General features: G+C 45.3%; 2 protein-coding genes across 9 annotated transcripts; one reads left to right on the top strand and one right to left on the bottom strand.

Annotated features, from left to right (window-relative positions):
- Positions 1 to 12,363: 12,363 nt before the first annotated feature.
- On the bottom strand, positions 12,364 to 51,152 carry EPHX3 (epoxide hydrolase 3). 4 transcript variants are annotated; one of them, XM_083184925.1, is made up of 8 exons: positions 50,925 to 51,152; positions 28,922 to 29,178; positions 28,651 to 28,736; positions 21,830 to 21,987; positions 21,609 to 21,737; positions 21,369 to 21,472; positions 19,062 to 19,210; positions 12,364 to 17,793 (listed from the first exon to the last, which is right to left on the bottom strand). In XM_083184925.1, the coding sequence occupies exons 2-8, from the start codon at positions 29,162 to 29,164 to the stop codon at positions 17,559 to 17,561; spliced, it is 1,104 nt and encodes a 367-aa protein (XP_083041051.1). In that variant the 5' UTR covers positions 29,165 to 29,178; positions 50,925 to 51,152; the 3' UTR covers positions 12,364 to 17,558. The 4 variants fall into 4 exon arrangements, with proteins under 4 accessions (XP_083041051.1, XP_083041048.1, XP_083041049.1 ...); XM_083184922.1 differs by lacking the exon at positions 50,925 to 51,152 and adding an exon at positions 33,896 to 34,029; XM_083184923.1 differs by lacking the exon at positions 50,925 to 51,152 and adding an exon at positions 33,811 to 33,833.
- BRD4 (bromodomain containing 4) lies at positions 50,625 to 103,372 on the top strand. 5 transcript variants are annotated; one of them, XM_083184918.1, is made up of 21 exons: positions 50,625 to 50,804; positions 65,057 to 65,381; positions 70,546 to 70,683; positions 70,957 to 71,113; positions 71,219 to 71,299; positions 84,609 to 84,871; positions 87,336 to 87,734; positions 88,089 to 88,217; positions 88,456 to 88,668; positions 88,821 to 89,014; positions 89,199 to 89,521; positions 92,913 to 93,023; positions 93,438 to 93,490; positions 94,183 to 94,480; positions 94,599 to 95,258; positions 95,377 to 95,486; positions 95,614 to 95,773; positions 96,133 to 96,260; positions 98,184 to 98,383; positions 99,120 to 99,312; positions 99,402 to 103,372. In XM_083184918.1, exons 2-21 carry the CDS (start codon positions 65,091 to 65,093, stop codon positions 99,471 to 99,473), a joined length of 4,173 nt encoding a protein of 1,390 aa, XP_083041044.1. In that variant the 5' UTR covers positions 50,625 to 50,804; positions 65,057 to 65,090; the 3' UTR covers positions 99,474 to 103,372. The 5 variants fall into 5 exon arrangements, with proteins under 5 accessions (XP_083041044.1, XP_083041046.1, XP_083041045.1 ...); XM_083184920.1 differs by lacking the exon at positions 50,625 to 50,804 and adding an exon at positions 63,454 to 63,556; XM_083184919.1 differs by lacking the exon at positions 50,625 to 50,804 and adding an exon at positions 63,597 to 63,742.
- Positions 103,373 to 129,851: the final 26,479 nt, after the last annotated feature.

Consider the following 129,851-nt stretch of genomic DNA (forward strand, 5'->3'; position numbering starts at 1 on the left):
TAATCAAGTTATTACAGACTACAGATACATTTACTATATATATTAAACTGTTACAATGTACAATGTAAAATAATTCATTTCAATAACAATTTCTAAGAGACCTCTACTAATTCAATTACTATAGTTTATTATTGTTGCGCAATAATGGGTTCATTTTACCCTTAGTGTCTATGACTTAACTGCGGTTACTCTTCTTTTATTCAAGCGCTTATAATGTGTAAAGTCTTTCTATCTTGTAGAACTCCAGATTCTGAGGGAGAACAGGTTCCCCAATTAATTTGTAATCCACTAAGCAAAGTACTTTGGCAGGAAGGTACTCGTTAATTGTCCCTAAAGCCGCTGCGTGCACTTTACAAGCGCAATAATAATTTCACTTTTACTGCTGATTATAAACTTGTTCCCGTTACAATTGAAGGAAATGTTTTCCTGAATTTTTAGGGAGACGTTGGGTGTCCAGTCTACTTGACCATCTCTCTCTCTCCGATAAGACAAATGGGACGGTTTCACTATAGGATGGACTAGTTAATGGTTAACTTTTGTAATCCAAAAGGGTTTAAATTGGTTGACTGAAGGGCTTGCTAATATAAACTTTCTTCACTCCATATTCTCGGATATATATATATACCTATTCAAAGGGTTAATTCTCATTTTTCTCAAGCTCTGCAACTGTCAGCGGGTTTAGTCATAAGTTCACTGTAACTGTTTCTGAAGCCTTTCATATGCACTTTTACTTTAGTAAATCTGTATTAACCATCACCGCTTGTACTGTATTAACATCTCCTAAGGTGCTGCAGCTGCGTGGGTATAAGCTGTCAGTCTGCACTGGTTTAGCTGCTCTGTGTCTAGTGCAGTAGGCAGAACTGGGGATGGCCTAGGCTGCCTGTGAGGGTGCTCTGTAAACTGTCCCTGGAGAAATTGTATTTCCCTGACAACATCAGCTGGTTGTGAAGTAGTCTGTATTTATACTGTACAGCTGAGATTTATGTTGGGAGGATACTGATTAATATATATATATATATATATATATATATCCCTCCTCACAAAGTAATCACTAAAGGTGTCCCTTTAGCTGTCCATCAATGTCTCTATGGAGACTTGCAGCCAGGCTTTAATCTGTATAGGGGCTGTCCGGAGGCTGCACTATACTGCTTTGGGGGCTGGCTCCGTACTCACCACACCCCTCTCTTCTTTTGGACTGCTGCCGGCCTCAACTCCTACTCACTGCCCCTCTCCACAGAGACTCTCCATCTTCTCCTCACAGACTGCCAGGGCTGCCAAGAGAAATCCTGGGCCCCGGTACATCAAATTCCCAGGGCCCCCCCATTCCCAGGGCTGGTGCGCCCCGACGCTCACACACTCCACGGGGGGGGGGGGTGTGATCTGGTGGCTGCTGCCGTCTGACCAAGTGCCGCTATCTTTGGAGGAATATATATATATATAAATATGGTCACAGAGGAAAATGTAAAGTAGGTGTATGGGAAAATGAAGGTTTGTTTTATGTGCGCGCCGAAGGCGCGCGCGCTCCAGGAAACTGGGCGTGGCAACTTTAAAAGGGGCGTATCCTTGAGGGTAGTGTGCCACGCATACTAGAACAATGCCCTCGTATTCCACGTCCGCTCGCCACACTTTGGGCTCGGTGGCTCGCTGCACTTGCCACATTATCTATAATAGACTCCGCGCCGACGTGGATAATCGGGGTATGAAAAGGTCGGAGGACGCGTACCGCCGCCCCTCGCACTCGCCACGCTTCGGGTTGGCGTTGATAGTGGGGGTGACGTTGACAATGGGGGTGCATTTAACATTGTAAGCACCCATCAGGGTGCTTGTACAATTAACAATCGCATCGCTTGCCATTTGCTGGCATGCAATGCTATGCGATATTTCATTGTACAAGCACTCCTGTAATTTAACGTGAATATCGCATCACATCGCATGCATTGCACACCATTAAGTACGGTATGTGATGGGCGCCGTGCTAGGAAACAAGTACCAGACGCTGTATTTGATAGCAGGATTGGCTCGCACGTGAGTACTGCGTGCTGTACGCGTGTGCGGTCTTTTCAATTATCACCCGGCCTGCAAATTCTCAGCCGTGCACGGCTGGCAGAGAGGGTGCCCTCATTCCAAAGAGCCTGGATAGGTTTGTATGGTACGTGTGTAGTTTCACGGCGCCAGTTACATAGTAGCATAGCTTCCCTTTCAGAATCGGGTCAGAATCTGCTGCCGGCGCTACGCTGATAACGTAGCATCCTTGTAGTCGCATAAGCATCCCTGTCAAAACCAGCGTAGTGTTCCCACGACTATAACGTAGCGTCACTGTAGTCATGTAAGCGTCACTGTAGTCATGTAAGCGTCCCTGTCAAAACTGGCGTAGTGTTCCCGCGACTAGCGTAGTCGGTCATAATTAGCGTGCTGTCGACCAGCTTAGTCAGCGTAGCCAGTCGTTTACACGGCAGTTACGTAGTTACCGTAGCCAGCATCCCTGTCAGATGCAGCGTAGTGTTCCCGCGAACAGCGTAGCATAGTCAGTCAGCTGGTAGATTGAGCAGTACGCAGTTAGCGTAGTCAGACAGCTGTTAGATTCCCTGAGAGTCAGACATATTTCAGTCATGGCACCCCCACCATTCACGCAAACCCGAAGCGTGGCGAGCACAGTGAGCCCTGCGAGGGAACACGGTACGCGTCCTACCGAACTTTTCATATCTCCACTATCCACGCCGGTGTGGAGTTGATTTTATAAAGTGTGGCGAGCCACCGAGCCCGAAGCGTGGCGAGCCCCACAAGGAGACGCGGAATACATATGAAGTTACTCTCGTCCGCTCGCCACGCTTCGGGCTCGGTGGCTCGCTGCGCTCGCCACACTTTATAAAATCAACTCCACTCTAACGTGGATAGTGGGGGTATGAAAAGGTCGGTAGGACGCGTAGCGTGTCCGCTCGCCACGCTTCAGGCTGGAATAAACAAGGTCGACAGCTTTTACGTCGACAAGTGTCACTGTCGACAGGGTTACTAGTGTTTTTCACATTTTTTTGGAATAATGCTGCACCCCTATACCCGACTAAAATTTAGACGCTCTAGCATCTAAATTTAGACGCGCCCTTTTGTTAGCGGTTTGCCGGCGCTGTACTTAGACGTGAAGTACTAGACGCACCCTTTAGACGACCCCTTTGTTAGCAGTTTGCTGGGGTGTCTATTTCTCTGTGGAACTACAAGTGCCACAATGACCGGTCAGTGCTGGGCTGCCGCGGAGTCACTAAGCTGACAACATAGTTCAAGCTCCGCTGGGAAACTACACAAGTAAGGCAGCCTATGAGCTACGCTGATAACGTAGCTTCAGACAATCTTAGCGTATCGCTGCTTCTCTAAGCCTATGAGCTGCTGCCGGCGCTACGCAGATAACGTAGCTTAGAGAGGTAAGGCAGCCGTTGGGCGTACAGCTGCCAGGATTCAAACATAGCGTAGCGCAGAGCTGGCTCCATGAAACTACACAAGTACCGTTAGTATTACCAGTGCGCCCTCTTGTTCGGCCAGACATACAGTAAGTACAGGGGAGATCACCTACAGACTGAGTAGTCCTGCCTGGCCCCTATCCTGTGGGTGATGCTGAACACACAGCTGTAAGGGCTGTGGAGATACTTACAGGCGTTCTATGTACATTATGATATATTACAATGAGAAGCTATGGATCTGTTGGCGCAGAGCACTAGTGTTTATGCCAACTGTGATAACCCTGTATTTACAGAAAATCATTTCCCCCCACATGGTTAATACGTGAAATTTCTGGCTACTCCGACCCCTCAAACTATTTCTGCCAATTATTATGAAGAAATCTCCCTTCCCGCTGTTTGGCCATATGTGGCGGGAACAAATGACTATTTATACAGGTTTTTGCACTTAAGGCATTGAATGTCTGGCAGAGAAAACCAGTAACTCAACTCGAACTTGCCTGAGAGGTGATATATGAGAGTGATGCAATGTCAGATTTCCTGGATTAGTCAGGTGTAACAGAGACATACTTCTTTATCACACACAGGTAAAGCCGGGTACACACTAGAACAGGGGTTCCCAATCTTTTTCTTATCCCGGCACCCTAGAGTATCAGAATTTTTTCAAGGCACCCCTAGGCCCCCAAAAATATATATCAAATTAAGTAGGTTGTGTTTATATGTGCTTCTTAGGTTCAGTTATGTGGTAAAGGGCAGGATTTGGTTCTGATTGTACACATTTTATGATTGGCAGCCACCAGCACTGGTCTTGTCCAGAAATAATTGATCATAAATAATTTGAATTGGTCCTGGACGAATAACCCGAGGCACCCCTGCAAGTGTCCCAGGGCACCCCAGGGAGCCTAGGCCCAGAAGATATCCTGGCCAATATACTGTATACAGTGCCAGATTAAGCCTTCGGGGGGCCCGGGGTACTTTAGACAGGGGGGCCCCCTTGCACTTGTCATTACTGGTTGCAAACTGCATCGGAGAATATTACACTGTCAAAACACAGAGTAAAGGCAGAATAAACTTGGTCAATGGGTAACTGCAGGGGATATATATACAAGTGGATGGATTCTGAAAATTGTTTGCAGCAGTAGAATTTGTATAAAGTAATAGATGGAAATTTTTAGAAAAATCACAGTGTGTGACTTTTGCAGAGTCCAAAGTGTGCCAAATTGTGCCATACATGGCGCAATAAAACCAAGATGTATGTGGACACATCTGTGTGTATATATATATATATATATATATATATATATATATATATATAATATATCACACACACACACACACACACACACATACACATACATACTTGCCATATGAAAAGCCTGTGTTTGTCCCTCTGCACCTTACTCTGTAGGAGACCTCACAGTCCTAGTGCTGCCTCTGATTAAAAACCCTCCCATGACTAAGCTGCTGCTGCTGTTCTCCATGGGCCTGAGAAGCATGTAATGAGCTCCATCAATCAGAGCTCAGCACAAACCTCTCTGCCCTCTGGTGCAAAGTGCCCTCTGGTGCAAAGTGTAATGCACAGCACACTTGTGTGCCTTGGCTCCTGATGCTCAGTGAAAGTAATAGAGTGTGCCTTGGCTCCTGATGCTCAGCACCATTAATCATTGTCACATTGGCAGATAGGTGAAGCTGCAGCACTACCCATGCACAAAACCTTTAGCAAAAAAAAAAAATAATATTTTTTTTTTTTAAATGCATGCCAACACAGGGGGCCCCTAGCTAGAGGGGGGCCCAGGGGCACTGACCCCTTGTGCCTCCATTATAATCCGGCCCTGACTGTATATAGTCCAGACACAGATCGGAGAGATATATCGGCCATATTGTTTAGTGCAGGGATGGGGAACCTTCAGCCCTCCAGCTATTGTTGAAGTACACATCCCAGCATGCCTTGCAACAGTTTTAGTATGGCCAAATAACAAAACTGTAGCAGGGCATGCTGGGATGTGTAGTTCAACAACAACTGGAGGTCCAAAGGTTCCCCATCCTTGATTTAGTGTGTATGCCCAATATGCACTCATCTATCATTGTAAGTGATGTCTTTTGGTTGGCTCTGCTGCATGGCATCCCCCACAGCTCTACCACCCACCTGTATCAGTAAGTTTGCATGCACCTGCTGATGCAGGGTCCTATTGCTCACAGTGTTGGCCCGGAAAACACATGGGCTGACTAATAAGAGTGGCAGATGCAAGTAAATCTAGGAGTGGATTATTCAGAACGCACTATGGGTTTATACAAGGCAGTCACATGAATGGTACCAGGCAATGGATCAAGGCAGAACAGATATATAAATAATGGAAGCAACTACTGCAGGTGTAAGCCCAGGAATAGGTGGTGTGAGGCACAGGAACTGAGATGCATTCATGAGCTGCTTGGAAGACAGCTCTCCTAGCTGTGAAATGTAGATATGGGGCGTGGCCTCATGCTCACAGACATTACCTATAGCCACACACCCTTTTCATGAGGTTGCGCCCCCTTTGCAGGTGTCTCGCTAATGACAGCCAAAATGTTGGAAGGGATAAAAGCCTGCAAGTCCTTCATGATGTACAGTAAGGAGTGCATATAGGGGCAGATCCCGGAACACCCCATAAGCCGGATTCAGACCTGTTAGTGGCTGTCAAGAATCTGGATGGTTATAATGTTGCTTCCAGGTCCAGTGGTTGTTTCAGCGAGTGAGTATAAATGATTGCATTAATGGTTCCCCTTCTAACTAGTGGCTTAATATGTGTTTAGCATGAGCCCCAAGCCAATTATTTATTTGGAGATCCCTTAAAGGCATACATTTAGTAACAAGAAAGCCCGCTCTAAAGCAAATGCTTCGAAAGTTAGTCTGCTACCTTGTCATTGCCTCTGTGTTTGTGTATGTGTGAGAGAAAGAGATGTAGTTTCACTCACTGGCAATAGATGGCAGTGTTTCAGAGACACATAGTCAGACACTAGACATATATATATATATATATATATATATATATATATATATATATATATATATATATATATATATATGATACACAATCACAAGTCCATTTATGGTATAAATGAATAGAAATCTTGATGACTATGGTTATTGGTTAATAGCCTGCACTTTAATATCCACTATGTCTGTGTAAACCACTTTGGCTGTTAGAGATCAGGAATCAGGATTACAGCTTAATCTTGTCTGGGAAATACATTTACGAAGTATGCACTACTTAGAATGCGGAACATTTTTGTTTCAAGAATAAATAAGCGAACATAAAGAATTATGTTACTGTTTTATTGGAAGTGACATACAAAAGCAAAACATGCAATAAACCGGTAGGATAAAACCAGCAATTTCAAATTATAGCTAGACAGTCAATAAAAGCAAAAAGCACAATAAAAGCAAAGAGCTCAGTAAAGTCTGCAATCGTTATATTATGCAGACAGTCCTGCCGAGAACGTAGATGGGCTCAGGTACTGGGGTGGGGGTGTGGTCATACACCCCCCAAATGCTTAAGTGGTAACGCAAGTTGCACAGAGGCGGTTGGGGGAATCAGTGTGATCTTTTATGCCTGCATATAATACAACAGCCTCTCCCCAGTCCCCTCACTCTGGTGGACTCTGCTACCTTCAGCGAGGCTTCCAGAAGCTTGTGCAGGGAAGGCAGCTGCTCGATCCTTGAGCAGTCTCCAGGACATTTATGTAGATGAAGGGTTCCATGTCATCCAGATACTACACCTGACACACAATCAATGCCATTGCGGCTGCCATGCTGTGACATCTCAGTTCCCGGGCGCCCTGTGAGCAGCCTTAGGGATGGACATTTTTGTGCCACCAACGATGGACATCATCCATGACGATGGTTGGACAAACTATCAATGGTTTTGCCTTTTGTGTCTTTGATCATGTGTGGCGGCTCCTGTGCACGAGCCAGGGATGGGGCTGGGATGTGAACAACAGTTCTGCCTATCAAGGAGGAGGGCATCCCATTCCCAGCAGGGGCCCACAATAGGCCTGATTTAGATGTGGTTGGTGTTGCTATTGCTGCTTCTTACATATACCGCTTTCACATCGCAAATGCTGGGAGCAACCCGGCATTTGCAATGATTGTCCCTCGCAGCAAACCATCTATAAACAGGGTCGCTGATTTCAGAAAGGGGACCGGGTGGAGCGGCGGTGCGTCATCGGGAGCGGAGGCAGTGCTTGGAGCTGATGCTGCCTCCTCCCTATAGTGTGAATGGGACCCGAGTTACCCGTTTAACACTGCACAGCAACCCAGGATTGACCCTTCTTTTAACCCGGGTCAGAATGCCGGGTTGCTGGACCCGGGTAATTTGAAAAGGCCCCGACCCTGGGCCTTTTGAAAGGGGTACTAGAAGCAGCAGTGATAGCACTAATACGCTGATACAGAAGATGCGTCACACCTCCTGCTGCAAAACTGATCCCAACTGGGTCCAAGAGCGCAGTATCAGATCAGACCTGCAATCTCCACCCCCTCCCTGCCCACCAATGGCATCAGATTGCCAATCACTGATTGCCACTGTTAGGGGGAGTAAATCCAAGAGGTCTCAGTCCTTATGGCCTGTGCAGCAGGTGGCTTGAGTATTCCTGTGAGCATGTAAGCCACCCGATAGTGAGTCAGTAATCCGATGCCTGTGTCCTGCGACTACGCACCACCTTGTGTTTAGTTTCCTTCATTAATCACAAGGTTAATAGAGTTTAACCTTGCTGTTCCCATAATAGAATTGAATGTAGCTGTTACCACCACAGACTTCAATGGCACTTTCCCATTATTGAGATATATGGGGGATGTTTCAGTAAGAGCACAGCCACTCACAGCCAATCAGAAAGCAAGCAGCCTTTTTGGATGCGTAGAGTAAGAGTCTGTGTTTACGCCCCACCCCCTCGGTACAATGTGAGGGGATATATGTGAACACATCCCCTCGCGTGCAGCCGAAGGGGAGAGAATTAATTAAATGGTCGCATGCTAGCGAGAGGATTCATATAGCGCGGGAGGGGGGGGGGGGCGGCGTTTATCCAGGCGGAGTTTACCTGTTCGCTAGACTGAGAACATACGCAGCCTAGTGAACAGATCTGAAGCAGTCAGTGACTATTGTGCTGTGCACTTCCTAGATCTCTGCCAATATACATTCTAATATCAATCATTTGTTCAGTTTTTCATCTGAGGAGAAACCCCACCTCACAGTTTCTTATATTTCGCCTCCAACAGAAAACAACTCTGGGTCCTGCGCCATAAGTCCATAAAACTCACATGTGTGAACCTGCCCAAGGGTCAGGCTCGGTCAAATATTTCATGAGCCTGAGAACCAGGAAACATTGGCCCTTATTCTGATCCACACGCAGGGCTGCAAATTTCAAGATGGGAGCACCCATGAAAGGTTGGGCATTTCCATGTGTGTGTCCCCTCACCGCCACCCAGTGGGTACGAATGGGACTTCGCACCCAGAGCATGCGCATTAGTAAAACATCGGTCTCCCCCCTGCAAACGCGCGGGGGACCAAGCGAATTAGAATAAGGTCCATTGTCCCTTCTGCCTTAGTGATAGAGCTGGCTCTGCCACTTGAGCCATTCCATAAACCTGTACACCTTACAGAGGAAGATGGTGGTTGGATTCCAGGAGGAAATCTACATTGAGATTTTAAGTTTCATTGTAACTACTAAAGCATTGATACAAAAGTTAAGGCATTAATAAACTTGGGTCACTCCCAATGCGCAGTGTATTCCAGGTGAGTAACCGTGTGAGGTGCTCCCCACACATCACTGAAAAGAATGTTCGGTTAAATACCCCCGGGCGCTGATATATGATATAAAAGGTGTATGGTCACATTCCTTATTTGATGAGATTGATTTCTCAATCCTCCAGAAGTCTACTTCATGTCATAAGTCTTTAAAAGGCATCTGTTCTCCAGAAGAAGGACACATCTTACCTCTGATTAAACGGGTGTGGTACAGGGGTCCGACAGTCGGGATCCCGATAGTCATTAGCCCGATGTCGAGATCCCGACTGGCCGGACCCAGACAGCATGGTGAGCGCAGTGGCGTAACTATAGCTCCGCAGCCCCCACGGTGGCGAGGGGCGCAGAGAAATTGGGGGGGCTATAGTTACCCGCAGTCTGCGTCTCGCCCAGCTCTCTGTCGGGACCTTCCTGACGTCACGGTCCCGGCCGGCTCCTGCTGCAATGAAAACTGACAATTAGAAAATGGCTGCCCCCATACTGCAGACAGTTTTCTGTCTGCAGTATGGGGGCAGCCATTTTATAAGAGTCCGTTTTTATTGTAGCAGCAGGAGCCGGCCGGGACCGTGACGTCAGGAAGGTCCCGACAGAGAGCCGGGCGAGACGCAGACCGCGGGTAAGAAGGGGGGGGCAGGTTAGGTGCGGCGGGGGGGCGCTAAATAGTTAGTTACGCCCCTGGGTGAGCGTGCTGTGCGGGCACAGTGGCTTGCTACGCGAGCCACCTATTCTATTCTCCCTCTATGGGGGTCGTGGACCCCCACGAGGGAAAATAGCAGGTGGCCGTCGGGAACCCGGCTATCAGTGTTTTGACAGTCGGGATCCCGACGTTGGGTAAATGCCTGTCAGGATACCGACTGTCGGGACCCCCTCCGGCACCCGATTAAACACAAGATGTTGTTTTCTCCTTTCTTTGCACTCTTATGCACATATATACAAACAGAAAAAGATGACTCTCTGGGGGAAATTTACTAAAGGAAATTTGTAAAAAATAGGTGTAAAAATAGGTGTATTTGTATCCAGAAATACACTTATTTTTGATATTATCTATCCCAAAAATACAGCAATTCGTATTCGTATTGATATGCTATCAATAAGAATACGAATTGCCGTATTAACAGGATAGTAAATGTAAAAAATAAGTGTATTTCTGAATACAAATACACCTATTTTGTACACATTTCCTTTAGTAAATTTCCCCCTCTATGTTGGGGCACAACTTATTAAAATGTATTAATTTTTAATGATATACGTTAAAAATAGGACTCGCAAAAATCCCTCCAAACATAGTCTGTCTCTTTGATGGTAACAAAGGGAGAGGGCAAAATATATTTAAACTGTAAATAATGATAAATGTGGTAAAACAGAACATTTCTAATTAATGTGTTAAAAATATATCTAAATCGATGAGGATAAATATTATAAGTGATATAAATGAAAATGTGTGTCAGCCTCGGTCAGACATGATCTCAATATAGGGATATTCTCCCCTGAGGAGGAATTAATAACGTTACATTTAGTCAGTGCTAGTCGCTTTTCCTTGTGTGTACTCTTATGCACATGCAATCGCCAAGAACATGCAATTTGCAAGGAATGATGGAAAGGAGATTATAGTGTCATTGTTTGTAATAAAACAAATCTGAAGTATACATTTTCATATAGAACAATCACTTTAAAATACAAGTGAGAAACGTGGTTATCCATAAAGAAATGAGGAAGGATTATCTAGTGGCTCATCGGAGGTAACATTTGTCCTTTTCCTGCAGAGCAGATGCCTTTTCAAGACTCTGGGCCCGATGCATCAAGCTTCAAAAAGTGATAAAATGGAGAGTGATAAACATCAGAGGTGATGAGCCGATACTTATCAGGAGGTGGTTACACCGGTGATACATAATTGATGGTAGAACACCGCTATTAACTGGATCGATTGGGGAACATCAATGATGAATGGATTAGAGGTTGAACACCGATGATGACTGGATTGATGGTGGGACACCAATGATGACTGGATCGATGGTGCAACACTAATGATGACTGGATCAAAGGTGGAACACTGATGATGAATGGATCGATGCTGGGACACCAATGAAGTCAGATGGCACTGCAGATGGAAAAGGTGCAGGTCTCTCTGACAGGATTGTAATCCTCAGGAGATGGCAACCTGGAAGCTGTGAGGCAGGAGAGAAACAATAGCACTGACTGTGGAAGTGCTTTCCAGGAATACTTATACTCGCTGGGGAGCGATGATTGGTTTAGACAATCAGCTGAACACAGGCTGCAGATGATTGGCTGTGGAGACTCATGTGACTATGCCAAACATGGCTGCACCCATGTTTGGATTCTGGAGGGAAAGTCCATTTGTAGCAAACATGTTTGCGAGCTGTGATAATGGTGGTGGCACCGGTGTCTGCAGGGAGCCAGACATGACATCCGTCAGGACAGAAAGGACATGCTGTAGAGCCGCAGCGTCAGTGGCACTGAGTGACCTCTGGAGAGACTGTGGAAGCACTGTGCTGCGTACCACATGCAAACAGTGCAAATGATGAGGGTCTTTCTGGTTCACATACAAAGCTGCAATACGTGTGCATTAAACGCCGCCCGCCCTGCAAATGTCCCCGCACACATGTGAATGGATGTTTTGCATAAACATCCATTTGCAGGTGGAGCGAATCATTCAATGGTCGCCGAACATCTAATGATTTCTTTCAGTGCGACACTCTCTGGTGTCTTATACCTGCATGCTCCCTGTACGAGAAGAGGGCGGGCAGTTGACTTCAAATAACCGCCCCCCCCGCACTATCGCTCAATTACCATCAGAACGCACAGAGTTTTCATGGGAACGCCTTTGAAGCACTGGGCATTCCCATGGGCACAGCCCCTCACCGCCACCCCACGCCCGCACTGTCCCGTGCCATCAGATCAGTTACTATGCAAGTCGCTGAGTCTGTGGCCCACATCAGTATGCGCATGCGCTGACTGAAAACATCGCTCCCCTGTGCGGACGCGCGGGGGAGCCATTCATTCAGAATGACCCCTGATACCTTGACCTGGAATGCAGAGACAGCCTAGAGGTAAATATGTGTGCTCATACCCTCCAACATGACCCATTGCATTCGGTACACAATGCTCTGTTCCTGGATGTCCCTGGTAATGTATGATTGTCATCACCTGTGTTGAAACAACCTTCTCGTCAATTACCTAATTCCACACAGGTGCTGGCAATCCTACATTACCAGGGAAGTCCAGGAGCAGAGCATTGTGTACTGAATGCAATGGGTCATGTTGGAGGGTATGTGTGCTTAGTTTCCTGAATGGTGACACTCTGCACCTATCTCTCTGAGAACTACTCATCATGTAGGGTAAATCTTTGTTGGAGAGTATGGGTATTTGTCTCATGTCATGACTATTACTGGCCCACTTGCCATCCAACAACCTTTCCTCTGATCTCTTGATTGCCTTGTTGTTAAATCTTTACACGAGTGGTTTGCAACCTCGGTCCTCAAATACCCCCAACAGTTCATGTTTTTCAGGCCACCCAGCAGGTGCACTGACATATTTTAAAAGATCCACAGGTGGAGACCTAGAAAACGTGCACTGTTGGGGGTACTTGAGGAGCGAGGTTGGGAACCGCTTCTCTACACAATCCCAGGCAGTAACTGGAGAAAACCCCGTGGACTTTTTTGTTGTTACTGGAATGATTTTTGTTAATTAGAAATAAAAAGCAATAACAAAGTTTGAATTAATCCGATAATCACGATAAATCGGCTACATTGATAAAAAAGTGAACAGATTAGATAAGTATAACAGTCCAGGTTTTAAGGGTAGCCATACTTGCGAAAAGGTGATTTAATTATTTATTTACAAGGACTGACTACATGGGCCAAGTGGTTGTTATCGGACATCAAATCCTGTTTCTATGTTTAACCATCTGTGCTCAAGCATGGATATCCTTAAAATATGGACTATCAGAGTGTCTTATAGATGGAGGTCACTGGATCATCACGATGACTGACATTACACACTGATGATGGATCCTCAATGGTACCTGAATGCTGCTTAGTCTATGTTGTCCAGCCAAATGGCAATGTATAATGACAATGCAGCGCACATGGAGATCAGATGCCTCTGTCACCATAGTTACAGGTTTTTGTGGCTTTAGTATTGGGCCGAGGATGCTGACATGAGGTAATGGGCTGGGTACGAGATCACGGCGGTCAGGATCCCAAAAGAAGACTTATAGCATCATCCCGACTCACAATCCTGAATAATCCCAGTATTTTTACCCTACCACTCCTAACCTCCCCTTCTACAGCCTAGCCCCCATGCCCCCGTTTCCAATGCCTAATCCTGTGTGCTCTCATGCAGACTTTTCTACAATTGTAAACCACACGTTTTAGAACCATTACAACGTTGCACTGCCCAATATAATGCATTTATTAGTGAAGTACTGTCACAGCAAAGTCAATTTGGTGCCCCTATTGATAGCTGCCCTGAACAAATTTCCACCTTCGTTCGAGCGGCTCATTGTTCTAGGGGAGAGCTTAGGTTCTATTTTGTCTCATACCGATTGACGTGTTCTTCGGTCAGTCCATTGTATCTGTAATATTGGTCTCCAGCACCTGGCTCGCCTCTCTCCTTGATCACTTCTCCAGGCTTAGTAAACCCCTTTATTCCAAATATACCCATCACCATGCTCCCGGCCTACATCCAATCCTTTCCACTTCATTCACCTCTGAGCATCTCCCCTCATGCAGGATACTGCTATTTGGCTGCCAGGATGTGACTGTAGGCCTGTCCTTAGCAACATCAGTAACTATGGAAACAATCCGTTCACCATATGCTTCCATGGTTATCACTTAATAGATTCCTTTTTGATTTCCACAACTAACAGAAACAAGAACTATATCCCGTTCTTTCCTTCTGCTGAACAGAAACACAACCTGTGCTATATCTGCCCTGCCAACATGCTGATAGAATCACCTGTACTTCCCTGTACCGTTACTGTGGCCTCTTTCTTACTGCCACATCCAGCTTTTGGCTCTGCTCTTAGATGCAGAAGAACTTAGATGCAGTTCTTTACCGGTCACCCATTAATGTAGATCCATTAGCTCACTCTCTACTAGAGCAGTTTTCCATTGAGAATCCTTGTGTCACTCCCCCGTCACTGCTCAGCTCTCAGACACATGCACCACTCTGATTGGGCTACTCTAGACCAATGAATTTATCTTGTACAACCACTTCTGCCACCACTGCTCCTTCTCTGGAAGCGTCTAATATTTACCCATCTCCCAATCTTTATTCATATATAAAAAAAAAATGTTTATTTGAAGGGGACCATAAAACTCTGCATCATCAAAGAAAAATAATTAAAGAAAATAATACAAATGATATAAGAAATCAGAACAAAGACATACAATGCTGATGAGATGTACAGAGGAGACATATAGTAGAGCCCTGTGCATGAAAGCTTGCACGCTAGAGAGAAGATGAGGTCATTGCAGCAACAATAGGAGCTAGTGGGGCTCAGTGTGGAGAAGAGGCCATAGCGGATAGGACAGAGCAGTATCAGGTGAGCGTAGAGCTACAGGAAGTGCTGGCTTGGATGGAGAATCTGGATAGGAGAAGAGACTTCCATAATTTGGCATCAGTGTAGTGTTGGAGAGAACTGGTAATCAGAGAGGAGGCAAGGCTTTGTTCATAGACAGATCTAAGAGGATGACTATGGTGTTATGCGGTCACAGATGGATGATGTGAAGGCATTTAGGAATGCTCTAACAGTGAGGGCAGGCAGTCAGAATGGAGCTCTGCAGATAATAGAGAGACAGTGTAGACAGGTGCCCATACACGTACCATTTACCCGGTACTTATTGTGCATGCACAACGATGCTATTTTAGCACAAAAAGTACCGGGTAATTGGTACGTGTATGGGCACCTTAAGATCGGTCTCAATGTGGCATTTAGCAGACTGTATCAGGTACAGCTGGGTGAGGCCAAGGGCAGCTACTAAGGTTAGACAACGGAGTATCTTCCCAATGTTTCCGAGAGACCCTGACACTGCATGCTGAGTGCAGTAATCAAATGTGACGGTGGTCGCTGGTAAATAGTATCACCCTCATAAACCAAATCATATTATATTACATTAGCTATACTAAATTATCACCGTCTATTCCAATATTCACAGACAGCTACACAGACTAGAAGCTTTTTCCACCAGGAAAGAGGGCAATCATTTCCAAAGCAAAACCATGCCCTGAAAGGGATTGCCCCTTTAAAAAAAGTCAGAGTTTGACCGGCATCCCGCCCGGCCGCTGAACTCGGACAGCAAAACATATGGCCCCATATGTAAGAATGTAATCACTGCAGTTTAAATAAATAATATAGGGGCCTATGTACAAAACCTTGGAGATATAAAATGGACGATAAAGTACCAACCAACCAGCTACTGTCATTTTTAAAATACAGCCTGTAATTTGACAGTTAGGGGCTGTATGGCTAGTACCTTATCTCTCCCCAAGACTTCGTACTGTATATAGGCCATATTCTGATTCACTCAAAAAGGCAAATTCCTTCTTAAATGGACAAAACCATGTGCACTGCAGGTGGGGCAGATGTAACATGTGCAGAGAGAATTAGATTTGGTGAGTTATTTTGTTTCTGTGCAGGGAAAATACTGTCTGCTTTATTCTTACACTGCAATATAGATCTCACTTTGAAATAAAACCCCACCCAAATCTAACTCTCTCTGCACCTGTTACATCTGCCCCAACTGCAGTGCACATGATATGGTCCATTTGAGAAGGATTTTGCCTTTGCGAGTGAACCAAAATAAGCACCATAGGCCCATAAGTGTCAGGTTGCGTATTAACCTCACACAAATAACCAATGTTTGGTACGAGGTTTTGGGTAGTCTACTGATCGAAATGGCTTGGGTCAGGCATGTCCAAACTGTGGCCCTATGACTGTTGTGAAACTACACATCCCAGCATGCCTTGCCATAGTTTTAGCATTCCCTAGTAGCAAAACTGTGGCAAGGCATGATGGGACTTGTAGTTTCACAACAGCTGGAGGGCCATAGTTTGGACGTGCCTGGCTTAGGTTCACATAGGAAATAGGTTGACATGGCTAAGGTCGACAGGGTTGGAAGGTCGACAAGCATTAGGTCAACAATGGGAAGGTCGGCAGGCAAATGGTTGACATGATTTTTCACAGTATGTCAGCTCAACAAAAAAAGTAAAGACCTTAGCCATTAGCCATGCCGGCCTATTTCAGGTGTTGACCTAATTACCATATCCTGCTTGGTACCAGCTATATTCCAGCGGTCACGTGCGATCCTGTCTGCGTGCCAATGTGATAAGTACTCCAGTCCCATGGAGCAATTATGGGATCTGTGAACACCGCTACATTGAGCAATATCCAGCGCCCTGTGCAATACTAGTTGGGAAGAATACTGTATGTGCAGCGCCGTCCTTCTGATCTGAGCGCTGCTTGAGCCTTTGTAACATCAGCTGAAGGCGCTCCATTGCTACTGAGTACACAATACCCTGATAGGCTGGATAAGCGCACAGTGTATACCTAGCTGAGCCTGCTCATCACGTCCGGTTATCCAATTATAGTGCTCAGCATCATGGTTTGCTGGACCATCACAGCACAACGCTCCAGAGGCTGGGTATTTGTAGAACATAAGCCTTTGTCTACAAACTAGTTTGAAGCCCATTCCATAAATATATTATAGCGGAATCCCGATGCTTGTTCTGCAATCACAGGCATGTCATTCTGTCGCAGTCCCATCTGAAGTCCCATGCCAACATCCACTAGTATTCAGTCATCGGGCACCTCAGTGCGCCTACACGGACTTCAGCCGTCCACTTGTTAGAGCAGTCTCCATCAACAGTACCAGCAATTGCACCAGCCACAAACTTGTAGAACATCCTACAGAATCTGACTGATCTCAGAATAGGCTGAACTCAGAATAGGATGCAAGTCCACAGCACATTTATTCCACATCAGAATGCCCACTGCCACCCAGTAATGCCCAACCAGCTGCAGTTGAAAAGCCAATGATATGCAAATGACTAAGAATCGCTCTTCGTTTAATATCGGTGTGACATATAAGCACTTTGGAGTCGCTGTTCCCTCACTATCCCCATATCTCTATATACAGGTTAGGATAGAGTGAGCAGTGGTTTATACAGAGGTTAACACTATTTACAGATCTCTATGTACCAGTTATGGAGTGAGTAGTGGTTTATACAGAGGTTACCGCCATCCCTTGATCAGGTACAGTAGTTGTTTATGCAGAGGAAACCACGATCCCCAGAGTTCTATGTACAAGTCTTCAGGTCAGTGCGAGGACATCGGGATCTCCTGCCTCAAGAAGTCCCTCATTATCCTGTTTACCTCCTCCGGCTGGTCTTGTTGCAGCCAGTGACTGGCGTTTTGAATAATTTCAGCTTGGAAGGGTGCATGGACGTATTGCTGCATTTCTGGGACCATTGCAGCCTCAAGGAAATGGTCATTTTCACCCCACAGCAACAATGTGGGAACAAGAACATCCTGCGCTTTCACCGGGAAGAACCTGCAGAGACAAGTTTCACTGTATCAATGGACGAGGAGGCTACTGACTGATGTTAGATGGACCGAAACCAAATAAAAACAAAACACAAATATGTCGTTTACATGAGGGGTAATTCAGACCTGATCGCATGCCCGCAAACTCGCATGGAGGCTGATTATCGATACTCTGCGCATGTGTAGGGTTCATAGTACGCATGCGCGAGGCCATTTTGTAATGAAATGGCAGCACAGATGGTGTAATGGTTAGCAATACTGTCTCCCAGTGCTGAGGTCATGGGTTCAATACCCACCATGGCCCTAACTGTGCGGAGTTTGTATATTCTCCCCGTGCTTGCGTGGGTTTCCTCCGGGTTCTCCGGTTTCCTTACACAATCCAAAAATATACTGTAGGCTAATTGGCTCCCAACAAAATACACCCTAGAATGTCTGTGTGTGCGTTTACATGTGGTAGGGAATATAGATTGTAAGCTCCACTGGGGCAGGGAATGAGGTGAATGGGCAGATATCCTCTGTAAAGCGCTGCGGAATCTGTGTGCGCTATATAAGAAACTGGTAATAAATAAATGAATGAAATCCTGCTATTTCTATATGCACACCGGTCACAAGGTGATTGACAAGAAGTAGGGTTCTGGGGGGTAAAAACGGCCGTTTAGTTGGAGTGCTGAGGTAACTGCTAGGAGGGCCGGAGTGTCAGGGGAAACGCAGGCATGCTTCAGTGATGTAGGAAGCAGGCCGGATATGCCAGTTGTCATTGCAGCCACCGAGTAAATCCAGGGCTACACAGCAGCTGCACTGAGTTATGCCCAGTGTAAAGGTCATTCGATGGTGGCCTGTTACAATGGGTTTTGGACATAGTTTTGTGGCTGCAAATAGAGGTGTAGCCAGTATACATCCATTTGCACAGTGAGCACATTCATTCACAAAGTGGGATTTCATTCTATCGTTTCACTGAACGCTGCCCGCTGCAAATTCGTCAATCAGATCTGAATCGAGCCCTTGGAACTTTTTTTGGGGGGGGAGGACAATACCATGCACAACAAAGGCCCATGCAAAGAGCCTATGACTACATAGGAGTCAAAACATTATGACCACTCCAGTATATTTGGCAGGTGGTCACATTGCTTTATCTCAACAATGTACATGTGCGTATCTATGTATGCGTATATGTCAGTTTTATATATAGGAATGTCGGACAGCTTGCAGTTACATTCCGTGTTGGTTAAATCATCTGCTTTCTGTCTGTTTGTATCAAGCCCCAGCTTATCTCACCCAAACAGGTTCCTGTAGTAATTAAGAGGGGGTGTTAAGGCTCCCCTCTGGGATGGGCGGTACAGAAAGGCTTCTACTTCTTCCTTAGTCAGCCTCCGCTCTTCATTCTGGATCCCCATGGTGGCATCTACCAGAGGCTTCCGTATGTACTGTACAAAATCAAGTTACAGCTGGTCAGATGATCCAGTGGTGGACACGGGGCAGCTGTAATGGCTGCTTATCACAGATATCTTATGCTAACAATTCTCATTAATACATAGTGCACTGGGTTTATCTGCCGGCTTACAGAATTGCTCACATCTCTACGTCTGCACCGCCACTCTGTTACATGCATGGTTCCACACACACCATCATTACCAGTGCGCATTTACAAAACAGGAAAACATGTATCTTCAGTCACAATCAACCCTGCGCGCAGTCCACAGTTCTGTTGGAAAACCAGTGACCTGAAGTTTCTACTTAGCCTCGGTACAAATGCCCAGTTACAATCTCATATGTCCTTTCTGCCATAACTGAATTGTGCACAACTCAGCAGCGCCTGTACATGCATACGCTCGTCTTTGGCACATGTGTAATGTGAAAATATGCTGGTAACTCTACCATATGTCCACCTGTGTGTCAGCAGCTGTTCTCAGCACACAAACCAGGAGAATGCTGGATAAATCTAGTTAGTCACCAGGCAGGGCCAGTGTATTCTCCACTGAGATCGCAAATCTCCCTGTGTGTAGGCCCCTCAAAGACCTAATTCAGACCTGAGTGCAGGGCACTTCTGTTTGAAAATGGGCAAAACAATGTTGCACTGCAGGTGGGGCAGATGTAACATGTTCAAAGATTGGGGCGAGTTCTTTTGTTTCTGTGCTGGCTGCTTTATTTTTACACTTCAATTTAGATATCAATTTGAACACACCCCACCCAAATCTAACTCTCTCTTCACATGTTACATCTACCCCACCTGCAGTGCAGCATGGTTTTGTCCATTTGCAAACAAACTGTGCCGTGCACCTGCCATCATTAATGTCTGTCAATGGTTAGGCATAGTGTTTCTGTACACAGGGGCAGGTCGTTGCGATCTTGAGCCTTTTCCATCAGATAATGGATAATAAACTACAATAATTAATGGAAAATGGAACAAAAATGTCCAAAGGTGATTGTTAATACAGTGGCCATAATTGGGCTGTGATTTCAGGGCTCTCAGCACCTGGAAGGGACAGGATACAGTCACAGAGAATCAGTAAGTTATTGGAGAATTGATAGTATAGTAACAATACTGAGGTACCCCATTTCATATAGGCCAATCCATCGGACGGATCATTACACTTGTCCAATCACCATATTATTCGGCAGTACATTTTTTTTAAAGAACAATTTTGATTTGCCAGTGTTAGAGTAACAACATGGCAGCCAAGATGTTGCCCGAGGGTCTCCATACAGAGCAATATTACCAGCATGGTAATAACTGAAATCTAAATTGCAGTGTAAAAATAGAGCAGCCAGTATTTACCCTGCACAGAAACAAATAACTCGCCAAAATCTAATTCTCTCTGCACACATTACATCTGCCCCACCTGCAGTGCACATGGTTTTGTCCATTTGAGAAGGAATTTGCCTTTGCGAGTGAACCAGAATATGAGCCAATATACACAACGTCAACACTAGAAAAAGGTTGACGTGAGCAAACAGTTGACACATGAAAAGATCAACAGTATTTCTTCACTTTTTTGGTACCAAAGTCGACACCCGGGCACACACCAATTAGTGCAGGGCAGGCTTCACCATTCTTCATAGGAGCCCAGCATTGTATGTTCTAATAACATCACCAGCCTTTCATATTGACAATGTTATTGGTATAGAACCCCACAATTTAGTTGCCCTGGGGCAACCGCAAATGTGGATATGGCCCTGCGATTTGCATATGGTTACTGACCATTTACAAATCCACTGCTGTTCCTATTTTCAGGCATAAACCAGGTTACGTTAAAGGAACCCATATTGTTATTTCAATATATGTCGGCACAAAATGGCTGCCGATCCTAATCCACATCAGATTGGAGCGGTTGTCGGCTGGGACTGGTGGGAAGGAGAGCCTGCCGATAGCGGTTGTCTTACAGTGTGTGTGAGGTCAGACTGAATCCACTGGGTTCTGGTCATTCATCCTAGAAGCTGAATGGTTACATATAATTCTGACTCAACTGGGCATAAATTCAGCTACTTTACTTTGAAGGAGAGCAGCTAGTTATGTGTGCTGGCCCTGTAAGAGTAAGTGAGGTGCCATGTTCTAACAGTCTACCACTCATCCTTTCTGCTCACCTCAAAGTCACCCATAGACAGGAGGATCTCTGGTAGAATAGGCAACTGAAAGAGGAAGACGTATCGGGAGGAGAAGAGTTGGGACGGATGAGACAGCACGTAATCTGTGGAGAGAGACATCGCAGAATAACATCACTGATACTTGGTTACAGCTTCCTAGCACAGAGACATCCCTGGACCGCGGTCCTTCCACCAACCCCGAGAGTACTCTTCCCCATGACTACAAAAATAATGGATCACCATGGAAGGCTGATGGGTGTGGTGCATTCATTACTATGAGTCGGGACACCATGTCACGGTGACGAACTGCAAACGTCCACGCCAAGGTGCCCCCCCAATCATGCCCGACTAGAACACAGGTTGTGTAATCTGGGTGAGAAAGAAGAGCAAGCACTTACTATGAGACACAGAAGATACAAGTGACATGCCTAAATCCCATATATAACAAACAGTGCCCTCACTCAGTCCTGTGATCAGATCCTTTACGTCCTGCAGTAAGGTCTCCATTTTGTAGTCACACAGTTCGGAAGGGGCATCAGAGCTTCCAAATCCTCTTAGATCAACCGCAACGGTGCGGTACCCCTGGGTGAATTCATCCAGTTGGTACCTCCAGGAGTACCTGCCAATATCAAGAGGGCATCAGAACGAACATTCCATATAAAATAGGAGGTGGTTCACAAACTTGTCAAAGAATTGCCTTAGTCACCTTTATTTTTATAAGTAGCTTTTTAAAGGCCTGATATTTATCACCCAATTGTGTTTTGATGGGTGTAAAGCAACTAATGCACAGTAACACAGTGTATTACACAGGCTGTTGAGGTAGGAATGGACATCGGAAGCCAACCATCAAATGATGGCAGTGCTTCCACCATTGAAACTTTCGATGCGATGGTAACTAACCATCGCATCAAAAGTATTCGATGGTGAAAACTATTTATATGACTAGCGCATACGCAAAAGCCTATATTGTTATTTGTAAGGTGGTAATTGGGTTTGGTGGCAGGGCCCAGGCTCTGAGCAACATATTACTTTATCACTGGACATTGTGTGTATAATATACATATACAATATTCACACAATGCCCAATGATAAAGTAGTATATTCATTTTGTATTCATTATTAACACTTTAACAGCAAGTAATCAAAATGTAATAAAATTAGATAAATTGTAAACTAACTCGCTTTACGTTTCACTATTTTTCCAGATAGGTAAATGTCTATTTATTAAGGCAAGTGTAACTACACACACACAAATAAGGGAGATGACCATTAGGCAGCTGCCTAGGGTGCCAGGATCTGTGGGGGCACCACTAATAATGCTACACACTAGGCCAGTGGTTCCCAACCCTGGTCCTCAAGTACCCCCAACAGTGCATGTTTTCCAGGTCTCCACACAGAATCACAAGTGCTATAATTAGCTCCACCAGTGGATCTTTTCAAATGTGCCTGAATAATGAGTGCACCTGCTGGGTGACCTGGAAAACGTGCACTGTTGGGGGTACTTGAGGACCAGGGTTGGGAACCACTGCACTAGGCGATTCTAGCTTCCATCGTCAGCTATATGGTCGCTCAGTGACCATATTGCCGGTGATACCTAGCGACCTTCGCCGTGTGTGCGCTCCCACTGCAGCCCAGCGACGGTAGCTGGTCGCAGGAACTTGCTAGAATCGCTGGTCACCAGTAAAATACTGATAACCAGCAATTCGGTCGCTGAACGACCAATCGCTAGCGACAAGGTCACGTAATATAAAAAATAGTTCACTATATATAAAAACATTAAGGTGCCCCTACACTGAGGGGATTTGGTCCAATTTTGGCCAATTGCGACCAATCGACCCGTTAAATCGGACCAAATCTCCTCTCATTGACATGCCGTTGGGTCCCGTGCGCATCGGACCCGACCAGGTGGTCGGACTGGCAGGCCGTCCACGGTCCGACCACCCGTTCCTCCTGGCGGTGAGGCGGGCCGGAAGCAGGGACGCATGCAATCCATCACAATGGATCGCATGCGTCCGTGCTTCTGGGAAGGTCCCTGCAGCTTGCAGGTTGTTGGGTGTCCGTACACTGCTGCGAGGCATCGCAGCAGTGTATGGGCACCTTTAGCTTGGTTCATTCCACTGGTACCCCAGGACTGTGTATATTGTTCCTCACTATATTCACAGAAACAGACAATCTCTGACCAACACTTCACTGATGATCATATAGTGGTTGCTGCCTGGTAATACTAATGCAGCTTATTAATGAGTGTTGTATGTGACTGACATTCACAAATATCTGTAGCTAGCTGTATTGTGTACTTATTATTATTGTAGCTTGCCTGAGCTGGTATAACATTCAGTGACGTCACTGTCTCCTCCTCTCTGAATCCTCCAGAGCTCAGTGTGTCTGTGAAATTTGCTGCTGTTTGAGTGACTGGTGCTGCAGGGTGAGGTTTGTGCTCTGATTGGCTGTCTGAGTCAGTGAGAGCCAATCAGAACTAGCAGTGGGCCCTGTTGCCTAGCAGCTACAGCAACCATAGAGAGGGAGAGGGAGGGAAGCAGAGAGAAAGTCAGACAGCCTCCAACGAACCTAGGAAGTTTCCCTGACACAGACACAGCAGCCAGGGGAGGCATATCTTTTTGGAATTACAAAAAAAAAAGCCACCATCGGTACACCATCGAATGATTAGCATTCAATGGTGACAAACATCAGAAGGTCACCATTAAATGGCAAAAACACTAACATCGAAAGAAAAACATCGATGTTTCTGAAACATCGACCATCGATGTTGAGGTGGGAGATGGGGTTCCATAAAATACTAGAAGCACAGTACAGGGCACAGAGGCAGGAAGCAGAGAGGAAGGCACAGAATATTGGCAGACGTATGAAGGTGTGAGGGAGGGAGTTCTCTGTAACACCACTTGCTATCTCTCACTATTGTGCTTCCATTGGTTGGTTTGGTTAGGCTGGCTTAGGGAATTCCCATGCCTTACTTCAACCCTTAGAAGGTTTGGGACTTACCCTGTGATGGGGTTACCTAGACATGGTGGGTAAGCCCATAACATTGGCCAAAATTATGCAAACAAACCCCTATTTATCACACTCCTAATTAGTAATGTTTGAATAGTAAATATGCATTCTTTTTCTTTGTGGATACACATAGGGCAGTACGGATGGTGTAATGGTTAGCATTACTGCCTCACAGTGCTGAGATCATGGGTTCAATTCCCACCATGGTCCTAACTGTGCGGAGTTTGTATATTCTAACCGTACTTGCGTGGATACTCCGGTTTCCTCCCACAATCCAAAATATACCTCCCAACAAAAAAAATTAACCCTACAATGTCTGTGTGTGCGTGTACATGTGGTAGGGAATATAGATTGTAAGCTCCACTGGGAAAGCGCTGCTGAATATGTGTGCGCTATATAAGAAACTGTTAAGAAATTATAATACTTAGAATATGGTGTGACATCATTGCACATGATTAGCAGACAGGAAGTGCTGCTTACAAAATGTTGCATGTTCCTCTGTTGCAGAGGAGCTGGACTGTGATATTAACATCAGCAAGTCTGTATTATCTTGGAGCGGCAGGATCTATATACATTTTTTGCATCCATGACCAAGACCACTGAACTTGCTAAAGATTCACAATCAGTATTGTCTAAGATGATGTCAGCATTGAAATCCAAGGGAAAAACCAACTGCTCACAAAAGGAAAATATTGGCAGTAATGTATACTGACAGATTGTGCTATCTGTCCATTTGTCGTGCAATGCAAAATAACAGAAAGGATTACTTGCTGAAATCTGAACTTCTGTCATGTAAACAAGTGTTCTGCTTTGTATTGTGAATAAGCTGCTCAGTTAATTGACAAATTTGCAGGTAAAACAATCAAGCGCTAGTGTATATGCTATAGAAAAAAATAAACTAAATTAAACAAATGAAAATTAACAATTAAAAAGTGTCACTTTATACTGATTTATTGTTACTTTTCATTTATTGTTTAGTTTGCATTTTGTATAGAATTCACATTTGTGCTCGTTTGTTTTTCCTGAAATCTGAACTTGTGGAGGAAGTTGTCAATTTAATGAAACATGGTCCAATAAGAAGTGCGTAGGGCAGGAAGTCTTTGCTGTGTGTAGACCGCTCATTGTACTTGGTAAACATTTTTAAAATTTCCCTGGTGCCAAGAAGTAAATCCGGCCTTTCCATTAAAGTGCTCAGGGTTCCACCACCTCTAATGGTAGGGGGAACTAATTTCCCCTTCATCCCAGCCCTGCATAGATAAGACTGTCCCAGCAGCTTCCGTTTCTGGCACAGCATATGTCATGTCAAGCCGTCAGAAGGTACTATTGCTGTGGAAATTATGCGTAAGGGGAACTACTACTGTGGGTATTGTGTATAAGCAACAATACTATGTCGCATACATTTATAAAGAGTACTACGGTGTAGCATAACATGAATAAGGACACTACTGAATGACGTAATGTGAATAAGGGGCGCTACATGCTGTGTAATGTGAATGATATTGTGCTACAAATTTAAATTGATGTACTACTGTGTGACCAATGTCCCTTTGCCAAAAATCCAGTAACTGGGCTGGGCTAGTTGAGGGGGAAGGGGGGGGGGGACCACAGTGGCAGGGGAAATTAGCTCTCCAGGACCTCTTTAAGCTCTATCTAAACTGCAGACGGCAACCTATGGGGATGAGTTATTTATGTCACTGGAATTTAGCATTGGGGCACAATACCCAGGAGCTGTTCAATTACTTCCTGTGACTAGCCTAGAGGGTGCACCTATAGCGAATTTATGCTTTTTCTCATCTGAGGTTCAAGCAGGAATCAGTGTTAAATATGATGCTTATCATGACCTGAAGGCTGCATCACATCTGGTTACTTGCAGCAAGTAAATTCAGCTAATCCTAGCATTACCGCGGGGAATAGTGGCCGTCTCAGGAAGTAACTGAGGGGTAAATGTACAAAGCTTGGAGAAGTGGTATCTATCTCCATAAAGAACGTTATGTGCAACGTGATAATGCTCCAGCCAATAAGCTCCAATATGTGAATTGAAAGTTAGGAGCTGATTGGCTGGAGCATTATCACCTTGCACATAATGGGATAGAAGTATGAAGCAGTGATAAGGGAGGAGAAGTGAGCCAGGGAAGAAGTGGCCCATGGCAACCAATCAGCTGCTCTGTATATTTTTATATTATACAAATTATAGATGTTACTTCGGTGCTGATTGGTTGCCATGGGCCACTTCTCCTCCCTTATCACTGCTTCATACATCTACTCCAATGCTCTTTATGGGGATAGATACCACTTCTTCAAGCTTCATACACTTACCCCTGAATAGCTTCCGGACAATTAGGGGCAGATGTATGAAGCAGTGATAAGGGAGGAGAAGTGATAAAGTGCCCGGTACTTTATCACTGGCCAATCATCTCCTGACTGTCCCTTTTTAAACCCAGCCTGTAACTTAAAAGTCAGCAACTGATTAGCCGGTGATAAAGTACCAGGCACTTTATCACTTCTCCTCCCTTATCACTGCTTCATACATCTACCCCCTCAGTCCCAAAGCTAAATTATAGCAAACCGCCCCTGTCTGCTTCTTGGACACAACCATACAGCATAACACAGTTTGCCCCTATCTGAATCGGCACCTGATGAGTGTCACTTTTGACATATAGGTGGAAATTTACTAAAGGAAATTTGTAAAAAAATAGGTGTATTTGTATCCAGAAATACACTTATTTCTGACATTAACTATCCCGAAAATACGGCAATTCGTATTCGTATTGATGTGCTATCAATACGAATATGAATTGCCGTATTTTCGGGATAGTAAATGTCAAAAATAAGTGTATTTCTGGATACAAATACACCTATTTTTCACAAATTTCCTTTAGTAAATTTCCCCCATAGCCTTCACACTAGGACTCGTTTGATTTACATGCAAATTGAGAGTTTGAATATTCCTGGTATATCTCTTATTGAAATGTGCCTGGAAATTTGATATCCCAAGTATGCAAAAACCAAAAGGATAGGCACAAGGCAGGATTTCCTGAATCTTGGAAAATTTAAGATATTTCACCGTGAAGCAAGGCTGTGCACCAGAACCCCCTCACACTCACACACTTTTGCAATTGCTGCCACCATCCCGAATCCTATCCCTAAAATAAACCTTCATCCTGCTCTTCAAATCCAAACTGTGCGTGCCCAAGCTGCAGACAGCTCCGCAGTGGCTCTCACATTCACACACTTCCCTGCTGGACCAGGAGTACTTGGAGAAACTTAAGCATTTCTTTTGCAATATCAAGTTCAGAAATGACCCGCTATTTAAAGAGAACGTGAGGTAATTATTTGTGCAAAAGGATAAAACCACACTGAGAAGCCAAGTAATAAAACGGTCATGCAAAGGTTAAGGTGTAAATGTCCCCTGTCCCATCTCCATAGTCCTCTGGCTTTACTGACAGTTGTATATATATAATAATATATCATCATTTTTTACTTCCAGGTTAAAAGGAGTCTGGGGCCATAACTTCTACTTTCTCTAGCGACCTCTCCAGGTGCCAGGCTCACAAAATGTCATAAATGTGAGCAAGTGGATAAATGTGATTAAGAGAAGTGAGTTAATGCTACTGTGCAAAAATATGCCAATGCCGCAGCTTTCTGGATTTGTAATTAAAAAGTCCACCGGTGGCTTTATCATTTCCAGAGGCTGTGCATAAAGATGCAGTGTTGCTTGCAGATCAGCAGATTATTGGGATTCTCTGTAGTTCTATGGTTGCACAGCATGGCGACAAGAAAGGAGATGCTGGAGACACGGTTACTACGTATGGGAGAGCAAGATGCATCAAGCATGATATCAAGTGATACAGTGGAGAGTTATAAACAATTAACCACTCAGCGCCTACCTGTCCTTTTTCAAACCCAGCCTGTAGCATGAGATGTAGGAGCTGATTGGCTGGTTGTTTATCCCTCTCCATTTTATCATTTGTTGAAGCTTGATGCATCTGGCCCAAAGACGGGACACGCCTTGGCAAAAAAAATCACTCTCTGTGACCATTGTTTCAGCGTACATAAGTCAACCGGGCCCAGTGTCCCCACTGCATCGAAGATAAGTGATCGTTTTTGGAGAGCGGTTAAACAAAATCAGTCAAATATGAATTCCTGAGGGGGTAATGAAATACATTACAGACAGCTGTCAATAAAGCATTTATCTGAGGACTGTTAGCTGTATTGTGTATTGCGTGTAATTCATGTTGTAGGCACTGAACACAACACTATCAGGTCACATTACCAGTTCTCAGGGAAGCCGTGCAGGAGAAGCATTAATGGATTCCCTTTTTCTCCCGAAGCCACGTAATGGAACCGTATCCCAGAATTCTGTTCAACCAAAGAGTAGATTATCACTGAGTGGCACTAACGCTCACCTGCAGAACATCACCCCTCACGCCTCTCATCTCTGCTGCAATGCTTTGTGTCACCCACCTATAGTGGAGAAAATGGCATGTCACATTGTCGCTGCAGAAAGTCTAGCACTGAGCATCTTCTGACAGAATGGGTCTCACCTTGATCCTGATGTATCCATGCTGGCCATGCTTGCTGCTCATTAAGCAGGAAGGGGCGGTCTTGTGTGGCTCCCAATGAAACGCCCTCAGTGGGCCCTTGGCTATAAGCCTCAGAGCATCAGGCAGGTAGGAAGCTGCTGCCAAAAGAGATGCAATATATACTAGAATCCAGAAAAGGACCCCTGACACCCGCAGGGCGGCCCGAGTCACCATTAAGAGGAGACGGGACACATAGATCTGCATGTTTCTTCCACAGCCTGTAAGAAGTCAAATAGAAAATAAGTATTACTAAGGGAACATCGCTCAGTGACAGATATTAAGCTGCTAACATGCTAGGAGACCAGTCAGTTTAAAGTCTCTTTCTGTGCTGCAAAAACAACACTGCCCAAACAAATAATATTATTGTAAATTGTTATGTGACTGAGATGTAAGAGTGCATGCAGTGGAGTTGGCGATTCTCAGGGATAGCAGCTTGATTAGGAGCACAATGCACTGCAGACACAACTCTGGACACCCACTGCGAACAGGATGCAACCAAAATGCTACTAAGAGTAAGCACGTGTTCTAATGTGTACGCATCCATGCAATCACATGCCCGCTCTTCTGTCCATCTGCCTCCTCTAGCAACCTCAAAAACTGCATGCTGTAAGGGGGCGGCCATTTTGTGAGTGACATTTTTCAGGAGCCAGGAGGATTGCGGAGAGCAGACTAGTAGATCTGCGGGTCCCCGACTCCCGGCCACAGATGTGGCGGCAGACAACAGACCCCTGGTGCCCACACTTAGTTAGCGTGTCCGCGCCATCGCAGGGTCTGCAGTGCTATTGTTACGCCACTGGAATTGGCCCTTATTAGGAAAGTATAGATGGTCTACAAGCTAAAAACACATGACCTGTCATACTTCATTTCAATTATATTTTTTAAATTGTAATGGTTTCTTCTGATATAAAAATACTGGTATGAGAACTTAAAATCCTCTACCTTCCCCATCCCCCTATTATTTTTCTGCTATTGTCACCATCCATATTCCATTACTTTAGGTGCAAACCTCAATAAAACCTTTATAAACCATATTGTTCTTTGGTTTTTGCCTTTAAGCGAATTGCTGCTATTGTGCATGGATCAGGCCACCTAATGCAAATAACAGGCAATGCCATTAGGACCCGGAATGTGCGATTCACCACCAGTGAGATCACTGACCTAATAACTGAAGTGTATAAGTAGACAATTCAGGCCCACTCTCAGCTAAACCGTGTTACGCTGCAGGAAAGCAGACAGCAGAGGACACATTTTTCAATGACATCTCCTTGAAATAAAAGGCGCCCGTATAAATGATGGCAGTGGCACACATGAGGACCTGACATCATTTGTACAAAATGCAACTGCTATAAATATAGGTTTAATTTGTATCATGACAGCCTGAAACCTGGCCAAATCACCTATTTTGGTCTAAGGTAGCGAGACATAAAACTCCTGTGTAAATGAAATGATTAAATGGATAAGAACATGTGTCCTCCGAAACACATGCTCACCTCATCTAGAAAGTATAGAACAATGTATAAGTATACTGTATTGTGCATACTGGTTTACAGTGCCCATGTACCACAGGAAACTGATCACCGATGCCTGTGGCCCATAGGGCCTTATTCTAGTTCACTCTGACAAAATCCTTCTTAGATGGACAAAACCATGTGCACTGCAGGTGGGGCAGATGTAACTTGTGCAGAGAGAATTAGATTTGGGTGGGGTTTTACTTCAAAGTGAGATCTATATTACAGTGTAAAAATAAAGCAGCCGGTATTTACCCTGCACAGAAAAAAATTACTCACCCAAATCTAATTTGCTCTGCACCTGTTACATCTGCCCCCCCTGCAGTGCACATGGTTTTGTCCATCTAAGAAGGATTTTGTCAGAAAAAGAGTGAACTAGAATAAGGCCCATAGTCCCTCAGTCCAGGCCTCTTACAGCTGTACACTCAGATAGCAGCGTGATAGCCAACAGACAAACATGTATATGTTATATCACTTAATGAGTGACGGCCATTGAGACGAATCCCAACAAGTCAGAACAAATACCCAAAAGAATAAAACATAAGTGATAATTGTTTGATACAAACTACATTGGGAGAACTGGGGTTGTAGATCTCAGGAAGAATAATGTAAAAATCTCTTCTATGAACCAATCCTCATCCCTGATGACCCGGACTTTACAATTTTTAATACCCGACAAGCATTTCTAAAAAGATATGTGCATCTTGAGGCACTTATGAGGGGTCCAAGACTGTTTCTTAGGGCTACATAGGATTCCTAAATTCTCCCATAAACTATGTGATTTGGGCCTTATTACACCCGATTATGGTGGATTGGGGCGAGTAATTGGTCCAAACCGCATATGTATGCCGTCCGATCCGATGCTTGGTCCAGTACGCATCGGATCGGAGTTTGGATGGGCTGCACATAAGATAAATCGTATGTGCAGTCGTCAGTGGCAGATCACACCGATACGCTCCGTAATTTTAGTACAAGAGAATGGGAAAGATCTCTCAGCCAATCAGCAGGCACCCATTCTTTTGATTGGGTTTTTTCTTAAATCTCCTGCCACTACCTGAACCTGTTTTATTTAGAAACAAAACCAAAAAGGGGATACAAAATTTGTAACACATACAGCCATACTTGGTAATCATCATCATCATCATCAGTATTAATGGCTGCCAGGCTGTGTGCGGTATAGCCATTGATAAAGTGACATACAGATAACTATTATGGTGACATTTAAAACGAGAGATTCAGAAAGTGAGAGATTTGGTAAGAAATCTCCAGTTTTTCTAAAGCGGCAATCATTTACACTGCAAAATCAAACTGGTATTGCAGTGTAAATGATTGCCGCTTTAAAAAAAACTGGGGTACTTATGTAATATCTGGGCTCCCATTTTTCTTATGAGACCGCGTCCCCTCGCCACGCTTCGGGCACGGTGGCTCGCTGTGCTCGCCTAACTATATAAAATCGACTCCATGCGTAGTTGGATAGTAGGGGTATGAAAAATTGGGGTGCATTTAACATGGGAGCCCAGATAATACATAAGTACCAAAACTGGAAATTTCTTAATAAATCTCTCACTTTCTGAATCGCTCATCCTATAAAATTTTCCCTTTAGTGTCAGTATTTCAAGATGATATAGTAACAGACTGCGCAATTATTTTTCCTTATAGTGTGTACACACGGTGCGATATGGCTTCTGATGTTGACGATATAGTGAACATCGGAAACCATTTTTTAGGCCTTGCGAGCCGATGCGCGCTCCCGTGTGAGTGAAAATCGGCAGCCAAATTGAGAGGGCAGGCAAGACTATATAGTGCAGATCTGCACTATATAGTCTAAATTGTGCCTCTGCATCTGATCGTATCGGGGACTCGCATAGCACGGCATATCTACCGTGTGTACACACCATAAGACTAGAGATGGGTATACCTTGACAGGAGCCTACAACCAGGCAAAGAACCTCGGCGCCGCATCGGCAGTACAGACTGCGCACTGCGGAGATGGCACAGAAAGTAGTCAACTCTAGTGAAGAATCGGGTAGACTTGGAGCCTGGGCATTACGCAGGGAAGCGTGTTATACACAAGGGCCTAATGCACTGCGTCAGGTCTGTGCACACTACAGTACAGTAGATTCCATTTGCAATGAAATTCCTGGGAGTAATGGTCGGTTGCGCTGCCGAGACACAGCCAGGCATGCATATAGATTCATACTCATGCCCGACAATGTCTCGGCAGCCATCCGTCCATTACCCCCAGGAATTTCATTTTTTCCCCATTTGGGGTCATTTACCCCTATTCCCTGACCACTGATCTATTGCATAGAGATTTAATTTCTATGGGTGGGTGACATGTTTTATTGCTTCAAGACAAAACAAAACAATATATCAGCAGGATCATATGGAGTTAACTTATGATGTGTGCACTCCTGCAGTTGCATACAATACCTTCCAGTCACCAGTGCTGCACGGCCATCCGGATGATACCACATGCGACCTGGGACATAGTAATGAAGGACGGAACAGTGATCATTGCTTCTTTTATTAAATCGGTACTTGTGTATTATCACGGCGCCCGCAAAAATTGCCCGCAAATCGCATGCAAAAATCGGATGTGAGCCCCACGAGGGGACGTAGTACGTGTCCTCCCGATCTGTTCATACCCCCACTCTCCACGTCGGTGTGTAGTTGACTTTATAAAGCGTGGGGAGCGGACGCGGGAAAACAATCCCGAAGCGTGGCAAGCGCAGTGAGCCCCGCGAGGGGACACAGATTACTTGACATGTATTCCGCTGCGCTCGCCACGCTTCGGGATCGTTTTCTGCGTGCGCTCGCCACGCTTTATAAAATCCACTCCACGCCGACGTGGATAGTGGGGGTATGAACAGGTCGGGAGTACACGTACCGCGTCCGCTCACCACGCTTCGGGCTGACTTGTATAGTGGGGGTGTGCAAGGATGGAATACCATGCAAATCGCAGGAAATCGCGGAAAATCGGCCACGAAATTGCATCGCGGATCGAATCGGGAGCGATGTAGATTAAATCGGGCGCCATGATAATACACAAGTACCATTAAAATCTTCCTGGTGTGTATGGGCAATAGGGCATGGCATCCGTGCCCACCCTAGAGTTTCCCTCTCTGAAAGACTTACATTTTCTGCAACATTTAGCCACACTATATTGTGTAGACTTCATGCAATGCAAAGTTATACATACATGTAGCATATATTGCACTTTGATATACTTTGGTACAGTGACAGTAAATGCCACATACACACATGCAACATATGCTCTCCTACATACACTCTACACTACAACAAGACCCTTGTAGCATGGCATAATGGATGTGCATTTACTTTATATACTGCAGAGAGGACAACATTGTAACCCGCAGCCTATACATAAAGCAGGAACTAAGAAAGGACAACATGACAAGATCACCTGTATCACCGTCTCCTTCAGGCGTCAGCCCACCACTGTGTAGAGGACAATTCCAAATCCCTGCCCCTCACTGATTTGTTTACAGCTCATTGGCTAATTGTGCCGTCAGTTAAGCGTCCGAGACATTTTATTGGCTATCTTCTGTCTCCCAGCGAGGTAAGTAAAACCTTTTTGGTTTGGCTGAGAAACAGATTTCACTCTAAGTGGGCGGGATAAGAGGCTCGCATCTCACTGATTGGCTGTAGGGTGACACCCTCTAGGACTGTGTGCTGTGATTGAAATCTGCAACTCAGATTGATTGACAGCTGAGCAGTCCTATCACAGTTACAGCTTCCACATGGGACCTATAGTGTTTGACTTTGTCCACTCCTAGCTCCCTGTACTGCTGCGGGTGGTCGGCTTCTGTTACCATGGCGATAAGCTGTGTGTGTCCCAGGGTGTGCAGAGATGGGGGTTTGAGACTGAGAGGGGAAGCCTTTGTGTAATGTCATATACAGTGCACTATGCAAATGTCCAGCATACACAATTCATAATGTATTTCCTGCTAGAATAATTGGAAAGGTAATGTCCTTGTCAGAGTTGCATAGGGCACTATGATTATTTATTATACAGCGCCTGAATGTTCTGCATCACTTTATAATTAAGAGCAAGCACAGGGAATTGCCTAAGGTATAAGAGCAATGTCAGAACTATGCTATTGCAGGGGGAGCAGCGGCTATTCGTCCCAAGGGCCCTCATTAACAGCCATGCAAGTCATTCACGGCAGTGATACTACAGCCCCAAACACAGCGATATTTTAAACTATATAGCTCACTTTGCCCCTATATGTTTATAATATCGCTTAAGCCCCGTACACACGGCGGAGATATATTGCTAGCAATATATGGCTAGGCAATATATTGCTCAGTTTCTCCTTTTCATCAGCGACCAGAGATGGTCGCTGATGAAAGGGAACCTCTGCCGGCGGTGCCGCAGAGGTAATCAGCTGGTCACAGGAGCAAGCTCCTGCGACCAGCAATTAGAACGGGGCTGAAAACGGGAGCGCGCACCCGACGATTTATCGCCGGGGCACACTCCCATCACTGGCAATATGCTTGCCTGCGACCATATTTCCAGCGATTTCAGGCCCTATCGCCCCCGTGTGTACTCAGCTTAGACCTGAATTCTCAGCATCGTTAACAATGCGCCCTCCATCAGGTTGCTAAAGATGTCATCCAGTGCCCTTTATTTACAGATGACCGATGACATTGTTTGACGTTAATGAGGGCTAGTATGGCATCCACACCACCCCCACCCCACCCGCCGGCCAATTGCTGATGCCGGCAACCTCTGGGTCCTGCTCGCCACTGCATATACTCATTGTGTAGTGTGTATCCGGCTTTAGCACAGACTTGTGATTAACTACATTTACATTCACAACTCACCCACCATCGAATAATTGTCCAATGTGTGCAGTGTGTGCGTAGCCCGAGACTTACTCGCTGCTTCAATAGAAGCAGTCGGCTCTGGGCCGGAGCTGATGTCACACGCTCTCCCTGAAAATGCCAGGGTACTCCTGCGTTTTCCATGACACTCCCAGAAAACGACCGTGTGACAGCCACAATTGCAGGCTTCTTGTGTATCTGGTCATATTAAATTAAAAAAAGATGCTGGATTTTATTGCAGGATGGCCTTGCTCATGTGTAATGTGGCTACTCCTTAATGACAGAAGCCGCGTGCTGCTCTAACTTTACGTGCAGCACTCAGCTCCTATAACAACGATTTGCGGGAGGCTCCCGCAAATTGGGTCCCCCTCCTGGCACCCGGGAAGGTTGGCAAGCCTCCCGCATCACCTCTGCAGCCCCTGCTCCCACCTTTCCCGCTGCATAAAACTCAGAATTTCGTGGGTCTGCGGGGAGGGCATTTCAAATTATTTTAGCCCCTACCAAATCCACGGACACGCAAATTGCCACAGCTGTCTGTCATGGGGGCAGGACTTAGTGACGTCAGCCTCATCCTGCCCCCCCTTCACCCCTCTCCGGGCTTCTCCTGGAGAGGAGTAAAGAAAAGTAATCAGGTGTGTCCTGCAACAGCGAAGGAGCCTGCTGTGCAGCCAGGTAATCCCGGGTCAGCCGAGTATCTCCCGAACCCCTGAAGTGATGAAACTGAGTTTGGGCTATGAAACCACACCCCTATTTTCTGATATTTACCTTCAAAGATCTTCCTTGGGGTATTGGTCATAGGGTCGACACACCTAAGGTCAACATGCGTTGGTTCAACCACTAAAGGTCGACATGGGCTTAGGTCAACACCTGAAAAGATAAACATGAGCTGAGGTCAACAGTTAAAAGGTCGACATGGGGTTTTTACTGGGTTTTTTTACCCGAATGTTGACACAGTCGACATGGACACTGTATCGGTGCACCGCATCCCCTCGCATGGCTGGCTGTGCTCGGCACACTATTCTATTCTCCTTCCATGCCCTAGTGGATGGTAAGACATGAAATACCGCCTGGCGGCACATGTTGGCTCAAAAAAACACCATAAAAAACCTTTTGAATGTCGACTTAATGCTTTTGTTGACCTAATGACCCTGTCGCCCTAAGCCCATGTCTACCTTTTCACAAGTCGATCTAAGCCCCACCCTAACCACCTTCAGTGGTCGACCCAATGCATGTCTGGATTGTAAGCTCTTCAGAGCAGGGCCCTCCTGTCGTCTGAGCCCTCTTCTCTTCACATTTCACTCACAGCTCTCCCATACTCAAAAACTCAGTGTCCATCTTTGACTACCAGCCCCTAGAAGTACATTGATCCATACCTCCCAACAGTCCCGATTTTAGCGGGACAGTCCCGATTATCAGGGCCTGTCCCGCTGTCCCAACCGCGGACGGCAGTGTCCCGCGGTGTGGGGGGGCTGTTGGGAGTCCCCCCTGTCAGCTGCTAAGCAGCGGGAAATAAACGCAGTGCACACGCGCACAGCGTCTATTCCTGCAGCCAGGGGGCTGGGGGCATGGCTAGAGGCTCACAGAGCCTCTGGGTCATGCCCCCATAGCGGCAAAATGGGGGCGTGGCCTTGTGGGAGAGCCGCTAGTATAGGCCACGCCCCCAAATGAGGCCACCCCCCCCGAAAATTTCGGGGCGCCTGCGGCGCGCAGCAGCATCGTCCCTCCTACTAAACTGGCAAAGTTGGGAGGTATGTTGATCTAATCCTCACTACTTACATTTAAGCTGTACTGTGTATTGAACTGTGGCATTTATTTTACCTGTAATCTATTTCTGTTATTTATTTACTGTAATGTTAAGTTTTGTCTCCCTGTCCTGTTCCTTTGTACGGCGCTGCGAAACACGTGTGGCGCCTTATAAATTAAATACAAATATTAATGTCGACCTTAGGTGTGTCGACCTAACAACCATATACCCTTCATTGCAGGGCACAAGGACACCCTGTGTATATATTTACATAATATTGTATACAGAATATGTTGCAAGATGTAAAAATACAGCAAGCTTGTATATTTCTGTCACTTGATGCCAGTATTGAAATTGAGGTGGCGCCTGGGTGCACTGTCCACAATAATGCCGCAGACAGGTGGAGCGGGAGTAGGTCTGATAATGGATAAAAGTAGGCAGGAGATGGATGCTGTCATGGAAAAGCACCATCCAACCAATGCATTTTGCTGTTGCAATGCAGCTTTTCCAGCCTCCTGCTGCAGGAGGGGAGAGTTAAGGACCCCATACATTATGCAATTTGGGCCCGATTTCACCCGATTCGGATGAATCAGGCCGTGAAATCGTCCCAAATCGCATGTTTTGACACCCTGTCCGACCCGATGTGCGGTCCCGTGCACATCGGATCGGAGTCGGGCAGTTGCACCGGCTGCACATAAGATTTCCTAAATCTTATGTGCAGTCTCCGGGCAGGGTCAGCGGGCGGGGGACGCCGGTGAGCCGGGCATGGTTAGAGGCTGGCAGGGGCAGCTGACACATAGACAGCGGGCGGGGGGACGCCGGTGAACCGGCGAGGGGAACCGCTCACGTGCTGAGCGGCTCTCTCAGTCAATCAGCAATTGGCTGAGAGAGCTCTCAGGCAATCACTGGCTTCCCATTCTTTGTATTGGGTTTTTCTTCCTTGCAGCTGCGGCTGCCTGGTCCTCCTGCCCAGCACGTGAGCTGTTCCCCTCGCCAGTTCACCGGCGTCCCCCCGTCCGCTGTCTATGTGTCAGCTGCCCCTGCCAGCCTCTCCACATGCTCGGCTCACCAGCGTCCCCCGCCTGCTGACTATTTGTCAGCTCACTGCCCGGCTGTTCCCTGCAGCTCCCCAGGGACTGCATATGATAAATCCATGCGATTTATCATATGCAAAATTTGGCACATCAAGTGCCTAATCGTGTGTCCCCCTCCCAGGTAGCTGCAGGGTGAAATCAGGTCCGACTTGTCCCTAGGACAAGTCGGACTAATGTATTGGGGCCTTTAGGGTTAGGGCTAGGATTAGACTACTCACCAGTAGTCTGACTGTCTGGATTCTGTTATCATGATTCTGACTGTAGGGAATCAAACCTCCCAACTTTCAGTTTATCCGAGGAGGGACACTTGGGGGTGTGGTTTGATGTGGGAGGGGCGTGGTCTATAATTGTGTCATCCCGCGAGGCTACGTCCCTGTCATACGCTGTGGGGGCATGGCCCTTAGGCTCTGCAAGCCTCTAGCTAAGCACTCAGCCCCTCTGGATGCGGGGGATGCGCACAGCATCTATTTTCTGCTCGCCAGCAACTAAAGGGGGACTCCCAACTGCCCCCCCGCCCCCATGCCGCAGGACACTGCCAGCGGTGGGAGGGACACGGGAACATCCCCAAAAACCAGGACGTTCCCGCTATTATCGGGATGGTTGGGAGGTACGGGGAATGGATCCTGACCACTGGCATTTCCAACCCAATCCAATGGATGCATATTCCAAAACGACAGTATATCACGGGAAGTTTTTCTTGACAGCTGTCTCACTGGAGTTTTTGTGCGTCTACCCAAACTACAGTTTTTTAACCAACTGGTATTAATATCTATCATTTAGATATTAATATACACATTCAGTATATGTATCTCAAAGCTGCACTACAGCTTGGTGTAATATAATGCATTAATATACTATAATGCTTTAACATACCACCCAACTGTCGTGATCCTCGCAAGACAGTCCCATGGGGGGGTGGGGCAGTTGTGAGACATCCCTGCTACTTGCAGAGCAGCGGGGAATAGATGCTGTGCACACAGTGTCTACTCACTGAGGAGAGGGACAGAGGCAGTAGTCTTTTTTACCTATGGGCTGCAGGGCTGCAGACCCCCACCACTGTCTCTGCCTAAAGTGAAGCCAGATGCAGTCTGTGAGAATACTCTGGCTTCTATGTGACAGGCGGTGACTTCCTATTGGAAGTCCGACCTGCCAGTCACTCAAAGCAGTCCCATTGGGAGGTGTTCCCTTCCTCCGAATACCTCTCTGTGTGCAAATGTGCATCAGCCAACAAAACAGGTTATGCGCATGCGCAGTACTGTGGACCATATTACGCATGCACCGGACCCGGGAACCTGATTAAGCCTCCCGCAAGGGGATGCGCATTACTTCAGACGTATTACGCGTCCGCTCGCCACGCTTCGGGCTCGGTGGCTCGCCACACTATATAAAATCAACTCCACGCCGACGTGGATAGTGGGAATATGAAAAGGTCAGAGGATGCGTACCGCCGCCCTTATAATGGCATGCGATGCGACCGATTTTCAAAGTGCGTTAAAAACGTAGATTCGGTCGGGTCCCATCGCATACCTTAAGTTAAGGTATGCGATGGGACCCGACGGGCGCCGTGCTAGGAAACAAGTACCTTTATTTATTTATGCACTGTTTCTTATATAGCGCCAGTGGCGTAACTATAAATTTAGCTCCCCCCTGCCAAAAAATTAGTGGTCCCCCCCGACTTCTATAGTAAAACATGACAATGGTGCAGACTGGTTACCTGGGCCACTGTGCACCACCATGTGTAGTGCTGCGGCTCCCCAGGAGTGACGTGCGCAGTGCGGCGTAACAGGGAGGACGTCCTATCCGCTCACATACTATAGCCTTCCGTCACCAAGGAATGACCAGAGATACTAGCAGCAGGAAGTGTGTGCGGGTAATGGCACCGGACGCCCCCAGGCGCAGAGGAGGCGAGGAGACTGGGGAGGGGGGGGGGGGGGCTCTCAACTATGGTACGCAGCTATAGTACACAGCCACCGCCGCCCACTACTAATGAGTGACAGCAAACTGTGTATTCGTACAGGACAGCAGGTATTTTTCAGTGCGCCCTGAGACCACTGGCTCCCCCAAGCCACAGCTGGGGCTGCCACACTATAGTTACGCCACTGTATAGCTTAGCATATTCTGTTGCGCTTTACAATTGGAAACAACAGTGATTAAACAAACTGGGTAGAAACAAACCGACATAGAGGTAGGAGGGCCCTGCTCGCAAGCTTACAATTTATAGGGATAAATGCCCCCTAATTTCATCATGCTCCAGTTACATTTTACTGACAGTCTCTATATTAACAAACTTCATTTTTAGAAATGCTACTTTGGAGAACATTTTCTAGGCTTCATGCATTTGGTCGACACCACATGGTCAACATTTTGAGAATATACCATCCCAGTGGACTCCTACTGAGGACGGTAAAGTGTGTCATATTGACACAAAAAAAAACATAAAAACTCATATTGACCTTTTCATGTGTCAACCATTTCCATGTCGACCATATGGGGTCAACCTAGACACTGTCGACCTATTGACTCTTTATAACATAACCATTTGATGAGGAATACCAGTTTCATACACTTACAGAACACCCTTTGCTTTATTTCAGTGGACAGATATCACTATCTACCACAAGGTGTCAGCTGTTCCTTAATTTTTATCCTGTGGCTAATTCTCAAATGAAACCCTCAGATTTTGCTTACTGATAACCCAAATTTTTAATCTTCCACCTAAATTGTGGGGAATACCTTACTGTGGGCTGTTGGTGCCCCTGGTGCAATCACTTCCATATTACGGAGGCACGATAGACACAAAAGACCACTGTGGAGTAAGAATGTGTACTTGGGTCGCCTATCCTCCTGAAATGACTGGGAGGCGCCTGAAAATCAGGTCCACCTCCCAGCCCCCAATAAGGGGCTAGTCCCTCGCACTGCCACCAGTCTCCCGTACCCTCTCCTCCGTGGGACCAAAGTAAGCAAATCACATCATTATAGCCTTGATCACTGCTTTGCAATGCCTGTAATACTGGTATTGTGCTTGGGGGAGGGGGGGGGTGGCCACAATTACACAATCGCATTGGCCACACCCCAAAACAAAGTGTTTCCCTTACAGCTCTGCCCCCATCCCACCAGCGGCTGTGCCCCCTGCCTCACGGAGTTGGCTGCCTTCTCCCGTACAGGGCAGCCAGAAAGTAGGCAACCCTGATGTGGAAGCACCTGCAAGCTTTCTGATCAACTGTTGGGGAGTGTACCTGGACCTAACTGGCAAAAGACTGCACCAAGGCCCTCATTCTGGGTGGCTCGCAAAGCAGCGTTATTTTGCTGCTTTGCAAGCCTTGTAGTGCCACCATCCGTTCCCCAGAACACCAGCTCCCTGCTATTTGCGTATTTTTCCCGCAGCGCTGTGAATGGATGATTTGCATATACATTGCATGGGTGCCTGAAATCATTCGATGGTCGCTAACAGTGATCCCTCTAAGCTGTGCGCACGTGCGCGCACACAACTCGACGAGCGTGCGCACAGACATTACAACAGAGCGCACAAAGCAGCAGTGGTCCCTTTATGCAGTTGTGGACTCAATTAATGTGTGTTTCACCCATCAACTACATTGTGTGCTGTGTGTTGAATGTTTAAATGTTTAATATCATTTTGAAGTAAAGTTAACACAAATGCTGAACGTCATTTTCCAGTTAGATATAAGTGACACACAAAAATTTCAATTTCCTTCCAAAGTTGCACAGCCAAAATCTTTTGCCGCACACAGCCTTCGTAAAATTAGAGGGAACATTGGTCGCTAATCTAAATCACTCGCTGGTGACTTAGATTAGTGGCTCCCTGAACAAGATGGGCAGCTGACATCCGGTGAAGGCATCCCTCAGAAGGCAGGAAGCCCCCATTTGCATGGGGAAGCCCAGCGGTTTCCTGGGTGCACCCAACTTTTTTGTGGGTACACCCAAGAAACACTGGGCATTCGCTTGTGATCGCCCCCTGCCCATCTCCTCTATGCCCACAGCACTTTGAGCGCCTTGGAGACTATGCTGTGATGTTAGTCCCTGCAGCCGGTGGGTCACTTGTGCATACAGCCAGACTATCACCGGTAAGGTTGTTTGCGGACCCACACTAGCTTGGAGAACAGGGCCCTGACTTGAGTTGACACCAACAAATGTAGCAGGTTTAAGATAAGATTTATTCATGCACAGTAAAAGTCATAAGCAGTATAAGTAGACAGTGGCAAAGTAATCAGACCACAGTATAAAAGGAGTGTTCTGCACTGCAGAGTGTGCAGGCCCAGTCACACTAGTGCTCAGGCGTAGAATTTTGCACAGTGCTCCATCGAGGGGGCGTGTCATGCTCCAACCAACGGGTGTGTCTAGTTCCATAAATGGAGAGATCGTAAAAAGAGATTGTGAACGTGGCACCTAGAAGCGTGGGAGTGTACTGCTACATCTGAGAGAAATCTTTTAAATTGATTTATATCCCAATGTAGATGAGCAGTTAGTAAGAGATACTATCACTGGCGTAACTACCGTCCCGCAGCCCCCGCCGTGGCGGGGAGGCGCTGAGGGTATGTGGGCGCCGGGGGGCTGCGGGACGACAGTCACTGTCTGCCTGCCTGTCTGTGTGTGTGCGTGCACCGTCCGGGTCCCAGCTCTCCCGGCTATTGCCGCAGCGCTGCTCTCTCACTGATACAAAAAGTGACACTTGGAAAATGGCTGCCCCCATACCGCAGACAGTTTTTCGTCTGCTGTATGGGGGCAGCCATTTTCCAAGTGTCACTTTCGTTAGCAGCAGTAGCCGGGAGAGCCGGGACCCGGCGCGGACGGATGCGGCCCAAGGTAAAACACACACGCACACAAACACACACATACACACACACACGCTCTCTCCCCTCAATCCCCTTCCCTCCCTCTCCCCCCCCCCCCCCCCCCCCGCGCGCCACGGCTCCACGCTGCTTGTTTTTTTTTTGTTTTTTTTTTAGGGGGGGGGGCGCCCCCCTGCATTTTCGGCAGGGGGGCGCACAATTATTAGTTACGCCACTGGATACTATACTTGGTAATGTGCTGGGAAATGGCGCTGATGATTCAATGTAAATGTATCTGTCTCTCATTCCTTTTTTCCCAAAAAATGTAACAGTGTAATGTGGGCTAGGTGAGATGAGGGAGATTGCTAGACTAATGAGGGAGAGAGGGAGATTTCTGCTATTACAGGGAGTCTCAGCAGAATCCAGGAGGGTAGGCAGCTATGAGTAGTGGTGAGCTGGGCGAATGCAGGACCGCATGCAGTGCAGTACACAGAGCAGACAGATGGATGAACACAGCAAGTTTGCGATACAGGGATTGATCCAACAACTGAGTGCTGTGAAGATATCAGGCACATGAGCAGAAGAGGATCAAGGCCCTCATTCTTATTACATTGGTCCCCCGCGTGTTCACACGGAGGATGGATGTTTGTGCCCTGAGCATTCGCAATCAGTTATGTGCATGTGCAGGGCTTCTGTGCAAGCATGCTCGCCGACCCGCACTGTTGGCATGGCACAGGGCGGACTGGGGTGGTGGGACATGGCAATGCCCAGTGCTTCATGGGCATCCCCATGCAAAAGCTGGGTGTTCCCATGTAAATCTGGCCGTGACGCGGGGGGCCGGGGGCGGGCAGCTGACATCACATGATTTCAGCCTAATCAGTGCTAATCAACACAGCAGTAAATAAGAATTCTATTCTACACAATTATTTTATTCGGTACTTATGTATTAGCCGGGCACCACCTACGTAGTTTGCATAGTGGTGTATTGAGAATACCAATACACCACTGTGCTGGCTACATAAAGTACGTAACTTACATAACTGGAGGCATGATAATACATAAAGGATCATATCCCCACTATCCACGTCATACCCCCAGTGTCCACGTGGGCGTGGAGTTCATTTTAGAAAGTGTGGCGAGCCCGAAACATGGCGATCGCAGTACGCCCCACGAGAGGACGCGGATGCGCGTACCCTTGCGGATACGCGTGCACTCGTCACGCTTCGGGCTCGGTAGCTCGCCACACTTTCTAAAATTAACTCCACGCCCACTGGGGGTATGACGTGGATAGTGAGGATATGATTGTGTGTGTAGTGTGTGTGTGTAGCTTGCATTATACTTACCATCCAGGATGTCCCCTGCGCCTCCAGCACTTGGCTCCCCGCACTCCCGGTTGCCATGACAGTCCTCCCCGGTGGGCGCAATTAATGCAAGCACCGTAGTGCCGCTGGGGGAGCTGGGAAACCATGTGATGCTCCCCCAGCGTTCACTACGCTAAATGATGGCCATTGATGCCGTCCGGCTCAGCAGCACCGCCACCTGGATCTCCCTCCTCCGGCCACCTGCCGCGGTAGCCCCGCCACCCGGGCCGCCGCCCGTCCTTCCTCCCCACGCCACATCTCCAGCACGCCGGCAGCCTGACCCTTCGTCCGTAAGTCCCCACATATTAGCAGGGCACCCGGCAATGGCTACGCTGACAACACAGCCAAAGCTACGTTGTCAGAGTAGCGTAGCCGGGCGCCCGGCTAATACAGAAGTACCTTTTATTCTATAACCTACACTCCCAGGGCTAAAGTCTCTCTGGCCAGGGTATTAGAATTTAAAAATAACATGTGAAATGACTAGCCTGCTCTCTCAGCCAATCAGAGGCCGGCAAGTCATTTGACACGTTACTTTTAAATTCGAATACCCACCACTGCCCGGCACGCCTGTCCCGCTGATCACCGCACGCTGCCACTCAGCACCCGCCACCCGCCCCACTGCTCCTCACTGCCGGCTACAGCTCCCCGGTTGCATGTGATGAATCGCATGTGATTTATCACATGTAAAAAATGGGCAAGTAATGAAGTGCCAAATCATATATGAGCCTCCCGGGGAGCTGCTGGACGGCTCACAGGAGATTTGGGTCTCACAAATCGGCCTAATGTATGGGAGCCTTTACTGTGCGCATATTTACAGGATTTGTAGATTTTCTGTGCGTCACTATTCATTCCGATTGTCTATTTGTTTTGTACGTAAATTGATATATCTTAATTTCTGGTTTGATATTACAAAACCTGCCATTCAATAAGGGTGTGTAGCTGTTATACATCCATTGTATGCATATGGGACATACTGCAAGAAGTGTATATTTGTTTGGGGCAGGGTTCATTAACAATACGGACAATGCATCTGATGTCATTGACTTACAATTCTATTGTCATTGTCACCTACAGTATATACATAAACATCCATTTTAACACAAGTTTAACAATTGAAAGCCGCATTTTTACTTTTTAATTGCCCACTTTTAGTCAACCCCGTTCATTACATTGTGTCCCTTCTTGAACCTACCCTAGTATTCCACTGGTTACTTTGAGCAGGACTTCATAACTGCAGTATCTGTAGAGAGGATTCCATTCATCCAGTGCTAATCAACACAGCAGAAAACAAGACTCCTATTCTACACAATTCTAATATTCTATAACCTACACTCCCAGGGCTACTGATAAAACACTCTCCAGGGTTTACGAAGTGTCAAATAAGTTAATCGCTTCTGATCTATGTATTATTTATTTCTTAACAGTTTCTTATATAGCGCACACATATTCCGCAGCGCTTTACAGAGAATATTTGAATATCCACATCAGTTCCTGCGCCAGTGGAGCTTACCATCTATATTCCCTACCACATGTACACATGATCACTATTGGTTGATAGTCAAAAGGTTGACAGGGTCAAAAGGTCGACAGACAATACGTCAACAAGGATCTAAAGATCGATAGGCAATATGTCGACATGGTCAAAAGGTCGATGGGCATTTTTTACTAAATAATGTGCTGACAGGCGGTATTTCATGTCCTACCATCCACTAGAGCGTGGGGGGGAGAATAAAATAGTGTGCTGAGCGCAGTGAGGCACCCTGCCCTAAGCATGGCAAGCACAGCGAGCCATGCAAGGGCACGCGGTACACTTACAGTGTCCATGTCAACCTATGTCGACATAGACACCCTAAAAACATAATAAACCCTTTTGTCTTCTGTCCAGCAGGGTCTGGCCAGCCCAGGAGTTCATGGGATATCACCTGTGGGTCTGCAGGGACATGGATGAACATGGATAATTGGTTTGCTTCCATAAAAACAACACCAAGATTGTATCTTCTCATACCTTCCAACTCTTGGAGACTGTCCCGCTGTCCCCCCTGCAGGTCCCAGTGTCCCTAGGACGGGAGTGGGAGAGCAGTATGAGCAAGCTGGAGTTCAAAGAGCAGAGGTGATTGCTGAAGAGATGTGACGTCAGAAGTCCTTTAGCCCACTAGGATCAAGAAACTACATCCTCCAACTGTGTAAAATCAGGACGTCACAATAGGATGGGGGGGGGGGGGGGGGGGGCTAGAGAACACAGGAAGGCAGCAGTGAGAGACTGAGAGTGTGTTATAGCAGCAATGTTTTATTTCACAATTTTGGGGATATATCAAGCTTGTATCCTGATGAAGGGATGATATACCTTGAAACACTGAAATAAAACACTGCTGCTGTCGCACCCTAAAGGCCCATACACACTAGAAATTTAACTTTCCAATCTGGCTGGTTGGAATGAAAATCTGGAAATTTTTGGGAGCAAATGACAATTGACCATTTTATTCCATCCAACCAACTAGTTGGATGGTTGGATAAAAGATGGTCTGATGTGTGGCCAGCATTAGGCATACACACTAGAACCTTGATGGCTAACCTTGACACTCCAGCTGTTGTTGAACTACACATCCCAGCATGCTCTGCATCAGATTTAGCATGGCCAAAATAGCAGAACTGAAGCAGAGCATGCTGGGATGTGTAGTTTTAAAACATCTGGAGTGTCAAGGTTAGCCGTCAAGGCACTAGAAGTTATTGCCATCAATATCTTTCAGAAGCCCATTTCTGAACGAGATTGATGCCAATATCGGTACTCTTTACCTAGCACGGCGCCCATCGTGGTCATCGCGGGCATTGAATGCACTAAAAAATCGGGTGCGACGCGACCGACGCGATGCCCGTGATTTCCCATAGGGAACAATGTTAAATTTCTCAATTGACCCGATTTTACTGTTCAATGCCTCAATTGACACGATTTTTCCATGGGAAACAATGTTAAATGGCCCACAGAGGCCAAATACCCACCCTGAAGTGTGAAATGGCCCCCACAATTGTTAACGCCACCCCACGATCAACGTCAACCCAAAGCGTGGCGAGCGCAGCGAGCCCGCGAGGGGCGGCGGTACGCGTCCTACGACCTTTTCATACCCCCACTATCCACGTCGGCGTGGAGTTGAGAATAGAATAGTGTGGCGAGCGCAGCGAGCCCCGCGGATACCTGTGAAGCCCGCGAAGGGGCGCGTTTACCTGTGAAGGTATCCGCGTGCGCTCGCCACGCTTCGGGCTCGGTGGCTCGCTACGCTCGCCACACTATTCTATTCTCAACTCCACGCCGACGTGGATAGTGGGGGTATGAAAAGGTTGTAGGACGCGTACCGCTGCGCTCGCCACGCTTCGGGTTGACGTTGATCGTGGGGTGGCGTTACCAATTGTGGGGGCCATTTCACACTTCAGGGTGGCTATTTGGCCTCTGTGGGCCATTTAACATTGTTTCCTATGGAAAAATCGTGTCAATTGAGGCATTGAACAGTAAAATCGGGTCAATTGAGAAATTTAACATTGTTCCCTATGGGAAATCGCGGGCATCGCGTTGGTCGTGTCGCACCCGATTTTTAGTGCATTCAATGGCCGCGATGCCCGCGATTTTTTTAACTGCGATGCCCACGATCAAAATCGTGGGCGCCGTGCTAGGTAAAGAGTACCCCAATATCTTCTAGTGTGTATGGGCCTTTATGCAGATGACTGCTTTTGTTTCCATAAATTTCCAGATTTTCATTCCAACCAGGCAGATTGGAAAGATAATGGTTAAGTAGCGGGTATGGGCCTTTAGAAGCAGAAAAAAAATGGACAAGAAAATAATGTATCTGTGCGGTGCACCTAAGAGAATGACCAATTAAAATATACCCTTTATTGGATTCATCTAAAAATAAGAGAAATATGGACACACAACATATATACATGAACACTAACTGAGTAGTTTAAAAAAGGATAAAAATCCTTACTAGGTGGGTCCCCTACCCTGATTTGCCTCAGTGATTATGTCTTGGGTAGTAATAAGGTATCCTCTATTAGATGTGCACCAATATTAATTGCTTGGAAAAAGAGATACAACTTGTTGCTGTGGTATGAGTGTTATACAATGTATCACACCAGTCATTCATGCAATAAAGACATATGTAACGGTATATGTATCACAACAGTTGTTCAATAGACGTATATGTGGCAAGTGGATCAGTGTGATTTATAAATCTGCTTGTATGAAGTATTTCGGTATTTTACACACAATTGGTATCAATTTTTCTCATAATATTTGGAATTGATCAGGTGCGCTAATAGGAATTGTCGGCAAGTGGAGGGTCAGAAAATGTGCATGATATGGTTAACCTTCTGCGAAATACATTAATAAAATGCTTATATACAGCACAGTATAGGTTTGAATAGATGCAGTATATTATTTGGAATGCCCTCCTACTTCAGAGGTAGAAATTAATATAGATGTTAAGAACGTTCTATAGTCTGAATGACCTCGTATGTAGAAGACATTCTTTTCTTCGGACAATTTTTTGATTGTGTATTTAGTGTCCAGAGGTAGCACACCCTCTTCTGTTCATCATAAATTAAATATTTAAATATCCTATTTGAGGGTCCGTACTAAAAACACAAAATACTATTTCCTGTGCGACTAGCAAAAAAAACCTGTTGTACAATTGCCTTTAAAAGCAGTGCTGTAGCAAGTGCTGCCAGCACCAGTTACAGGGTGGGGCTACTGGCACCCGGAAACTGCAGCAGTCTTCCGACCACTGTCTTTCTGTGTTGGATGCATATTCCCTCTAGGGAAGGCACAAGAGCAAGTCCCTCTAAGGAAGGAATCGGGACATCTGTCAGAATGAACTTAGGTCTACAGTCATTAGGTCGACCCCACTAGGTCGACTGGCAGGAAGGTCGACCTGACTTAAGGTCGACATGGGCCAAGGTCGACATGACTTAAGGTCGAATTTGCATAAAGGTCGACATGAGGAAGGTCAACTGGTCATAAGGTCGACATGGGTTTTTCACTGGTTTTTTATCCGAATGTCGACACAGTCGACATGGACACAGTTGGCAATGAGAATCGGACCCTCGCATCGCTCGCTTCGCTCGCAATGCTTCGGGCACGGTGCCTCGCTGCGCTCGGCACACTATTTTATTCTCCCACCACGCCCTAGTGGATGGTAGGGCATGAAATACCGCCTGTCGGCACATGTCGGCTCAAAAAACAGTGAAAAACCCATGTCGACCTTATGACCAGTCGACCTTCCTCATGTCGACCTTTATGCAAATTCGACCTTAAGTCATGTCGACCTTGGCCCATGTCGACCTTAAGTCAGGTCGACCTTCCTGCCAGTCGACCTAGTGGGGTCGACCTAATGACTGTAGACCTAAGTTCATTCTAATAGATGACCGCATCCCCTAAGGAAGGCACAAGAGCATGTGCACTAGATATATACCCCACAGAGTGCTGGAGATCATTGTAATGCTGCCCATACACTTATGCGATGCAACATCGAAGTGCGAGGTCCCATCGCACCCAATTGCATCTTTGGTACCTAAAGTGCCCTCTTCCAGCACCTGATGTTTTATGCCATCTACGATGGCACATCGGGTGCTGGAAGAGGGCGGGCGGCATCCATCTGAGTAGCTTAGCACTGTGAAAGAGCACTAGCAGGTGGCGGCAGAATTTAAACACTGTTTACTGCCACCAATGATTCCCGCTGCCCGCTAGCGCTCCTTCACTGCGCTAAGCAACTCAGACGGATGCCACCAGCAGTTCCTCTGGCCCCCTCTCCCCAAACCAGATGCCGCCAAAAGTGCTCCCTCTGCCTCCCACCTGTGGCATGCATTCGAGCAATTGCATGTTGTTAAAAACCACCATGGCAATGTGGTTAAAGATCGCTCCTGCAATTCAACAGATATTATGTGCAGCACATACTATCTATCGACGCAACATTCAATGGCGGGCCTGCACATCACGTCATATGGTCCCCAAAATGTGCATACAATCATTCGATTTATCGAACAGATGTGGTCGAAATCGAATGATTGTATGCAGTATCTCATATGTGTATGGGCTACCTAAGGAATGTATATAATATAAATAAATATATGTGTGTATGTATATATGTGTAATAGATACAACATTGACGCAAGCCAGCAGCAGATGCATGATGCAGAAGGGGCGTGTCTCTGTCCCTCATACACCAAGCAGAGGAGACAGCAGGGCGAGGCATATACTGGGCGGCTGGCGCCATGTGAGCATGCGCAAAGGGGGTGCAGCAGATGGGGCGGGTCCCGGAGCGACGTGGGACTGTGCGTGTGACGTCACGGTGCGTAGCGGCGGCGCTGTGTGAGGAAGGAGCCGAGGGAGTGCGCTCTCGGTACGACTCCATTAATCCCTGCCCGTTACCCCGGCGTTGTGGCTTGTCCGTGTTAGCGACCGGATCCTTCGTACAGTCCCTACGTCTCTCCGCCTCCCGGGGAGGCCTCGAAGGTGAGCGCAGGGCCGGAGACTTGAGATATCCACGGATGCGGGATACGCCGGGCCCGCATTGCGTAACCAGGGGAGTTAGCTGAGAGGGAGGAGTTACGTAATTTTCTTGGAAGTACCTACGGTGTTTGCTTGCGTTGTGCAGGTTACTTGTTTTGGTGTTGCCCGCGCTGTTGGGGCCCAGGTATGGTGCGGGCTGCGGGTGGTGCTGCTGGGAAAGTCCCGCTTGTACGCACTTTACGTAGTTCCCGTTGCGGCCTGGGTAGCGTGTAGGGAAAGGCTCCCAGCGCTGCCCGTAGCTCAGGCGCTGAGAGCCAGGCTCGGGCGCTGCGTGCAGCCTGGGGACAGAGGTATGCTGTATGTTGGCGGGAGCTGTTCTGTTTACGTGAGTATCACTTGGATTACCTTTCTACGCTCTTTGCGTGGAGAGGTGGGCGGTGCCTCAAAGATGTTCTCACGATATGGGAGGAGATGGCTACGTAATTTGCGTAAATTACTGCAGGAAACAGCTGGAAGACTGGTTACGTCACTTGCGTAACATACCCCGGATATTCTTTGTTTGCGTAGAGTGCGTACTGGCTATCAGAGCTAGAGGTGAAGCACGGCATAGGAATGCAGCTGTATATTATGCTGATATAACGATTTTATGTGTATGTAAAATGTTTCAGTATAGGTTTGTGGCTGTCATTGTAAATTATCTGTACAAAGGTGGCTTTATTTTTATTTATTTTTTAATTTAAACGGGTTATGTGTGTTCTAATATCTAAACTGCTCTTCAGATTGTCTGTTTGCTTTCTTGGTTTGTGTGTTCATAGAAAACACGTGGTTTGTTATCACAACAGTTATGTAATGATTTTCCTCCTCCTGGGATAACCTGCTTGCTCTCCTGAGGTGGACAACTCCTTTTCCATGATGTTTTAAGCAATATTTTGATGTGGACTTGGCACACGTAGGGCATTTCATATTGTGTGTCTGTAGCCCTATGTGCTTGAGCTATACAGCAACTAATGATGTGGCTGAGGCCAAATAATGGTTCAAACCACAATAGGTCTGCTTCTGTGCCTAAGCAATAGATGCAAATGTATCTTGTGTTGATGACCACATTTACGCTGATGCTCAGTTGGCAGTATAGTGATCTATTAAACTAGCGGCTTGAACTGGTTTTTTTTTTTTTTTTTTTAAATCTTTGCACTGTATGACATTCTCTGTGGTATTGCACACATGGTATCAGTGTGTTAGGTGCATCCATTTCCTGTTACCTTTGCTCAGGTGATTAGTACAGATTTGCTGGGCAGGAGAAGTGGGGGCTTTTTGACCTCTTTCTGTTGTTGCTTAACTATTGTTTTGGGCTTGAGTGAAACTTCTAATCTTCTGCTAGTGCAGTGGTTCCCAACCCTGGTCCTCAAGTATCCCCAACAGTGCACGTTTTCCAGGTCACCCGGCAGGTGCACTTATTATTCAGGCACATTTGAAAAGATCCACAGGTGAAGCTAATTATAGCACTTATGATTCTGTGTGAAGACCTGCAAAACGTGCACTTTTAGGGGTAATTGAGGACCAGGGTTGGGAACCACTGTGCTAGTTTATTTAGTAATATGTTTAGAGTAAATGCATTGCACATATCACTGTCCTATATGGAAAAAAACACCTTTTTTTTGTCTGCTGCAAGTTATAAAATATAAGTTCTTAAGTAATATACGTTGGAGGATGCAATTGTCAAAGTAAAATAGGTTTCTAGAAACAGAGCATTTATATATCTTTAAACTGTCCATCTTTTGGATCCATAGTTCCGGTCTCTCTCGGTATTCCTTAATGTGATCCTGGCCAGTTTGTATATTCTCCCCGTGTTTGCGTGGGTTTACTCCGGTTTCTTCCCACAATCCAAAAATATACTGGTAGGTCGGTACTTGTTTCCTAGAACGGCCACAATCGCTGGCATCGTGTACCTTAAAGTTAATGTACACGATGCCTGCGATGGACCCGATTTCCTTTTGAAATCAGGTCCATTTTGCCGGCAAAGGCAAAATCGGGGGCATCGCGTCGGTCGCGTGCATTAACATTGCCCCCGACGCGATGCCCGCGATTTTGCCATAGGCTTCAATGTTAAATTATTTTTAACAATGAAATCGGGAGCATCGCGTCGGTCTTGTGCCATTATAATGGCACAAGATGAGATGGACTTGATTAAGTCCATCTCACATAGGAAACAATGTGGAATGGGCCAATATGACCCATTTCACATTGTATATGGGCCCGTCGTCACCCCACGATTGACGCCAACCCGAAGCGCAGCGAGCCCGCGAGGGGCGGCGGTACGCGTCCTCCGACCTTTTCATACCCCTACTATCCACGTCGGCGTGGAGTTGAGAATATAAAGTGTGGCGAGCGCAACATTGAAGTGCGATGTCCCATCGCACCCGTTAGCATCTTTGGTACCTAAAGTGCCCTCTTCCAGCACCTGATGTTTTATGCCATCTACGATGGCACATCGGGTGCTGGAAGAGGGCGGGCGGCATCCATCTGAGTAGCTTAGCACTGTGAAAGAGCACTAGCAGGTGGCGGCAGAATTTAAACACTCAGTGTTTAAATTTGTTTTCACATTTTTACTGCCATGCTTCGGGCTCGGTGGCTCGCTGCGCTCGCCACTCTTTGTATTCTCAACTCCACGCCGACGTGGATAGTAGGGGTATGAAAAGGTCGGAGGATGCGCACCACCGCCCCTCGCGTGCTTGCTGCGCTCTCCACGCTTCGGGTTGGATTAATCGTGGGGTGGCGTTAAGGGGGTAAAATTGGGGGTCTGGGGAATATTTAACATTTAATCCAATGTAAAATAGGGTCCCGGGACCCTATTCACATTTGCTAAAATGTAAAAATCGCGTCGGTCGCATCGCATGCGATGCGACCGACGCGATTTTTCCGACACGACCACCCCGATGCAAATCGGGGTGGCCGTGCTAGGAAACAAGTACCGGTAGGTCAATTGGCTTCCAACAAAAAAATTAACCCTAGAATGTCTGTGTGCGCATGTGGTAGGGAATATAGATTGTAAGCTCCAATGGGGCTGATGTGAATGTTCAACTATACTCTGTAAAGCGCTGCGTAATATGTATGCGCTCTATAAGAAACTGTTAATAAATAATAATAAATAATTGTTCAATTGTGCAGTAATTATTCTCATTATGCCAAATATGTTGAGCATTTCCTAGGAATCCAGGTCCTATCTTATTATATTTCCTACTGTCAAATTGCTATATCTAAATTGTTCATTTCTCTGGAACCACCCCCTCTCCACTTCTCTTAGCGGGGTTACCACCTGGTTTGGTTCTTGAAGCTAACCACTTATGTCAGTCTGCAGTCATTACTAACTCATATTTTCAAACATGCCACAATTATTCCTACTACAGATCACAGTTGTCCTGATATACATGAACTGTTGGTAGACTTTGAGGACAGATTTGGCCACCCATGACATAAAACAATTAAGTTCCTTTTGGATTTCAGGTTTACCTCTTTGCAGATATCCATTATGTATACATTTTCTCTGGCCTGCATATGCATAACCTATTGAGATAATGTTAAGCCTTAACAAGAGATAAATGCAAGGGTGATAAGGAGAGATAAACGTCCAGCCAATCAGCTCCTTACTGACTCTTTTCAAACACAGCCTGTAACATGGCAGTAAGCAGGTGATTGGCTGGACGTTTAGCCCTCTTTATCACCCTTGCATTATACATTAATACATCTGCCCCAATGTACCAACAATCAGTTATTAACTCAGTTGACAGGCTGTTTTTGAAAAATGGCAGTTTAGGGATACACGCCTGCCCGACGTTGATAGATCTGCTGTTGCACCTACTGACTATAAATACTTACTGATTTGGCCACTCAATGTGTCAGTCAGGACACCCAGATTGAGTGGGTACACATCTGCCTGTAGGCTAGCAATATATATCAGCCATTTGCATGAACGGCCGATGTATTGCCTAGTGTGTACTGTGATTTAGGAGCTGATTGGTTGGTAAGTTACCTATTCCCAAGCGTTAATGCTTATGCACCTGCATCTTTAGGGGTGTATTTAATCATTGCTTGTTTTTGCCTGACGATTCACACTTTCTTGTTCGGATTTTTCGTCTAGCAGAAAAATCTTCAGGGAGATTGAATAGGCCAAATCTAATACTCCCTAAAAACGGGAAAAAATGTTGAATTTTTTTTTTTTTTTTCTCCTAGCGGAAAATCCTTCATAGATTGAATACCCCCTGAACCTCTGTGTTTGGCACCTCATTATTTCCATTTCAGCTTGGCGTTCTTGTCTGTAAATCTTGAGTCCCCAGTGAAATTTAAATAATCCCTTTCGCCTAATTTCCACTGCCAAAGTGTCATTCTTAGGGGACCTACGCACAGGGCGACACTGCTGGGCTGGTGGTCTCTGGTGAGAACACAGGCTTTGACAGCAATCTCACTAGATTTTTCCTGCATACAGGCTATTAATCGTCGGGCGTTAGCAACGCACAAGGCCGCGCCCCTACACTCGGAGCGATGTAGGGGCATTTTCTAAGTGATTTAGTCAGATCACTTAAAGTGCCCTGAAATTGCCCAGTGTATAGGCCCGACTAAGGCAAGGTTGGTATTTTCGCACCTCTAATCTGACTAAAGATCCTGTTGCACGCAGCTAAAAAAGATCTCCACATTCATCTTGAAAGAGCTTTCTATCATACACTCAAGACTTTTCACAACTGCAGTATTCCTCCAAACTAGACTTTCACCCCTAGAATCCATTGTGATTAGTGGCTAGACTAGTTATACTTGTAAAACATTCTTCTGCTCCCCTCTGTCAGGCCCTACATAGGATGTGTACTTCACTGTTTGAAATGTAAAACACTTCCACTAACCTCAAGTCGCTAACAAAGCTGCTCCAATATACATCTTACTAGCTCTGCTTCCAGTGAGGTCTGTGTTCCTCGTGCATCCTCATTAGCTAGTGCTTTTTCTTGATACAGGAATCTATCTGGCTACACCAAGCTTGTGGAATTTTAGCCCTCATGTAACAAAATTTTCCCGTAGCCTCCAAACCTTCAAGGTTTATTCTAAGCTTGTACAGTTCCCAAACCACCTTCTCAATGCCCTAGGCTGCTGTTCCCGTTTACCAGCCCTATAGACGGCTCATGCTAAATCCACATTCTTTGTATGCTCAAGCAACCTACTGACCCCCAAATCATTACTTTGTGTGTGACTAGATCATATAGACTCTGGTCCTCAGTGTTAAATGTGACAATAAGTGTACTGGTCTCAAGCTTCTGTTTCCCTATAGATTATAAGCTTGTAAATTGGGCTTTCCTGTTTGAATGCTTGACCATTGCAAATACATAGAGCAGAGTATGTTTGTTCTATCTATCTGGTGGATACCCTGCATCTCTGTAGATGCTACGCACACCCCCATAAGTGATGCATGGGGCTCATGTGCGCCTCCCTCCATTCTGGTATTGGGTCAACAGAACCTTTTTTCCTCGGGGTTCAGGGGACATCAGGTTGTAGGCGGATCTAGAGGAGCGCTGCACCAATCAGCAAAGCTCTTAAGTTTCCCAGGACGCCCGGTCCCCCTCCCTTATAACCCCACCTCCAAGTTCAGCTCCTCCGTTTTCATTGGTGCACCTTTTATTCAGCAGGGATTGCCTCTTACAATCACATAGAAGATTTTATTTTACACATTTTTTGTTACAGCGCTAGCACTGTCGGGCGTCTGTGGTTATGATTGAATAGAAATATGTGGCATATTCATCCAGCAGCCCCTAACCATATCTATGCTGTTACATTACCTTCTTTTCTGCAGTGTAAGTTAGGGCAATTATTGAGACGTTCTATAGACAGTAGCCATTAGCATTGCTGAAGGCCACGTTTGTCGAATTGCCCAAGGCCTGGAGAGTATGAAGCTTTCCACTGTGTGTCTGAAGCAGCAGCTATTTCCATATTATAGCTAAAAACATGTTAAATGAGGTCTAACTGATCTATAGCTTGTTCTCGCGATAAATCCTGCAGGTTTAAAATGTATAATTTGCACACACACATAAAGAATGGCAGACGGCAGGTCTGTAATAAGCTGAGATAGTATTTAACTGCAATAAACAGAAATGAAGGCCAAACAGGCAGTCATGTTGGATTCCTGTATGGGAACAAAAAAGGTAATGTAGAAATGTCATTATTATGTCTAAGGCGTAGATGGCATAAGTACGAGCAGAGTGTGCTGGGGCAGAGAACAGGAGAAAGCGCTGGAGGTTGGAGGGTGCTGTTACTTATGCATGTATGAAGAATCGGTGGACTGGTATCCTGTTCTTTACCTGTACTCTTATTGAAGTATTCATTCTGCGCTGGCAATAGCAATGTGATGAAGCTGTCATTCAGTAAAGCTATTGTTGGTTTTCAATTCAGTGTTAGTTTGGACTTATTTCCTTGTTCCGTTATTAGCAAGGTTTGTAATAAATAGTTTCAGTATTCCAGGCAAGCTATATGGCAACTTTAACGACAATGGAAATGTTTTCCGATTTTATTGCAAAATGTCATTTATTTTTTTATGGTTAGAAAACAAATGATAGGCCCCCATTAAAGTGGTGTTTCAAAGGGGGTAGGGGGAGTGTTCTATTGTTTCTCCCTGTGGCTGCTACTAGGGGGTGCCCCACTAAGCCACTCGTTTGTTGCTTTGTTTGGGTGCGCTGAGTGGTTGGGACATGCACTTCAGCTGACTACCCTCCTATGCTGGCCGCCTGAAACTGCGAAAGGTAGCAAGTTTGTGTCGCACCTAGTACTTTTGTCAGGGTGTAGCCATTTTACATGGCTTAACCCATACTATCTGGGTGGGGAATAAAAAAATAAATAAAAAATACCCGCCTCTGATCCCATATCATTATACGTGGGAGATCAGGCTTGATAAATTATTTGAATCACCCTGATGTGTTAAATGTTCCACATCCCACTAATTATCATGTAGATTCTAAAGATGCCTGCACACAGGCCGATATATCCCTGGCCCGATTGAATGGCCGATATATTTATGCACCATCGACCAGTATGTACCATCAATATGTGTTAATGGCGTCGTTCACAGATAAATCTGTGCAACACAGCCGATGCCCAGTATATCCAAAGAGATATTGGAGCCTCGTTCTGTATGTACGCCTACCCCACATACAGCCGCTGCAGGAGCTACCGATGACTGACAACTCAATGGGCGGGTGCATGCAATTGCGCCGCCAAGTTGAGTTGTCAGTCCTGATGAATTGGGCAATGTGTATGGAGAACATGCTGCTCAATCCACCTGTAGATATATCTGCTGGTGTGTACCCAGCTTTACTGATCTAACAATGATGTGCTTACAAACCTGTGTTCGTTATTGTAAGTGTTGGAGGATATATGATCTATCTAATCTTTCATTTGGGTAAGACCTAGCATCTGGTGGGCTTTTGCTCACAGTATGCTCGATTAACTACACTCGTAAAGGGCCAGATGTATCAAGCTTCAAAAAGTGATAGTGTAGTGTGGTAAACAACCAGCCAATCATATCCTTCCTGACATTTTTCAATCCCAGCCTGTAACATGACAGGTAGGAGCTGATTGGCTGGCTGTTTATCACTCTCCATTGTATCACTTTTTGAAGCTTGATACATCTGGTCCTGTGTGAGCTGATCAGTAAAAGCCAGTGGTCCGTGGCTGCGGCGTGCCTCCTTGTTCTCACTAGTGGCCATCAGAATGTGTGTACACTGTGTGGGTGATGTGTGCTGGATGGGATGCACTCATTTCTTACTTTATATCTCTAATAAAGTATTTTGATTCAAAATAGTAAACAAGTCCTGCTTCAGTGCAACTCGTGTTACATCTTGTTTTACCATCTTGCCCTTTGAAATGGTTATAAAGCTGAATAAAATCCTTTTTGATATAATGTATTTCCTGGTCTTTTTCTATATGGCTTGTGCTAATAAGCGGTTCTAACTTATTGCAGGCAACGTTGTTGCTAGAGGCAGAAGTTCTGTTACCACCTCTGCAGGTGACATGAACCTCGGGCAAGTACTGTGTGTGCGTGTTTATGCTGCTATGTCTGTGATAGCCCACTGCTTACATTCAGCAGAAACTTGTAGTGCAAAAAGGTTCTAAGTACCTGCAGGAGACCCAATTGTTCCCTTTGTGTATTAATTTACACTTATGTATAAACCTTGCTAGTTCCTGTTACGCCTCAACATAGAGAGAACTGATCAGCGCCATAGATGACCGTTGAACACATCCGCTATACATTAGGGCCATGAACTTGCAAGTTGCTGGCATGTGTTCCCCTGGACTCTTGGCAATATCGATGTACAGGAAAATCTGCGCTCTATCTATACCTGAATTCTCATCCATGTGTGCTTAGCACATCTCATGTAAAAGTAAATTGCTCTAGTGTTGGTAGGGACAGGAGATGGATCAACGCTTGATTATTGGGAAGGAAGCATGTTCGGTACAGTTCAGAATTAAAGTGAAAACAATCCTCCTTTTTATTTTGTCGACTATTGGCCCACTGGTAGCCAGAGGGAAATAGGGTGGGGGAATGACCTATGCTCAGGCTACACATACATTTATACATTAAGTCTACAGTGATAGTCAGGCAGAGATGTAGTCGGTGATCCACAGTATGATGTTATATAAGCACGTATCAGTCACTCTAGTGGGGTTCTCCACAAAGCTCTTTCTCTCTCTCTCTCTTTCTTTCTTTCTTTCTTTCTTTCTTTCTTTCTTCCCCCCCCCCCCCCCCTGTAAGTTGTCATCTTTTAAACTTAACATTTTATTTAAATAAAATGCTTCTGGATGTTCAATTCTCTACACAGATATACATAAATATTATCATGTCACATATATCATGAACTCATGTAGTACAGGAAACGGTAATGTAAAAAACCCTATTTGTACTCTCTTTTCTAAAGTAAGTGGTTTAGGATTCAGCTTCAGCATAACACTGTATGACAGTTAAGGCTCTGGGGGAGTTAGGTAGGTTAAGGCTGCAGAAAGGGAGCGGGGGGGGGGGGGGTATAGGCCGTGGTGGTTAGGGTTAGCCGTATAATGATGCTACATAAAGTTGCCGCACAGGGGTGCCTTGGGTTGGTGGACCAGGATCAGTTCATGTTATTAATGGGCAATGTAACAGGCAAAACCGTTGCTGGGGGATGCCGATCATAACATATGTCAACAAACAGAAGCAAATCCAATCCCTCGCCACATAATTGTGATATATACACTTGTACTTCATTTAATATTTTTTTCTGAATTTCTCCATAAGAAACATTCGGCCTAGGGCTGTCTTAAAAAAAAAAAAAAAAAACTTTAGATGCAGGGTGCCGTGATTGCAAAAAGTTTGGGAATCGCTGCTCTATGCAGTAAAGATGATCATCCCTAGCTTATGGTCTACTAGACTGTAAAATAGTCTCAAACTTGACAGGTCAATATAATATACTCATAAAAATGTGCTACTTATAGTTATTATTCCCATAAAGAAGCCGAAAATATAAGATGCTTAATATGTTAATGGATAAACAATTGTGACTTTGATCATTGAAATGACTGTCAGTGTTGAGCGTATTCATGTTGGTACTGTGCTGTTACCAGCACTGGACTGTGTAATCCTTCATGCTTACAGATCCTGTCACACTGACAGCATTATTTTAAGAATTCACAGGGAAGACAGTCATTGAAGCAGGGTGTCACCTTGTAAAGCAGAGGCTTTTAACTGGTCTCCCATCCTTATAATCTTCCTTCCCAAAAACTGCTACCTGGAGGCTTTTCATTTGAAAGCAAATAATAAGTTGTATAGCAATCTGTGTGGGTGCGCTCCTGCTGTGTCAGTAGCAGAACATTGTTCAAATACATAGTACAACACATGGACAGTCGGTCAGAAGATAAGCAAATACCATATTATGCAGTCACTGGATAGACGGACACTAATGGTCAACCGTGACTAGGACAACATACTCTAGGTCGGCATAGGCAAAGTCGACAGTCAAAAGGTCGATGTGAGTTTTTCCTGATTTGTTAAACTTTATTTTTTTTTTTTTTTTACTTTACTATCCAAGCGGGCATAGAGTAAGAATATAATAGTGTACAGAGCACAGGAGGGGGCGGAGCACATATTAAATGTGTCCATGTCGCCATACGATTACATAGGCACCAAAATAATCATGAAAAACTCCTCATACTGACTGCCTCCTTATTTCTACAGTATTTCCCTGATGTGTATGGAGCAACCATTTGACTTAATCAGATGCCATCTCGTGGCAGCTGGAGACACAACAATTGAATTGCGTGACTGTTCTAAATCTGGGTACACATTGAACGTTGGAGCAACATATGGCTGCTGCTTTCATTACACATGCCAACGTCACTAGCTTTGTCTGTAGGCTTGATATTCAGCAAACCTGGGGATGTTGCTAGAGACAGTGACCACCCGCATATCACCCATCCACATGGAATCGCCCTAAAACTGCATATCGGGCTGGTATCGGCCCACCAAATTGATTAAATGTTAGATTCATTTTTTTTCTTTACATTTTGTTTCGAAAGAATCCTAAGAGGAGAGTCATGTGGTGAAATGAGACCTAGACCAAGAGAAATGTTATGGCCTGCGGTTGGGAAGTCTGCCCAACGTTTTGTTTACAAATTACAGTCATTTAAATGGCAAAATCAGGGTGGCTTTTAAATGGTTGCAACTTTATAACATCAGGCAGGCAAGTTCTGCTCTCACCAATGTCTGCAAATTGAAGGATATTACATTCGAACCCCCCCCCCCCCCTAGTTGGTTGGTTATAAGTGTTGCCTGCATTGTACTGTTTGAGACAAAAAAAACATAACTAGGGGGTTATGTTGTATTCTGCATTGCCATTTCATGATTCCTGGGTTTGGCTCATAAGTCATCTATGGTGGGTTGTAATAGAAACATTATATATTCTGCACATTGTTGGCTAAAGGTGGCAGTGGTACTTGATTGTTAGTTTTATAAAACTATAACATGAATTTGAGCGCACTGATGAGTAAATGGTAATGCTTGGTGTGTGCATACTGGTTCAGGCTACACACCATGAATTGCACATGTACAGCTGCATTCAAACTGGAGGCATGCATCGGGATCAAAAGCAGATTGTGCAGGCAGGTCTACTTCAAGCTGCTCCGTGCATACACACTGAGCGGTTTTTACTGGGGGTGAACCACATTTTGCCTGTGTGAGTTCTGAATAATTCTGGGTCTCTGTAATTATTAAGATTCTTATACCTTATACCCCTCATACTTTTACCAGATGACTGCTTATTTTAATCACCCAGTCCCCCAAAGCTAGTCAGAATGCATGCATTAGAAGATCTGTACATGTCTAAAATCCCTTCAGATCTAATGTGGCTTTAGTGGTTGCAGACAAAATTGGAGGAAAAGGAAACCCAGATGTCTGTCAATATTTGATCAGGGCCCATGACAGTGTGGTGCGTTTATCAGCCAACCACATGGTACATTTAGAGGGTTTGTACAGTTTCTTATGGGCAAGTGGAGCATTCATTCTAGGAAATAAGGGTAGGCTGCCTACTCGGGCATTTCTGAAACTGTCCATCTATGACTTCAGACCTCCCAACAGGCTCTTTCCAATGCTGGATACACACTGGCTGATTCCCTGAACCGCCAACAATAACTATATTGGCAGTGCTGTGGTTGTCACGTTATAGTGCATACACATGTTGCCGCCATCATTCAGTGATGTCACCCGCACCGTATGTGCCATTGTCGACTAGATAGTCCAGATTGAGCTGTATGTACTCAAGACAGGGTGGGGACATTAATGAAATGCGGGAGCTTGCATTGTTGACCACATTGAGTGTACATGCTGGATGTTTTGGCACCATATCATCCATATTATTAGCGATATATTGCTCAGTGTGTACCCAGCATAACTGTTGCTGGGTCCATTCTGCAGCCTAGCTCAGTAGCTGACCATATACTCCGATGCACGTTGCAGCCCCTGCTGGTTTATGGACACATGGGGAAGTGTTTCTGTTGTGTCTGTCTGTACTGTAGCATGTGGCAAATGTGTTTTATCTGTGTGTGTACAGTACAACAGCAGTCACACCTCCATTTGCACGCCAAACTAAATTACAGCTAGCTTGTTCCATCATTTCTTGTGCAGCTCTGCATGGCCAGTGGATTTGGTGGCCCCGGGGCCCTGTGTGCTGGCACAGCATCTTCATTCATGCTGCCAGTTTCTTGTTTCATAATTTCATGCCATTGTTTTCTGAGTCTTCTCTAGCAGCTGAGTCCTGTCATTTTCTCTGTTTAGTAGGCAGCTGATGCTATTGTATTGCTTTTGTCAAGCTTTGACTCATGCTGTATTTGTATTCTGTACTTTGGTGTGTCCTACAGACATGTTTGTTATATTTTGTTTGAGTAGTACAAACCATATGAACTTGAATAAAAGCAGGGCCGTGCATCTCTGTCTGGTGCGTGCATTAGTGTGTGCAGTGTTATTGCTGAGGTCTGTGCGGGGTTACGCTATTTGCTTACAGCAGCTACTCCGGTTGCGTAGCTGCGGGGCTCAGTTACATGCGATTGCATCACCACGCTCCTGCTGCGCATGACGTCACATCCGCGACTAGGCGTACGCGATCGTGAATCGGGCACTCTACGCCGCCAGCGTGACGCAGCTTCTACGCCTTTCTCACGGGGACCTTCCCGTTCCGTCACGTCCCTTTCGTAAGCTGAAGACCAAGGTACGCAATTGGCGCACACATAGCAGCGGAAGTCTTACGTTCTTTACCCAGCGTACCCGTCGTGAATATGGCATTTACGCTCCCTGCGAAATCGGTGTCTGGTGGCTTTGCGCCGTTTCCGTAAGGCCGGTTCTCCTTGGCGGGCCTGTATCGGACGGTGGGGCGGCCTCGGTTGTCGCGCTTCGGGTACGTAGATGGGTGCGATCACGGCAGCGGCTGGCGCTGTGTATTCGTGTGCCTGCCGGGGGGATATACCGGGGAGGTGGAGTCCGGGGCCTGCAGAGCAGCCCCGTGCCGGCGCCATTTTCTGGGAGAGGAGGCCTGGGGGTGTATGTATGTATCCTCTGCTGGGGGGGCGACGACGCTGCGCCGTGGCCCTGTGAGCGCTCTGCTCATGGCTGCGGGACCGTGGTTCGCTGTACTGCAAGATGCTGGGGTGTCTCGCCACACAATTATATATGTGTGTAAATGTCTGATACCCCCTCCCCCTCAGTATGACCCAGCTTGCTGCTTCCCTCTCCCCAGGACAGCAGCCATAGAGGTCCAGGAGCTAGGTACAGGAATTGCTTCTGTATCATTACAGATAATGCTGGTGTGCAGCCTCTCCTGCTGGGGGCTATATAATAATATGTACACAGCATAGTGCTGCTGTCATGTAGCTGGACACACTGAGGCTGTGTTTTGGAAAGTGAAACTAATGGCAAGTCCTCCAATATCTCAACACATTCTTTGTGGTTTTCTTTTGTGTCTGCCCTGTACAACAACTGATAAACACATCTGGCTTGTTACTGGTCTGAGACGTACTATTTTGCAAGACCAAAAACTAAATAAATAATATATGTAGTCCTTTTATTGCATCGTAGAGGTTGGTATGTCATTGGCAAAATGTATTGATTATTATTACTTCCTGATATCTCATAATGGTAACTTTTTGTCTTTATATATTTAAGATAACCTTTTAAATAACCATCCTCCTCTACTGCTTGTACTAGTGACATGAGTCTACACTATTTTCCTAGTATACCTATTTTTCAATGGGCAAAAAAATCCCTGGTAAAGTGATCTGGGATTTTTACCCTTGTAAGGAGCAGGGTTTTAAGCTGGTCTTTCCCGGGCAATGGAAATGGTGTCATCCCAGGAAAACAGTAATGGTAACAGGGACCTATCAATGTTGACCTGCCAGAATATCGGGTCAAAAATCCTGTTTATGACCTGGTGTTTTAGGTGGGAAAACAGTATTAGTCAGCCTCTTGTAATGTGTACACCATTTCTGTTCACAGTAAGATGTGGTATGAATTTTTATTTTTGTAGACCGAATATGCATAATAAATTGTATTAGGCTGATCTACAGAGTACCATAGCCAACTGTAAGCTTGGTATGGGCTAGCCGAATCCCTTGTATTACCCTCTGTTCACTGAAAAGCTCAGTGACTTATTAATAAGTGTTTTATTGCAACTTACTACAGATGTAAAACCACTGTTAATGCTTTCTCTCCACAGGTGGACTGGCCCTGCATGCAATGGGAGCTCTACCATGTCAGCCGAGACTGGGCTTGGTACACGTCTGAGGGCAACTTCTGGAATGGGTGACGGAGTCGAAGGGGCTCCGATGTCTGGGGCCCCACAGTCAGCGCCTCTAACACATCAGCCACCAGTTCCTCAGATAGTCAATCCTCCTCCTCCAGAAACTACCAGACCAGGCCAATCCAAGCGTCAGACCAACCAATTACAGTACTTATTGAAAACTGTGCTGAAGACACTATGGAAGCACCAGTTTGCGTGGCCATTTCAGCAGCCTGTGGATGTAATCAAACTTAATCTGCCCGTGAGTACAAGATATAAATTATATGGCGTCTTAAATATGCTCAGCAGTTTTTGAAACTTTGTTCGAAATGCCTAAATATCTTCCATGTTTATAGACCAAAGGTTACACGGTCATCATGTGCAACCAAGGTTTCAAAATGTTTCACTTCCTGATCCTTTGATTATACCTAGGGGCAGATTTTTAAAGATGCAGGCGCCTTCAAGGGAGTCTTGTGCAATATTGGCTGCGCTGTAATAGGCCAATAATGAGTCTATTTAAAAAAAATTTAATGCTCATGTTTCATAAGGTTGTGAGATAAATTAAGTGAAGAAAATATGTTCTATGTGTTGTCATTGACAGTGTCTTCTAGATTACTTGCTTTTGGCACTTAAAACCCATAAACACATTAGCCTCTTGGCCAGAAGCTTGGCCCTATAATGCTAAATGGCATCCTTGACAGGCCTTTATTTGATTTAAATTTAGAATTTTGTTGAGCAAATCTTTGGCTACATTTTGCATGTACTAGTACATATATCGCTATGTCGTGTTGCATGCAGTGGAGGGAATTCCGTTGTGGGTGAAGGGGGCGAATTGTCATGGTGTTTATACATCGGAAGCGGCATCCTGAATTTCACCCCTATTTATTTAAAAGTGCGTGTTTGAGCACGGAAACTGGTGCCGTAAATGCAGGGGTCGCGCAAATTTGTCCAGTGTTTGCCCACAATTTAATTTCAGCCAATGTGTTACGCAGATAGACATTTGGCCTGGAGTTTCTCACGGAGTACTCTAGGTTGTATGCTGGTTTATGTACGGTGGTAAATCTTGTACTTTATTTCAGAAATGAGCTACGGTATTTAGCATTTCTGCAAAACACAAGATCTCTTCTGGTTTCACTATGGAAATTTTTTTTTTTTTACATCGGTTAAACTTGTATTCTAGGGATACAACCTTGTTTTACACAGTGTTGTCTTCACGTGTTTGAAAATATATTTGATAAGCGTGTATGAAGACCAGGGTTTCTATTGGGCCTATTCAGGTGTTACACTGTGCTGGTCCTATTCCAAATTATCTGCTCTATCCTTATATCTTACACCCTATTATTTCCTGTGTGATAGGTAATTTCTGTTGATTGTTGGCATTATTTTATTCTGTGCATTATTTTTATATAGATAGATATTATTGGATTCTTGTATATGTCAGGTGATATGAAATCTGTAGTGCCATATAACTGCTAATGGATGCAGCTGCATGGTCATTTAAAACAAATGTAATAAGTTTTGGGGTGTTCCGTGTACAGCACTGATTATTTCTGTGTTGATTGGGTGAATTCAATTTGTCGCTGCAGCAGTGTCTAAGGTGATTGGCATTGTTCATTATTGTTTTGTATCTGGGTGTGTGTGTCGGGGGTGCCAATGATTTAAGGGATTATTCAGAGCTGATCATTTTTGCAACCTATTGACTAAGAAAATTTTCAGCAATCCCCTCGCACCTTAAATGACAAGAAACTGTGGATTGGGGGGTGGTAACCAGCCGTTTTTCTGAGAGTCAGGGAAAATGCAGGCATGTTGGTGAATGGATTTGCAGCTATCAGCCATATTTCGCAAGCCATTCAGTCTTGTACTGGGTGTTATTTCACTCTGTCTGGGTGGGTACTATCTGGTGGGTGCCCAACAGTCGGAATCCCGACAGTCATTAGCCCACAATGGGCTTAGTTGCGCAGCACCCCCCCCCCCCCCCCGCTGTTTGAGTCCCAGCAGTCGGGATCCTGACTGTTGGGCTCCTATACCACACCCCTATCTGGTTGCACAATCAGTTGTGAATAAGGCCCTTAGTGCGCATTTCTGTCCCCACCATCCTGAGATGTGAGTGGAAGTCTGCATTGTGCAGTATGTACCATGCACACCTGCAGTAAGTGAAAGGTTGCACGCACAAGCATTTGAATTGCTCCCTTTAATTTAGACGTAAACTCTATTTTCAATGGAGCTATTGAATTTAGATTGTGACAGACTCTATAGAATGCTGTTTTAAATCTCTGAAGCCCTGGACGCCCGTGTTTTTAATTTTTTGTTTTTTTGTTTGTGTGATAAAGGGATAGGAGCGCGCTGCTGCAGACAGTCCTTAATGGTGACTAATCGCAGGAGCATGCTCCTTCGATTATTGCTAAAAGTTGCTACAGTATTTGCTGCTGCACCAGCAACCAGTGATTTTTCTAGTGAAAATAGTATAGAGGTTAAAAAAAAATTAAAACAGCAAGTCTCTAAAAACTGTACTCTGAGCAATATGGTAGCTAAGAGATAGTACTGTTCCCTCTAGGTCGGTTTCCTTTTTTTTTTTTTCTTCCTAATCTGCCATGCTCCTTTTTAAATATTTTAGTCGGTGCCCTTCTGCCGCCCTCTGCGGCAGGAGACTAGACAAGTGGCAGGGGGCGAGACTGGAAGAGCTGACAAGCCTCTGTCACAGCAGAGGAGGTGAGTGGCCCGTCAGTGTGTGTGGGGGCGGGGAATGCGGCTGGAAGAATGCATTGTCAGCTCTTCCAGCCATATCCCGCTCCGCTCCTCTGCTGAGAGGTGGGGATTTGTGTGTGGAACAGGATGGAAGTTGCCTGGAGTTAGTGGGCTCTCTGTCACTCGCTGTTTGTCGTGATCGCGGAGGGAGTCGAAAGGGAGCACCCTCCTCTGAAGAGATGAGGGTCCTGGATGCACATTCTCTAGGGGGGGATGGGGAGGTCAGAGCCACAACCAGGCTGTCCTGCTGTCATAGGTTCCCTATCAGGGTTCACACAGGGGGTGCAGCTCCCATTCATGTTCTGTTACGGTCCTTCTATTGGGACCCGATCGCTTATGTAATACACATCACCAGTAAAAACCAGTTTAAATTCCTGCAGGAACCTATAAGCCCCCTGAATTGAAAATATTAAAATAATACACACAAAACCTGTTTTGAGAAATCATTTTATTAAACAGCATTATCTCTTCACCTAGGGGAGCAGCAGCCTTTTAGCTCTTTTGCATGGCTGCTGCCCTCTACTAGGACTTTTGTAGTCTTAACCCAGGGGGCAGCAGACAGGTAAGCTCTTTTGCATTGGCCTGCCATCCACCTGATATACTGGACTTCAGGAGCACTTGACAGCTCCTCTCCTGACGAAATGCCTGCCCAGTTCTTGTGCTGTTGTATTTATATATCAGCCTGGGGGCGTGGCTATGATGGGCAAGATCCTATTGGCTGTGTAGTTATTTAACCAAAAAAAGGCGCTGCCGCTTGGACATTAAGATCCCCGCTGCTGCCGACCCTCGCCAGGGATGCTAGATGGGACAATTTGAGGACCCCTTCAGAGCCCCGCTGACACCTTAACGGACTGCAGGCCACCGAGAGCCCCGCTCCAAAAAAATGTCAATAAATGGAGAGTCCCAGAGTCCAGCCACCGCACCCTCCCCTCACTGACCGCAGGCCACCCTGAGCCACGCAGCTTCCAATGGGTGAAATTTGGAGCACAGGAGACACGCCACGTGTTCTGTGCTCCTGAGCCTAGCCGCCGACCCCACTCATGAACTCCGCGGATCGCAGGCCACCCGGAGCCATGCCACTGCACATTCCCCCTGCCAAAGGATGACCGGTAAGCACAATTTACTTAGGGAATGCCCACACATACAAAAATGAAACTCCAATAAAACCAGATTTTTAAACATGTTTAAAAATCTGATTCAGCAATCTCGATCAAAATTGCCAAAAGGGGGAGCCCACACATTAAAGATTAATTGTGACAACCGTCTCCAGAACGGAGGATTGTCACAATTAATTTCTAATGTATGGGGCCCATTACTTTGTGTGCCACTATTACATCTGCCCTTTATGCCACCATGCTTACCCTGCGTGCCGTCCCACATGGCCTGTATGCCTTTGCTTCATGTGACACTGACACATCCAGGTGCTCCCCCGCTGCTGCATCTAATTCTGGGGGGGGTTGTTTCAGTTCATGTTTTCCAGGTCACCGGCAGGCAAAAATGCACCGTGTGGGTGTCCTGAGGACTGACTTTGAGAACCTGTGCTCTATTGAATAGTTAGTTTGAAATGTGACAATTTCTTTTGCTTTCTTTATTAACCCCATACGTGAAAGTGTTTGTACCTAACATTTCCACACTCCTCACCCAATTGTTTCATATCTATGTAATGTCTGTACCTCATGTACATTGTATAATGCTATGTAAACATTTGTTTGCTTTCTAAATATTTGATAATAATGTGCGAACACTCAGGGTCATAGCATGGGCAAAGTTCAGGCATGTCCTTTATTTTCAATTAAAATCAAGGGTTCTGAAAAGATAATGTGTTCAGAGATTACCTATTCCTTCATATGTGAATTCATTAACCTTTCCATTTCATGGCTCTACATCATCATTGCAAAATTCTATGTCTACCCTAATTTTATGTTCTGTAGACCTGCACCGTGTTATCTCGCAGTGTAAATGAATGAACAGAAGCCGATCCGGTCTCTTGGTCCAAGCGTGTCCAACTTGACCCGCTTTTGTAGACCCAGTTAAAGAATTGATATTTTTTTTTTTTTATTATTATATATTTTTTTTTTTTTTTTATTGGTGAAATGTAATGGCCACCTTTTTTAGGTAAACCGTGCCTTTACGGCCGCCTAACTCAGAGTATATTACGTTTGGCCAACTACATCATAGATCATGAAAAATCCTTTTTTTTTTGGTAGGAGTATATGGAGGGGTTCATTCAATTCTGTGCCTTTTTCATATTCCTTTTCACCAATTTTAGGTCGAGTTTAAATTCTAACTTTTCAATCACATTGCCAACTTTTCAACTGTCTTAAAATCCGTCAGTCAGAAAAATACTGTGGATGGTCATATTATTCACCGTGTTTTATCCAAACTGCAACCGCTTTCAACTACATTTTAGTCCTGTTTTGCCAATGCAGTTGCGACTCTTAAAAATGAGTAATACCGAATCGGCAAAATATGTCTAACTGGCTGCAATTGAGTAGGATATATATATTTTTTCCCCAGCTACATGAAAAAACTAACTTAATTGAATAGCCTATGTTTGGTAATTATCAGTCATAGTATCTGCATTATCTCTTCTTGTTTCTTAACACTGAAAATCTCAAGTTGCCAGGTACAAAGTGTGGTGTGTATGTGTGAATAAATTTAATTTCCTTTTTCCTTTCTAGGATTATTATAAGATCATAAAGATCCCAATGGACATGGGCACCATAAAGAAGCGTCTGGAGAACCATTATTACAGTAATGCCCAGGAATGTATCCAGGATTTCAACACGATGTTTACAAACTGCTACATCTATAACAAGGTTAGTGATGGGGCACCTGCTGCCCTGGCAGTGCTGCCAGCTGGAGATCTTGTGGTGTGTGTGTGCTCATGCTAGTTGTGCCACTGACCGATTTGTGTTCCACTGACAATGTGCCCAAGAGCAGGATTACCTTTTTATTTTCTGTATAAAGACTGAGGTGGATGGTTGCTACATGAATACACCAGAGTGTGCGAAGATTAATCTTGATCCAGGTTTTACACTGACATGTGCCATCTATTGTAAATACACTAAGCTAATGTACTTTATTCTCAGCGTGGGGATGATATAGTTCTGATGGCTGAAGCCCTGGAGAAGCTTTTCCTACAGAAGATTTCAGAGATGCCCCAGGAGGAGACCGAGTTGTCCATTGTTCAGATCAAAGGTCGTGGCCGAGGACGGCGGGATCCAGGTGACTGGAATACAGAAGGAGGTGACTAGATGGCTGTGCTGCACTGTCAGGAGTTTAGAGTTTGTGTAAGTTAGGGAAAGCAGTTTGTGAACATCTAGATGTGTTACTGTCTCCTGTGCCTTTCAGATGTCACAGTCCTCCCTATGCGAACTCGGGTCCCATCAATTAACCAAGGAGACAAGACCCCTTCTAAACCTTCAGTCACAGGTAAGATAACCAGTACAGGGCTTTTGTCTTCTCTAATTCAATGACTCAAACTCTGTCTGCAAAACATGCACTGTGTGGGCTCCTTAAGACAGAGTTTGAGAACCTGTGTTTGAAAATATTAAGTGTTCACGTCTGGCACATGCTCTTCTTTTTTTTTTTTTTTTTTATTCTGATCAGGACTTATTTGATGGGGTGGATATCAGTCATTTTATACAGTTTATAGCTTGGTTATAATGTGATGGCAATGAAATAATTAAAAAAAATTCTCCTACATCAAGCAGAGGACACTGCAGTCATCTACAATGGGGATAGTGTAGAGGAGGAGTCAGCATTTTTAGAATAGCTCCTCCTCCGTCTATCCCAGACTCCAGTCATAAAAAAAACATGCCCAGAGGAGTTGGATCCCTGGGCTCAGGTCTCCTGCTGTTGACTGTATTAATTTTATCTTTTCGCTTTGACTTTTTCACTAAGGACAGGCAGACCGCTTTGGCCACTGTCTGCCTGCACTCAGGGATATGCTGGGAGGATCACGGCACTGCCTGTGGTGTCTTCCATGTCGGGGACCCACCGCTTCTGCACGCGGTGTGCGTTATGAGTCCCAGGCACTGCCATAAACCACAGGGGTGGTTCTCAGTCACTGCCGCAATCGGCTGAGGTGTGACCAGTATAATCACTTGAAACCTTCACTCAAAAAAGAGTCTAAGAAAGATGATACAATGTATTGACAAGGTCTATGGTATGACCTTCAATCAGCATATGTATCAAAAACACTTTATATCTACTGTATCAAAGAGAGGTTGTAGATAATGTCAATAAACAACAACTTTGAACACCCTTAACTCTTGAAATCTGTTCCTGACTGATGAAGCAGCAGCGAAACGGTCCGTCTGGTAGCAAGTGATTACACTTGTCATATTCCTGCCGACTATGGCAGTGACTAGTAACAAGTTATTACACTTGTTACACCTAATCTACTTCTGCCGACTGCGGCAGCAATTTGCATCAGCCAAAACGCATCTACTAAACAGGAGAGAGAACTTTGTTTTACCGTCCTGCCCGCAGAGTCTATCCTGACACACTCTGCCATCCCTGACTGCGGTCCGGCGGCCAAAGGATATCAGCCGGCGTCTCTTGGGGCGGCTGTCTCACGTATGTTTGTCCGTGCAAAGAAATACATCTGACAACTTCGGGCTTTCCACAGCGGTCCCTGAGGCTCACGAACAATGCTAGACAAATAAAGACAGTCTCAGCCACCAACTATTACTGAGATATTCACATCACAGGACATTCTTTTGCAAACTCTGCGGTTCCACTCAAACACGTTCCGGTGACCAGTGGACTGCAATTCTGAGTTCATTGAGTATACAGAGGAACGCTTACAGGCAGCGGGCTAATTACACCCGGATCCCAGATAAAAACGGCTACAATTGGCAGAGATACTATCCATAGGAGAAATTACCTGTGCGGCTATACCTTGGAGAACTATCTCTCACAAGAATTAAGGTAACCAGGGTGACCCATATTTCCTGACCAATACATTAATGGTCAATACTTTATCTTTTTTCCGGTATTGGACCAAGCTACACTAGGGCCGCTCATTCCCTACCTCTGCCCGTTGGCAAGTGGGTGAAAGCAGCGCTCTTTTTGAGGGGAGCTCAGTACATCTATTCTATACTTTCTATATTTAGGATACACCCATCCAGACTATCTGACTAAAACAGCTCCTTGCACTGGACTCAGTCCATCAGGGGACTGTGTGTCAAGACCCTGGACAGGAGATATCCTCTAAAAACTCCACCTAGGCAATTATATCACTACCACTCGCTCACTTGCCTAGAAGTAAACGGTGCCGGGCAAGAAGCAGCGGTGAGTAAGGTATAGTGGAGATTTCACCTCTTTCCTCATCTTTATTGGGTCACCTTGGCTGATTTATATTGCCCTCATACATCCATTACTACATTGGGGAAAGAATTACAATCAGCCAGTAAGCACTTCTGTGTACCTTAATTTTATAGCATTATGTGTAGCAGGATTATTCTCCCTATCTCCTCGTTTAATTAGACCAATTGCCAACGATAAGAAATATATTACTGGCAATTTTTGGTACAAGTTTAGGTACTTGTTTCCTAGCACGGCCACAATCGCGGGCATCGTGTGTCATTTTTAGTGGTATACGACGCGATGCCCCCGATTTTTCCATTGAAATGCATTGAAAATAGTCAAAATCGCGTTGGTCGCGTCGTATGCGGCTAAAAAAGCCTTAAATGGTCCAGACGCGATGCCCACGATTTCCCCATAGGAAACAATGTTAAATGGATCAATGTACCCGCGATGCCCCCGATTTCTCATAGGGAACAATGTTAAATACCTCAATTTCACCAAATCATCATAGGGAACAATGGTAAATGGGCCAGAAAGCCCCAAAAACACCCCAGAACAGTGAAATGTCCCCCCAAAAGTACTTTACGCCACCCCACGATCAACGCGAACCCGAAGCGTGGCGAGCGTGGCGCTACGCGTCCTCCGACCTTTTCATACCCCCACTATCCACGTCGGCGTGGAGTTGAGAATAGAATAATGTGGCAAGCGAGGCGAGCGCACACGGATACCTTCACAGGTAAACGCGTCCCTTCGCGGGCTTCACAGGTATCCGCGTCCCCTCGCGGGGCTCGCTGCGCTCGCCACGCTTCGGGCTCGGTGGCTCGCTGCGCTCACCACACTATTCTATTCTCAACTCCACGCCGACGTGGATAGTGGGGGTATGAAAAGGTCGGAGGACGCGTACCGCCGCCCCTCGCCACGCTTCGGGTTCGCGTTGATCGTGGGGTGGCGTAAAATACTTTTGGGGGGACATTTCACTGTTCAGGGGTGTTTTGGGGGGTTTATGGCCCATTTAACATTGTTCCCTATGATGATTTGGGTAAATTGACCCATTTAACATTGTTTCCTATGGGAAATCGGGGGCATCGCGGCTAAATTGAGGCATTTAACATTGTTCCCTATGGGGAAATCGCGGGCGTCGCGACCATCGCACCCGATTTTTTAGTGCTTGCGATGGCCGCGATGCCCACGATTTTTCCTCACGATGCCCACGATCATGATCGTTGTGGCCGTGCTAGGAAACAAGTACCCAAGTTTATTTAAATTGTATCACTATATCTTTCTGTTAAAAATCTTCAGGAACAGATTTCAAGAGCTAAGTGTGTTCAAAGTTGTTGTTTATTGACATAACCTCTCTTTGATACAGTAGATATAAAGTGTTTTTGATACATATGCTGATTGAAGGTCATAGACCTTGTCAATACATTGTATCATCTTTCTTAGACTCTTTTCTCCTTCATCCTTGGGGACACTGAAGTCTACGCTGGGGAATAGTGGTGTATCGGAGGAGTCGGCACTTTAAGAAACTTGAACTGTGGTATGGCTCCTCCCCCTCTATTCCCCCCTCAGACCTCAGTCTTAGTTTAGTGCCCGGAGGAGTCGGATCCCTGGGCAAGGGCTCCGTTTGGGGCCTTTTTTGTTTTACTTGTTTTGTGGAACTTTTTTGACACAGACAGCCAGCGCGTGCCGGCTGCCTGCAACGTGGGACAGCTCTCCGGGGAGTCAGAGCGGCACCGCTTGCGGCGCACGCGGCTGACTCCGGTCACAGACGCATCAGCGTCTGGGTCCCGTCACAGCTGCCTGCGGCTTGTGTTACGGGGCCGCGACCTAGTCGCCCGCCGGAGAGAGCAGGGCGTGCGAGCGCATAGCGCTGGGTGACGGCTGGACCAGGGTTAATTCGCTGGTCCAGCAGGGAGCAGACAGCCAATCAGCGCCGCTGTATACAGCGCGCGCTTTGATGAGAGGAAGGGGCGGACCAGTGAGTGGTCGCGTCCTAGCTGCAGTCCTCTGCGCCAGACCGGTGCCTGCCACGCTGCTCCCTTGTCGGCTGTGCCTCTACAGTTCACTGGAACAGGACAGCAGGACGCTTTCTCTCCCTCTTCAGCCTGGATATTATTGAATGCTGCGCTGGTGAGTGGAGGGGATTTTCTCTTGCGAGACTTCCCCGCTGGAGAGATTATCAGGTGGGCCTAATTCGGGGAAGGTGCGCTCCTCTCCCCCTATTAGTGTGGTGCTTTTGCTCTTGGTGTGGGGTCCTTGTTGGGGGCTCTCTTTGTCTGGCTTATTTCACCTCCTTTCACCTGTGTGTGTGTAAGGGGTGTGTGTGTGTGCAGCATGACAGCCAAGTCTCAGTCAAAAGCTTCTCCAAAGCTGTTTGTATGCACTAAGTGTGAGCAACAGTTTACGCAGCATGTGAAGGGTGTATCCTTGTGTAAGGATTGCTTCAAAGGGGATGCTGGGCAGAGTCAGGTCCCTATTCTGAACACTGAGGGAGTTACCAGTGTGTTAGCCACTCTGGCATCAGAGATGGCTGCGTCTCGCAGGGACAGGGAGTCATTGCAGGTGCAGTTGGCTTCCTTGTCTGCTGCGGAGCCTACCTGGGCCAGAGAACTGATTACATCAGTGAAGGCGTTGGCCCAAGCAGCTGCGGTGCCTTCGGGGTCCGCAAGTGCTCCACCTCCCCCGAGGAAAAGAGGTGTTCCTTTATTGTTACAGGGGGATACTTCAGAGGATGAACCGGGGGACCCCTTGGAAGGGGATATGTTTCAGGAGGATCCTATTGATCCTGTAGAGGACGTTCCTCAGGAAGAGGCCCAGGGTATAGAGGCTCTCATTCAGGCTATTAAATCTACTCTCAATGTTAGCGAGCAGGAGCCGCCGACGCAGGTTTCTATTTTTGGGAGGTCTGCTAAGGCAGTGGTCACCTTCCCAGAGTCTATGGAATTGGAGAAACCTCTTCTGGATATTTGGAGGTCTCCAGAAAAAAAGTTTCAGTTATCTAGGCGGTTTAAGGCCTCTTACCCATTTGCTCCGGAGGCTAGGGCAAAATGTGAGACTCCGCCGTTGGCAGACGCGTCAGTGTCAAAGCTTTCCAAAAAAGCGGCACTTCCCATTCCTGGGGCAGTGGCCCTCAAGGAGGCGCCAGATAGGCGTCTGGAGGCGGGGCTTAAGCAGATTTTTTCAACCGCAGGTGTGTCACTTCGGCCCATTCTCGTGATCTCCTGGGTCAGTAGGGCCATGGAGAAATGGGCGGAGGATTTGTCAAAGGGTCTGAATGATCAGGGTTCTTCTGAGGAGTTCATTCAGTTAGCAGAACAGATGCGGGAATCTGCAATGTATATTGGAGAGGCTGCAAGGGATTCTGCGGCTCTGGTGGCAAGAATCTCGGCTCAGTCCATTACGGCCAGGAGGTCTTTGTGGCTTAAGTCCTGGCAAGCGGAGGCGGACATTAAAAGGGCGGTAGAGGCTCTTCCGTTTACGGGAGAGGTCTTGTTTGGGCCGGAGTTAGACAAGTTGATTTCTCTGGCCACAGGAGGCAAATCAACTTTCCTGCCTTCCGCGACTCCGCCTCCCAAAAAGCCTTATCAAGGGCCGGCCTTTCGCTCCTTTCGGGGGGCACCTAAGTTCAGAGGTAAGTCCAGAGGATCCTTTACCGCTTCTCGTGGCAGAGGCAGAGGGTTTGGTGGAGCAACCACTGCCTCAGGACCAGCTGCTCGGCGCGCAGACGTCAAGCAAACCGAAAAGCCTGCAGCATGACTCCCGGCCCTCCTACCTGGGGGATCCCAGAGTAGGGGCTCGCCTGTTGGACTTCCGGCAGGCCTGGGAGGGGTCTTGCAAGGACAAGTGGGTTCTGTCCGTCATTGCGCAGGGGTACAGACTGGAGTTTTCCAGTACTCCCCCTCACCAGTTTTTTACAATAGGTTTGCCTCACGTGGAGTTGAACCGTCAGTTGCTTCTTCAAGCAGTACAGAAACTGTTGACCGCAGGAGTTATAATGCCGGTTCCTGCCGAACAACGCACAGAGGGCTTTTATTCTCCCCTGTTCTTGGTTCCGAAACCGGACGGTTCGGTTCGACCAATATTGAATTTAAAAGCTTTAAACGTATATATCACGTACCACAGATTCAAAATGGAGTCTCTTCGTTCTGTGGTTGCAGGGCTGGAGCCGGGGGAATTTTTAGCATCTTTGGATGTCAAAGATGCTTATTTGCATATTCCCATTTACGTTCCGCATCAGAAGTTTCTTCGCTTCGCGATAAGGGATCTCCATTTTCAGTTTCGGGCTCTGCCATTTGGCCTTTCATCGGCGCCACGTCTGTTTACCAAGGTAATGGCAGTGATGGTAGAGGTGCTTCATTCTCTGGGAGTAAAGATCGTTCCGTATTTGGACGATTTACTCATCAAGGCCGAATCCAGGGATCAGTTGACGCAGGCGATTCAGGTAACCTGCCAGACGTTATTGACCCATGGCTGGATTCTCAACTACCAGAAATCTCAGCTGAATCCTTCAAGAAGGATTGTATTCCTGGGGTTGATTTTGGACACGGAGGTTCAAAAAGTTTTTCTGCCTCGGGAAAAGATGTTGTCCCTGCAGGAGTTGGTTCGGCAGGTGCTTCGACCTCGGAGAGTGTCGGTGCACTTATGTATCCGATTGCTGGGCAAGATGGTAGCCTCGTTCGAGGCTCTGCAGTTCGGGCGTTTCCATTCAAGGACTTTTCAATTAGACCTGCTCAGGAAGTGGTCGGGCTCCCACTTGCACATGTACAAGATGGTGGTGTTATCGCCCTGCAGCCGTCTCTCTCTCCAGTGGTGGCTACTGTCGGCCAATTTGTTGGAGGGCCGACGTTTCGGAATCTGGGATTGGACGATAGTCACGACCGATGCCAGCCTCCGGGGCTGGGGAGCTGTTGTGTTGGGGCAGCACTTCCAGGGTCGTTGGTCGTCTCAGGAGGCGAAGCTGCCTATAAACATCTTGGAGCTTCGCGCGATTCGTCTGGCCTTGTCCTATGCGGACGGGATCCTCCGGGGGAAGGCGATTCGCATTCAGTCGGACAATGCCACGACCGTGGCTTATGTGAACCGGCAGGGCGGAACGCGCAGTCGCGGAGCCATGCAGGAGGTACGTCCAATTCTGCAATGGGCAGAGCGGCATGCTCTGGCCTTGTCGGCGGTCTTCATTCCCGGGGTGGACAACTGGGAGGCGGACTATCTGAGTCGCCAGGATGTTCACCCTGGGGAGTGGGCCTTACATCCGGAGGTATTTGCCCAGATCGCCCACCGATGGGGGATGCCTCAGGTGGACATGATGGCCTCCAGGAACAATCGGAAGGTGCGGCTGTATTGTTCCAGGTCTCGGGATCCAGAGGCGGTAGCGACGGACGCGCTGACCGCGAGTTGGAACTACTCCCTCATTTATCTGTTCCCTCCGTTGCCCTTGATTCAGCTGGTACTCAGAAGAATCAAGCGGGAGAGGTCCACAGTCATCCTGGTGGCACCGAATTGGCCTCGTCGTCCTTGGTATGCCGACCTTCAGGGGCTCCTGATGGATCATCCTTGGCAACTACCTCTAAGGGACGATCTTCTACAGCAGGGGCCGTTCGCTTACCAAGGCTTACGGCAACTTCGTTTGACGGCATGGCTGTTGAGGCCGCACTATTGAGCAGACGAGGAATTCCTAAGTCAGTGATTCCCACTATGATAAGAGCCAGGAAGGAGGTTACTTCACGGCATTATTATAGTATTTGGAGGGCCTATGTAGCGTGGTGCGAGTGCCGTAACTTGCCCACGGCTGTATTTTCTTTGTCTAGGTTGTTGCAGTTTCTGCAAGCCGGATTTAAGGCGGGTTTGCGCCTAGGGTCCCTTAAGGTACAAGTGTCTGCATTGTCAGTTTTCTTTCATAGGCGTCTTGCCGTCATTCCTGAGGTGCAGACGTTTCTGAGCGGGGTTCTCCGCCTTCAGCCCCCAGTGCGGGCTCCGGAGGAACCCTGGGATCTTTCTTTAGTTTTGGATTATCTTAAGTCAAGTGTTTTTGAACCCTTAGACTCTATTGATTTGCGGTTGTTAACTTGGAAAACGGTGTTACTGCTCGCGTTAGCATCGGCACGCCGGGTGTCCGATCTTAGCGCTCTTTCATGTCGGTCACCCTACCTGGTGTTTCATCCGGACAGGGCTGAGCTTCGGACCAGGTTGGATTATTTGCCTAAGGTGGTTTCATCTTATCACCTAAATCAGCCAATCGTGGTTCCAGCTCTTACGGGAGATTCCGCCTCGCTGAACGTGGTCCGAGCCTTGCAGGTGTATGTGAATAGGACCAAGGATCTCAGAAGGTCGGATTCACTTTTTGTCCTTTATTCTTCGGCAAAGCGAGGTTGGCCAGCGTCTAAACAGACTCTGGCCAGGTGGATCTGTCTCACCATTAAGCAGGCTTACCTTCATGCTTCACAGTCACCGCCAGTCAGGATCTCGGCCCATTCCACCCGTTCGGTGGGGCCGTCCTGGGCCGCTGCCAGGGGAGTTTCCCTGACACAGTTATGTAGGGCGGCCACTTGGTCGGGCCCTAATACTTTCGTTAAGTTTTATAGGTTTGACACCTTTGCGGCCTCTGCCTCCAGTTTCGGCCGTGCGGTGCTTCAGGATGCCCAGTGCCTTCCCACCCGTGGGGATGGCTTTGGGACGTCCCCAGCGTAGACTTCAGTGTCCCCAAGGATGAAGGAGAAAATAGGAATTTGGTACTCACCGTTAATTCCCTTTCTCCGAATCCGTAGGGGACACTGAACACCCTCCCGGCACTGTTCAGGCCTAAAAGGGGGGGATTTATTTTGAGCGCATGCAGTTATGTTTGGTTATGCATGCGTCTGGGTGTTGTTGATAGCCTACTGAGTAGTATGGTTGTTCGTTTTGGTTTGTTAATTTCTTTCTCTCTCTCTATTGGGATTCCTTGGTCTCTTTTCTCCTCTCGGGCACGGTCAACTAAGACTGAGGTCTGAGGGGGGAATAGAGGGGGAGGAGCCATACCACAGTTCAAGTTTCTTAAAGTGCCGACTCCTCCGATACACCACTCTATTCCCCAGCGTAGACTTCAGTGTCCCCTACGGATTCGGAGAAAGGGAATTAACGGTGAGTACCAAATTCCTATTTTTTGAGTGAAGGTTTCAAGTGATTATACTGGTCACACCTCAGCCGATTGCGGCAGTGACTGAGAACCATACCACACTACTGTATCTCCTACACACTGTACGATATAGTGCTTTTTTTCCTATATATTTTCGTGTGTTAAACTTTTAGTGACATTATATTTAACAAAAGTCACACATTTAGAAAGGTTAAACAGTGCAAATCTGCACATATATGTTCTTTGTTGTGTTGTCTGTTATGTAGTTTTGTGACGATTCCTTTTCTTATCTAATAATATTAAAAGCTAAGTTTTAAATTTAACAATAAGCGTGCCCCCACAAAGAGAGAGTACTTTTTTTCCTTTCTTGTTCTAACTAACTATTACTCTCTGGGGTGCACCTCCACTACAGTGATACCTATACCTAAATCATAATTCATCAGTACAGTGGATCATAGTAATATAATTTTGTACATGTATGTTCTCCATTAAATTTGCTACCTGTGTGGCAGTAACCTCCCACCTTCCCCCTTTTTCCTTTTATAAGCATAAACCACGGGGTCAACTGCCAAATGTATGGGTGCTTTTTGCCATGTGACACTGGGCCAGGGTAGCATGCTGGCCGGGAGTTGAAGCCGCAGCTTCAGGGTTGCAGCGTTTACATGAGCTCCCTGTTTATTTATTTTTAAACTACTGACCACACTATACTTTTAAATTTGGTGCAGCTACAGCGGGCACAAGTTGCCACGGAATGTGAGGGGGCGGGGGGGGGGGGGGGGGCGGCGGAGATACCTCACGCGGTTTCCCCTCAGCGGCTATATTCTATACAGCGGCAGCGGGTCACCTATTGGTGCATTCTCTATATAAGTATGACTGCAAGAGGTACTTCCTCTAAGGGCGTCCACCTGCAGAAATTGCAAAATGCATTACACACCGCACATTTAGGGCGTTTCCCTGAGTAATGCATGTTCTGGTGAGGGAAGAGAACCAATCGCTCTCCCTCAGGAGTCCTCTAATAAGTGATTCCTTTAGTTCTGTTCAGACAACTTTATCAGCAGAACTTGCTATCCACTCTCATATTGAAAAATTAGGCTCCGCTGAGCCTGCATGGGCAAAGCAGTTAATTCTGTGGATTCCCTTGCCAAATCTGTCAGCTCCCTCACAGGTATTTTACCACAGGCCTTCTGGTTTTGTAATCAAAACAAGAAGCTCGGTGTTCCGCTATTCAAAAGCCTCAACGAGCAGGAGTAATTGTTCCTGTTCCCGCGGAACAGAGAGGTCAGGGCTTTTACTCAAATCTTTTTGTTGTCCCAAAACCGGATGGTTCTTTTTATTCATTCTCAAACTGAAGGACCTAAATAGTTTTGTGAGGTACCACAAATTCAAGATGGAATCAATTTGTTCAATCATTTCGGGCCTCAAACACGGGGAGTTCATGATATCACTAGACATATAGGACGCCTACTTACATGTCCCGATTTGGAAGCCACACCAGAGATTTCTGCGGTTTGCTATCAAGATTACTCATCTATAGTTGAAGGCGCTTTATTTCGGTCTGCCCAGGGCTTTCCGTGTTTTCACCAAAATAATGGCATGGTGTCTGCCCTTCAGCTTAAGGGTTTGACCATGGTGCCATACCTGGAAGATCTTCTCCTCCAAGTACATTCTGATGACAAGTTGATTGCCGATGCCAGTCTCCTTTATCTGCTAGTCAAGCACAGTTGGATTGTGAATTTTCCTGGGACTGATCTTTGACAGTCTCTCAAAGGATTTTTCTCCCATGGAGAAAGTGCTGGCTCTTCAGGACTTAGTGAGGCAAGTCCTGGCCCCTCGCACAGTATCGGTTCACATTTGCATCTGTCTCTTGGGGAAGATGGTGGTCCAGGACCTTCTTACCCAGTGGTCGGGTTCTGGCCTTCACATGCACAAACAGATCATTTTCACCCCAGAGACCAGACTGTCCTTGCACTGATGGCTGAACACACAACGCTTCCTCCAAGTATGCAGATTTGGCATTTTGGACTGGACTCTTGTCACAACTGATGCCAGGCTGGGGTGCAGTGACTCTAGACCAGTCATGTCCAAACTATGGCCCTCCCGCTGTTGTGAAACTACAAGTCCCATCATGCCTTGACACAGTTTTGCTTTAAGGGAATGCTGAAACTATGACCAAGGCATGCTGGGATGTGTAGTTTCACAACAGCTGGAGGTCCACAGTTTGGTCATGCCTGCACTAGGCTATACTTTTCCGGGTCTTGGTCCAGGCAGGAATCGCATCTCCCTATCAAGGGTCTCAGTTTAAGAGCCATTCGTCTGACTTTGCTTCAGGTCGACCAGATGCTCAGGGGCAAGGCGATCGTTGTTTAGTCAGACATTGCGACGGTGGTTGCTTAAGTCAATCAGGGGGGAACCGAGAGTCAAGGTGCAATGATGGAGATTTGACAGATATTTATGTGGGTGGAACATTATGCACTCAGTTCGTCAGCAATATTTATCCCGGAGGTGGATTACCTAAGCCATCAGGATCTTCCCCGGAAGAATGGGCTCTCAACCATCAAGTTTTTCACCAGCTCACTCTCAGGTGTGGTATGCCACGAATAGACCTAATGGCGTCCAGACGGAACAAGAAACTACCATTGTACTGCGCCAGGTCACAGGACCCGGCGGCAATAGCGGTGGACATTTTCTCCAATCTTGTGTTCCTTTTCCTACTTTTGCCAAATCTAGTCAAACCTATAAAACCTTCCGTGATTCTGATAGCTCCGGACTAGCCTCAAAGGGTGTCTTACACGGATCTACAACTTCTTCTGGCAGACGAGCCATGACGACTTCAGCTGCAAACCAACCTACTGCAACAGGGCCTGTTTGTTTACCCAGATTTGCCTTGTCTAACAGCGTGGCTGTTGAAACCACTTTATTGCAGAGAGGAGGTATTCCAACGTAGGTGATTCCAACTATGCTTAAGGCCAGGAAAGACGTTGCCTCAGCCTTTTACCATCGAATTTGGAAGGCATATATCGTAAATTCCCCATGGCAATATTTCACTATCCCGCCGCCTTAGCTCCCTGCAGTCAGGTCTTTCGGCGGGCCTTCGCTTAGGGTCACTTAAAGTACAGGTACAATCACCTGTCATTGCTCCCACGGAGCCGTGGGACTTGCTGCTCTCCTTTTTTGCAGTCTGAGGTTTTTGAACCCCTGGAATCCATAGACCTGAGGCTCTTGACATGGAAAAAGGTCATGTTGGCCTCGGCCAGGTGTGTTTCTGATATTAGTACCCTCTCTTGAAGGTGACCATTCGTGATTTTTTTCCATGACAATAGGGCCAAATTGCATACTCTGGCAGATTACCTACCCAGGGCGGTATCAGCCTTGCATAGAAATCAACCTATTATGGTTCTGGTGTTATCGGGTGAGTACGCCTCTTTGGACGTAGTTTGTGCCTGGAAAGTTTATCTGGATCGTACTACTTCATTGCGAAAAACAGATTGACTGTTTTTGTTTTGTACGATGCTACTAAGAAAGGTTGGAGGGCATCAAAACTGACATTGGCTTGTTGGATCTGTCTAACCATCCGTGAAGCTTACAGACACTCTTCTCAGAGGGCTTCTCTCTCCATTTCAGCACATTGTACGCAGTCCGTTAGTGCCTCGTGGGTGGCTAGAGTAGTTTCCCTGTCTCAAGTTTGCAGAGCGGCTATGGGGTCGGGCTCTCACACGTTCATTCGATTTTATAGGTTCAACACTTTTGCACGATCAGTCTCAATTTGTTTGGACGGTGTTGCAGGCAGCTCAGAGCACTCCCACCCAGGGAGGTAGCTTTGGTACTTCCCCATTGTAGATGACTGCAGTGTCCCCTGCTGGATGTAGGAGAAAATAGGAAATTGGTAATCACCGTTAATTCCCTTTCTCCAAAATCCACAGTGGACACTGCACGCCCACCCTGTGCTCTTCGTTCTGATACTTGCGGTAGTGTTAGATGCATAGGGTTATATGTGTGTGGGCTAACCTACTCTTGTATGTTCCTGCTTCTCTTGTTCTTTCAATGCTTCTCCTGATTATATTACTTGGTCTCCTTTTCCTCACGGACACCGTTTTTCTAAGAGGGTAGTCTGGGAGGGTATAGAGGGAGGAGGAGCCAGCCATTCTAAAAAATATTAAAGTGCCCACTCCTTCACTACACCAGCTATATCCCCATTGTAGGTGACTGCAGTGTCCCCTTTGGATTTGGTGAAAGGGGATTAGGGTAATTGCTATTTTTATACAGTTAAAAGTGTAATCATTGTGCTTGCAGTTTCATAATCACTTGGTTTTTCCTCAGCTGTCTCCAAACCTGCGACCTCTTCCGCTCCTGTTGTGACCCGGGCACCTACACCTCCACAGACCCGTACCCCACCAGTCCGCACCCCTGCCATCACACAAGCTCCCCTTACGTTTTCACCAACAGTAACTCAGGACCTGGTGGTGCCCACAACGATACCTGCTGCTGCTCCTGCTGCTCCTCCTCCACCTCCTCCTCCTGTACAGAATCACCCATCCGTCATCCCATCTACCACCCCCCAGCCAGTAAAGGGAGGAAGAACGGTGAGTTTGTTCAGGCCAGTTGTCCAAAGGAATTATTAAAATTCTAGTATTTCGTAGTATAGGCTTCATTTCTGTCACTTTAGCCTAGACAATCAGTGATGCAAATGAACGTGATGACTGAGTTTATTTTAGACTTGCTTTCGTGACTAGACCCTTGAAGATTTTTAGTTAAAAACTACTCTGCTATCCTCTTGACCTTACACATATACAGTCACGTGGAGAAGAATGTGCAGCCTCTCTGTAATTATAAATATTCGATCTAACAATGAATATAATTACAACCCATAATATATTTTTTGGTTTAACATGAAGAAGCCATGTGTGAAAAAGTAGACAGTGGCAAGTCCCCCTCCCAGCTCCTTCTCTATACATATTGTGGGAACGAGTTATAATCTTACAGTGCCCAATGTTAATGTGTGTATGTGTGTATCCGCGTGGATCTTGGTGGGGGTGGGGCAGGATTTACGTTTTTCACAGGCCCCATGGTGGTAGGCTTCCAGCTAACATGAACTGGAGATAGGAAGCCTGCAGACCCTTTCAGCAGTGCCACTTAGCTTATAAGGAACTTAAATAGACAGAACATTTGTCTCTCTTGGGAGACCCAGGATTCAAAGCACTGCAGCAGAGCTCAGATGTCTTCTAGTCATTCTGAGCTGTGCCTCTGGGATTCGGCTCCAAACCTTTCGGTGGTGCAAGAGTCTGGGGACAAAGTCATGACTACTGGAAAATTGGAAGAGCGCATCCGCCAGACCTGATAACCATTGAAGACCATTACGAACAGATTACCATATACGAAGAACATGGATATGTATTTGTTAAAGGGGCTGGTTTTAATCCCTGTATAAAAGAATGGTTTAGCCATTGTAAAGCTGACTATTGCCTTCAAGTGTTGTGACACAGGATAATTCCTTGGATCAAAAAAAAAACCACAAACTCGTTTCTATCTCCTTATTCTTATGCTCATTATTCTTATCTATAATCCTGATTGCCCAGTACAAAGATTGCGGCCTGCCTACCTCCCAAAGTAAGCAGTCATCTATAATTCTATCAGACTATGCAGGTATGCAGCACCCAGAAACAAGCGGCGGCAATGATACTCAACAGCTGACAGCACCACTTTGATGTGTAGTCGACCCTCACAGCAGATTAGTGCTGGTCACCCTATAGTACCATTGGTGGCCAGCAATTACTCGTTGCTGACAGTCTGAAATCCATTAACCGTACCGTACAAGCGTTAGTCCATCCGGTCACCTACGACTTTCGTGCAAAGGTCATTTGAGGAAGGTGCTGCTACCACCTCAGCAGATCCCCTGGCACTTCAGAGATTCAATTGCTGCTGCTCATGAGTCTGGAAAGCGTTAAAAGGCCACTTCCAAGAAATCTGAATCACATTTATTTTTTGGTGAGTTTAATAACAAGTGGAGAGCATTGGAGACTCCTGCCAGTGTTCCCAGGAACGTGCATCCCAGCAAATGTTCCCAAATATCTGACTCTTTGCTACTTCCGGATATTGCAGAGAACCAAAAAGCTGCATCAGTGGATGTTTTGTTCCCTCCCATACACACGGCAGGCAGTCATGATCATGGTGGTGGTCATGGCGAGAATGATTTTCGGATGGTTTTGCAGCCGCAGGACTTGAGTGTCTTGCAGTCTTTGTTTCCATCATGTACTCCTGCCTTTCCCAGTGTATGCAACATATCTTTCCAACAATTGAAGCTTGGATGAAAGTATGTCCTGCAATAGGTCCTAAGCACACCAGCAAATCTACAACTGAGTGGTTGGAAAATATAAGAATTCCAGAACTCTATCCCAATGCGATGCTGTGGCTGAACTGCTAAATGATAAGCTGAAGTGGTGCTTGAAGGAGTCTGCCAGATATCCTCAGATATAATGATACGCTAAAGACACAACGTGATTCATTCAAGCTTCTGATGCTAAAGGCAGTTCTACAAGCTGCTGAACCATGGGACGATCCTGCTTGTTCACACATGGCTTTATGTTGGCTTATTTTGTTTAATAAATGACCAAGTAAAATCTCTTCTGGGTTATTTGTCACGTGATTGGTCACATTTTAGGAATGGGTGTGGCTGAGATGGAAATCTGCCCTGAGATGTTAATGCACAGCTGTGAAAGGATGTACTAATTTCCCGCCTGACTGTATATGGCCTATAATATATGGACATTATTTAGGACCCCAGAAACGTAGGATTTGTATTGAAAAGGCGAATACAAAATTTTTTTGCAGTGTGATAAGCTGAGTTTTATTACGGAGTATAGTCAATATCTGTGTCACCCTGTGTGATGTTCCCATAGCAGTAGGTTGCTGTGTGAAGTGCATGACTGTGTTTAATGTATGTACATAGTAGGAAGATGACCCGCTACTCCTTCTGTTCTTTGTGAATGTGTGTACTGATTGGGGCTCATTCTGCTGCTGACACTGTGTTTCTTCACTTGTCAACCACAGAAAGGGGTAAAGAGGAAAGCCGATACTACGACCCCCACTGCCCATGACCCGCTGCACGAGTCCTCTCCCCTTCCCAGTGAGCCGAAGCCTCCCAAGGCTGCACCACGAAGAGAGAGTGGTCGCCAGGCCCGGCCGGTAAAGAAGACTGAGGTGCCAGACTCCCAGCTTCCCGCACCTCCTGTGTTACACACCCCAACAGCTCCTCCACCCACCCCCGCCAGCAGCAGCAACAAGATCTCTGAGCAGCTGCGTTACTGCGCCGGCATTGTCCGTGAAATGTTTTCCAAGAAACACACGGGCTATGCCTGGCCCTTTTATAAACCTGTGGACGTTGAGGCTCTTGGATTGCATGACTACTGCGAGATTATCAAGCATCCCATGGACCTGAGCACCATCAAGGTGTGAAAAGATTCTGTGTATATTAATCCATCCTATCATAGTATAGCCTAGATGTAAATGCCTGTCCACACTGCTAGACTGGGGCTGTGTCTTGGTGTGAACGTTTAGTGGCCCTTTTTTTTTTCCACTGGGTTTTTTCTTTTTTAAATATACCTAACCTGTTTGCAAACCAGAGCTGACTAGAGAACCAGTGTAAGAGCAGCCCTGTACAGAATGACTGTAATCATGTGAGATGTAACATTCTATCCAGTGACGTTATTGAACATCCCCCAATCCTCGCGTGTGTATATGATCTAGACCTGGCTGTACTGCTGGCCCATTTTGATCGGCTGCCATTTGTTCTATTGTCCCCAGACGAAGCTGGAGAATATAGAATACCGGGACCCACAGGACTTTGCCTCTGATGTACGGCTCATGTTTTCTAATTGTTACAAGTACAACCCTCCAGATCACGAGGTGGTGGCCATGGCCCGCAAACTGCAGGTAACCAGCAGAGAGGGAGCGGTGCAATGTTCTATTGTCTGACAAAGCTGCGATTTTATGTATGCAAGAAAGAATGGCTGTGGGAACCAGATTGTTTCTGGAAGGCTTGTGGGCTAGGTGCATTGTGAAGGGATAGAGAAGAATAAATATACTAATTCTTTCATTCCATGGTGGACAGTGGGGGTGTGTGCAGAGCCAAGGCATGGTTAGTAAATGATTAGTTTTCTCCGCCTCACAGGATGTGTTTGAAATGCGATTTGCCAAGATGCCAGATGAACCAGAGGAAGCACCAGCCCCAGCGCCGTCACCCACCCCTGGTCCACCTGCCCCTTCCATCAAAGGTCCTCCTCATACTTCCAGCGACAGCAGCAGTGACAGCTCTTCTGACAGTGAGAGCAGCTCAGACAGCGAAGAGGAGAGGGCACAGAGATTAGCAGAGCTTCAAGAGCAGGTGAGCGGCTGTCTTGGTGATAAATTAATAAATGGTTGCCAACTAGTTCAACGGAAGAGAGATTGAAGGGTTAAACTTCTGCATAATTTTCTATCGAATGTAAGTGGCCCTGTGCTTATCTGGTTAACTTTTTTTTTTTTTTTTTCTTGCAGTTAAAAGCTGTACATGAGCAGTTAGCGGCCCTGTCTCAGCCACAGCCAAACAAACCAAAGAAAAAAGAACGTGAGAAGCGGAAAGAAAAGCACAAACGGAAAGAAGAGGTCGAGGAGCCACGCAAGAACAGAGTCCGGGAACCTCCAGCTAAGAAACCCAAGAAAAGCATGCAAGGTCCGGTGGGAACACCGAGGTTAGTATCCATATATGATTTGTACAAAAGTGTCCTTTATTGTTGCGGCATAGCGAGAGCGTGCGTACCTATACATCAGGTTTTAGATGTTTTTAACTTTTTTTTTCTATTTAATGCTCTCCTGTGTATTATGTTTTTGATCCTTAGGTAGTTTATTCATTTTTGTCTGCTCTATTTTTCACAGCATAAAGAAAGAGCCTACCCCACCGGTTGCACGCCCACCAAGGCCTGCACCTCCTCCTGCGCCCTGTGAGTCTTCAGAAGAAGAGCCACAGCGATGTCGACCTATGTCTTATGAGGAAAAGCGGCAGCTGAGCCTGGACATAAATAAGCTTCCTGGGGAAAAGCTGGGCCGTGTAGTACATATAATCCAGTCTCGGGAGCCATCTCTTAAGAACTCAAATCCAGATGAGATTGAAATAGACTTTGAGACCCTCAAACCGTCCACCCTGCGAGAGCTGGAAAGATATGTTACATCTTGCCTAAGGAAGAAGCGAAAACCACAGGGTGAGGAGACCTTAATCTAATGGCCGTAGTGATCAGCGAGCGATAACTATTCAGAGATAAAGTATCTGTCCGAGGGTGACTGCTAAACGTAGTGCAGGCTTCAGGAGAGTGGTAATCGGTCAGTGTTTGGTAATTGGTGGTTTTGAGTACTTCTGGTTTTACACAGTCATTTTTTTTTTCACTTTTACATAGTCATTTTTTTTCTTTAAAAAAGGAGGAATAGAGCCAATGGTTTTATAACAAAAATCCGTTGGCGAGTCATCTGACACTCGGCTAGGATGTTGTCCCCAGTGAATGTGAGGTGGTGGTCACTGATTAAAGGGCATTTCTCCACTTTGCATAGGAAACCTCCTTGGTCAGACTCCAAATGCCCAGAAAAGTTCAATAAAAATGGCTAGTCTGCCCACCAAAGAACTTTAGATAACCTGGTTTTATTGGCATGGTTGTTGAAGGCATGATACATTAAAGTGATGGGAGATTGTGGGGATGATGTTCGAATGGTGTATTTGACCGCGCTCAAGTAATGGGCGAAATGCTGAAAGGCTAGTTTGAGGGCTCAGAGGGGTCAATATTTAAATATTTCAGCTCACCGCCCCTACTGGGTGCCAGCAACAGATCATGCATGAGCAGCACTCCAATTGAATAGCTCTGTTGGGTGCCATCTGCTGGCTGGATTAACAGTTTTCTGGAAAATAGACAATCAATTGGTTCAGCACCAGGTGGTTGGCAGTTAAACTATGAACAGGCTTAATATTGACACAGAAAAGGTTGACATTTATTTTAAACTTCATGCTCGGCCAATCACATAATTCTAACCCTAAAATGGTGAAAAAATCATGAAAAAAAAGTGTAGACTTTAGTTGTATTCAATGACTATTTCAGCATGTGGCTGCACATTTGCCGCGTTCCAGGGGGCTGGAGCATTCAACGCTGCAGGGGCTTGCTGCCCCAGGCGGCGAATTTTAACCCCTGCAGCGAGGAAGAGGGGGACGGCGGCAGGCAAGGAGATGGAAGTCTCTCTGCCTGCGCCGGAATGTGTGGGGGGGGAAAGAGGGCTCCCCGGGACACAGGCAGCACAAGCTGCCCCACCGGGAGAGCTGGCAGGGGTCGCGGGTAGGGAGCCGCTGCACTGCTCGTGCATATGTAATGAGTGGAAGCAGTGAATATATGAATATGTAATGAGCGGCTCCCGCCTGCTGGCTGTTATGTGTAAAAAAAAAAAAAAAATAGCATGCCCCTTAACAATTTTTTTTTTTTTTTTTTTTTTTTTAACACCAAATAAAAAAAAAAAAAACTTATTTTAAAAGATAACATTCCAGGTCACCTTAAAATCACTCTGAAAGCAATTCGCCATCCTAGCATTGAATACACTCACGGCGAATGTAAGTGAAAATCCCATTAAAAAACAACAGCGACTTGCAGCGAGCATGAAACGGAGAACTGGCCCGGCATTCACTGCTCGCTTTCAGCAAACATTGAATAGGGGGAATCAGATTTTCAGTGAAAAAGATTCACCGGAAAGCGTGAAAACAGCCCGATTCGCCGAAAAACACGGTGAATCGGGAGCGTTGAATACTGCCCACAGAATAAAGTGAAATAATTAGCTGCTCCTGTGAATATATTAAAATGTGTCTGAGTAATGAATGCACCTGTCGGGTGACCTGGAAAACGTGAACTGAGTGGGGGTCCTGAGGACAGAGCTTGAGAACCCCTGGGATAGCCGGATTTGAAATAAAAAATTTTTTTTGCAATAAAGTGCAGAAGAACATGAGTTTTTTTTACTCCCAATGTTTTATAGGGCATAATGGGATACTCCTATTCTAGTTCAAACTTGTAACATTCGGCCTATTGACTGTCTGTCTTTCATCTGGACACCTCTTCACACAAAGTCCTACTTTTAGCCAAAGGTACTGTCCTGGTTCCACCTCAGTCAGGATATTGTCATTGCTACCTTTTGGTCAGGGTAGTCTTCTGAAGTTGGGAGGGATTCCTTGTCTTTTTGGACATAGTCAGGGCCTAGTCACCACCTAGAATTACAGTTAGCATTTGGGCAGGAAGTATATTCTCTTAGCATCTGCCTAATCACAGCATTGCCTTGACTGTGAAACAGGATTCCTCATTATGAAGGACAAATTTCCCCAGCACCAGAGTCCAGTGCAGTGCGCTTTACACAACTCTAGCCTAAATGTGGATTTGAGCATGGTGATCTAAGACTAGCAGCTCAGTCCATGAAACGCCCAACAGACTGTGGGCCAGGTGTATTAAGCCTGTTGAAGTGATAAAGTGAAAGGTGATGATGATGCAGCAGCCAATCACTGTCTGAGCAGACATATTGCTATTTGGATTAGTTCAGTAAGTTGACAGTCCTATTTTGGAGCAAGGAATACTGTTCCTGAAAATATGAGGACACCATCAACCAGATTGGTTAGAGGCTTCTGTAGTCGTGGGTTGCCTCAGCTGATAAGCTGTGTCCATTGGCCAGCAAGTCTTCTGTTGATAAATGCACACACTTTTATGGTCTGAGTGTTTTACATGTAGGCTTTGGACAGCAGGTGCTAGTACGTTTATGTAATCTTACCATTTTAGGAGGGGCCAGTTTTGTGAGTTCCTAATGGTTCCAGTGTCCCCGATAAGATTTTTCTTTTTCTTCTCTGAATTAATTGAACACTGGATACCCTACCTTTTTTAGGTTCTAGTTCTTGCCTTGATGATCAGGATTATTGTAAAAGGGTGCAGGAGGCAATTCAATCCAGATTGGTATTAACCGCCCTGTGAAGGAGGCTCTGGAGCTATTTATTTGACTGCACTATTAAGCCCAAACCAGAGGATTTATTCTCATACTCCTGCTTAGTTGCAAGTAGAAATCTAACTAAACTAGTGCCGCAATGCGGGTTTCTGCCTTTAGTGCGGCGTAAACAGCAGAACAGTCGAACGTAAGTTGGAGAATGCCAGTTACTTTGACTTTACTGCAGGATTGAAGGTGCGGAAACTGTGGCATCGTCCGACTAAGTGCAGGTTGCTGTGCTTACAATTGAAGCACTTCGGGACCTCCTTTCTGGTGCTGTTAACTCTCCGCTGTATTGAATTTCCTGTCCTCATGTTGCCTTTTTTGCTTTCTCCCCCACCTGTTCCAAGTCGGTAAATGATTCTCTCACAGACCAGGGGATAAAGCGGTAAAGGAGGTCTTAAAGTTCTAGCTCCTGTCTGAGCCTGTCCTCCTCAGAGAAAATGGCTTCTAATGAAAGTGTTTTCATGTTTATTACATTAAATCTGAAAAGTGTACATTTGTTCTGTGTTCCATTCAAAGAAAATTAAGAATAGCTGTTATTTTTTATTTTTGTTCTTACCAGTTTTCCTTCACCTACTTAACTTTTTTTTTTTATATTCACAGACAAACTAGAGGCTCCCACATCTGTCTCCGGTAAAGTAAAAGGTTTTTCTACTTCTGAGTCGGAAAGTTCTAGCGAGTCCAGCACGTCAGACAGTGAGGATTCCGACCCAGGTTAGACTTTCAACACAGACGGTATAGACCTTTAGTAAATGAAGCAAAGCGATTTTCACTTTGTATGCTACATGGGTTTGAGGCAGATTCAATCCAGAGTAAGCTGCCGCTGAAAGATCGCATTGTACAGATGTCTGCCATTGACAGTAGGCAAACTCTGCTTACTCTTCCATAGGCTGTGAGCTGAGTCTGACTTTAGTTGATGCACGGAAGCTGCTAGAAATGGGCAACGGCAACTTCTGTGCTCCATTGACTCTGCCCCATTGAACATTTTCACCACTGGGTTGTAAAGTGGCCTGAAATCTTCCTTGGAGAATATCTAGAAGTGGAATGACCAAACATGGTCAGCGATTGGAACCAGGGATAGGGTATATGAGTAGTAGGCGTAACTAATCTGGTCTTGTATCATTACAGAAATGGCCCCAAAACAGAAGAAGAAGAGTCACTCAGGGAGAGAGTCTAGAAAGGTAATCCTCCAAGCTGCCATTTGCACATGTGATGAAATGCCAATGCCACATTGTATTCTATGCTTTTAGGAATTGGAGGACATTAAGGTTACAGCCTCGGGCTGTCCCAGGGGACCTACCCTGTACCCATACAGAATTGCTCATGGAGCCATTGTTGAATCGTACAGCAGCATAATGTGACCTTTTCTCAGATGTATGTCATGCAAAGAATGCTCAGCAATAAATCCATGCTGGGCAGGGACTTCTGGTAAACAGCCGGGAAAACATGACGCTCATTGGGGTAAATTTACAAAGATCGGAGTTCTAGTGAAGATGCTATATTGCCCATAGCAACCAATCCGATTCTACTACTTATTTAGCACCTTTTAGAAGGCAATAGATGGAATCTGATTGGTTTCTATGTGCAACATCCCATCTTCAATAGAACTCCCATCTTAGTAAATGTACCTAATTGAATCACACTGTTGCCGGTTCTTGGACTACCCTTCTATGAGCTTGTTATCTGTGACATAAGTAGAGTATGCAGACTTTGACAGTGCACAAATATCCGCTTCTTGTTTTAACATGTATAAATAGCCCGGGTTTATGTGTAATGTAGAAATCATTCTGATGATTTTTTACATTTTTTTTTTATTTTATTTTTTTATTTTTTTACATTGATTTTTATTTATTTATTTTTCTTTCTTTTGCAGAATCACCATCAACCGCACCTTCCACAACAGTCTCTTGCCCCACCTCCTAATGTGCTCAAGCCACCTTCCCCCATTCCCCCACCCTCCTACCCTCCTCCTCCTAGCCTGGAGACTTCCCACCCATCTCTCCATCACCCTCTGCATCCCGCTAGTGTGTTTGAAGCAGTGACTGCTCACTACGGGCAGGCAGGTCTGCACCTACCGCCACCTGATCTTCCATCGCACCTCACAGGTGGTCAGCCAGAACGCTGCTCTCCGCCTCATCTCAACCAACATGCCCTTGTTAGTCCTCCTCCAGGTAAGACCCATGTAGTTCTGTGGTATAAGCGAGGGAGATTAGGGAGACTTGCTTTTGGGGATCTGGGAACAATAAAGAATTAAACAGTGATACTAATTTGTCGTTTTTGTTTTTACAGCTCTGCACAACACCATGCCCCAGCAACCCTCGCGCCCCTCAAATCGTGCAGCCGCCCTTCCGCCTAAACCTGTTCGCCCACCATCTTCCTCCCCACCACCACCACCACCTCCAACGCATCACCAACCTTCCCTTCATCCCCACCGACATCTTCCACAGCCCCCTCATGCTCTTCTAGAAGACGATGATCCACCTTCTCCTAGTGACGACCTCTCTTCTTCCCCTCTTCAGCTTGGCTCTGCACATATGGCTCTTTACCTACAGCAGTTCCAGAAATCACAGCAGCCTCCTGCCCACTCTCCGCTCCAGCCACTCCTTACCTCTGTCAAAGTGCAGAACCAAGTACCGCTGACTGCTCCATCACAGTCAGTGCGGCACCTCCAGAACCTGCCTTACCCTTCATCCTCTGTGAGCTCTGCTCCCCCTCCTCCCCCTCCCCCATCATCCCATGTGCACCAGTTGCAGACACCACCTGCAGCCTCCCAGCAACAGCCAGCCGTGCAGGTACCTCCCCCACCCCAACAGCATCACCCAACTCTACAAAGCACGTTAACTGCTACACACCAACAGCTAGTGCAGCACCAGCAGGCTAAGCCCCAACAGGTGATCCAACACCACCATCCTTCACCACGGCAACAGAAACCAGAGCCGTACCCTGGAGGTGAGGCTATAAACGAATATATTTGGGAGAGGGTGAAAGGAATGAATGACTGAGTTCTGCATGTGTGTACAGTTGACCCCTTAATTTATCCCCCCTTTCCTTACTGGCTTGTTTTTAGGTCATCTGCGGGAGGCCCCGTCTCCCCTCCTACTCCATTCGCCTCAGGTTCCTCCATTTGCAGGACTGGCACACCCACCCTCACCACAGACTGGGCAGTCCAAAAAGCAGGTAAATTATTCACGCTCTCCCTTTTTATTTGTGTTTAGTATTCATTTGCTCTGGTTTTTTTCTTTACCATGCTCAACGTTTTATATTTGAAACCATCCCTTTTTTGATCATCTTGTCTGTCCCCAAGGAAATGAGAGGTTCGTCAGTGTTGCAGCCTCAGCCGTTGATTGTGAAAGATGAAAAGCGCCATTCGCCCTCGTTGCGCCCAGAACGCTTTTCACCTGGCATGCGGAGTGAAGCCCACAAACTTTCAGAGTCTCTAAAAGTTTCCGGCCATATACCATCCCGTGAGTGTTCCGATGTGAACTTGTGTTGTGGAAAGAATTTCATCTCTCTGAAGCCAAGTTTGTCTCTGCCGCTCAGTTGTGTGATACTTTGTTGTCTGCAGGTGGAACTGTGTGCTAAGAGTTGTATAGATAATTTGCTAGTTAAATGCTCTCCATAAAATAGCAGCAGCACCATCTGCAGGTTGTAGGAGAATGTACTTCAGCCCATCATATTTCAAGGAACCGCTTGTAGAGATTCCATGTAAGTGACATTACCGGGAAGTCTTATTTGCAGAAACAGAATAATCATTTTGTAGAAGAAACGCTTCATTCTATAATCTTATATACCTTCTTCTCATGCAAAGTCTTTCCTTTCCAAGGGCCAGACATGAAACCCATTGATGGAGGGCGTCCGGTAAGACCTCCTGATCAGGGCATCACCTCCCAAGTGGTACCTGAGAAAGAGAAGCAAAAACAGGAGCCAAAGACACCCGTGGCCCCCAAAAAGGTAGCTATTCCCACCCCCTCCCCCCATCTCCCTAAATACAAAAAAGCACTGCTCTACAACAAAACACACAATGCTCTGATGCACCATAAGTAAGAATGTATAGATATATAATTATACCCCTTTTACACCGCATCCGGGTTACTGACGTTGATGACTTATCAACCCAGGTCGAGGTGTGAAGCACCAAAGCTTATAACCTGGCATTTTGAACTGGGTCACGTTCACACTATGGAAGAGGCAGAGTTTGGAGAACTCGTCCACTCCAAACGCTGCCCCCAATGACTGAACCCCGTCCCCCACTGAAATTAGCGACCTTACTTATTGCTGGTCAACTGTGCAAGCTAAAACCTCACGGGACGGCCCAGTGTCCAAATCCCAGGTACGACCCGGCATTTGGGATGTGAAAGGCGTATACTAGATTAAAGTAGGCACTCATGCTGCAGATATCTCTGACAAGAAGCTAGAAGTCTCGGAAACATAGTTGAAGAGTGCATAGCCAAATTGTATTAAGGAAGGTCCAAGTCAAGTGGTTTTTGGTTTTGTGTATACACAAGCACAAGGTGTTGCCATGGCATATACTTTATTTTGGTTGCGCAATAGCATTCTCTTATTGCAGTCCTCCTGTGTGATGAACTTGTCTTGTTAAAGGTGCCAACTGCTGCCCTTCCAGATTCTGTTACTAAACCTCTAATACAGACAAGTGGAGGCTTAGCCCATAGGAACCAATCAGACTTTCTAGAATTTAATACAGAAATGATAGCTAGAATGATTGGTTGCTATGGGCTACTCCACCACTTGTCTGGTTTCTAAGCTTTTAGTAAATCTACCCCGTCTCCTTTTTGAAAGTGATCCTATTGTGCAGTTTCCCACGCACACCTCATCTTTAGCTCCCTGAATATGAGGAGCATTGACCTAGGGGCTATAATCACTAGCTTTGGATCTTCCAGTGTTGCTGTAATCTAGGAAGACCATGTTAGACTTCTTATAAAAGTCTTCTCCATATCAGCCGCAGAGATTTATGGTGACCAGAACAACTCCTTGACATTATTTTGAATATGGTGCCCTCAGAACTTAGCATGTCTTGAAATATATTTCTTATGTCATCCTACACGCCAATACAGCCCTAGATTCTGCCAGGTTAGCAGCCATATCCTGGTGGGTCATTGTCTCAAGTATTAGTCCATTAGAGATTGCTTCCAAAAGGTCTACTCTGCCTTTTTCAGTGTGGGCTGGTACTGGAGAAGGTAATGGTGACTCAGACAGGGAGAATCACTAGGTAACTGCGATTGATGAGCACTTTCTGCTACTGTGTAGTCATTGGACTAATCGGTAGAGTTGCCTCCAGGAGCTGTGCGGATTGGAAGGTGTCTCATAGTGGTTGGTCCTTCTATTCTTCTGGTTATGTTTGGTATCCAACTCCTAGCTGCGTGCTATTGTCAGTCATAGATGTTCAACAGCCTTTTTGAAGTTGCCTTGTTACCTATGGAGCAGGTGTGCTTTGTGTTGGACTGCTGGATGCTACAATGTCTGATTGTTTTCATAACCTCAGACTTTGGCTTTTACTGTCCTTTTGAATTTATGCTAAGCTAGATTGGAGATAAAACTGCAGCAGTATAAAAGACCACCACTTGGTGATTTTTAAATAGTGAAAATTTGTTGGTCTTCTAAAATATAATTTTTTTTGTTTAAGCATGAATGACTAAAATGTGAAATGGAAAATAACTCAGGCGGTTGAACTAACTGTAATGGTTTATAGGAAGTTTTGTCTACTTGCAGTTTTTTTTTACAGTTTTCAGCAAACTATATATGTTATATTTTTATAATTCTTTTATGATTTTAAGTTTTGTGCTATAAAACAATGTTCTGAACCTTTTACTGAGCTACTTCCGTCAGCCTGTTGTAACTGATCACTGTCCTCTCCAGGATCTTAAAATTAAAAACATGGGCTCTTGGGCCAGCCTGGTGCAGAAGCCGCCGGTGACACCGACTGCGGCTGGGAAGTCCTCCAGCGATAGCTTTGAGCTTTTTAGGCGCGCAGCTCGAGAAAAGGAGGAGAGAGAGAGAGCACTGAAATTGCAGGCTGAGCAGGCAGAAAGGATGCGCAGAGAACAGGACAGAATGAGGTAAGACTCTCTGGTGGGCTCAAGACTTGTTTGTATTGTGGTATTGTAGAATTAATGTCAACAGCATCATCAATAAACCAAGCTAATGGGGCCTACACATGTAGCGATAGATATACAGACAATTTCTGAGCGATTTTTACTTAATTTAACTACATCGCTCAGAAAATGGCCCTACGTCGCTGTGCGCTGAGCCATCTAGAACCCCTCAGAACGCTCAGCTACGTGTGTAGGCCCCATGAGTGCAATATGAACTACTGATTTGGACTATATAGTCCATATAGGTAGAAAACCTAGTATATATTGCACTGTGTGTATACAGTTTTGTGCTGGGTTGCTTTGGCAAGAAAGAATACCGTAGAGGCAGCACAGTTTTTGGACTAGAATGTGTACAATATAAATCAGAGATGACCAAACCTGTCCTCAATCTCTACAACCCATGATCTTACGTATAGTATAGTCAACATTGTACATGGCTAAAATTGCACAGTGTGTATAGTTGATATCGGTGTTTCTGGCCTCCTGGGATTTCAAGGGAAATCCTCCAAAGCCATGGCAATGTGTGTACGCACCCTAATGCGGTGTATCCACTGTCTTAACATGTGATCAGAATTTTACATTTTGTTAAATTAAAGATATACAGTACAAAGTGATAAAGACGATTCACTATTTCAGTGGTTGGTTGATGTAGCTGTTGTAAAAGGAAGCATTATTACAGTGGGTATTGTGCACACATCAGGTCTCGGGAAGATGACGATGCGCAGGAGCAGGTACGGAAAGCGCACGAAGAGGCGCGTAGAAGACAAGAGCAACAACAGCATGTGCAGATTGCTCTTCCTACAGCTCCTCCCCCTGCACAGAGCTCTCAACCAATCATGGATCAGAGAGAGATGGAAAGGAAGAGAGAGGAGGAGAGAAGACGACGACGGGCGGTAGGTGGCATTTATTGGTGCGCAGAGAGTATGGCCCATTGCTTTCTGTAACTATAATAAGCCTTTTTGTTTTTTCTTTCTTTCCACAGATGACCCCATCCATAGACATGAATTTTCAGAGTGAACTAATGGAGATATTTGAGCAGAACTTATTCTCTTGAGACTTCAATCTTCTCACCGTCACCTCCTCCACCACTTTATTCTCCACAGCTCAATCCCTTCATCTCCACGTTTTTTTATTTTAATTTTAAATGTCACAATGGGGCAAAAGGGACACCACCCCACGAGAGAGACGCTGACATTCATGCCCTTCATGTGTTTTTATCCCAGCTCTTGTAAACTGAAACATGGAGTCTCCGGAAGTGATAATGATGAAAGTGAGGAGATGTTCGGCTTAAGTTTGGATCATTGTGCAGTAAATGCTCCTTATGTCACCCCCTCGTGTAGAGCGACTTGGAAGATCACAGACTCTTGGGGGGTGTTCATGGTGACACAAAGTCTCTGTAACCCCCTTTTCTATGAGAAGTGGGGAGGAGCACTCTGCAGCGAATGAGCTTGTGTACAACATGTGCTTGATTGTGTTAGGACTGAGAGGGCTGCAGAACATTGCTCATTGTGTGTGCAAAAAAATCACTTCTGCGCGTAGGGATTACTGGTGTATATAATCCAATTGGTCTGTAGGCAACTTGCAGCTCCCGTGGGCCTGTTTAACCTTGTTTATATATATATATATATATCCCGTCACTCATACACCATTCTGCCATTGCACATTAAAGTTTTAATTGTCGAGTTCCGAGGAGAGATGCAAAGCAAATGTATGTCTGTAACGTAGTACATGCATGCTTCATGCTATAGAAAGTGTATGTAAGTGCGGAGCATTTTTTTTAAAGTAACATTGCTGATATATAATGGCTTAAATATGAATTGCAAAAATAATAATATATATATATATATATGATCCACTACAAAAAAAAACTTGGTTAATAACTTTGACATTAGCTGGATTTGATATAGAAATGGTGCCATCCCATTGAACACAGAATGCTCTGCACAGATCTATGCATCTTCTATATGTGCTAGTATGCATGCATCACGTTCTGTGCCTGATCTTACAATGTTGGCTGCATTTCATATACCATGGAAACCCCTGTTTTAGACCCATCTATTTTTGTACACACATTTCTATGTGCCTGCAATGATTGTATTACCCTCTCTTCCCCCAGCAGCTGTACATCCTGTCTGTGTGTGTGTGTGTCCTTGTACACCCAAATTGCTCTTGAAACTCAGGTATTAATTCCCCTCTATATGGATGCTGAAACTGCTCAGATTACGTACCATATACAAATAATCAAACCTTATCACATAGCCCTGTACGCGCAGACACATTTTACATACTGCACTTTTCGTCACTGCTTTGTATATTGCTTACGTGTATACATGCTGACGAGCTGTATACGGCCACATACATGTAGTTGCATGAATGATATGGATGTATCTTTTTTTTTTTTTTTTTTTACTTTAATGTTCCCTATTCTACATCGTTTTCTGCTGGGCTGACCATTTCTTTGCATGGCTCCCGTCATTGGCTGCTGCAGCATCTCTACATCCTCTCGCGGGCATCCTATACATGTAGGGCAGTGCTAGTCTGCTTTGGCTGCCAGGCTCGGTTTCCGACAGGATGGTCCAACTGAAAAACCTGCAAGTGGCTTGGTGTAGAGCCCAGGGTTAGGGTTACAACTGTGCTAGTGGCCCTTGGGACTGTACATGTTTAATATACACTGTAGCAGCTTCTACATTGTACATGCAAAGATGGCTCCCCGCGTCATGCTGTGAAGTCTTGGGAGTCCAGCAGCAGTGAGCTGCTCACACACAATCCAATACTCTGCAGGACCCCTACGCCCTCCCACTATAGGCACTGAAGTAATGCCAAGCAGATGTATGTGTAGTGCGGGCCCAGTGTGTGTGTGAGCACGTGCGTGTGTGTGGTGGGGAAGGGAGGGGGATCTTTAATTGTTCTGATCTCGGTTTAATACCCTGTTAATTTGATAAAAACTCACCTTCCCCTCCGGCTGTCCTCCTCCTGTCTCTGTAATTTTACTCCTTTTTTTTATTTTTTATTTTATATAAATATATATATAATTTGAACTGTTTAAAAAAAAGAAAACACAAAAAAACTAAAATCCTTTGTGCCATAAGCTCTGTTTCCTTTTATCCTTCACATCTCTCCTTTGTTGTCTCCCCCCTTTTTTTCTTTTTTTTTTTTTTTAGATAGAGGCCTGTCCCAGCCCCTCCCATATTCTGAGCAACAGGCACAGAAGTCTGTGTTGTAACTGATTTCATGCAATAAAGTCTTTTTTTTTATTATATTTTCATTTCATTTTACTTTTGCTGCATATATGAAAAAATATTTATGTTGGTTTTGACCCCTTTGCCTTTTGTTGCCCACCTTTTTAACTCCCACCCATCGTCCTCTGTAATATCCTGCGGGAGGTTGCTCTCTTCCATGTGGGGTGTTGGTGGAAATGGTGAAGGGTGCGGGGATTGACTATTTGGCAATATCAGGGGCTATGTAACATTTGTGGGGGTTCTACTTGTTCAGTATTTACAAAGTGAAGAAGGGTTTATGTGATGCTCTGCAGGGGTGAAGATCTCTGACAAACACTTTAGAGGTAAAGTTGAAAGATGTGTACAGAACAGACGCGTTTAATACATTCAGTCTAGCAGAACGCTACACTTGATCAATGTAGTTTTTGCTGTATTTGCTCTGAATATTTATTTTGAGGAAATGAGAAGAGAATCTCCGTTCATCTGCCAAGTACTCTGGGATAACTGGGAGATTTCTACTGCTAGGGTTGATGGGCTTTTCTGTGTGTCTGAAATCACAGCCCAGTTCCTCCATGCATTATGCCTATTAAACAGTGTTTCAACTATCCTCTGGACACCTTTTTCTAATTGCCTTACTGCCCTCTTGTGGCTGCATTCTAATATTACTCCAGTTACGTGATCCATTTGATTTTAGGAGACTGCTTAAAACTTCATATGCCAAGTGTTGATTTTTTTTTTTTTCCCTTCATATTTTACCTGCAATCTATTTTTTACTGACACCTCAAATACAAAACAAGTTCTATCCACTAACAAAGGATGCTAAACATTCTATGTATTAAAAGTAATCCATCTTTGTTAGAGCTCTTGCTGAATTAAACAAAGGAAACTCGTCTGACAGAGACTTTCTTCAAAATGTATTGCTAAAGACTCGATCGAGCAAGTATTCCGATTCCTTTTCTCCCTTCTCTAGAAGCTATGTATTTGCAGAATAACGTGTATTTCTAGTCTGCATATTTTTCAGTAAAATTACATAAACGACTTTATAAATGGTATATTTTCAGTTTTATTCCTTTCAGGTTTTTTTTTTTTTTTTAATACAAAAATACCTGTCAAATCTTAGTCTACAGCAAATACATATGTAATATAATAAGCTCAGTATTGTTCTGATTGGAATAATGTGATCATAGGCTCGTAGTATACTGGTCTTACAAGTTAATGTCTCCTGTTCCTCTATAGATGTAGACCTAGAATTACCATCATTGTAGAGATGTTCGTTGTATTGGCTCTGGGTTTTCTAGGTAAAGGGCAGTGTGCAAATTGTGTTGCTCAACTATTAGATATGTCTGACCTCATTTGCTCAGGGCGGTTTGAGGCCCATCATAGCTAAACATTTTTGCAGTAGCTTCTGAGTGTTATGGGCCCTACACATAGGGCCACATTCAGGCCTTTTCTGAGCGATTTTACGAAATCGCTCAGAAAATGCCGGAAGACGCATGTAAATCTGAGTGTAGAGCGTGCAGTGCGCGGCCCCACTGGTTTGAATCCTGTGGCGATTAATAACCTGCATGCACGGTCGGGGCCAGTGTTCTCAACTGAGAACCCGGACACTGACACCTCTCTCTGCAGCTCTGTGTGCGGGAGAGACTGAGCGTTCTGAGGGAAGTAGCTTCACGCAAAACACTCGGCGGCCTGTGTGTAGGGCCCACAACTGCCAATTTGTTTGCTTTATCGACTTGTCATTTAAAAAAAAAAAAAATTTGCCTGTAAGTTATTAATGTTTCTTAAATAGGCTTTTATTTTAAATTGCTATTTTTCTGCTAGATTAGACAAATCTTTTCTTATATATAATTAGTGTATTTAAGTTATTTTTAAGCATTTCTCCAAACAAAGATCTATGTAGATAATTTTTTCTAAGCCGCTGAAATATTAGATACATGTATTGATTTTATCTTTAAATGTATTTATTTCTTTAGGTTTTTTTTTTCGTTTTTTTTTTTTTTTTTTATTGCTATCTCTGTCGGGTGATCGATCCTATTTGGATTGTTTATACAGCCTTACCCTAAGGGCGACTTCATTTTTTTTTTTAGTGAACACATTTACCTGACATTTTAAATGCAATCATATAATTAAAGAACAGTAAAGGCCCATACACACTATAAGATTGTTACCAATCTGGATGGTTGGAATGAAAATCTGGAAATTTCTGGGAACAAATTACAATCAACCGTTTGCTTCCAAACACTGGAAAATGGACAAAAGCAGTCATCTGCATACATTGATTTAACATTTTGACTGTAGGATAAATATTTGTCTGTTTTCCATCTTTAGGAGCAAATGGTCAATTGTCGTTCGCTCCCAACAATTTCCAGATTTTCATTCCAAGCAACAAGATTGGTAACATAATCTTCTAGTGTGTATGGGCTTGAAGAGATCATCTTCAGCGGTAGCCAGATGCAAGTATCTTAATAATAATTTTGAGAAGATTATTAAGGCTTTGCCCAATTTTACAGACAATCTAATTCATTTCTGATGACAGAAAATCCTGAATTTTGCTTAGAGCAATAAATCAGATTTATCTCTCTACACCGACCCCCCCCCCCCCCCCCCCCCCCCCATGGAGCTTAACCATTTTTATATTTGCACGAGCTGATCTCCCCACGTTCTTTCTTAACTGATTGTGGTGTTTAACATAACCATTCCCATTTGGTCGGCATAATCTTGACAGGTCAAAGTTTGCCAATTTTGTATTAGATTTTCAGGGTTTTTAATAAAAAAAAAAAAAAAACTTGGACAGTGTTAATCTAATTTGTTACATATCTAATCCATCAATGATTAAGTGAGCAAATTGAAAATGACATGCAATACAAATTGAAAATTACGTAGAAGAAAAATGAAACGGTTTTGTACAGCTGGCAAGGTAACTCGTCTAGCACTTTCCTCAGAGGAGCAGTACATTTCATCTGATCTGTTAATTGTTGCTTTTAGGTTGGAGCCCTGTCTGTATCCTTCACTAGGAAATAATCTTTCAATTTCTCATTTTCATATGGTGCCTGGGTTGCACTTTTTATTTAACCTATTTTTTTTTCCATCCTATTCTGCTGCCAGATAGACCCTGCAGAGCATCACAAATTGAATTAAATACGAAATACCAAATTTATATCAAACCACATGTATCACGGCTTGTATTACCATGTTCTTATAATTAAAGACTGTCTGTGAATTTAAGAAATAAATAGAATTTTTACTCTAAAAGATGTGTAGATTTTACTTGTAATAAACTGATTTCCTGGTATTTCACTTACAAATACAAATTCTTTGATCTCCGAACATCCACCCACTCTGTGTGCTACAATTCCAATGCTCTGTACAACCAGCTTTTTTTTTTTTGCTATGAAATAAATCCTAAATCGGACCATTTTCGTGTGGACAAGTTTCAGAAAAAGTTGCCGTATTAAGATTATTTTTCTTTTTTAATTATATAAAGTGGGTGACTATTACCTTTTTTTGCAATTGGATTTGATCAATATCCTTCACTGTCTACATGGAAAGCACTGAGATCTGATTACAGAAATGAAATAACAGGATGTTCTAATGAAATCATTTCCGTTTTAATTTCTGAACAAAATTTGCGTCCTCTGGGACAGAGTTGTGGTGCCCAGCTCTGGTAATACATGTAGAAAAGGAATCCGTTGAATACTCCCTACCCATGTGTTTTTCCTAAAATTGTGTGGAGGGATGCTTCATAAATAGGTATAAACTTTTGTTTTTGTTAAAAAAAAAATTTGAGATGCGATTGGGAATTATGAAAATGTGTTATTTAAGGGGGTTTTTATGCAACATTGTGAATGAACACTTTGAGACTGTAGGCTTTTCTGTTACAGTAATCGACAGTTTGTATTTGTAATAACTTCCTCAACCAACTAATTTATTTTTGTTTTTTATTTTGCACTGAAGTATTACGCTATGCCTTACTTCGGTGGCCTAGTTCAAATGTAGTTTACCTATTAAGCTGCCTGGCAGAGGCAATATGAATAGCTGTTCACTAAGTAGAGAGGAGTGTGCCCTTTGGTGTCCTTGATCTTGGCAGGTGTGTGTGTGTGTGTGTGTGTGTGTGTCTGTATACAGTTGCTAGCTAAGGGGCTTGCTGTAATGCCAACATCCAAAAGTATCTCTCACGCTTGCGCGTCCTTTGCCAAGAATGGATTGTGTGTGCCCAATTCGGCGGTGTATGGTGTGCCGAATTGGTGTTTTCTTGTGGGTACTTGTAGGTTGAATAAAGACTTGGTCCATAAAGTTCAACCTTTTGTTACCAGTTATATCACAATGTTGTGTTTGTATACGATGGCACTTGCAGGTTGTATCGATTCCATCCCTGGCATGGCTATATGTACAAAGCCGAGGCACTACACTGCTGTAAAGCAGTTACAAGGAGATTATCTACCATAAAGACCCTGACATTGCCTTCAATAACTGAAGAGCATCCTTTCCAGGTAAGCCTTTATTGGGGGTGCATTCTTGGAAGATCATATAAATTTAGTCCCATAAGCCTTTCCTCCTTGTACCTTCAAAACCTGCGGGAAAGAAGAGAACCAGCAAATGTATTGTGTGCTTATGCAGCATGTGATATGGCTTCAGCGCATTGGTTCCCAAATGTTTGAGTCACAGCACCCTAGTATATTATCTTTTTTTATTTTTCCAAGTCACCCCTAGGTGAGACATTTTTAAGAAAATATAAAATCTTTAGGTTTGATTTATGTGGTGCTGCACGGGATTTTTTTCTGTTAGTCCACAAATTGTATGATTTGTAGCCACCAGCACTATTTTTGCCTGTTAAGGTGCCCATACACAGTACAATTATTGTATACAATTTGGACTAGATTGCATTGCATAGGTTTTGCGACAAGATCTAGTACAAAAAGTATATGCAGCATTAAGGTGAGTACACACGGGTGCGATTTCATGTAAAATCGCTGGGAATATGGTCGCTGAGCGACCATATTGCCAGTGATTTGTACCCGTGTGCACTGCCTAATGGTCGCAGGAGCATGCTCCTGCGACCAGCGGCTTTCCCCGGCGATCGCTGTGCCGGGAGATCAGCGTTGATCTCCCCAGCCCCGTGCCGCTGCTCCCTCCCTCCTCCCATCAAAGTGACAGCAGCAGCGTCTGCTGCTGCTGCGCTCCCCCTCCGCCCCGTAGCAGTGTCTCCTTTTCATCGCTGACAAAAGTATTGTGGGAAATAGGATTTATCCCTTGAACATAATTTTTAAATTTGGTGTTGGAATATCTGAGTGTGGGGTGCTTTCGTTTCTGGCAGGGATGTAAGCAGCTGTGTCTAGGATGAGCTCTGCTGCCGCCTGGCTTTAACACCCAAAACACGGCTACTTAGCCTCCACAGCGTTAACCCGCTCACCTCTCCCAGTTAGGCCATTCATTTAAGCGGCTTGCGCTGCTGTTTTCTGGCCTCAATGCCCTTCAAAAGACAGAGCCAGGAGAGAGCCCGCAGGGAATCCAAGATGGAGTCTGATGCCGGAGACACGGGTGGTACCATGCAAGATACACTGCTCGAGGGTGAGCTGCAAGGGGTGAGTGCGTCCTTATCATCCTCTGCATGCATGTAGGAGGAGCAGATTCTATTTACACCAGACTCCCGTCATGTACATATAATCTTTGTGTGGTGGGTTTGGCAGAATATTAAACAAGCATAAAGGTTTATATGATTTTTTTTTAAATGTCACACCGGTTACTGCAAGTCCCAAGATGTCTGTACTGATTTGGTGATAGAAAGGACTCACAGACTTGGGACACAGAACCCAAGAAGGGGCATGTCCACATGGTGTTCTATTCCAATTTCTTACCTTTCTGCACAAGGAGGCACTATGGCTGGTGTCACAGACTTACCGGTTGTTTCTCCAGATACGTCAATCTAAGTAGCACTGCATGTGACGTGGGGGTCACTTTGGACACATGGGGTCATACATATATATGGTACACTGCCACCAGCACATGCCCAGTTTAGCTCTTTGCTTGCAAGGTACGCTTGTACTCGGTACCTGAACCCACAATACAAGATACAAAAATAGATAACGTGGGCCTCACGAGGTCTTGAGTCATAAGTAACGCAGGATCAGAACTAGAAATGTTAATTATTTAATTCCAAGAATACTTCAGAGCTTTAGTTACAAAAATGTTTACAAAGATGATTAAGGATATTTTAGAATACAGAGTATGGTACAATCGCATACAAAAATAAAGGCGATAATTCAGAAGCCTAACTTACACACAAGTATAGCAAGCTGGTGAGGGGGGATTTCACAGGTCAAGATGTATGGCGCATCCGCAGCATGATTCTCTGATTTCCCCCAAAGAATGGACACAGATTATGGTGAGAGAAGGGTAGTTCTAGCTGCAGTTCCTCTCATCCCCTCCCACCTCCCAGAGTTTTAACCAACTCAAAGCTGGACACTGTAATGAATTTCCCCTCACACCCATGTACATGAGAGGGAGGGGGGGGGGGTAGTCCAGTGAGAAACTCCATTTTCCTTCTCGTAATCCCTGTGGTCAGGCTTGGTGGCTCTGGCCATAAAGTGTTTTTTTCCAGTTTATGGCCAAGAACATAGGGTACTTATATGTTAGTTGGGTGCCCACTAAGCGATTTGCTTAGTTTTATGCATCCTCTCGCCACGATTCGGGCTCGCTGTGCTCGCCACACTATATAAAATCAACTCCATGCCAACATGGATAGTGGGGATATGAGCATACTTACTATAGTGGGCACCCAACTAACATATAAATACTGAACATAGTCATGGTTCCAGGCACGCAATGTGATAACCTCTCAGCCCACTTGGGGTTATGTCCACAATATTTACAAACTAGAGGGGTTGGCGGCTCAATCCTAACACTTCAAATCTCTACATGCAACAAATGTCATAAGAGGCGAGCTATAACTTAATATGGACTGTGGACCTCAATACTAATTACTCATTCCACCTCTGCCAGCTTTCTCGTAATCTCTTTTCTTGGACTGGAGTTTTTTAATTTAACTGCTGCACTTTACCCAATACAATTTATTAATCCAATGAGAAGGCATACATGAGTTCTAAGAAACATAGGGGAAAAGGAGGAAGCTCTCGCTCTTCACAAACTCGGACGAACACTGATCTCCGAAAATACCTGAGCTCCCAGAGAGACAGAGTTATGGCATCCTCATCGAACCCTGCCTCCCCAACCCATTCAGGAGTATCAGAGGGCTCATTGGACTCAGGATACCCATCCTTGCTCTCGATGCAAACTGACCAGCATGATCTCCACAAAATTGTCAAACTCCTACAAACACTGCCCACTAAAGCAGATGTCCCTACAAAGGAAGACTTCACCTCCCTAGAGATTAAATTGTGAGGGGAAGTGCATACTGAAATATCCAGTCTTAAACAAGATTTGATTAATCTCGGATCACGAGTGGAATCTTTGGAAGCTACGGGAGAACAAAAACCGATGCCTTTAATAAATCTCTGGTAGATACTATCCGATCACAGGCAGAGGAAATCTAGACCATTGAGATGATATTGAGATTATATGATTTCTTTTCATATTGTTTTTTTGTTTTTGTTTTTCTAATCTCCCACATTAAGGGCCAGATGTATCAAGCATGAAAAGTGATAAAGTGGAGAGTGATAAACAGCCATCCTATCAGCTCCTACCTGTCATGTTACAGGCTGGGTTTGAAAAATGACAGGAAGGAGCTGATTGGCTGGTTGTTTATCACTCTGCACCTTAGCACTTTTTGAAGCTTGATACATCTGGCCCTTAGTATTTGGGAATCCAGATCTAAAAATCTACATAAGTTAAACTTTACGAAAGTGTTGGGTGAAATTTATAAGAAGCTTGAGGGTTGGCATTTGTTGCTACTTTCTTTATTAGGTAGGATATTGCTCATTACATTTTTCCAAAATTATCATATTCAAATTCATCATGGCAATGATGCCAATAAAATTAACTAAAGACATTACTCATGAATATACAGATTAGCAAATTTATACAGAAAAACAAAATAATCAATTTCCCGTGTTTCACTACAAGCCTCATGAAAAAATGGCGGAGTAGGCATGTATAATAATCTAAATTTGTCTCAAGCTGTCTTTTTTAGATATATAATTGACAGATAAAAACACCTATTCTAGTCTTGAGTTAGATCAGGCACTAGTCCACCCCTATATGCCAGTGGGATTTTTACGCTCACCTAAAACATTTATTCCTCAAAAACCTATGCTGTATGCTGGTCAATTAATAAAAAGAACTGCATAGAGATCCTAGATCATAATCTTTGATTCCCTTTGTGGGTAATACCTGCTTTCAACCTGGTTTAAATAATGCAGAATTCCACCACTTAACATAAAGGCATTAGTAAAATTAAAGATGTATTTGACCTGGTTGGTGAACTGTGTCCTTTCCCAGTGCTACAAGAAAAGTTTGGACTAAATCAACAACATCTATATGCATATTACAAATTAAACATTATATATACACTCTATACCTTCAGCTGTGAGTAAAACAGAACTTTGAGACCCCATTCAATCCTTACTAAACTATGGACAGCGTTACGGTTATAAAACACACTATTTATACAATTATCTTGTGTTGATCTTTTACTACTTGTGGATCAAGTAGTAAAAGATCAACACAAGATAATTCAGAAATGGAATTGGGATATGGCCGACACTATTGATACTTATGGATTGTTTTGCCACTTTGACAATACTATTCATATCCTTCAAGCTTCCTCCCTACAGAAAGTACATGTTAAAACTTTAGGTACTTGTTTCCTAGCATGGCCACAACGATCATAATCGCGGTCATCGGGGGTAAAATCGGGGCCATCGCATGCGCAAAAAAATCGGGTGCGATGGGCCAGACGCGATGCCCGCGATTTCGCCATAGAGAACAATGTTAAATGCCTCAATTTACCCGCGATGACCACGATTTCCCATAGGAAACAATGTTAAATGGCTCAATTTACCCAAATTATCATAGGAACAATGGTAAATGGGCCAAAAACACCCTGGAACATTGAAATGTCCCCCCAAAAGTATTTTACGCCACCACGTGATCAACGTGAACCCGAAGCGTGGCGAGCGGCGGCGGTACGCGTCCTCCGACCTTTTCATACCCCCACTATCCACTAGGGCGTGGAGTGAGAATAGAATAGTGTGGCGAGCACAGCGAGCCACCGAGCCCGAAGCGTGGCGAGCGGACGCGGATACCTGTGAAGCCCGCGAAGGGACGCATTTACCTGTGAAGGTATCCGCGTCCCCTCGCGGGGCTCGCTGCGCTCGCCACGCTTCGGGCTCAGTGGCTCGCTGCGCTCGCCACACTATTCTATTCTCACTCCACGCCCTAGTGGATAGTGGGGGTATGAAAAGGTCGGAGGACGCGTACCGCCGCCCCTCGCGGACTCGCTGCGCTCGCCACGCTTCGGGTTCACGTTCATCGCGGGGTGGCGTGAACTACTTTTGGGGGGACATTTCACTGGTCAGGGGGGTTTTTTGGGCTTTCTGGCCCATTTACCATTGTTCCCTATGATGATTTGGGTAAATTGACCTATTTAACATTGTTTCCTATGGGAAATCGGGGTCATCGCGGGTAAATTGAGGCATTTAACATTGTTCCCTATGGGGAAATCGCGGCCATCGCGGGTGGACCATTTAAGCATTTTTAAGCGCACACGACGCGACCGACCCGATTTTTCACTGTTTTCAATGCATTTCAATGGAAAAATCGGGGGCATCGCGTCGGTCGCGTCGCAGGCCACTAAAATTACCCCCGATGGCCAAGATTTGTGGCCGTGCTAGGAAACAAGTACCAAACTTTATACAGAGCATATAGATCACAAGCACAAAGAAAATTTTTTGGGTGAAATGTAATAGGATGACAGAATCAGAAAGTGAGAGATTTGGTAAGAAATCTCTAGTTTTTTTTAAAAGCGGCAATCATTTACACTGCAAAAGCAGTTTGATTTAAAGTGTAAATGATTGCCGCTTTAAAAAAAAATGGAGATTTCTTACCAAATCTCTCACTTTCTGAATCTCTCATCCTATTATATTTCACTCCTTGTGTCTGACGAGACGGGAATGTATCTTAAGTGTTCCCATACATCAGGCACATTTTTCCACAACTTCTGGGAATGTGGTTATATCAAATGTTACTGGAAAAAAAAAGTACATTTTTTTTAAAGATGAATTTTCTGTCAGCAGACACTTGTTTATTGGTGGACTTTTCCCAGAGTCTAAATATAATATTCCCTTTTTTGCCAGTGTTGGTCATAGTGGTGAAACTATTGAAAAAATCTATCTAAAAAATTGGATAGTAAAATACACGCCCAACTTAAACGAGGTTCACAGTCAACCTATCCAAATATTGTATTTTTGGCCAGAAACTCCACTTTCTGTGATATAGAAATGGTGTTGCTAAATTTTATCGGAAGTAGAGTTCCAATATTGCTACTTTTGACACCTGATACACAAACAGATATATTCAAATTATTTGAAAACATGGATTGTTTTTTTTTACAAAAAAAATACAAGGAGAAGTGCAAGTGTTGATTTTCTACCTGACTTTTTTGATTTTATTTGCCAATATTCGTGTAAATGATGAAAATATTTCATGGCTTCTACTAGCAAAGTTATTCCTTAAGCTCTATAAGTACTATAAGGTGCATGACAACCTAGTTTGTCAATATTAATACTCTGAAAACTTGCTTTGGAAATCTCTTGTCTCAAGCGGTTATTCTGACTGTTAGAACATCCCAACAGTTGGAATCCCGGGCTGTTTTTGTCCAATTCGACAGTCAGAAGTCAATGTTCTGGCTGTCGAGTGTCGGAAAGTCTGTGGATCGGCAAAAACAGCCACAGATTGTTGAAAAATGGCTGTGAATTTGACAATCCTTTGCAGTTTCTGACAAAACACATCAGATTTATAAATAAAAAGTCAGATATGACTGCCTTCAGTGCTGTCAGTAATAGCAGCATTAAATAGGCGATAGCAGCATTGAATAGGCGATTTCTGCTATTTCCACTGGCACAGATTGAATAACCCCTCAGTATCTTAGTAATTTTCTCATCCTCTCCCCCCTCAATAGTATTTTATTTATCTTCATGAAGTTATCGTTAGGAAGCCCATTTGTGCAGAGGTAAAGTTTGATAGCACATGAGCTTGGGCGGTTAAATATTGTACCTATTCTATTATTAGACTTTAGATGTATGGCCCAACAATTCACTTTTGTTCTCTCAATTGAAATGATTGAATAGTATCCTAATTCAATTACGTTCTCAGTCACACTCAGTTTTATAGAAATGTAACATGTGTTTCACTATCCTTATACTTTGTACCATTGCTTTGTACAGTGTGCTTGAGTTTCCTTTCAAAAATTATAAATATATATTTTTTAAAAATAGATAAATCTGATGGTTACTGGTTCCTAGGTTCTCAGTCACACTCAATCTTTAGTGTGAAGCCAGAAGCTGACTCATTCTAAAAATAAAGGTGATAGATTTTAGGAAGCCTGACCTTATAGAGATGGAATTTTTTTTTATAAATGACTCTTGCAGATTGGAGGAAAAGGAGAGAATGGGGAAAAAAAGAATAAGGCAACATACCTTCATACTAAAACGGTTTTGGAAAAGCACAAAGAAATGGAACCCACAATGTGGTTACAACTAGCAACTAGTGTGAAAGCAAAATAGATAGCCCTTAGGAAATAATAAAGAAGATAAAGTAGTTGATCTTATTAGACAGGAGGTGGCTAATACACCTTTTATACCACTGCACAGTCAGTGTAAAAGGGTTAAGCTAGGTCCAGTAACCCAGGAATCCAACCTGGGTAGCTTGCAGGGTTGATTTTGGAATGGACCCAGGCTGGGTGGCAGTGTGAATGGGCGTATCATGGGAGCCACAGTCCTGGGGGAATGTGTGTATGGTTAACATCACTGACCCAGAATAACCCTGATCAGCATCGTAGTTTAAAATGGGTCTGGTCCAGGACATTAGTGTAAAGCAGGCATGTCCAAACTGTGGCCCTCCAGCTGTTGTGAAACTACACATCCCAGCATGCCTTGCCATAGTTTTAGCATTCCCTAATAGCACCACTGTGGCAAGGCATGATGGGATTTTTAGTTTCACAACCGTAGGAGGGACATAGTTTGGACATGCCTGGTGTTGAGTATTAAGCTGGTCATACACTAGTCAGATTTGGCCACTTTTCACCAGATTCACACAGATCGGGCCGAGAACTCAGGTGAAAAGTGGTCAAATTGCAGGGGATTTACATCTGCTCCAATATGATGCATGGCCCCCTGCTCATCTGATTGGAGATAGGTCCGACCTCCAGCAGTGGGGAGGGGAATAACATGCGATAAATCACATACAAAAGGACTGCATGTGATCTTGTTCTCTAGCAAACTCCTATGCGGCTCAAGAGGAATCAGATGTGACTTTTACAGGGGAGAAGTCATAGTAGTGTATGGGGAATTAAGAAGGCAAAAGGCACAAGCTGAAGAAAATCTCCCAGTTCAGTGTTTCCCAAAACTCTGCCACTACACCCTGTACGTTACCTTGTAATTTGTTTTTTGTTTGCTATGTACGGCGCTGCGGACACTTTGCGGCGCCTTATAAATAAACGTACTACTACTACAGTCCAGGTTTTAAGAATATCCATTAACAAAAAGGGGATTTGTGGTTCTTGGCTGTAAAATCCTTTTTTCGTAGGCCAAGGTGCATGCTGGGAAATTGGGTATTCCAGGTCTGAGAGGACCGGGCACCAAGTAGCACTATGTCTTTAAGGCAGTGCAGCCCGTAGCTCCTCCCCCCTAATACCCCTTCCTGTCCTCAGAGACCATTTTTAACTTAACAAGCTGAGGAATAGGAGAGAAGAACAGAACATACAAACAAAGGCAGTCAACTACTGCCAACTAACTTAACTACTGATCTGAAGCGCAAGGGTGGGCGCCCAGCATCCACCTTGGCCTACAAAAAAAGGATTTTACAGGTCAGAACCAAAAATCCCTTTTTTTTCTAACGGCCTAGATGGATGCTGGGGAATTGGGACATCCTACAGCTGTTGTCCCCTAAGGGTGGGAACGCTCCCGAGCTGCACTGAGGACACTTCTGCCAAAGGCCGCATCAGGCGAGGCGAAGGTGTCGAAACGATAACATTTAATGAAGTTGTGAGCAGAAGACCACGTGGCTGCTCTGCAAATGCTCTCAGCCCGAGACCCTAGCCCGCACGGCCCACGATGTCCCCCCGTACCTTGTGGAGTGTGCCCGCACCGAATGAGGGACTGGTACACCAGCTGACAAGAATGACTGGCGTATGGTGTAGCGTAACCAACATGCCAGTGTACGTTTAGACACTGGCCAACCAGGCTTCTGTGCATTGTACAGGACAAACAGTTGATTCTGTGTTCCTGATGCTTGCTGTGCTAGAGACGTAAAGGCGTAAGGCCCTAACAACATTCCATGGACTCATCCACCGATGATACTTCATCTCCATCCGATGAAGAAGGATGAGGAGAATAAACCGGGACCACAATCTCCCAGTTAATGTGGAACCTAGATACCACTTTGGGAAGGTAGTCTAGTCTGGCACGAAGGACCGCCCTGTCTTCGTGAAAAATTAAGAATGGAGATCTACATGAAAGGGCACTGAGGTCCGACACCCTATAAGCTGATATCTAGTAGGAACAAGGTTTTCTGTGTGAGCCAGGGGAGGCCCACTGAATCCAGAGGCTCAAAAGGCAGTTTAGTTAACCCCTTCCTGACAGAGCTAGTTTTTGCGTTCCTGACAGAGCCATTTTTTTCAAATCTGACATGTCTCACTTAAGTGGGGATAACTTTTTTTTGCTTTTACTTATCCCAGTGATTTTGAGATTGTTTTTTCGTGACACATTGTACTTCAAATTAGTGGTAAATTTGGGTCGATACAGTCTGTGTTTTTTTGTGAAAAATACCAAAATGTCGTGAAAAAATGGAAAATTTAGCGATTTGCAAAATGTTAAATTTTCTGCTTGTGAGACAAATAATCATACCACTCAAAATAGTTAATAACTAACATAGACCATATGTCTACTTTATGTTGCCATCATTATTTCAACTTCCTTTTCATTTTTTTGGACACTAGGAGGCGTAAAATATGAATAGCAAATTCTCAAATTTTCAAGAAAATTTCAAACACTGATTTTTTTAGGGACCAGTTCAGTTCTGATGTGACTTTGAGGGACTTGTATGTGAGACACCCCCATAAATGATGCCATTTCAAAAACTGCACCCCTCACAGTATTCAAAACAGCATTTTGGAAGTTTTTTAACCCTTTAGGTGTTTCACAGGAATTAAAACAAAGTGTAGGTGAAATTTCAAAATTTCATTTTTTTTGCAGAGTTTCAATTTTAATACATTTTTCTAACGAATACAGTAGATTTTACTAGAGAAATGTGACTAAAAATTGATTCCCCCAATTCTTTTGTTTTCATAAATATCCTATATGTGGCCCTAGTGTGCACGGTGACCAAACCACAGGCTTCATAATAGAAGGAGCACCTACTTGATTTTGGAGCCTCCTTTTTATGAGATTATTTTTTAGGCACCATGTAGGTTTCTAGGCACCATAAGATGCTAAAAGTTAGGAACCCCCCCACAAGTGACCCCATTTTGCAAACTACACCCTTCAGGGAATTCATCTAGGGGTATAGTGTACATTTCAAACCCCCAGGGGTTTCACCAATTGTGGTACAACTGGGCAGTGAAAATAAAAAAAATTAATTTTTCATTTTCACAGCTCAGTTGTATCAAAATTGGTGAAACCCCGGGGGGTTTGAAATGTACACTATACCCCTTGATGAATTCCCTGAAGGGTGTAGTTTGCAAAATGGGGTCACTTGTGGGGGGGTTCCACTGTATGGGTGTTTCGGGGGTCATTCAACCAGAATCTGTGCTGCAAAATCCAAAAATCACTCCTTCCCTTCTGAGTCCTGCCATGCACCCAACTGGTATTTTTTGGTCACACGTGAGGCATTGCCGTACTCGGGAGAAATTGGGGCACAGATTTTGGGGTGCTTTGTCTCCTTCATTCCTTGTGAAAATGAAAAATTTTGAGCCAGATCTGCATTTTTGTGTAAAAAAAATGTAATTTTTTACACAAAAATGCAGTTCTGGCTCAAAAATTTTTATTTTCACAAGGAATGAAGGAGACAAAGCACCCCAAAATCTGTGCCCCAATTTCTCCCGAGTACGGCAATGCCTCACGTGTGACCAAAAAATACCAGTTGGGTGCATGGCAGGACTCAGAAGGGAAGGAGTGATTTTTGGTGGCGGAATGAATGGTGGGTGCTATGTCGCATTAGCAAGACCCCCGAAGCACCAATACAGTGGAACCCCCCCACAAGTGACCCCATTTTAGTCACCAGCTTTGGGAGGGGGGCTGGCGCTGCGGCTGGCGGGGGGGTGGGAGGGGTGCTGGCGCTGCGGCAGCCGGGTGGGTGGGAGGGAGGGGGGCTGCCGGGTGGGAGGGGGGGGGGGGCTGGCGATCGGTGGGGTATATACACACACACACACACACACACACACACACATATATATATATATATATATATATATATATATGTGTGTATATATGTATATATATATATATATATATTTATATATATACATATATATACACACACACATATATATATATATATATATGTGTGTGTGTATGTATATATATATATATATATATATATATATATATATATACATATATTTTCAGTGCATATATTTTATTGGACACCTTTTTCAGCAGCTTGATGCTGCTGCTGCTGCTGCGGGGGGGAGGGGGGAGGAGGGCAGCGCTGCGTGCGCTCCAGACGCTCCGGGGGAGCCGTTGGAGCCGCTGCTGCTGCCGGGTGAGTGCCCGGCGGGTGCGAGGGGTGGGCTGCACATCGGTGGTGATCGGTGCTGTACCTGACAGCACCGATCACCACCGATCCCTGTGTTACCGAGCGGCTTAGCCGCCGGTAACACAGGAAACGCTGTGAATGGCTGTTCAGATTTGAACAGCCAATCACAGCGATCGCCGACCGGGGGGGGCACCCCTGCCCCCCCTGGGCGGCGAGGGGGGATGTCTGCTGTCAGGGACAGCAGACATCACCTAACTGTCACTGCGTCTCTAGACGCAGTGACAGTTAGAAGTCATGACGTACATGTACGTCAAATGTCGGGAAGTACTTCCCGACCATGACGTACATGTACGTCAAATGTCGGGAAGGGGTTAAGTATTTTAAAACCAAAGCCAGATCCCATGGATTGGCTGGAGGCCTAATTGGAGGTTGTAGATGTGGGACTCCCTGCAGGAAGGTATGAATGGTCGAAGAAGTTGCAATCTCTCATTGAAATAACACAGAAAGAGCGGACACCTGCACCTTCAAGGATGCATGGCAAAGCCTAGTTCAAGGCCTGATTTGTAAGAAAGACAGAATTCTGGATAGCCGATATATTCAAGGATTAAATCCTTTAGGTTCACACCACAGAAAGTATTTGTGCCAGATGTGATGATAGACTCTTGCCTATGACGGTTTTCTTGCTGCCAACAAAGTCTTGACCACTGTGTCTGAAAACCCCCTTGTTTTCAGGACTGATTGCTCAATAGCCACCCCGTCAAAGCCAACCTGTGGATGTCGGGATGTTGGCAAGGGCCCTGTGACAGTAGGTCCGGAAGTAGAGGCAAGAGGAGCGGAGGTTCCTTGGATAGACGTAAGAAGTGTGGGTACCATGACCGCCTGGGCCACTTGGGAGCAATCAGGATTGCTACCACCTGCTCTCATTTGATTCTTTGAATGAGGCATGGCAGAAGAGCTATCGGAGGGAAAGTGTAAACCTTTTGGAAGGGCCATGGTGCGGACAGCGGATGCAGTTGAAATCCCGGTGGTCAAAATACCGACGCCGGAATTCCGACCGCCGAAATCCCGGCACTTTGTCCCTCTGTAGGTGTCCACGAAACCCATAGAGGGGGAATAAATTAGTGTGTGCAGAGCGTAGCGAGGCACCAGGCCCGCTACATGGTGAGCGCAGCGAGCCCGCAAGGGGGGGGGCAATCCATGTCCCCCCCCTTGTCGGGATTTCGGCGGTCGGGATCCCGGCATCGGGGTTTTGACCGCCGGGATTTTTTATCAATCGCGCAGACAGAGCGTCTATCAGACATGCTTGGGGATCTCTTGTTCTTGAGCCAAACAGTGGAAGTTTCTTTTTTTTATATATATTTTATTATTCAAAGTACAAAAAGTTCACTTATATCACTTACATCACATGCATTTGACAATACAATATTTAGTTAAAATACACAATCCTACTGTTTTTCTTTTTTCCCCTTCTCTTGGTCTAGTGTTCTAGTGGGTTCTGGTCTTCCCATCCAAGTTTGCTTCCCCTTTGCTGGTCCAAATATAATTTCTATCTAGTTTTACCCTTCCCTCCCCCATATCCTTCTTCCCCACATCCTCCATCTACCCCCTCCCTTTAGGTTCTCTAGAATGGTCTGTTATCTCCTATATTCTCTTCCTCATACCATTTTGTGACCCAAAGCTTCTTCTGAGTTCCCCTTTTAGTGTGTCGTTTAGCGGATCTATATATGCTCCAGGTTTTTATGAATTTTTCCCCCTTTGTTTCCTTGTTTGATATTACCTCTGTCCAATCCATTTGGAAAATGTGTTGTAACCTAGACACCATTAGGTTTAGTGGGATTGGCTCTTTCTCTATCCATTTCGAGAGGATTGTTTTCTTTGATACTGCTGCTATTTTATTTAATAAATTCTTTGTCCCTCTCTGTAATTTCTTGTTTTGTTCTTCTGTATAAATGTTCCAAAAGGCCCATTCTTTTGATATTCTAAAGTCAATCTGTAATACTCTATTTATGTAAATCTGTATTTCCTCCCAAAATCCTGGTACTATTGTGCATTCCCATAAACAGTGCATTATATCTGCTTCGGTGCAATTACATTTATAGCAATTTGTGTTCGTATTTGTTTTCATTAAAAAACCCAGTTTTGGAGTGTAATACTGTATGTTCTGTGCAATATTTTTAAGTTAATTTCTGTGAACCTGATTGCTTCTAATTCTTTATTCATATTTACATAGGATTGGAGAATTCTATCCATGGATAGATTAGGAAAGTCTCCCCTCCATTTATATAATCCTCCAGTGCTTGAATTTAAGTGTTTTTTTTTTTTTTAAAGTGATTATTAATTTGTGAGGTTGAGAAGCTCAATGTGCCTTTTCTTATTAAAGTGTTAATTCTATCTCCTTTTTCTCTATTGCTAATCCCTCTGTTATTTTTCCTATAAAGCTAAAAGTCTGTAAGAATTGGAATAAAGGGAATTCCAGATCTGGATATTTTCTTTCCAGTTGAGGACCTGATAAGGGTTTAGATAAGGTCTCGTCTAAAAATTGATATAGAGAACATAATCCGCCCTGATACCACATACGGAAACATGGGTGTATTTCATGTGCTGGGAATTTTAGGTTTTTCCATAATGGTAAGAACAGGGAGAAATATTTTTGCAAGCCCTGACTTGCACGTAGTATTCTCCAGGCTTCGAAGGCCTATTGAGCAATAGGTTCTCCCTTATTTCCCTTTCCATAGATTTGGGGTATGTATGTATGTAAAAGTGTTACTAAGTCTCTCTTTGGGCTAAAAGCCTGTTCCCTTTGTTTATTTGTGTATTTATTTCCTCCACCTATCCAATCTATGACTATTTTATAGTTTGCTGCTAGGGCATATCCTCTTAAATCCGGGAGATTCACCCCTCCGTTAGTCTTATGTTGCTGTAGTTTAAATAGGGCCACTCTGGGCTTTTTTCCTGCCCGTATAAACTTACTTAGTGCCCTGTTGAATATTTTGAGATCTTGTTTAGTTGGGATTAGTGGTATAATTTGGGCTATGTATAGCAATCTGGGGAACACTATCATCTTATATAAGTGACATCTGCCTATGAATGTTAAGGGGAATTTTTTCCATTTAATGAAGTCCTTCGCTGCTTGCTCGAATTGGGGAGTGAAGTTATTCTCATAAAGGGTGCCTAAATGTGAATAGATGTTTATTCCCAAGTATTTAATTCCTTCTTTGCCCAGGTGAAGGGGAATGTCCCCCCCCCCCCACCCTTTTTTTTAAGCTTCTGTCCCAATTGCTAAGGTCTGTGTTTTTGAGTAGTTCAGCTTGAATCCAGTGATCTTTTCTACTCTTTCAAATTTTTCCACCAGGGCAGGAATGGCCTCTTTTGGGTTTGATATGTAAAGTAATAAGTCATCTGCAAAGGCAGTGACTTTCATTTCTTCCTGGCCAATGGTGAATCCCCTCCATTCTTTTATCTGCTCCAAGTGTCTTTTACCGGGATCCAAGGCCAAATTAAACAAAAGTGGGCACAGGGGGCATCCCTGTCTTGTTCCCCTTTGTGAAACAAAACGTGTTGTGTTATGTTATGTGAATTCATTGTGAATCTGGAAGCTTCTGGATCTTTAAGGAACATTTTGATAATATGTATAAAAGTTGGGCCAAACCACTGGATTTCCAGCACTCGTTCTAAGTGAGCCCAGGATATTCTGTCAAATGCCTTGCTGGCGTCGCAACTAAGGATAATTCCGTTTTTATCTTTTTCTATTCGGGCATGAGTGATCACTGCCAGTAATGCCCGGATGTTTGATACAGAGTGCCTACCTTTCACAAATCCTGTCTGTACTGGGTGTATTATGTCTGGTAATATTAAATGTAATCTTTGTGCCATTATTTTTGAAAGCATTTTAAAATCTTGGTTTAGCAGGGCTATAGGTCTATACGAGGCTATTCATTTAGGATCTTTGTCTTCCTTTGGGAGCAATATTATTCAGGCTTTGTTAAACCTATTGGGGGGGGGGGGGGTCTTTCCTCCTAGGATAGAATTATATAGGGTACATAAGTGTGGAACAGCCAGTGCTGATATTATTTTATTAATATGCTGCTGTAAGCCCATCTGGGCCTGGCGATTTCCCTAGCGGTAGAGCTGCTATGGTGTTGAGGATTTCCATTTCCTTTATGGGTGCTGATAATCTTTCCCTCTCTATATTTGATATTTTTGATAGATTGATTTGTTCCAGGAATTCTTTTCCTGTGAACTTTCTGGGGGGGGCTGGCTGTATATAGTGTTTCAAAAAATTCCAGAAAGGAGTTTTCAATAATATTTGGTAATGTAGTATATTCCCCGGATTTTGTTTTGATTATGGAGATATGTTTCTGTTTTGTGGGGGCCTTGGACATTGTCGCCAATAGTTTTCCAGTTTTATTCCCCCGTCAAAAATATCTATTTTGTTTGGATATTTACGTCCACTTGTGCCTGTTCTGTTTTTACATCTCTGTATATTATTCTATTTTGTTCTGTGGAGTCCTTCTCTAGCTCCCGATAGGCTTCTCTAACTCGGTCACTTGCTTGATCAAATTTTTCCTGTGTTTTTTTCCGTTGGTGACTCACGTAGGAGATGATGTGGCCCCTTATGACTGGTTTTGAAGCCATCCATAGCAAATTTGTGTATTTCTTATGTTCCACATTATCTTCTATGTAGTCCTGGAATTTATTTATTAGTGTGTGCCTTAAAGTCCTCAGAGCGGTTTAGGTATTCTGGGAATCTCCAATCTATTGGGGAAATTCTCGGGGTCTTCATTTTTAATGTAAACCAGGTTGGGGCATGATCTGAAATAAAAATTCCCCCTATTTTTGCCCTTGTATTCTATATGATAATGCCTGGGGAATCAGCCAATAGTCCAGTCTAGAGAAACTATTATGAGGGTGGGAGAAAAAGGTGTATTCTCTGGCTATTGGTTCCAGATTCCTCCAGGGATCAATCATATGGAATGTATCTAGCATTAGGGTTAAGCCTGCAGGTGGACCTTTTCTTTTCATTCTCTGTGTAGCTCCTCCCGAAGTGTCCACTCTTGGGTCGAGTACTACATTCATGTCTCCTCCCAGAATCAGTTGCCCCTCCTCCCAATCCTGTAAGTTAACAAATATGTCCGTATAGAATTTGGCATTTGGTCCTTTTGGCGCATAAATACATGCTAATGTGTATTTTTCCCCTTCTATAATTACTTTCAAAAATAAAAACCTACCCTCCGGGTCAGCCCATTCCTGGGTTATTTCATATGTAATATTTTTACCAAACATAATTAGCACCCCGTGGAAGTTGTGTCGCAATGCCATGAGGTCCACTTGTGGACGTCCCCACTGATCCACCAGGAGATCGAACATCTCTGGATGGAGGGACCACTCCCCCGAGTGTATTGTTTGGCGACTTATGAAGTTTGCCTCCCAATTCAACACGCCGGGGATGTACACCGCCGATAGGGCTAGAAGATACTTTTTTGCCCACCTTAGGATGTGAGAAACCTCTTGCATTGCTGCCCGGCTTTTTGGTCCTCCCTGGAGATTGACATATGCGACAGCCGTTGCATTGTCCGACTGAATGCGTACAGGTCTTCCATGAAGAAGGCTCCCCGACTCGACGAACGTCTTGAGGATGGCCTGTAGTCAGTGACGTGCGGTGAGGTCATTGCCTGGGGAGGCACTGACCTCACCGCACGTCACTGATATTAGAGGACACGCTGTGCAGCCATGCACTGTCCTGACCCCACCAGGTCTGCCAGAAGTCACCTGGCTCCCCTACGCCACCGTGTCTTGGAGTCCAAGTTGCGCGTCCTCCCCCGCCTGCTTCTGTGTAAGTCACCTCGTCTTCAACCCCACTGAATCGTCTTACCGGAGTCTCTGCGCCTCCTTTCCCACTCGCTGCTGTGTACAGGGCCCAGCAACCTGCAGTCTTCCTGCTCCTCCCGAACAGGTAATGAGCTACAGTGGTCAATAAGTTTTGGCACATGAGTCTGAGGTGCTTGGAGTTCGAGACAGTTCATCTTTTTGTATCCAGCTTCAATGACGGAGGATTGTAGGTTTTATAATCAGAGACTGTTCTGCATCCCCCCCGCCGGTACATGCGCGCCCCACCTGCCCTCCCTCCACCCGGCGAACTCACCTGTCCTCTTCTCGGCGGTGACGGCGGCCGGTCCTCTCCTCTCCACGGCGGTGACGGCGGCCGGTCCTCTCCACGGCGGTGAGTGTCAACGGCAGTCTACCCGCTGCCCGCGCCCCGCACTGCTGCGCATCCTCTCACAGGTCCTGCATGTGTGATTGGACAGCGGATCCAGCACTGGATCTGCTGGCCCAATCACATCTGGGGGCGTGCGTTTATACTGGTGCTCCTGTCATTGCGGCACCAGTATAAGTGCCACTTCCCCATTCATTTTCAATGGGCTTTTACAGCCCATTGCTGCACCCCGCCCCCCTGCCCACCCCTTCCCGCCCCACGCTGCCCGGAGTTTCAATGTAAACAGCGGGAGGCACCTCTCCCGCTGCCTCCCACCCTCACATGCAGCAGTGTAAGAGGGTGGGAGGCAGCCGGAGAGGGAGAAATGATGAAAATAATAAAAGAAGATATATAAATATCTTCTTTTTATTATTTTCATCATTATGACAGGGGAGGCTCTGCCTCCCCTGCCTCCCCTGCCTCCCCTGACTGCACGTCCCTGCCTGTAGTTCCAGAACATTTATTGGAAGTTTGGAGTCCTGACGTTTCCAAAGGACCCAGAAGGAGTGTTGTTCTACCACCACTCCCCAGCCCTGTAGACTGCGTAACGATTACCCAGTCGTGGCTTGCAAACAACCAACCTTTCCTGAGGTTTTCCAATTTGGGGCCACCATACAAGGGAGATTCAAACATCCCTGGTTAAGATCAGGAACTGGGAAGTGGAGGTGTGACCGGTTCCAGCGACCTAGTAGTGCTAACTGGAGGGTGCGAGAGTGGAATTGTCCGAACTCCACCATTGGGAACGTTGGCACCATCTTCCCTACCACCTTCATGCACAGATGGATCGATACTCTGTGATGTTTGAGGAAGGATCGAATTAGCGCCTTCAACTCCATTCTTTTTTCTTGGGGTAAGAAGACCCTCTGAGAGACTTTGTCTATGAGGGCTCCCAGATGCATCATGGAAGTCGTAGGGGTTAGGCTGGACTTCCTCCAATTGATCAACCAGCCATATGCCTGGAGAAGATCTTTTGTTATGGTCAAATGAGTCAGCAGAATGTCCATTAAGTATGCTTTGTGAAGCTGAGCTGCCATTACTGCCATGGTCTTTGTGAACTGTCTTGGAGCGGCTGAGAGGCCGAATGTTAAGGCTTTGAAAGTAAAATGCCGCTCCAGAACTGCGAAGTGAAGGAAATGCTGATGCTCGAACTTCATGGGAATGTGGAGATATGCGTCCTGGATATCCAAGGACGTCATGAAATCACCCGGTTCTATTGAGTGAAGAATGGACGTTCAGCACACAAAGGAACAAGTTTAGCCTTTTGAGATTGAGGATCGGACGGTAAGAGCCGTCCGGTTTGCTGACCAAAAAGACAAAAAGAGATTTGAATAAAATACCATTACTTTCTGCATGGGGGGGGGGGGGGGGCGACGACGATGACGGGGGGGGGGGGGGGGCGACGACGATGACGGGGGGGGGGGGACGACCGACGACGGGGGGGGGGGGGGGGGGGGGACGACCGACGATGGGGGGGGGACGACGACGACCGACGATGGGGGGGGGGGGGGAACGTCGTTATCACCTGTTGCTGTAGGAGAGTCGAGATTGCTGTCTCGAGGGCGGTGGCCTTCAATGGGTCCGCAGGAAGATCTGTTGTAAAAAACTGGGTCGGGTGTCTGTACCAGAGGGAGTAGCCCTGCGATACCACATCCAACACCCAAGAGTCTGTTATTAAATCTGCCCAAATTCCTGCAAACCGAAGAAGGCGACCTCCTACTGCCGTTTCTGGCAAAGTGAGGCCTCTGACGTCAGGCTGCTGGTTTGTCAGCCTCCTTAGGGGCCTGTCTGCGACCGGTCCAGCCCTGGCATTGCTTGGGCTTCTGTGTCTTAGGGAGGGAGGACTGAAATCTTGTAGAGGTTAGACCTCTGGCCTTACTCTGTGGTCTGAAGAACCGAAAGGACTGCTTAAGCTTTGAAACGCCCAAAGGGAGCAAGGCAGACCTTGAAGCTGCCAAGCAAGCAGCTTCAAGGTCAACCTCTCTCACCGCGTTTCCACTAATATCTTCCTCAGGGCACCGAGAGGCAAAAGGATAAATTCAATAGAGACCTTGATGCGTACAGAACTGAGACTGAAAGTTCGGTACTCCGACTTCTTTTTCATCCTATATGTGTTGGGTAATAGGAGACACCGTGGCGTGAATTGAAAGTAGGAATCCACCCATGCACTGTATAAAGAAACCTTTACTATTTTACATATTTCACCAATTTACATCATTGAAGAAATACTTTCCCATCAAGAAAGAGAAAACCATCAACGTTGATGTGCGGAGGACCGTTTAAATATAAGACTTTGTGAGCGCTTATTCCCCTTTGTTAATTTTTTTTTTTTGTACTAGTTTAAGAATATCCATGCTGGAGTCCAGATGACTTGATGACTGCAGTTGCGACCATTGTTCATTGAGCATCAATCTGAATCCAGATTCACATTATCTGTAATTTGATGAACTGATGCCGTCTGACCAGATCTACTCACTATCTGCTGTACTCAGGCATTTATTACGAACTGCTCATTTTTTTGTCTGTGTGTCTGTGCTTTGTACACTTTTGCAATAGTTGCCTTTGAACAATTCATCTGTGCAACCATTTTGCTAATGAGTGCTCTACTGATCAGTCCATGCACAAAGTCCAACAGATGGTGTTGTTTATCTATTATTTCATGGACGATGCACTTGCTTAGTCTCTGCATACCTTCTCCATCCCATTCTTATACAGTCAGACATCCTATGACACTTATTTGTGGAATAGGTACTTTAATATAGCTACCAGGCAATCATATACAATTAGAATATTTAATCATTTACAGCAGCCCCTGTACCCCCATGGCGTTTGTAGTCATCACATAGGGTGGTACCACAGGTTTCCTGTCAGACCATGTATATGTACACTATATGCTGGCTGCAGTCTCTTCTGCATGTGTTGGGAGGGGGGGGGGTTGTCACCCTGATTACATCTCTGAAATCAACAGGGGGTATGGCCACCCCCTGAAAACCTGAGTCCGCCATAGCTCTCTACACCTCTGTTTGGGGCCAATAAGAAGTTACAGTATCCTGCCGGACTATGCCATAATGTTGTGGGTAAAAGAAGAGCTGCAAATGGTCATCAACCAATTCAACATAGCTGTTACTGATCAAGGACGTCTAAGGGAACCTAGGTCATGTCACATGAACACGCCATTATGGAACCACCACCATCCTGAATGTTGCCTTGTTTATAACTGGAGTATTAAATAGAGATGTGCAGGTTCTGATTTACTCTGATTTCAAAGCAGGATATTATTGGCTTTCCCAAATCACATGACAGTTGTTGATAACCAATAAGATCCTGCTTTGAAATCAGAGTGAATCAGAGCCTGCACATTTCTAGTATTATACATACCCAAACCATGAATCAAATAGACCTGAACCTTGACTCATTAGACCAGGCATTCCCAACCACGGTCCTCAAGGCACACCAACAGTGCAGGTTTTGTAGATATCCAGGCTTGAGCACAGGTGACTTAATTAGTATCTGAGGGATTCTGATTAAACCATCTGTGCTGAAGCCTGGATATCACCAAAACCTGCACTGTTGGTGTGCCTTGCGGACCGTGGTTGGGAATGCCTGCATTAGATCAAGCCATTTTGCAAGTCCCGAAAGCTCCAATTAGCAACATCACAAGACCACGGGAGGCAGGCGCAGGGTTGTAGTGTTAACATGTTATGGTAGTTTATCAATTTATCTTTCAAATCAACAGAATTTCTACACCCTTTAACTACTGCAAACCGCTCCTTGTGAGAAATTTCACAAGGCACAGACTTATGCCCCTCATGTTACAAACATTCTGCTACTTTAGGAGGAGATAATGGTTGTGTAGGTCAGTCAGAGTGAGATATAGGAGGGAGTGAACCTTCCTCTGTACTGGACATTGGAGCCCCTGATCTACCTTCTTGATGTACTCCTGTGATTGCTGTTGCATTGAAGCGGTTGGTATTCTTCAGTAAAATAAAGCGCTTCATGTTTCCAGTGTTTACCTAAAATACTCCTGGTGCACTTACAATAAAGCCAAATCATTTTGAAAACATCATTTTGGTTGGAAATCCAGAGGGAAAACAACCATCTCTGTGGATGTCCAGTGGAAAACAGCCATCTAGGTGGTTGTACTAAGAGGGTCCAGACTATAAACATCTCAACAAGAGCAAAAAAAAAAAAAACCCATAGAAATGAAGACGACGTCGTTGACCATTGTTCCTGGAACAGCAGTCTTTCTGTTGTTCCAGGAACTATTTCCATCCAGGGTTCCCATCCCACTACCCACTTTCCACCCTCTCAAGTGAAAGGGTGGAGGTGGCACCTTAGAGGTTCCACAGCCACTACCTGTATTAACCCTTTCAGTGCCAATATTGCTCAGTGACTTTTTTGGGGTGTAATCTTTTACCGAACATTGTATTAATTGACTTCAGATCATTTGGCAGCAATCACTGAAGTGATTCTTATTCCTTGACTTTGACCCTGGTATTTTTAGCAGATATTTTGCACCTCTCTCACAGCAATGTTGGCACTCAAAGGGTTAAGTGCACCAAGGAGGTCTTCTTCACAGACAGAATTAATTTGTGTTAGGCAGACTCTGTGGCGCTCCCTGGATCCCAGCGTCCAAGGCAGCTGCCTAATGGTCGTGCTGGCCCTGCTAAGTGCCCAGTTCCTGCTGGCCCTGACAGTTTTGCTATTAAGGAATGCCGAAATTGTTACAGGGTATGCTGGGATGTGTAGTTGGAGAGCCAAAGGTCAGCCAGGCCTGCTCTATACCATGTCCAATATGAATAATGACTGAATTGCTTTTCTTTCACCTTTAAACCATGTACACAAGCTCATTCATGTACATGTCAAATAGGGATTTAGGGCATTTGACCGGTATTTGAATCCCGCATTTCGATCCCTTTCTCCCGTGTAGCACTGAGCGGGCCAGGGAGGAGGCTGGTTGGAGTCCGGGCAGACGTGACGGCATGGGAACACTGTGTGGTTGGGCAGCGTGACCTTTAACATCACGCTGCGCTGCCTGGCAACAAGGTTGTGTGGCTGCGCAGCGTGATGCGACTGATCACATCATGCTGCGCAGCCACACACTGTTTCCCACACCACCGTGGCTGCCTGGATACCTCGCCTCCTCCACCGCACAGCTCCTCCACCAAATGGTGAGAGATAATATATTTGTCATTGGGCATATCAGGAGGCCAATCCCGGGATTGACAGTTTTTCAAAAACGGTCCGGGATTTACCTCTCTAATGTCAAAGCAAGATGCAGAAGCTAAACCAACATCTACGATGGAGCCAGCTTTTATAGGTTACATTTTTATTTACATTTCAATACATTTAAATGAATATTTAGTACAAATAGAGAAAAAAAAAACAGACATCCTGTACTTACACCAACAATTTAGCCACTGAACTAATGCTGGGTACACACTGAAGCAATTCCAGCAGCTGCTGATGCAGATTACTAGCTCGGTGGTGCCGTGGGAGAACGGATAGTGCATACACACTGACGCGTCAATGACATCACCAGCCTCCTGCTCCGTGCATGCAGCTGGTGGTGATATGATCAGATAGAGCTGCACGTACAGACGATGGGAGGTGGACGGCGTGCTCACGATAACGGCATCCATATTGTTAACGATATAACGCCCAGTGTATACCCAGCTTAAAATGAATTAAGGGACCTTGGAACACTGATAGTGGACCTCAATTCTACATTCCCAGGTAACCTGGCTTTCAGCTCAATGGCTGCCCCTCATGACCCCACTCTCTGTAATGTTTGATAAATGAAAAACACTTGCCAAAAACGGTTGACTTTGTCAAATATAGGGGTGCAGGATGACTTCCCGACAGTCAGGATTTCGGCGGTCAGCATACAGACATTGGAATCCCGACTGCTAAATGCCAACAGTCAGGATTCTGACACAGGGGCTAGTCTCTCCTGTCGGGGTCCACAACCTTCTCAGAGGGAGAATAGAACCTGTGAGGAACGCAATGAGTCCGTAAGGAGCTTCCATGTGCTCAC

This window comes from Crinia signifera, chromosome 4 (genome assembly GCF_055691185.1).
Source record: "Crinia signifera chromosome 4, ASM5569118v1, whole genome shotgun sequence".
In the NCBI taxonomy this organism is placed as follows: domain Eukaryota; kingdom Metazoa; phylum Chordata; class Amphibia; order Anura; family Myobatrachidae; genus Crinia; species Crinia signifera.

Excerpts from the sequence above, each read along its gene's own strand:
- BRD4 (XM_083184918.1), top strand. The coding sequence starts at position 65,091 with ATGTCAGCCGAGACTGGGCTTGGTACACGTCTGAGGGCAACTTCTGGA. Across the intron at positions 71,114-71,218 it reads TGACTGGAATACAGAAGGAG|ATGTCACAGTCCTCCCTATG; the intron begins GTGACTAGATGG and ends TGTGCCTTTCAG. Across the intron at positions 93,491-94,182 it reads CAGGGAGAGAGTCTAGAAAG|AATCACCATCAACCGCACCT; the intron begins GTAATCCTCCAA and ends TTTCTTTTGCAG.
- EPHX3 (XM_083184925.1), bottom strand. The coding sequence starts at position 29,164 with ATGCAGATCTATGTGTCCCGTCTCCTCTTAATGGTGACTCGGGCCGCC. Across the intron at positions 21,988-28,650 it reads CACGGCTTCCCTGAGAACTG|GTACTCCTGGAGGTACCAAC; the intron begins GTAATGTGACCT and ends TGATATTGGCAG. Across the intron at positions 21,738-21,829 it reads GGATCTGATCACAGGACTGA|ATTACACAACCTGTGTTCTA; the intron begins GTGAGGGCACTG and ends TTTCTCACCCAG.